Genomic DNA, 144,179 nt, shown 5'->3' with positions numbered 1-144,179 from the left:
CCATCTCGTAAAAAACAGGGGGTAGCCATCCTATTTTCCAAACACCTCACTTTTATTCCCTCCACTATCGTGCAAGATCTAGAGGGGCGCTACCTTGTCTTTGTGGGTGAGTTAAAGGGCACTGTATTCATGTTTATTAATATTTATGCCCCTAACACAGCGCAACCTAGTTTCTCTTACGTCCTAGAGGATGCTGGGGTCCACATTAGTACCATGGGGTATAGACGATCCACTAGGAGCCATTGGCACTTTAAGCATTTGAGAGTGTGGACTGGCTCCTCCCTCTATGCCCCTCCTACCAGACTCAGTTTAGAAAATATGCCCGAAGGAGCCGGTCACAGCTAGGGGTGCTCCATAGCACTTCTTTTATTTATTTTTTAGAGTTTAGGCACAGGGAGGCTGCTGGCAACAGCCTCCCTGCTTTGAGGGACTAAGGGGGGGGGAGTGGTGTCCGCCCTGAGGGGTCTGAGCCACTATCTCCGCTGAAAGGACACTGAGCTCCTGAGGGGATTGAACGTTCGCCGCAACAGGGGATCGCTCACCCCAGCAGCATGCCGCCACCCCCTTACAGAGCCAGAAGACTGAAGTGGCGAGTTAGTCACCGCCCCCCCCCCCCCTGGAAAGCGGGGAGCCGGTGTGAAGATGGCGGCAACAGGGTAGGGAGCGCAGTACTAACTGCGCTCCGGGGCTCAGCGGTACATGATGCGGCACTGTGAGGGGCCCCCTGAGCCAGCGCCTACACCCTACACTGTCCAGCAAGCCTGTCAGGTTCCCAGGATCGCTGCCACCACATTTCCTCAGGCCAGTATAAACTACAGGAGAGTGGGAAGCAGCGCCATGAAAGGGTGCGGAGCTTCTCAGAGCAGACCCAGCAGCGTTCAGCGCCATTTTCCTGCCTGCAGAAGCGCTGTCAGCAAGAGCTGTCCCTCCAAGTCAACTCCATCTGTATTGTACGGTACCAGGGGGTTGTAGAAAGGGGGGGGCTGTATATGTGTACTGTGTAGCATATTAAGGTACACAGTAAGTGCTGGGTAGGGGCTTCCCTATATCTTGAAGCACTGTTTGTGGGTTGGCTCCAATCTCTGTGGCTCTCTTGGCACTCTTAGGGGGGAAGTGTTTGTTGTCTCCATAAAACCATGTCCTGGGACTCTGTGCCATATGCTAATTCCTCTCAGAATGATCCCATTCCATGTAATCAGGATTGCACTGTTTTAGCGCAGGTCCCTACAAGGGAGTCTGAGTGGTTAGCCTCTCTTAAAGGTATGATTTCTCAGATTTCTTCTAGGGTTGCACAGAATGAGACTGCAACTCAGGTTTTACAGAACTCCATGGCAGTTTGGTCCGGTTCTGTTCCGTCAGGGCCCCTAACGTACACTCTCAAAAACGTGCTCTTGCCCAGATTATGCAGGATGACACGGATATTGATTCTGACACGGCAGACGGTGATGGGGATGTGCTGCTGGGGGCAGCATCTCTTGCAAAAGGGCTGCAGTTGATGATTGAGGCCTTTAGAGATGTGTTGAATATTGCGGACACAACACCTGAGCAGGTTGAGGAGGCTTACTTCACTGACCATAAGAAAGCCTTGCTAACCTTCCCTGCTTCTAAAGAATTAAACGCTATATTTGAAAAATCCTGGGAAAACCCGGAGAAAAAATTCCAGATTCCTAGAAAGGTTTTGGTTGCTTTTCCTTTTCCTGAGGAGGATAGAAAAAAAATGGGAAAACCCACCCGTAGTTGACGCATCTGTTTCCAGACTCTCAAAAAAGGTGGTTTTACCTGTTCCGCATTAAAAGAACCGGTTTATCGAAAAATTTACACTACGCTCAAATCCATATACACGGCTTCAGGGGCAATATTACGTCCTACTATTGCCTGTGCGCGGATTTCTAAAGCTATAGTAAAGTGGTCAGGCACGTTACTTGAAGATTCGGATACAATGGATAAAAGTGACGTTGAATTGTTTTTACGTAACATACAGGATTCTGCAGGATTTATGGTGGAATCCATGAAAGACCTGGGTTCGATGGCTGCAGGTATATCTTCCATGTCTGTCTCAGCTCGCAGAGGACTTTAGCTGCGCCAGTGGTCTGCCGACGCGGAATCCAGGAGAGGTGTGGAGAACCTATCCCACACAGGTCAGGCTCTCTTTGGGGAAGCGTTGGATGTGTGGATTTCCACGGCAGCGACGGGTAAGTCACCTTTTCTTCCCTCAGCTGCGCCTGATACGAAGAAACCTTTTTCTTCAGCTGGGTTACAGTCCTTTCGGACTGCCAAATCCAGAAAGACCAAGCCGTCTTAACACCTCCTTTAGAGTAGGTCGGGCAAAATCCAAAAAACCTGCTACTGCGAGTTCCCAGGAACAGAAACTTGCTTCTGATACATCAAAATCCTCAGCATGACTGTGGACCGCGCGGCCTGGAGGTTTGGCCGATGGGGCGAAGCTCAGACGATTCAGCCACGTCTGGGTGTCATCCGGCCTGGACCCTTGGGTACAGGATATTGTGTCCCAGGGGTACAGGCTGGAGCTTCAAGATCTCCCACCTCACCGTTTCTTCAAATCAGGCTTGATAGCTTTGCTGGCAGACAGGGCTGTCCTACAGGAAGCCATCCAAAAGTTGGTAGTCACAGGTCATTGTACCAGTTCCACCTCATCTGCAAAACAAAGGTTACTATTCATACCTTTTCGTGGTACCGAAACTGGATGGTTCTGTCAGGCCCATTTTAAACTTGAAATCGCAAAACCCCTTTCTGAGGGAGTTCAAGTTCAAAATGGAGTCTCTGAGGGCAGTGATCTCAGGTCTGGAGGAGGGGGAATTCCTGGTATCCTTGGATATCAAGAATGCGTACCTCCACATTCCGATTTGGCCGCCGCATCAGGCTTTTTTCCGCTTCACACTGTTAGACAGTCATTTTCAGTTCCAGGCACTGCCATTCGGCCTCTCCATGGCACCGAGGGTGTTCACCAAGGTGATGGCAGAGATGATGGTTCTCCGCAGACAGGGGATGAACATAATCCCATATCTGGACGATCTGCTAATAAAGGCATCGTCCAGGGAGAAGCTGTTGCAGTCCATTGTTCTCACGACTCATCTGCTCAAGGAACACGGTTGGATCCTGAATCTTCCAAAATCACATTTGGAAACTGACCAGGAGGTTGTCTTTTCTGGAAATGATCCTTGACACAGAAGTGCAGAGGGTGTTTTTTTTTTCCAGAGGAGAAAGCGTTGGTGATACAAACAACGGTCCGGGATGTCCTGAAGCCAGCCCGGGTTTTCTTTTATCAGTGCATTCGCCTCCTGGGGAAGATGGTGGCCTCTTACGAGGCTCTACAGTATGGAAGGTTTCATGCTCTGCCCTTCCAACTGGATCTCCTGGACAAGTGGTCGGGATCTCATCTACACATGCACCAGAGAATTCGTCTGTCGCCAAAAGCCAGGATTTCACTCCTCTGGTGGCTGCAACTTCCTCACCTTCTGGAGGGCCGCAGGTTCGGGATTCAGGACTGGATCCTTCTAACCACGGATGCAAGTCTCCGGGGCTGGGGCGCTGTCACTCAGGGGGAAACCTTCCAAGGAAGGTGGTCAAGTCTGGAACTGACCTCCCAATAAACATTCTGGAACTAAGACCCGTCTACAACGGTCTTCTCCAAGCAGCCCATCTTCTGCGAGATCGAGCCATTCAAGTGCAGTTGCACAATGTAACGACAGTGGCTTACATAAACTGACAGGGCGGAACGAAGAGCAGAGCTGCAATGTCAGAGGTAACAAGAATCATCCTCTGGGCAGAAAAACATGCATTGACGCTGTCAGCAGTCTTCATTCCGGGAGTAGACAACTGGGAAGCGGACTTACTCAGCAGACACGATCTCCATCCGGGAGAGTGGATACTCCATCCAGAGGTGTTCACGGAGGAAACAGATCTTTGGGGTGTACCTCAAATAGACATAATGGCCTCTCGTCTCAACAAGAAGCTTCGGTGGTATTGCTCCAAGTCGACGTGCCGCAAGCCATGGCGGTGGATGCCCTGGTGACTCCGTGGGTGTTCCGGTCGGTGTACGTGTTTCCTCCACTTACACTCATTCCAAGAGTTCTAAAACTCATAAGGAGAACAGGAGTTCAGGCGTTCCTCTTTGCTCCGGACTGGCCAAGAAGGGCTTGGTACGCGGATCTTCTGGATCTACTCCTAGAAGAGCCGAGGCCTCTTCCTCTTCGGGAGGGCTGCTGCATGGGGCCGTTTGCTTATCAAGACTTACTGCAGCTACTTTTGACGGCATGGAGGTTGAACGCCAGATATTAGCTCAGATGGGCATTCCGAACAAGGTTATTCCTACCCCGATACAGGCTAGGAAAGGAGTAACGTCTAAACATTACCATCGTATTTGGAAAAAATATGTCTCTTGGTGTGAGTCCAAGAAGTTTCCTACGGAGGAGTTTCAACTGGGACGGTTTCTCCTCTTCCTGCAGGTGTGGATATGGATAGGAAAGGATATATACAGCGCTCTAAAACTGGATATGGAAAACCAATTGTATTTTATTACATAAAAATTGTTGCAACAAATAGACAATTAAAAAAAGATTTATAAGAATACATATTAAAATGTGTCAAATAGGGCAAGCACAGCAATTTGTTTGGTATATTACCATATAAGAAGCCGGACAAAATCTAGTATGTAAAGTCCACGGAATTATGCCACAGTCCTGGGGCAGTTTTCAATGCTAGCAGATAAAAGTCCACATAGATTATAAAGACAGACCTTTGCTTGATTCCGGACAAAAACTCAGTCCTATTAAAAGCTGGGTCTCTTGTACCTTTGTGGACGTCTGCCAATTCCCTGTTGATGCTTATTTGTGGACTTCTAGGCGTATTCCAGGTTTAGATGATGAAATCTGTAGTGCGCGGCTCCTCTCAACCAACGCGTTTCGCTGTATCAACAGCTTTGTCAAGGTATGTGTGCCCATTGTAAAAATGCCCTTTTTATAGGCTGTGCTAATTGCCCATTATTGACAGCTGGAGTTCATTTCAAACATCATAACAAAACAAACATATAAAACAAAACCATATCCAGTTTAAAATATTTATATTAGGAGGAGACAAATGCATATGTACATCAAAAGTGCTTTTGATGTATATTAATTAAAGATATATAACAAGCATTTCCTGTTTGTAAAGGTCGGTCACATGACCGCATGTGTTGGTTTCCTGTATGTGACACGCATATTCATTTACTATTGGTTATATTTCTTGTACCTTCCGATCACGTGACCGACTGTTTACTATTACAGCCGTCCACGTGATCGGCGCGTGGATATGGGCCTGAGGCTGGGATTTGTATAGGTCCAGATTTCAGCCTTATCCATTTTCTTCCAGAAACAGTTGGCTTCCCTCCCGGAGGTTCAGACCTTATTTAAAAAGGGGTTCTGCACATGCAGCCTCCCTTTGTGCCGCCTACGGCACCCTGGGATCTTAACGTGGTGCTGCAGTTTCTCCAATCTGATTGGTTCAATCCTCTACAGGAGGTTGAGGTCAAGTTTCTCACATGGAAGGCTGTCACTTTGTTGGCCTTAGCTTCTGCTAGACGTGTGTCGGAGCTGGGGGCTTTGTCTTGTGAGAGCCCCTACTTGATCTTCCGTGAAGATAGAGCTGAACTCCAGACACGTCAGCAGTTCCTTTCGAAGGTTGCCTCGGTATTTCATATCAACCAACCTATTGTGGTGCCAGTTGCTACGGACTCCTCAATTTCATCAAAGTCCTTGGATGTTGTGAGGGCACTTAAAATCTATGTGAAGAGGACTACTTGTCACAGAAAATCGGACTCTCTGTTTGTCCTGTATGATCCCAAGAAACTTGGGTGTCCTGTTTCTAAGCAGACGATCTCTCGCTGGGTCAGGTTCATTATCCAGCATGCGTATTCTACGGCAGGATTGCCGTGTCCTACGTCTGTTAAGGCCCACTCTACTCGTAAGGTGGGTTCTTCCTGGGTGGCTGCCCGGGGTGTCTCGGCCTTACAGCTTTGCCAAGCGGCTACTTGGTCTGGGTCGAACACATTTGCAAAGTTTTACACGTTCGATACTTTGGCCACTGAGGACCTGAAGTTTGGTCAATCAGATTTGCAGGAGCCTCCGCGCTCTCCCTCCTGTTCTGGGAGCTTTGGTACATCCCCATGGTACTAATGTGGACCCCAGCATCCTCTAGGACGTAAGAGAGAATAGGATTTTAATTACCTACCGGTAAATCCTTTTCTTGTAGTTCGTAGACAATGCTGGGCGCCTGCCCAGCGCTTTGTGATCCTGCAATGGTTACTTAGTTCAGTACTGCTTAGTTCTTGGTTAAGTACTGTTTTTGTTACTTGGTTAAGTAATCTTGTTCAGCCATTGCTGATTTTTCAAGCTGGTTAGCTTGGTTTGCCTTGTATGTGTGAGCTGGTATGAATGTCGCCACTATCTGTGTAATATCCTACTCTCTAAGTTATCCGTCTCCTCGGGCACAATTTCTAGACTGAGTCTGGTTGGAGGGGCATAGAGGGAGGAGCCAGTCCACACTCTCAAACTCTTAAAGTGCCAGTGGCTCCTAGTGGACCCATCTATACCCCATGGTACTAATGTGAACCCCAGCATCCTCTATGGACTACGACAAAAAGGATTTACCGGTAGGTAATTAAAATCCTATTTTTTTCCGGGCCCCAGGTTCAATTCTGTCCCAGCATAGAAGGGGTAGGGTAGTCGTTGCGGGGGATTTTAACTAGAGATGAGCGGGTTCGGTTCCTCGGAATCCGAACCCGCCCGAACTTCATTTTTTTTTACACGGGGCCAAGCGACTCGGATCTTCCCGCCTTGCTCGGTTAACCCGAGCGCGCCCGAACGTCATCATCCCGCTGTCGGATTCTCGCGAGGCTCGGATTCTATCGCGAGACTCGGATTCTATATAAGGAGCCGCGCGTCGCCGCCATTTTCACACGTGCATTGAGATTCATAGGGAGAGGACGTGGCTGGCGTCCTCTCCGTTTATAGAGAAGAGAGTGAGACTAGAGTAGAGAGAGACACAGTAGTAATTTTGGGGAGCATTAGGAGGAGTACTACTACTTGCTGAAGTGATAGATAGATAGTGTGACTGTATAATGTATATCTGACTTGTGGGGGAGACACTGACAGTGGGGAGCAGTTAGAGTCTGAGAGCAGGACTCAGGAGTACATATAACGTACAGTGCACACTTTTGCTGCCAGAGTGCCACACTGCCATTGTGACCACACTGACCACCAGTATAATATATATTGTGATTGTCTGCTTAGGAGTACTACTTGCAAGTTGCTGATAGTGTGACCAGTGACCTGACCACCAGTTTAATAATCACCACCAGTTTAATATATATATATATATATAATTGTATATAATATATATATAATATTGTATACCACCTACCCGTTTTTTTCTTTCTTTCTTCTTCTTTATACATACTACTATAGTAGCTTACTGTAGCAGTCTGCGGTGCTGCTGAGCTGACAGTGTCCAGCAGGTCCGTCATCAGTCATTACATAATAAATATATATACCTGTCCGGCTGCAGTACTAGTGATATTATATATATATATATATATATATTGATTTCATCTCATTATCATCCAGTCTATATTAGCAGCAGACACAGTACGGTAGTCCACGGCTGTAGCTACCTCTGTGTCGGCAGTCGCTCGTCCATCCATAATTGTATACCACCTACCCGTGGTTTTTTTTTTCTTTCTTCTTTATACATACTACTATAGTAGCTTACTGTAGCAGTCTGCGGTGCTGCTGAGCTGACAGTGTCCAGCAGGTCCGTCATCAGTCATTACATAATAAATATATCTACCTGTCCGGCTGCAGTACTAGTGTGATATTATATATATATATATATTGATTTCATCTCATTATCATCCGGTCTATATTAGCAGCAGACACAGTACGGTAGTCCACGGCTGTAGCTACCTCTGTGTCGGCAGTCGCTCGTCCATCCATAATTGTATACCACCTACCCGTGGTTTTTTTTTCTTCTTTCTTCTTTATACATACTACTATAGTAGCTTACTGTAGCAGTCTGCGGTGCTGCTGAGCTGACAGTGTCCAGCAGGTCCGTCATCAGTCATTACATAATAAATATATCTACCTGTCCGGCTGCAGTACTAGTGTGATATTATATATATATATATTGATTTCATCTCATTATCATCCAGTCTATATTAGCAGCAGACACAGTACGGTAGTCCACGGCTGTAGCTACCTCTGTGTCGGCAGTCGCTCGTCCATCCATAATTGTATACCACCTACCCGTGGTTTTTTTTTTCTTTCTTCTTTATACATACTACTATAGTAGCTTACTGTAGCAGTCTGCGGTGCTGCTGAGCTGACAGTGTCCAGCAGGTCCGTCATCAGTCATTACATAATAAATATATCTACCTGTCCGGCTGCAGTACTAGTGTGATATTATATATATATATATATTGATTTCATCTCATTATCATCCAATCTATATTAGCAGCAGACACAGTACGGTAGTCCACGGCTGTAGCTACCTCTGTGTCGGCAGTCGCTCGTCCATCCATAATTGTATACCACCTACCCGTGGTTTTTTTTTCTTTCTTCTTTATACATACTACTATAGTAGCTTACTGTAGCAGTCTGCGGTGCTGCTGAGCTGACAGTGTCCAGCAGGTCCGTCATCAGTCATTACATAATAAATATATCTACCTGTCCGGCTGCAGTACTAGTGTGATATTATATATATATATATATATATATATATATATTGATTTCATCTCATTATCATCCAGTCTATATTAGCAGCAGACACAGTACGGTAGTCCACGGCTGTAGCTACCTCTGTGTCGGCAGTCGCTCGTCCATCCATAATTGTGACAATGTTAAATTCCTTTGTCGTATAAACAACCCTTAATGAAGTCTAAGAACACAGTACGCTGTTTATTTAAGAAGTACCGTAAGGGTACGCTAGTTGCGTAACGATCGCTTAGTCGTAGGCGAGACGCTCAAGCGTCACGTTCGCTCACGGCCCAGCGATCACAGGACAGCAAGTTATTGGTGATGACTAGAGTAATGATTCGCTATGGCGTAGCGGACGCTCGAGACCACGAGGAGATCACCAGCGGCGCAGACGCTCACAACGCTCTACCTTTGTCTAAACCTTTTATCAATGAAATACACAGAATACCTTAATGTGAATACAGGGTGTAAGTGCAACCTTGTGTAACCTGACTAACTACAAAGCTGCTTGAGCGTCACCGACGCTCAAGTGAACACTTAAAACTATAGGAAATACACAGATACTGGTTTAGGGTCCAAAGCCTATTATCTGTATTATAACTATTATACTTGCAAAAAGAATCACAGTACAAATGATACACTACAATATAACAGAGACTTCCTAACCGAATAACTATACAAGAAATACAATACAATACTATGCTGATCTAATACAATACAATATTAGTCAATGGGAGATACGAGAAAAAGAGAAGGGAGAGAGAGAGAGAGAGAGACGGAGAGAGAGAGAGATTGGCTCACAGTAAGACAATATGATTACGGAGAAAAACTTACGCACAAAGGGTATGATCGCATGCGCCTCTGGACATCCAGCTTCCCGATTATCAGCAATGAGAACCGTTTGATGAGAAGTGAAAGCTGGATGCCACAGGCCCGTCTTTTATGCTACTCACACAATGCAATCTAATGGTCCCTACAACCTCATTGTCCATTGGACGCAGGAATTCGGCTTCGCACTATAACAAAAGGTCATAGGGTGATTCATACAGGTGGGCTGTGACGATTTCAAACGGCTCAGGTGGGTGGGAAACTAGGTTTCCCGCCGCATACCTGAGTATGAGTAAATAATAGAAATGGACATAAACTTCTTATGTCCATAACTATCCGCACGAGCGATTAATACGCTCCAAACCAACACCGGAATATTGCTATTTAAATACTCTTCCGATGGGTACCAAACACTGCTGTATGATTCCTGTTAGACCCTTAGCACAATACAAAGAGGGATTCCTCCGTTCAGGGACATTCCATATTAACCAAACTTTCAGAATCTATCAAAGGGATCATGGTCTACAAACTACATTAATTGTGAAAATATGTAACGATTGGGTCGCACGCTACGACTACATACTCTTTACCGTAAATACGCATACCGATGCGAGCGGGTGCACGCATCAGCGGGTATGCGCTATCACGGGAAAGCGCACGCATGCGCAGCGCGGACCAGCATGAGGTGCAAATATGGCAGCGTGTATAGGGATATTTTTCTGACTTTGACAGTCCACCCTTTGGCAGTCAATAATAACTGCCATCTTCAAAACAAAAAAGGGAGAAAAATATAAGTCAGGGGTTAATTCATTTCCATGGTTGGGTAAGGAAGAAGAGAGGAGTAGGTGTGAAGAGGGTATGACCTAGTGAGAAAGCAGAAGCATGTGTGTATGAGTCCATGTTTGGAGGGTCATGTATCATCGTGCCGTACGTGTGGTAAATCAAGCTTCGAGGTATTGCGAAGTATACATTTGAATTCCTTCTTATCCCGTGGTACAGGTCTGTGGATGGGCTGTCAAACTTTACCGAGCTCATTTCGGCTTTCAGTTGTAACAAAATGGGGATGCACATTTTAGTTGATGATACATGAATGGGGGAAGTATGTGATTGCTGATATCTGTGCCTGTATTCCCTATACTATGTGTGTTATTACCTGAGGGTTGTAGAGATGAGGATGAAGAACACTTATGGAAAATGCAATGATATTCTATGTCAGGTAAATGTACATCTGTCGTTGAAGTTTTGTTCGGTATCTGTTGAGAGTCGTCTTCTTTGCGCTGTATTGCTCCTTGGGCATGAGCAAATAGCTTTGTCAGTGCCATCAGATTTACAAAAATGTTGGGCTAGCGTGAGTTTAAAAATACTAGGGAAACTGGGGATCCATGGCAAAGTTCATCAAGTGTCCATATCATAGGTTGTCAAAACTTCATCTTTGGTGCTTGTCTGTTGTCTGTATAGCGTCTCGTCAACTTCCTCGTCCAAGGGGGTCTTTGTATCTTGGAAAAAAAACAGAAAAACAGGTGAAAGAAACGGACCGTATAATCGCATTTTTCATCACATCCTGGTTTCTATCATTGGGTCATAAATCAAATCCAGGTTAATTACAGTTTCCTCACTCCTCAAGCTCATCACTCTTGTACTTTGTTTGCACTTCATTAAAGCCTGCCCGCATCTAAATATCAATCCAATAGATATAACAACACCTAAAATACATAGGAGAAACTTTCCAACATCCATTATGACTCCTTGAGCCCAGTCTCCTAAACCGGAGAACCAATTTCGCGGGTTCAACCATGACACCCAACTAGTCAGCTCATTACCTACAGCAGCAAGGGTGAGATTGTGTTTTCGACGAAATTCCCACTTTAATTGGAGAATATCGTCCATCTTTTGGTCTATGACCTCTACCGGATCCTCGGTGCTATTTGTGATATACGTGCAACACTTTATGCCGTACTGTGTTGCCAATGTAACACAATATCCGCCTGTTACTGCTGTAAGATAATTAAGAACCATCCTATGCTGAACTAGTTCTGTTTTATAAGCTTGAAGTTCTCTTCCAGTGTATCTGAACGTGTCATCATACATTTCCGCGAGTGCGGAAATGTATCTATAATTCATCACTCCCCGAGCGGTGCGAGTGAAATCTAACGCTACCAGAACCTGAATCCCGGTGGATTCATGGATAAGATCAGAGGCCGGATGCTCTAACCTTTCTGACAGTTGTCTTTTAACTCGGTGCTCGTAATGAGTGTGAGTATAAGGAGCTTGGGCACTACGGTGTATGTCCTTCATTTTGTCATGTGTAACAGTCATCACTTCAGGCAATACCTTTCCAATATAACACAATCCTTCAGAGTTTGGGGCAAGCCACTTGTACGCCTTTCTCCCGCATATGAAATATGCATCATCGGGGAGAACATATGGGACGAAGAAGGACATTACCATATTACAAACCTTCCATGTGAAATCTCCTGACCCTAATTCTTCCATCTGCTTAATGCACGTATCAGACTGTACGATATGTGCACAGTATCCTGGTGATACTTCTCCAACTCTAGTAATTCTATTTCCTAGGGTGTATCTATACCGGAAAGATTTTCCTCTACTGGCTATGTGGCGTACAAGCTCTGTATCTGTAGGCATTCTATCTGCTCTGTGTGAGAAGGTCATGGTAAGGTTGCTCCATGATACTTCCCAATTTCCCGGTTTACGGGGATTGGAGATATTGAAACATAAGAGGGACCTATCCACATGGTATTGGTGGAGCTTCAAACTAGGAGGGCTGGAGATGTTAAACCTCCGGTCCACCGGTCTCCCACCACTTAGCTCAAGTACCTCCCCTAACGTTAAAGGAAATGGTACTAGCCCTGATTTGCTATGACCCTGAGGTACTTGAGAGCATACCCAACAATCTGTTTGGTTTAATACGTTACCCACTAAGGAGTGATAGTCACTCAATGGATGCCGGTCCATATGGATATTAAAACTGGATTGGCATTTCTTTATGCACCCATCCTCAATCAAATTGTCACAGAGCCTACAGATACAGTTTTCTTCAGCTAACAATCCATCACAATTTCTTCTATCGGATCGTTTTCTGATACTCGCCTTTGCTTGTTGGTTTGGTTGATCTTGGAAAACTACGCCTCCATCATCATAATCGGAACCCATTCCAGAACCTCTCTCGACCTCTATGGTACTCTCGCCGGAACAGACTGCTCTGGTCAACATCATGGTTAACATCAAAATCCGGATCACAGTCTCTTGGGGCAAGTCCATCTCTACCGTCTGTTCCTTATCACGGGACCTCTCTGGATCAGCAACCTTTTTGCAGTGGGATGAATGGACCCAAGTCGCTCTCTCAGCAACCTTCAATGCTGTGGTGCTAGTCAATAAGACCTGGTATGGTCCTTCCCATCTATCAATAAGACAACCTGAGCGTAGAAAATTTCGTATCATTACATAATCCCCAGGTTCAATGTCATGACAATTACTATCTGGTAAATCAGGAATCACCAACTTCAGATTATCATTTTGATTCCTCAACTGCTTACTCATGTTAATCAAGTATTTTACAGTTACTTCATTGTTACATTTCAAATCATCCTGAGGGTTAATCATGACATGCGGTTGTCGACCAAACAGAATTTCAAAAGGGGACAGGTTAAGAGGGGACCTGGGAGTGGTTCTGATGCTATACAAAACAATGGGTAAAGCTTCTGGCCACGTCAATCCTGTCTCTGCCATTACTTTACTCAATTTATTTTTAATAGTGCTGTTCACTCTTTCGACCTTCGCACTCGCCTGTGGACGGTACGGAGTGTGCAGCTTGCTATCAATACCCATTAATTTACACATTCCTTGAAAGACATCACCGGTAAAATGGGTACCCCTATCACTTTCAATGATTCTAGGGATACCATATCTACATACAAATTCCTGCACAATTTTCTTAGCTGTAAACATAGCGGTATTTGTAGCTGCTGGAAATGCTTCGACCCAATTCGAGAAAACATCTATACAAACAAGTACATATTTCAAATTTCGACATGGGGGTAATTGAATGAAGTCAATTTGTATTACCTGGAAAGGGCCGCCGGCAGGTGGGATATGGGATGGTTCTGTAGGTATTGCTTTTCCAATATTCTTTCTCAGACAGGTAAGGCATGATATTGCTCTTTTACCCGCATGAGAGGAGAATCCTGGGGCGCACCAGTATGCTCTTACCAATTTGCACATTCCCTCCTTGCCTAGATGAGTCAACCCATGAGCTGCTTCAGCCAGACATGGAAGATATGCTCTGGGGGCCACTGGTTTACCATGTCCATCCGTCCAGAGCCCTGAGGACTCCTGGCCATATCCCTTTGCCTTCCAGACTGCTCTTTCCTGTGTGGAACACAAATTCTGCATCTCACACAACTTCTGTGTGTTGATGGTATTAAATACCATCAGTTGTGTGGTGTCTGTCTGTATGGGGGTAGCAGCTGCAAGCTTAGCTGCTTCGTCTGCTCGGCTGTTACCAAGTGACACTGGGTCTTGACTATATGTATGTGCTTTACATTTGATAACAGCCACTCTGTCGGGTTCCTGTATCGCTGTTAGAAGCCTTTTTATATAAGCTGCATGCGCTATCGGTGTACCAGCTGCCGTCATGAAATTTCTGAGGCGCCATAGGGCTCCGAAATCATGTACTACCCCGAAGGCGTATCTAGAATCGGTGTAGATATTGGCTGACTTACCCTTAGCCAATTCACATGCTCTGGTTAGGGCGACCAGTTCAGCAACCTGGGCTGAGTGAGGTGGACCTAGCGGTTCCGCTTCTATGGTGTCTTGGTCATCTACGACTGCGTATCCAGTACACAAGTCTCCCGAGTCTGACTGTCTATGACAACTACCGTCAGTGTAGAACGTGAGTTCTGCATCTTCCAGTGGATTGTCACTGATGTCAGGCCTTGCGGTAAAATTTTGGGTCAAATATTCCATACAATCATGTGCATCTTCCTTTGTATTAAATCCTCCTTCCCCACCACTCTCACCTTCCACCCTTTGTGTCTGACCAGGCACACCTGGGAGAAATGTTGCAGGATTTAATGCGCTGCATCTCCTTATGGTGATGTTTACTGGGGCCATTAATGCCAATTCCCATCTTGTAAACCTTGCTGATGAGACGTGTCTGGTTTGGGCCGCATTCAATAAGGCAGATACTGCATGTGGTGTATGGATTGTGAGGTTGTGGCCTAGCACGACATCTTCGCTTTTTGTCACTAGCAATGCTATCGCCGCAACGCTACGCAAGCATGTGGGGAGGGATCGCGCTACCGTGTCTAGCTGAGCGCTGTAGTATGCAACTGGCCTGCTGGCATCACCGTGTTTTTGGGTTAGTACACCTGCTGCGCAACCAGCACTTTCTGTTCCGTATAGTTCAAAGGGTTTCCCATAGTCTGGCATACCTAGTGCTGGCGCCTGCGTTAGGCACTGTTTGAGTCTCTCAAATGCTGTTTCGGATTCGTCTGTATGCGAGATCCTATCAGGTTTGTTTGAGGAGACCATTTCCTGCAAAGGTAACGCCAATATGGAAAACCCTGGGATCCAATTACGGCAATACCCACACATTCCTAAAAACGTCCTGATCTGTTGCTGGGTTTGTGGCAGTGTCATGTCTCTAATGGCTTGGATTCTATCAGCGGTCAGGTGTCTCAGTCCTTGTGTTAGACAGTGTCCCAAATATTTTACCTTAGGTTGGCATAATTGCAACTTTTCTTTGGAAACCTTATGTCCTGTGTCTGAAAGATGAAACAGGAGCTGTTTCGTATCCTTCAGGGAAGTTTCCAGCGAATCTGAACACAGTAGTAAATCATCTACATACTGTATCAATACTGATCCACCCTCCGGTTGGAAAGACTGTAAACAATCATGCAAAGCCTGAGAAAATATACTTGGACTGTCTATGAAACCTTGGGGTAACCGAGTCCACGTGTATTGGACTCCTCTGTATGTGAATGCAAACAAATATTGGCTGTCAGGGTGCAGAGGTACCGAAAAGAATGCGGAGCAGAGGTCAATAACAGTGAAAAATTTGGCAGTGGGAGGAATTTGCATTAGGATGACAGCTGGATTTGGCACTACGGGGAACTGACTCTCAACTATTTTGTTAATCCCCCTTAGATCCTGCACTAGCCTGTAACCCCTCCCCCCACTCTTTTTAACAGGGAAGATGGGACTATTTGCTGTGCTGGACGTTCTTACTAGAATGCCCTGTTGTAGCAAGCGCTCTATTACTGGGAAAACTCCTAACTCCACCTCTGGCTTCAGAGGATACTGTGGGATTTTTGGAGCTATCCTACCATCTTTTACTTGTACAACTACTGGAGCTACGTTTGCCATTAATCCAGTGTCCTGTCCATCTTTTGTCCAAAGTGACTCTGGTATCTGAGATGTCATCTCTTCTATTTGGGATGGATTCCTATTTGTCATAATGGGATGTGACATTAATTTTGATGGGGAGTCTAACATGTCTCGTACTTCCTGAGCGTGATTCTCAGGAATGTCCAAGAATACACCTTCAGGAGTACAATAAATGACGCAACCCATTTTACATAGTAAGTCTCTTCCCAGGAGATTGGTTGGTGCCGATGCAGCTAGCAAAAATGAATGCTTGGTATGCAAAGGCCCTATTGTAATCTCGGCTGGTTTGCTAACAGGGTAGTGCTGGACTACTCCGGTTACTCCCATGGCTGGAACTGTCCTACCAGTGGTTCTCATGCCCACTGTCGAATTTATCACTGACTTGGCCGCCCCTGTGTCTACAAGAAAGTTTAAGGTTTTACCAGCTACATTGATTGCAATCTCTGGTTCACTTCCAAGACTGGCAATCAATTTCACTGGCTGCAGATTACAGGTATGGCCACACCCCTATTGGGTATGCTGACCTCCCTGAATCCCGTTGGCAGCAACTACTTGTGGGGGAGTTAGCTGGGAACTACCAGAGGCATGCCAATCTCTGTTCGGGGGGTATCTTTTTGTTTCCCCTGTATGTGGCTCAAAACTCCGCCTCTGTGGACCCTGCTCCCAATGTCGTGTGTCGTGTCGTTGTCTAGGGGGTTGAAAAGATCTTTGTACACTCTTTGTTCTACAGTCTCGTGCATAGTGTCCCTGTTTGTTACAAGAAAAACATGTTATTACACTTGACTTACCCACAGGATTCGGTGGTACATACGCAGGCTGCCTAGTGGTCAGCGCCTGTATACTTACTGCCATCAACTTATCACTTTGCGACTCCCTGTGTCTAGTGATGTTTCTGTCGTGATCAATAGCAGCCTCTCTCAATGTGGACACCGACAGACCTCGCCAACATGGTTGCGTGGTCTGAACCCTAGTCTTTAATGTTTCCTTTAAACCATCCATCAGTACAGATACTGCTACTTCTTGGTGGTTTGGGTTGGTCCTAATGTCTTCTATTCCAGTGTACTTTGCCATTTCTAATAGTGCCCGATGAAAATATTCTGTTGCCGTTTCGGACTCTTTTTGTCTAATGGAGAATATTTTGTTCCATTTAACAACGGCTGGGAAATACTCCTTTAGCTGTAAATTTATCCTTTTTACGTTATCTTTGTTGTACACATCTGAAAGTGGTACATCTTTATCTAGTCCACAATCAGCTAAGAATTGAACTGAGTCGACATTTGAAGGTAAACAAGCTCTTAGCAGTATCTGCCAATCCTTGTTGTTGGGTTCTACAGTGTTACCTAGATCCCTGATGTATTTTTGGCTAGCAACTAAGTCTTTCCTGGGGTCAGGAAATTCAGACACTATTGTTCTTAATTCCATTCGGGAAAATGGAGTGTACATGGCAATGTTCCTTATGGGAGTGGCTCCTGATACATCTGTTTTCCCATTGGGAACTGCTATTACTCTAACAGGGTTAACTCTAACAACCTCATTCTGTGTAGATTCTACAACTTGTGGTGAAATTGTTTCAGTATAATGCATGGTGCCGTACTTACCCGTTGACACGACCTCACCTATCCCTCCGCTAGGGGCCTTCGCTAATCTCGTGGGTGTTGCTGTGCCTACTGTGGTCTCTGCTATGGTGGCCGCTAGAGAGAGAGCTGAAATTGTTGCTGGATCGTCTTCTTGATCACACTCCTGAGGAAAGTTCAAAACAGGGTACAACTTGCACGGGTTAATACTTGCATGAGTTACTTGGTTAACATCATTAACATTTACAGGGTTACTAAGTGTTTGTGTTTTACAACCCAGTGCGTTTCTCTCCGTAACCAACTCCTCTCCTGCTATGTATGGTGGTGGCGGGGCTGTGGCGATCAGTTTCCTGACTGCCCCAGATCCCGCCGCCAGAGCCAAACCTCTCTGTATCTCACCTTCCTGTTGCCACAGCTGTAAATAATCATGATGCTGAATTCGTCTCTTTGTTGATTTTATGAGACATATCCTCCTCCTTAAATTTTGTAACACTTCTGGACTGAAGCTACCTATTCTTGGGAACTTCTCCCTGTCTTGTACAGTCATTCTCTCCCATTCATCACATAAAACCTCTGTGTGACTTCCGTATTTTTCACACATGATGTATCTTGCCGACCCGACTGGTCGGTTCTCTGAATCAACCCGAACCGAGGTTGATCGCCCCCTACCTGAACAATTGGCCCCCATAATCTGCAGGTGTTGCTTATTCCTCCTTGGATCTTTATATCAAGGTTTTCAGCGAACCCTTACAAACAAACCAAGATGTCCTGGGCAGGCTGGCGGTGGCGGTTTACCAAGTACCCCACTCACTTCTCGCCCACGTTGGCCAGTACTGCAATCACTGTATCCAGAGCTGCTGTACCCAACTCAGGGCCCCTGTGAACCTTTATTTACTGGAACATATGAGGGTTACCCGCAGGACACTTACTCTTTCCAGTAAAGGTGAGGTTGTTAGATAGTTCCTGAGTGACCAGCGAACTTCCCTTTTAAAAATAAAAAATTACACAAATCACGTCAGAATGTACAAATAGCGTTTGTGACCACTTTACTCTAATGGTATTAGGTCAGATTACTAACTACTGCACACAATTACGTGCGGTACAATCGTTCAGTACATAAGCACTACCTGTTATGTACTGAGAGATCAATGGAATCGAAAATTGCGGCTGCGAATTCCTTCAGCCAGAGCTTCCAATGGCCTATATGGGTTTTAGCACCAACCCCCGGGGTTGTGCTTCTTGTACCTTTATAGCGGACCTTCTTGTACCTTATGACCTCCTGGTCTTGTTACCTTGTGACCTCCTGGCCTTGTTACCTTGTGACCTCCTGGTCTTGTTACCTTGTGACCCGCTATACTCTAATGCTCATATTTTATTTAACCAAGGATGCCTCCTTAGCCACCGTATATGTCACTTACACGTATGTCCTACCCGATTTCTTTTTGGTTCAACCTCTAAGTTATATAAACTTATGTAATAAAAAAACACACTCACTCAACACATGTACACTTTCGTTTCTATATCTATTTCTGCGCAGAAATTTTCTTTAGCCCAGCTGTGTTACCAATTAGGAGCAGGATCTGTTAAACTAAATTTCAAATTTTCCAAAAAATAGATTTGCGTTATTTACCGCGTCGCGTTATCTACCGCTGTGCGTTACTTATCGCCTTTGCGTTACTTGAGCTACGTGGGCGTAACCGGACGCTACGTTGCGTAATGAACGCTGCGTGCGTCGGCCTTTGGATTGCGTACGCTAGTCTTTGTTAGAGACACGTGTACGCAAAACAAAGATCCACCGTAACACAATATACTTTTATCAATGTAAATGATCCCTGATCATCTACCGCGTACCCCACTGGCTTTGCCTTATCTCCCAGGCAAACCTGTGTGTTTGTCTACACTTTTAACTATTACCTCTATTATGAAATAACAGCAAATCTTTTTTTAGCACTTTCTATCAACTATAAAAATTGGCAAACAGGAATAGTGATATACGAAATTTATGAAATACACAGATGGAAAAGAAATGCAGATATATATATGTATGCGTGCGTATATACGCAAGACAGAAGAAAAATAAACAGTTTTAAAAGACACAAGCGTTTTGTTCTTACTTCCGGTTCCCGGATTCCTTCAGCACTCTTTATCTAAGTGAAGCAGACGCTTATCCCGTCAGCACTGCGAGACAACCTCCCACCCTTTGCTGGGGGATAATGTCTGCTGATCTACCTAGTGCAGATATGAGAAGGACAGGACGAGTCCCCCAATTGACAATGTTAAATTCCTTTGTCGTATAAACAACCCTTAATGAAGTCTAAGAACACAGTACGCTGTTTATTTAAGAAGTACCGTAAGGGTACGCTAGTTGCGTAACGATCGCTTAGTCGTAGGCGAGACGCTCAAGCGTCACGTTCGCTCACGGCCCAGCGATCACAGGACAGCAAGTTATTGGTGATGACTAGAGTAATGATTCGCTATGGCGTAGCGGACGCTCGAGACCACGAGGAGATCACCAGCGGCGCAGACGCTCACAACGCTCTACCTTTGTCTAAACCTTTTATCAATGAAATACACAGAATACCTTAATGTGAATACAGGGTGTAAGTGCAACCTTGTGTAACCTGACTAACTACAAAGCTGCTTGAGCGTCACCGACGCTCAAGTGAACACTTAAAACTATAGGAAATACACAGATACTGGTTTAGGGTCCAAAGCCTATTATCTGTATTATAACTATTATACTTGCAAAAAGAATCACAGTACAAATGATACACTACAATATAACAGAGACTTCCTAACCGAATAACTATACAAGAAATACAATACAATACTATGCTGATCTAATACAATACAATATTAGTCAATGGGAGATACGAGAAAAAGAGAAGGGAGAGAGAGAGAGAGAGAGACGGAGAGAGAGAGAGATTGGCTCACAGTAAGACAATATGATTACGGAGAAAAACTTACGCACAAAGGGTATGATCGCATGCGCCTCTGGACATCCAGCTTCCCGATTATCAGCAATGAGAACCGTTTGATGAGAAGTGAAAGCTGGATGCCACAGGCCCGTCTTTTATGCTACTCACACAATGCAATCTAATGGTCCCTACAACCTCATTGTCCATTGGACGCAGGAATTCGGCTTCGCACTATAACAAAAGGTCATAGGGTGATTCATACAGGTGGGCTGTGACGATTTCAAACGGCTCAGGTGGGTGGGAAACTAGGTTTCCCGCCGCATACCTGAGTATGAGTAAATAATAGAAATGGACATAAACTTCTTATGTCCATAACTATCCGCACGAGCGATTAATACGCTCCAAACCAACACCGGAATATTGCTATTTAAATACTCTTCCGATGGGTACCAAACACTGCTGTATGATTCCTGTTAGACCCTTAGCACAATACAAAGAGGGATTCCTCCGTTCAGGGACATTCCATATTAACCAAACTTTCAGAATCTATCAAAGGGATCATGGTCTACAAACTACATTAATTGTGAAAATATGTAACGATTGGGTCGCACGCTACGACTACATACTCTTTACCGTAAATACGCATACCGATGCGAGCGGGTGCACGCATCAGCGGGTATGCGCTATCACGGGAAAGCGCACGCATGCGCAGCGCGGACCAGCGTGAGGTGCAAATATGGCAGCGTGTATAGGGATATTTTTCTGACTTTGACAATTGTATACCACCTACCCGTGGTTTTCTTTTTTCTTTCTTCTTTATACATACTACTATAGTAGCTTACTGTAGCAGTCTGCGGTGCTGCTGAGCTGACAGTGTCCAGCAGGTCCATCATCAGTCATTACATAATAAATATATCTACCTGTCCGGCTGCAGTACTAATGTGATATTATATATATATATATATATATATATATTGATTTCATCTCATTATCATCCAGTCTATATTAGCAGCAGACACAGTACGGTAGTCCACGGCTGTAGCTACCTCTGAGTCGGCAGTCGCTCGTCCATCCATAATTGTATACCACCTACCCGTGGTTTTTTTTTTTCTTTCTTCTTTATACATACTACTATAGTAGCTTACTGTAGCAGTCTGCGGTGCTGCTGAGCTGACAGTGTCCAGCAGGTCCGTCATCAGTCATTACATAATAAATATATATACCTGTCCGGCTGCAGTACTAGTGATATTATATATATATATATATATATATATTGATTTCATCTCATTATCATCCAGTCTATATTAGCAGCAGACACAGTACGGTAGTCCACGGCTGTAGCTACCTCTGTGTCAGCAGTCGCTCGTCCATCTATAAGTATACTAGTATCCATCCATCTCCATTGTTTACCTGAGGTGCCTTTTAGTTGTGCCTATTAAAATATGGAGAACAAAAATGTTGAGGTTCCAAAATTAGGGAAAGATCAAGATCCACTTCCACCTCGTGCTGAAGCTGCTGCCACTAGTCATGGCCGAGACGATGAAATGCCAGCAACGTCGTCTGCCAAGGCCGATGCCCAATGTCATAGTACAGAGCATGTAAAATCCAAAACACCAAATATCAGTAAAAAAAGGACTCCAAAATCTAAAATAAAATTGTCGGAGGAGAAGCGTAAACTTTCCAATATGCCATTTACCACACGGAGTGGCAAGGAACGGCTGAGGCCCTGGCCTATGTTCATGGCTAGTGGTTCAGCTTCACATGAGGATGGAAGCACTCAGCCTCTTGCTAGAAAAATGAAAAGACTCAAGCTGGCAAAAGCACCGCAAAGAACTGTGCGTTCTTCGAAATCCCAAATCCACAAGGAGAGTCCAATTGTGTCGGTTGCGATGCCTGACCTTCCCAACACTGGACGTGAAGAGCATGCGCCTTCCACCATTTGCACGCCCCCTGCAAGTGCTGGAAGGAGCACCCGCAGTCCAGTTCCTGATAGTCAGATTGAAGATGTCAGTGTTGAAGTACACCAGGATGAGGAGGATATGGGTGTTGCTGGCGCTGTGGAGGAAATTGACAAGGAGGATTCTGATGGTGAGGTGGTTTGTTTTTGTCAGGCACCCGGGGAGACACCTGTTGTCCGTGGGAGGAATATGGCCGTTGACATGCCTGGTGAAAATACCAAAAAAATCAGCTCTTCGGTGTGGAAGTATTTCAACAGAAATGCGGACAACATTTGTCAAGCCGTGTGTTGCCTTTGTCAAGCTGTAATAAGTAGGGGTAAGGACGTTAACCACCTCGGAACATCCTCCCTTATACGTCACCTGCAGCGCATTCATAATAAGTCAGTGACAAGTTCAAAAACTTTGGGCGACAGCGGAAGCAGTCCACTGACCAGTAAATCCCTTCCTCTTGTAACCAAGCTCACGCAAACCACCCCACCAACTCCCTCAGTGTCAATTTCCTCCTTCCCCAGGAATGCCAATAGTCCTGCAGGCCATGTCACTGGCAATTCTGACGATTCCTCTCCTGCCTGGGATTCCTCCGATGCATCCTTGCGTGTAACGCCTACTGCTGCTGGTGCTGCTGTTGTTGCTGCTGGGAGGCGATGGTCATCCCAGAGGGGAAATCGTAAGACCACTTTTACTACTTCCACCAAGCAATTGACTGTCCAACAGTCCTTTGCGAGGAAGATGAAATATCACAGCAGTCATCCTGCTGCAAAGCGGATAACTGAGGCCTTGGCATCCTGGGTGGTGAGAAACGTGGTTCCGGTATCCATCATTACTGCAGAGCCAACTAGAGACTTGTTGGAGGTACTGTGTCCCCGGTACCAAATACCATGTAGGTTCCATTTCTCTAGGCAGGCGATACCGAAAATGTACACAGACTTTAGAAAAAGAGTCACCAGTGTCCTAAAAAATGCAGCTGTACCCAATGTCCACTTAACCACGGACATGTGGACAAGTGGAGCAGGGCAGGGTCAGGACTATATGACTGTGACAGCCCACTGGGTAGATGTATGGACTCCCGCCGCAAGAACAGCAGCGGCGGCACCTGTAGCAGCATCTCGCAAACGCCAACTCTTTCCTAGGCAGGCTACGCTTTGTATCACCGGTTTCCAGAATACGCACACAGCTGAAAACCTCTTACGGCAACTGAGGAAGATCATCGCGGAATGGCTTACCCCAATTGGACTCTCCTGTGGATTTGTGGCATCGGACAACGCCAGCAATATTGTGTGTGCATTAAATCTGGGCAAATTCCAGCACGTCCCATGTTTTGCACATACCTTGAATTTGGTGGTGCAGAATTTTTAAAAAACGACAGGGGCGTGCAAGAGATGCTGTCGGTGGCCAGAAGAATTGCGGGACACTTTCGGCGTACAGGCACCACGTACAGAAGACTGGAGCAACACCAAAAACGCCTGAACCTGCCCTGCCATCATCTGAAGCAAGAAGTGGTAACGAGGTGGAATTCAACCCTATATATGCTTCAGAGGTTGGAGGAGCAGCAAAAGGCCATTCAAGCCTATACAATTCAGCACGATATAGGAGGTGGAATGCACCTGTCTCAAGCGCAGTGGAGAATGATTTCAACGTTGTGCAAGGTTCTGCTGCCCTTTGAACTTGCCACACGTGAAGTCAGTTCAGACACTGCCAGCCTGAGTCAGGTCATTCCCCTCATCAGGCTTTTGCAGAAGAAGCTGGAGACATTGAAGGAGGAGCTAACACGGAGCGATTCCGCTAGGCATGTGGGAATTTGTAGATGGAGCCCTTAATTCGCTTAACAAGGATTCACGGGTGGTCAATCTGTTGAAATCAGAGCACTACATTTTGGCCACCGTGCTCGATCCTAGATTTAAAACCTACCTTGGATCTCTCTTTCCGGCAGACACAAGTCTGCTGGGGTTCAAAGACCTGCTGGTGAGAAAATTGTCAAGTCAAGCGGAACGCGACCTGTCAACATCTCCTCCTTCACATTCTCCCGCAACTGGGGGTGCGAGGAAAAGGCTCAGAATTCCGAGCCCACCCGCTGGCGGTGATGCAGGGCAGTCTGGAGCGACTGCTGATGCTGACATCTGGTCCGGACTGAAGGACCTGTCAACGATTACGGACATGTCGTCTACTGTCACTGCATATGATTCTCTCCCCATTGAAAGAATGGTGGAGGATTATATGAGTGACCGCATCCAAGTAGGCACGTCACACAGTCCGTACTTATACTGGCAGGAAAAAGAGGCAATTTGGAGGCCCTTGCACAAACTGGCTTTATTCTACCTAAGTTGCCCTCCCACAAGTGTGTACTCCGAAAGAGTGTTTAGTGCCGCCGCTCACCTTGTCAGCAATCGGCGTACGAGGTTACTTCCAGAAAATGTGGAGAAGATGATGTTCATTAAAATGAATTATAATCAATTCCTCCGTGGAGACATTGACCAGCAGCAATTGCCTCCACAAAGTACACAGGGAGCTGAGATGGTGGATTCCAGTGGGGACGAATTGATAATCTGTGAGGAGGGGGATGTACACGGTGATATATCGGAGGATGATGATGAGGTGGACATCTTGCCTCTGTAGAGCCAGTTTGTGCAAGGAGAGATTAATTGCTTCTTTTTTGGTGGGGGTCCAAACCAACCCGTCATTTCAGTCACAGTCGTGTGGCAGACCCTGTCACTGAAATGATGGGTTGGTTAAAGTGTGCATGTCCTGTTTATACAACATAAGGGTGTGTGGGAGGGCCCAAGGACAATTCCATCTTGCACCTCTTTTTTCTTTAATTTTTCTTTGCGTCATGTGCTGTTTGGGGAGTGTTTTTTGGAAGGGCCATCCTGCGTGACACTGCAGTGCCACTCCTAGATGGGCCAGGTGTTTGTGTCGGCCACTAGGGTCGCTTATCTTACTCACACAGCTACCTCATTGCGCCTCTTTTTTTCTTTGCGTCATGTGCTGTTTGGGGAGTGTTTTTTGGAAGGGCCATCCTGCGTGACACTGCAGTGCCACTCCTAGATGGGCCAGGTGTTTGTGTCGGCCACTAGGGTCGCTTATCTTACTCACACAGCTACCTCATTGCGCCTCTTTTTTTCTTTGCATCATGTGCTGTTTGGGGAGTGTTTTTTGGAAGGGCCATCCTGCGTGACACTGCAGTGCCACTCCTAGATGGGCCCGGTGTTTGTGTCGGCCACTAGGGTCGCTTATCTTACTCACACAGCTACCTCATTGCGCCTCTTGTTTTCTTTGCGTCATGTGCTGTTTGGGGAGTGTTTTTTGGAAGGGCCATCCTGCGTGACACTGCAGTGCCACTCCTAGATGGGCCAGGTGTTTGTGTCGGCCACTAGGGTCGCTTAGCTTACTCACACAGCTACCTCATTGCGCCTCTTTTTTTCTTTGCGTCATGTGCTGTTTGGGGAGTGTTTTTTGGAAGGGCCATCCTGCGTGACACTGCAGTGCCACTCCTAGATGGGCCCGGTGTTTGTGTCGGCCACTAGGGTCGCTTAGCTTAGTCATCCAGCGACCTCGGTGCAAATTTTAGGACTAAAAATAATATTGTGAGGTGTGAGGTATTCAGAATAGACTGAAAATGAGTGGAAATTATGGTTTTTGAGGTTAATAATACTTTGGGATCAAAATGACCCCCAAATTCTATGATTTAAGCTGTTTTTTAGTGTTTTTTGAAAAAAACACCCGAATCCAAAACACACCCGAATCCGACAAAAAAAAATCGGTGAGATTTTGCCAAAACGCGGTCGAACCCAAAACACGGCCGCGGAACCGAACCCAAAACCCAAAACCCGAAAAATTTCAAGTGCACATCTCTAATTTTAACACCACCTTGGGCTCCCACCTAGATAGGTCTAAACCTGCTCACACTCATCAGCCAACTCGATACGCAATAACTCACTTCCCTTTGATGTCTGGCAGGTGAAAGAACCAACTGCTATAGATTACACCTTTCATTCCCTGGTCCACGATGTTTACACAAGATGACATGGTTTTCCTGAGTGCTGACCCTGCGCAGTTAATCTTAAATGTTACTATTCACCCTATTACTTGGTTTGATCACTGTCCTTTTACAGTAGATATTAAATCTCCTTATCCTTTTAACCGCTCCTATACCTGGCGCCTAGATGAGAGATTACTCCTGAACCCTTCCCTCCATTCTCAGATTGACTCTGATATTAAAAATTATTTTGATCTCAATGCTGACCCAAATATTTCTCCTCAAATACTTTGGGATGCCCATAAGGCAGTGATCCATGGAGTTCTGATTAAATCTGCGGCATTCGCTAGGAAAGCTAAGTCCAGATGACTCCATGAGCTCATGGACACAATAGCCCAACTGGAGACGCTCCATAAAACTTCAGGATCTGCTGAAGATTATCGCAATCTTTCGGTGGCTAAAGGGGAACTTAACCTCCTGCTAACAGCTAAAGCGGAAACGTCTCTTCGATGGCTCAACCAAACTTTTTATGAAAAAAGTGATAAGGCTGATAGGCTCCTAGCATCCAGACTATGCGCTAAATTATCGCAGAACAACATCTTATCAATCAAGTCGCGTTCGGGATAGCCTGTCCATGATCCCACCTGTATTGCGGAGGAGTTTCGAAAGTTCTACGCACAATTATATAACCTTTCGTCTTCTAGGGATACCCCTCCTTCTAGTGTTGAATCTATGCAGACTTTCATATCTCGTTGCAACCTCCCCAAATTGTCTTCTTCTGACCTTAAGTCTCTTTGTTCTAAGATTCAAGTTCAGGAGATATCAGCTGTGATTCAAAACCTTAAGACCAACAAAGCCCCCTGACCAGACGGCTTTACGGCCAGCTACTATAAAATGTTCAAATCTATTCTCTCTCCTTATCTCATGGAGGTGTTCAATGGCGTGATGTCAGGGGGTTCCTTTTCCAAAGAAGCCTTAGAGGCCAGGATTATTGTTATTCCAAAGGAAGGTAAGGACCCCTCCAGTTGTGCTCATTACAGACATATCTCTCTTTTGAACACTGACATTAAGATATACGCGAAAATTCTTGCCAATCGCTTAAACCTTGTCTTGCCTGGACTGATCCACAGTGATCAGGTGCGCTTCATATCTGGACGCCAGGCTAGGGACAACACTAGGCGAGTAATTACTCTTATCCATTCTCTCAATAACTCTCGTACTCCTGCTACAGTGTTGTCCCTGGATGCATAGAAGGCCTCCGTCCGGATCAGCAGGCCCTTTATGAATCACACCTTGCAGGCCTTCGGTCTTGGTGGTAGCTTTCTTTGTGGCATCCAAGCCCTGTATTCCTCTCCCTCAGCTAGGGTCTCTGTAAATGGGATTCTCTCGTCTCCACTCTCTATAACCAATGGCACTAGACAGGGGCAGTGCCGTTTCTTGCGGCGGGCACTTTGCAAGGCCTTGTCTCCCCCTCCTCCCTCTTCCTGAGTACTCCTGCTTGGGGGGTGGAGTTTCGCGGAATGACGTGGTTGCGTCGTGACGTCACAACGCAATCGCGTCATTCCGCGATAACTCCGCTCCCCCAAGCAGGAGTACTGTACTGATGACAAGAGGAGGGGGAGCCAAGTTAGAAGGAGGCGGCGGCCGGCGTGAGGAGGGAAAGGCGACCCGAAGAGGGGGGAAGATCCTCTTCATATGTAAGTAGTCTCTCTCTCCCCCCCCCCTCTCCCTTCCTTCCCCTTCCCCACTTGACACTTGCCTGCCGTACTGTATAAAATGGGGACACTTGCCTGACGCACTGTGTAAAAATGGGGACACTTGCCCGCTGTATTGTGTAAAATGGGGACTTTTGCCTGCCGCACTGTGTAAAATGGGGACACTTGCCTGCGTACTGTGTAAAATGGGGACACTTGCCTGCCGCACTGTGTAAAATGGGGACACTTGACTGCCGTAATGTGTAAAATGGGGACACGTGCCTGCCGTAATGTATGAAATGGGGACACGTGCCTGCCGTAATGTGTAAAATGGGGACATGTGCCTGCCGTAATGTATAAAATGGGGACTCTTGCCTGCCGTAATGTGTAAAATGTGGACACGTGCCTGCCGTACTGTGTAAAATGGGGACTCTTGCCTGCCGTACTGTGTATAATGGGGACACTTGCCTGCCGTAATGTGTAAAATGGGGACACGTGCCTGCTGTACTGTGTAAAATGGGGACTTTTTTTTCCCCCTGTGGTGGCCGTGATGATATCAGATGAGGCCACGCCCATTTTAATAAGGCCACGCCCCCTTGCCGAGAGCGCGCAAGCCTTAGGCGCGTACATGCTTTTTATTTTTATGGCTATGGGGGGGCACATTTTTTTTTATGTCGATGGGGGGGGGGCGCATTTTGAAATCTCACACTGGGAGCCAAATTGGCTAGAAACAGCCCTGTCCTCTGTCGCCCATGATTTTTGCCATGGTTATCAAGCCTTTAGTTGCTCCAATTCGCCTTGATTCTGATATTAGAGGAATGACCCTTGGTAAAGATGACTACAAAATATTTGTATTTGTGGATGATGTCCTCCTCACCTTAACGTCCCCCCATACATCCCTCTCTAAACTCTTTCGATCTCTAGACGCCTATGGAGCCTTATCTGGTTACAAGATAAACCTCTCTAAAACGGAGTGCTTCTAAAATTAAATACTTAGGAATTTACATAACGAACCACTATAATACCCTGTACGCTGCTAACTTTTTAACCCTGTTTAAACTATTAAACTAGATCTCTTTAGATGGGAGGCCTAATTATTTCATGGTTAGGCAGAATAGTGACAATTAAAATGAACGTCTTACCGAGATTACTCTACCTATTTCAGAGTATACCTGTTCAGGTGCCTAGAGCTTCCCTACTACAACTGCACAAGTGGCTTATTCAATTTGTGTGGAAGCTCAAACCACCCCATCTCAGCTTCTTATCCCTCCGACGCCCTGCCTCAAACGGTGGGAACAGGTTCCCTGACATTAATTTATACTATTACGCGTCCTACCTTAGTCAAGCCATAGCCTGGTTCACGTCTTCTGAAATACCTCGGTGAGTCACGATAGAGGCCAAAGTTTTTTCAAAGTCCTCTATCATTGGATTGGCTTCTTCGGACAGACCTGTTCAAGCACAATCACACCCCGTTATTGCTTTCACCTGCTCAATCTGGGAGTACTGCAAAACCCATTTTGAAATTACTTCTACCCTTCCCACATCACGCCCCTCTGGCACAATCCGGCATTTCCCCCTGGTTTCAACGTTTTTTTTCTATGGTTTGAAGGAGGCATTAGGGTCATACACGATTTGCTAGACTCAAACAGTTGCGCCTCCCTGGATCTGTTACAGAACAAATATAACTTACCCGCTATAAACTGCATCACATATATCCAAATCCGTCACTTTTTTAACTCGCTTCCCCTTAATTCGATAACCAGACCTCTGACTGATATTGAGTTTATAAGTTTAAACTGTCCCCTTCGCAAAGGTGTCATTTTAACGCTCTACAATTCTCTGCTTCAAGTTAAACTCCCTACTACTCCGAATCACGAACTTTAAAGGGAAGAAGATCTGGGAAAACATGGAAACATGGACTACAGTCCAGGAAAGGGACTCTAAAGCATCGGTCTCCTCTTTAATTAAAGAAAATGTTTATAAGGTTTATTACAGATGGTACCTGGTACCTACCCGACTACGCAAGATGTATAGCTCCACTTCAGACCGCTGTTGGAGAGGATGCGGAGGGGAGGGAACCTTTATGCACATTTGGTGGTCGTGGCCCAAAATTGCTGGGATGAGGTTTCGTACATTTTACAGGAGGTCCTTAAGGCCCCTATAGCTAAAATATCTTGGGCATTTCTCCTCGATTGCCCAATAGAAGGCCTTGACAACTCTCTTTACATATTTTAAACGCAGCCTGTTGTCTAATTGCTAAACAATGGAAATGTATTGATCCACCCTCACGACAACAACTTATAAATAAAATATGGTATGTTGCGGCCATGGAGAAAATATCGGCCTACCTGTACAACTGTTCCCCTAAATTTCTCACAATCTGGTGTGACTGGTTTCTGTACAATAACACTTCCCCACACGGTGCATTCCCTTCGGGTTTTTCAGACCTCTTGCTTTGAAATGTATATTACTGTATCCCAGCCTCTATTTGTTGTAGCTATGTACACCCCTTATGCTGCTACTTCCATATACATTTCTGCTCCGGATTAGGCCATTGCTTCTTGCTCTCTTCTTTTGCTCTACTTTCTTCGTACTTTTTCTTTTTCCCTCTTTCATCTCTACTTCCTCTCTCTCTCTCTTTCCCTCATCCTTAACTTTTTTGTGTTTTTACATGTACGTTTTGCACATATATATATATATATATATATATATATATATATATATATAGTTACTTGCTGTTTTATTCCCACCTACGGCTAAGTGCTTAGACGGCTAATGTTCTTCTGTTTCTACTACTAAGTTTACGGAATGTGCCTTAGCCTGTGACTATGGGGGTAATTCCAAGTTGATCGCAGCAGGAATTTTGTTAGCAGTTGGGCAAAACCATGTGCTCTGCAGGGGAGGCAGATATAAGATGTGCAGAAAGAGTTAGATTTTGGGTGGGTTATTTTATTTCTGTGCAGGTTAAATACTGGTTGCTTTATTTTTACACTGCAAATTAGATTGCAGATTGAACACACCCCACCCAAATCTAACTCTCTCTGCACATGTTAAATCTGCCTCCCCTGCAGTGCACATGGTTTTGCCCAACTGCTAACAAAATTCCTGCTGCGATCAACTTGGAATTACCCCCTATATTCTCTAGTTTAACCCACTGTTATACGTATTTAAGTGTTCATCACTGCTCGATATGTATGTATATGGTTGCCAGTTTTTGCAAGTGTACACTTGTCTCTGCATTTGCAGTGTATGTTAAAATGCTAAATAAACTTGTTAAAAAAAAAAAAAAAAGATTTGCCATTTTACAGGTAGCCAGTTATCAGTACCTGGAGAAAAGGTCAGGTACACTTGTGTATCATCTGCATAGCAGTGGTAGACCAGGCCATGACGTCTGATTATTTCACCCAGTGGTAACATGTACTGTATACTGCAAAAAGCATGAGAGATAGTATAGAACCCTGTGGGACACCACAAGTCAATGGCACACTCCAGATGAAACTCTCTGTGCCCAGCCAGCAAGAAATGAATTGAACCAGCTAAGGACTGTGCCATCCAGACCACAGAAATTCTTCAGGCGCTCAATTAGAATCCCATGGTCCACGGTGTCAAATTCTGCAGAGAGACCCAGAAGGATTAAGATTGAACAGTCACCTCTGTCTCTTGCCATTACTAGATCATTAAGCACATATACCAGTGTTGTTTCGGTGCTGCATCTTCTGAATCCTGACTGGAATACATCATAAATGTTATGGGTTGACAGGTGGGTTTCTAGATGAGTTGCAACCACTTTCTCAATATCCTTTCCAAGAAAAGGAAGGTTTGATACTGCCCTGGATTTAGTCATGCAGTCAGGGTATAAATTAGATTTTTGAAGAAGTGGTCTGACTATTGCTTCCTTTAGTGGATCAGGAAAAATGCCTGTCTGCAAAGAGCATTTGCAAATACAGGGCAGATTATTTCCATACTCCCTAATAGAAGCTTGGTTGAGGCAGGGTCCAGATCACAGGTGAAGGGATGAAAAACTCGGGTAATTTCAGCAATGTTTTGTACTTCCACTTGGTCAAAGCTGTTCGTGAAGACAGGTGGCTTACATTGGCAGGCTTGGTAAATTAGTACTCCTTTGGTGTCACTGGGGATTCCAGCCTGGATGGTGGATACTTTATCTGCAAAGAAATTAGCAAACTTATTACATCTTGACTGGGAGAGGGTTTCATCAGACTACAGGCATTCTGGATTGCAAAGCATCTCCACTGTACTAAAAAGCTGAGCTAGCCTATTTTTTGTTGCCATGATCTCATTTGAAAGGAACTCTGTTTTCTTGCGGGTGATTGTTGATTGATATTTTCCAATGTGTTTGATTAGATTTAATTTATCCTTTACCAGGTTTGTCTTCCTCCACTGTCTTTCAAGTCTACAACGCCCTTTTCTTAAGATCACGGATACTGTTGTCAAACCAAGGTGCTTGACTGTGTGGTTTTCAGGGTCATATATGACAAGGGCGATAGTATATATTGTAGCTGTCACATCCCTGTTATAATAACAGACCAGGAACAAGGATCTTCACAGGCCCCCATTCTGCAGACAGGTCCAAGTTAGCTGCAAGAGCCTGAGGAGTCATACCCCGCCTTGGACGATACTTGGTCAATTGCATGGGCAAAGATCTATTTCAAGATGTTGTGACTGATAACCATTTTGAGTGGTGGTCTGACCATGTGACTGGATTTATTTTTAGGTCAGAGACTTCTACTTCAATCTGGATGACAATATCAAGAGTGTGACCACTTTTATGTGTAGCAGAGGGAATGACTTATGTGAGTCCCAGCGCATTCATTGTCCACATGAGATCTTGGCCAATGCGTGAGAGCCCATCATCGACCCATGCATTGAAATCCCATGATCCATCTTTGGTGCTCCAGAACTAGTCCAGCAACAATATTTGCAAACTCTTGTAGAAATATCTTTCCATCTCCAGCGGGGCGGTAAATGAGAAGTACTAATTCTGTAGCACTACGGGCAGCGATACAGTCAAATGAGTGTGTACTTTCCATTAGGCAAAGTTTAAGTGCTTTTTTTTTTAATAGCAGATGGCTATTCCGCCTCCCCTGTGCTCCAGTCTGGGGTTGTGACTGACAAATTAGTTTGTTGAAGCTGCAGCTTCCATGATAGGTGCTGCATTTTCATTCAGCCAAGTCTTTGTAATACAGGCTAGATCTGAAGATTCGATAAGGTCAGCAATTGTAGCAGTCTTGTTTCTTATAGATCTATCAACTATTCAATAAGTCCTTGTCTGAATTGGTCATGAAATATGCACTGTGAATAATATCTAAACTATATTTTCACATATTCTCTAAGTACTTTTACTCAATAATGGTTAATGCAGTTTCCCAAGCACCTCCATTACAGTCCAATTTTTAAGTGTGTGTGTGTGTGTGTGTATGTATGTATGTATGTGTATATATATATATATATATATATATAAAATATAATCTCATATATATGTGTCCAGATCTGTGACTTTATGACTCATATGCTAACACTGGGCGTGGCTAGAGCTCTCAGTCATAGAGTCACAGATCTGGATAGGAAAGACCAGGCCTGCAAGTGTGGCGGTACGCTCAGGTACGGCGTACCGTTAAGAATCTAGCTGCCTGTACGCCGTACCCGCAGCCCGCCACTCACACACATCATAGCTGCTGTTAGCGGCTATTACGGTAAAAGCCGCCGGTGTGCTCCTCCTCCCCTTCCCAGTCCGCTGCTGTGTCAGGGAAGGAGAGGAGAGCGCAGTGCGGTCCCGTCCCTCAGTGCTGCTCGGTCAGACTTTGGTCTCCGGCCGCGGCGTGTATCTTCTCAACTGAGCACCCATTCGTTAGCCAATGAGAGCTCGCGAACCGGCAGCCTATCAGGAGCTGTGGCTGCCGTTTCGTGAGCTCTGATTGGCTAACTAACTGATGCTCAGTTGAGAAATGGGCTTGCGCTCCGCTCTCCTCTCTGTCCCCTGATCCTGACACAGCAGCAGTAGGTGAGCAGCGGGAGGTAGGTGGGAGGTGTGGGGTGGGGTATATGTATAACTGATATTGTGCGGTATATCTGGCACTGGGGGCATATGTATATATGGCACTGTGGGGCATATGTATATTAGGCATTGTGGGTCATAACTGGCACTGTGGTGCATATGTATAACTGGCACTGTGAGGCATATGTATATCTGGCATTGTGGGGCATATCTGGCACTGTGGGGCATATGTTTATCTGGCATTGTGGGGCATATCTGGCACTGTGGGGCATATGTACAACTGGCACTGTGGCGCATATCTGGCACTGTGAAGGCATATGTGTATCTAGCACAATAGACTGCGGAGGGTGCGCATCACTGTGACATCACGGCAGTGCTGTGGGGAAACTACAACTCCTGGCATGCCTTGCGCGGCCAGGAAGGGACATGGTGGTTGCTGCTTCTGGTGCTGGTGCAGAGTGAGAGTCTGTAGTCTGTAGTGTGCAGTGTGCGGGGACAATGAAGCTGGTGAGAGGCTAATACCATATACTGTTGTGAGGGATAAGTCGCCAGCGCACACACTGTGTATGTAATGTTATATAGGGGAAGGGGCTGTATAGTGATATATATGTATGAGAAATAATCTCCCAACACACACACTGTGTGAACATTGTCTACATTATGTACACATAACATATTATTAACACACTAGGTCATTCATCGTGCCCTGCGTCCGCTCTTCATGCCATCGCAAGGGCCTAAGCCCCCTTGACCATCGCACACCCTTTGGCCGTAAAATATTTAACCACTAACAACAGTATGCTTGAAGGTAATACTCCATATAATACAAATATTGCCCCCCCCCCAAAGGACGTGCAGGGTTTAAGGGGACGTAGCCCCTTGCAACGGTGTGAAGAGTGCCTGTAGGGCGTGATGAATCACCTAGTGTTTGTATGTATATGTGTGTGTGTGTGTATATATATATATATATATATATATATAGAAGGTGGTCGGCACTCCATTACTGTCCCATATACAACTTGCGATCCAAACAGAATCCATCATAGAAGAACAACAGGTAGGCGGCACTCACAGGACTCCCAACAGATAAATAACCAGACGGACAGTGTCTCGGTGTTCAACGTTTCAATATAATAGACTTTTTTCAAGAACAGAAACGTTGAACACTGAGATGCTGTACGTCTGGTTAGTCAATTTACGAATATGGGGGGTCATTCCGAGTTGATCACACGTAGCAACTTTTTGCTGCTCGTGCGATCAACCTGACGCCGCCTATGGTGGAGTGTATTTTAGCATAGCAGGGCTGCGAACACTTGTGCAGCCCTGCTATGCTAAAAATGTTTCAAGTAAAACAAGACCAGGGCTGCAGTTACCCAGTGCGATGGAACCAGCGATGTAGGTCCCGGTCCTGACGTCAGACATCCACCCTCCAAACGCCTCGACATGGCTGGGTTGGACTCACTACGCCTGGAAAACGGTGAGTATCCACCCCGGAACGCCTCCTGCCTGTCCGTCTTCTTGCGATCACCGCTGCGATCACATTTCTCGCTGGCGTCGCCGATCGTCGCCAGACAACAACGCGCATGTGCAATGCATCCGCCGCGCATGCACATTTCTGACCCATTCGCACCACTGCGTGCAAACGGGTCGGCATGACCCCCCTGGTTTCTGCAACTAAATCATTGATTTCTCATGTGGTCCCATTAGCTGTGAGCTTTATCATGACTCTGAAGGAAGCTATGGGGATTGCAGTCACTGTTTTCCTGGAAACTTGGTTGTTATGAATGGGATCCGGTCTATAGGTTGACAGTAACTAGGTTGGCCACTATTGGTCGACAGGGTCTCTAGGTTGACATGTTCTAGGTCAAAAGGTCGACATGAGTTTTTCACTATTTTTTATTTTATTTATACCTTTTCCATACTTTACGATCCACCTGGACTACGATTGGGAATAGTAACCTGTGCTAAGAGTGGGGTACCTTGCCCAAAGCGAGCCATGCGAGGGGACACGGTGCACTAATTGGGGATCCCGGTCACTGTACGGAGAAAACGACACAAAAAAAACACGTTAAAAACTCATGTCGACCTTTTGACCTGTCGACCTAGTTACTGTCTACTACAAATAGTGGTCGACCTAGTTACTGTCAACCTAGTTACTGTCGACTTTGCATACACCTGTTATGGATACACAGTACCTGCTAAAGAGAGAAGAGTTTTTCAAGTTACTTTTCCCTTAAACATTGTCTGTCTCACAGCCTCTGCATGCTGTTGATGTTCTTGAACAGGAGACAAATGGTTCAAATGTGCTCGAAATGCAAAAAAGAAAATGGGGTTATTTTTTTCAACACCCCCTTTACCCATAAGTTATGTAGCTGAATGTGACATTTGGTGGAGGTGGTTGGGCAAGTCAATGGGCAGCAGTAAACAGTTTATGGTACCTCTATGGGTTAAATGAGACCACTGGGAATCTGTCCCAAGAGTAATTTTCTGCTCTTGAGACTCTGCTTCCGTAGAACCTTGTAGATGGCAGCTTGCTCAGAGGCATCCTTCTTAACCTGGACACTCTAGGGAAGATGAATCTTATTGATTGCTATGGGCAACACAGCCACTTGTCCTCTTTAACCACTTGCCTGGCATGGTCGCATCAGATGTGACCACAAGAGCAAGTGCTTTATCTGACCTGGTTGCACAGCCATTAACCTTCACCGCATGGCTGAAACATCGGTCAGTCCCATCAGAAACATTGCATCTTTCTTTTTAACAGCGGGGACAGCCGCAAGGAACACAGGGGGGGTTTGTGATGGTGATTTACACTTCCCCAGTGGCTGTTATTGTCTGCAGCCGCTGGGTAGGGGGTCCTCAGCAACTCACCAAATTTCCAGCAGTATGTACTTCTGCAATTGTCTATAATGCCTATATGCACCCTTTGGCTCATATATTGTGTGTACATCTGGCTCTGGTACTAGCCTGTGCCTTCTGAGCCATTTACCTCACCACACGTCCCTGCTTGACAGCATCTGGGTCTGAGCCCACATAACATGCTAGAATAAATAAACTGGTGCATTTGCATTGTTAATTTCGGTTACTAAAATATCTAAATGCTAATAGGTCCCTGATCATATGGAATACCACTATAAAGAGACCCCTTGCTCATTTACAGTGTTAACTCATTTTACACAGCTGTGTTAAGCAGCAGTACCAAATAACACTGCAATCCCGTTATCTTTGTAACTGTACTTCTGCCTGTATATACTGTTTTTCCCTTTCTTGTTTTTGTGCTTTATATGTGACTGTACTATCAATAAATAAACTCTTTAAAAAAAATTATACTTCACTTAATTAAAGTCTTGAAAACTTGCTGTTTAGTAAATATATCCCTAAATGTTATAGGGGCTTTGATAAAATAGGCCACTCAAGGCTGTGACTTCCTAAATAATAACGTTGGAGGGGAAAAGGGGGAAAGGGAAGTAATCTGTGTACAAGCTAAACACCCAGGTAGCTGAGGGGATCTGGACAGGATCCCAGTGGTCGGGATCCCGGCTGTCGAAATATTGACGTCAGAATCCCGACAGAGCTGTGAATGCCAGTGCTGGAATCCCGAATGGGAGCACAATCCTGGCGCCCGCATACCAACACTGCCGTGCCGGGAAGGTAAGTATACCAGTGATGTGAGGTGAGGCAGGTGAGACTGAGCCTTTCCTGTCATACTAACATATACACCAGAGTTTTGACTCTATAATGTATGTGAAAAATACAAAGAATATATTAGAAATGTCTTTTTTTTTTTTTTATTATTCTAATCATTTTTATAGTAAAGACTCTGGAGTAAAAAGTCCATGGCAGACCTTCGAGTCTATGTGCAATCAGCTCTTAGCCCCCACAAATATAGTATCGGGTATTTACAAGATACTCATACATGGCTATTTCCCTAACACCCCCTCTTTCTGCAAAACATGCGATAGGGACTTGGTACATAGGGGAATTAGGGAATTAGGGTCAACTGGGAAAAACACAAGTTATGACACATTGCTCTACAAGTTTGGAAACTGTTGAAACACAGTATAAATTAATGACAAGATGGTATAGATGCCCTTCTCTTTTGCATACATTTTATCCCTCAGTATCTCCACTATGTTGGTGTTGTGGTTGGGATAGAGGTACGTTAATCCACATTTGGTGAAACTGTGCTTTAATCACTCCTTTTTGGAATAAGGTCATAGAGCTGTCGACAGAAATTATAGGCTTTCAGGTTCCGAGGGGGCCAGACTTCTGGCTACATTCACATTCCAATATTCCTTTGGCAAAGTATAAAAAGTCTCTTCTTAAACATTTAAACAACGGCAAGAGCTATTGTCTGAGTACATTGGCGATCTGTAGAACCGCCAACACTGTGGGAATGGTTCCAGTGCATAGACTTATATGCACGTAGAAGATGTTTTCTATGCAGCCTTGGAGAAACATTTGGATTATGTTGCCACCTGATTAACTAGCAGAAATTCAAAGCAACTGGGTCTTATCCTGCTCTTGTGCCCCGCAATCTAACGTAGGATTATGCCAGTTTGACACTTTTGTTAGCTGACAGTGGGTCATTCTTGAGCTTTCCCTTTTCTATTTTCCTCCCGTCTTCTGCCTTCTGTCTTCCCCCACTAATGTCATACAGTATGTTTGATCCCTCATTTATTTTATTAAAAAGGTAATGACTTTTCACTGCTGACTGTTCTTCTTCCATGTGAATCCATGCTTTCGGTTGTATCGATATGTCTGTTTACATTTGTATACTTCTCTTTTACACTACTGTTATGTTGTGGAAATACAGATGATTTATTTATCTTCCCATATGCGATGATTATTGGCATTTTCACAGAAAAAAAAAAGTCTATGGCAGGGGAGGCACTGCCTATCTTTTCCACACATCTCTGATCAAAACTCACAAACTTTTCAGCAGTATATACAGCTGCGCCTGTGTATAATGCCTACATATACTCTTTGGCTCATATATTGTGTGTAAATCTGGCTCTGGTACTAGCCAATGCCTCCTGAGCCATTTACCTCACCGCACGTCCCTGATGCTTACCTTCTCCCTGTCGGGATGCCGCAGTCGGTATTCTGACTGCCGGCATCCTGACTGCCTGCATTGCAAACCCAACCTGTAGCTGAGTTATATGTGATTCTAAAATGTTATAATATATCCACAATTTCAGTCAAATATAGAAAGTCAATGACATTAGACAGAAGTCTCTTATGTGGCGGTGCACCCCAGAGTAATTGTATATCAAGTAGCAGGGAAAAAGATTTATTGTTGTTGATTTTTTTATTTCTGTCCTATATGGTTTTGTACTACACAATGAGTATTATTTTGATTTTATTATTGTAAAAATAACAGTTAAGTTTTTATTTATTAATTAAGAGCACCCACAAAAGATTACGAGAGTACCTTTCCTTTCTTTTTCATCCTGCTACTTTCTAATACCCCTTTCACACCAGAAATGCAGGGATTTACCCAGGAATATGGTCCCGGGATCATGCCGGGACATTCCTGGGTTGGCCCCCGTTTATACCAGCCTTTCGACATGGGTCGTCCTCGGTCGGCACCTTTTATACTGATCCTGGGATGACAGTGCATTTGTATGTGAATGTCATTAGAAATGGCCTTTTTCGGCCCACAAAGATGAGGTCATTAGAGGGAGGGTGCGGCTACTCACCTCATTGCAGCAATCATGGCCGACTGAGTACCACTGTGTATGCCTGTGTTCATGTTTTTTGGGGCTTTACTGCTCTTTGACCCAGCAAGTGAGAGCCTGATGCAGCTTTTGACTCTGTGCTCTATAGTACAGAGTTATATCTGGAGGAGGAGAGTGATTTTTGTGGCAGAGACGGCCAAGACTCAACGCCAGTATTTGCGCAGGAGGAGAACCCTGATTTAGCAAACCCTGGCTTCCGTTATGCAAATGAGTACCGTGACCGAAAAATGTGGGTCAGAACCTGCCCTCATGGAGATGTTTTCATGGAGACTGTGGAGGCTTTTCAAGATGAGCAGTGGATGGCCCAATTTCGCATTTGTTGCATGCTACGTTCCAGTACATTTGGACCTACTCATCCCAGCACTTACTATGCAGACCACCCACTTCCGGACACCCATCCAGCCAAGGAGGAGACTGGTGATTGCCACAAACTCCTGCAGAGTTCTACACCAGGAGACGAAGGCTATTCTGGATACCTTATACCAACAGTTCGTCTGCTTACCACAAGGGCAGCGCCTAGATAACACCATCCAAGGCTTCCTGCAGCATGGGTATCCCCAGTGTGCCGGTGCCATCGATGGGACCCATATCATCATCATTGCTCCCCGTGACAACCTGGCGGATTATTATAATCAGAACGGATGGCATTCCATCATTTTACAGGCTGTGGTTGACCATAAATACTGGTAAGCAGATTTTTCACAGTGTGTGTTTTTAAATGCAGTGTACCTTTCATTGTTCTAAAAATTGTTCAAACCTTTCTTTTAGCTTCACTGATGTATTTATTGGCTCGCCTGGGTGAGCACATGACACTCGCGTTCTTGCAAACTCCGATTTGTACAAGATTGCGGAGGAAAAGCAGGGCGGATGGCTTTTTCCCAGAGAGGTAAAATATATATATATTTCTTCACAACAGTGTTTTAAATGGCTTTCCTGATTTAACGTTTGGGTGTAAATTGTGGCGTAATATGTGTGGGCTATAGTGTTTCTCTTTTTAAAAGGTTTAGTTAAATACTTTATGTCAGTGTAGATTGCTGTCACCTGCTTCACCCCATACCTGTTTCAGCAATGAAATATAGTGATACTCTTGGATTTCTGTAAGGAAATACTGTGAATGTGGTGGACATCCCAGTCCACATTATCGGGGATGCAGCCTACCCTTAGCGGCGCTGGCTGATGAAGGGATACACCCATGTGCAGCTGTCTGCCATCCAAGTGGCATACACCCACACTCTCAGTTCGGCAAGGATGGTGGTGGAGAATGCCTTTGACCGCTTGAAAGGACGTTGGTGCTGTCTCATGATGAGAAATGATGTGGACCTCCAATTTATGCCTTATGTAGTAGCTGCCTGCTGTATCCTTCACAACTTATGAGAGATACAGAAAGAACAGTTTCTAAAGGAGTGGACTGTGCAGGACCCTGAAGTGGCACACTCTACTCTTGATTTGGCGTCCTTTGAGGGGCAACATTCCTCAAGTGCCAAAATCATAAGGGAAATCATTGCTACCCACCTTACAGAAATGTTACCTGATAAATAATGCTCCCCATTTAAAGACATTTCTAATAAATACACCAGTTTGGATAGTCTTAATCTTTTTTTTTCATTCTTGGTAGAAATAGAACCAGAATAATGCACAGGCATTTAAAACGAACCAAGCTTGGCCTTATCTGTAGGCCTTAAATTAGAACATGTGGGGAACACATACAAAACATATCAATAGCAGTGACGTGCGGTGGGGTGAGGCAGGTGAGGCAGAGCCTTTCCCGTCATACTAACGTTTGTGCCAGAGTTTTGACTGCATAAAGTATATGAAAAATACAAAGAATATGTTTGAAATATCTTCTTTGCATTATTCTAATCATTTTTATAGCCAACACTCTGAAGTAAAAAGTCTATGGCAGGGGAGGCAGTGCCTCACCTGGCTAACTTTTCCGCACATCTCTGATCAAAACTCACCAAATTTCCAGGAGTTTATACTGCTGCACCTGTTTACAATGCCCAGATGTATCCTTTCGCTCATATATTGCATGTAAATCTCGCTCTGGTGCTAGCCAGTGCCTCCTGAGCTATTTAGCTCACCGCACGTCCCTGATCAACAGACAACACAAAACCCCCGAACCCAACCTCCCCCCCCCCCCCCCCCAAACATTAAAATTGGGCCCTGATAAAAGGCCAAAAACAAGCAATAATGGAAACACAGTCAAAATAAAACACTGGCTATGGCAATTGCCTATGTACTGGGTATTCAGAAGACTGTGGATTAGGGTTAGGGGTCATAATAGGGACCTCTGGAATACTGTTGGTAATGGTGCTCGGGGATAGAAGGGGCCTGGATAGCTCTTTGCATGTGGCTACTTTAAATGCGGGGCAAGATGTGTTCCAGAAACTGAAATTGCCAGGCTTGGTACTAGCACAAGATGCGCTCTTGGTGGCCCATTATCTATGTTATAAAGGATTGCTGCAACTCTCTTTCCGCCTCTATAAACCGTAGTTGGCGTCCATCGCACGCAGTTCTTGAACCAGCACCCTGGTCATGGCTGGTGCACCTTGCTCCACTTTGGTTACTTTGCGTTTCTTCTTGGGAACTGAATATACTACAAGGGGAGTAAGACGGAAAAAAGGGCATAAGAAAAAGTATTGGTGTGATCGTACATGTTTGTGGCTTTTGTTGCTTCCTCCCACCTGCACTTAATACACTCTGCAACAGTAAACTTTATGGCGGGGTGGTACTGGTTGCATATAGGGCAGAATGGACGCAGAGCAATTGATTTTGGGGATAGGGAACTTGTCATTATTGTGGTACACCTGAGTGTACTCGCAGGGGTGTGATCGTACGTATTTGTGGCCTCCTCCCACCTGCACGTGATACACTCTGCGACGGCAACAATTCATGTGTATTGGAATGCGGGTGCTTTGGGCAGAAATTATGCAAAGCAAGGACAAATACTTACTATTGGTACGCATGACAGGGGGATAAGACTGGAGTGCCGCGCCCACATCTGTGTTCTGTCCAGACACAGTGTCCGCACTGGTACCGGATATGTTATCATCAATCGGGTTGCTAGAAGAGTCCAGTTCGGGGTCGATGGGGTCATCTGGGATTAGTAAGGGAGATACAGTACATCCGGAAAGTATTCACAGCGCTTTACTTTTTCCACATTTTGTTATGGTACAGCCTTATTCTAAACTGAAATAAATAAATTTTTTCCCTCAAAATTCTACACACAATACCCCATAATGACAACGTAAAAAAAGTTTTTTTGAGATTTTTTGCTAATTTATTAAAAATAAAAAACTAAGAAATCACATGTACATAAGCATTCACAGCCTTTGCTCAATACTTTGTTCATGCTGCTTTGGCAGCAATTACAGCCTCAAGTATTTTGGAATATGATGCCACAAGCTTGGCACGCCTATTTTTGGGCAGTTTTGCCCATTCCTCTTTGTAGCACCTCTCAAGCTTCATCAGGTTGAATGGGAAGAATCGGTGCACAGCCATTTTCAGATCTCTCCAGAGATGTTCAATCGGATTCAAGTCTGGGCTCTGGTTGGGCCACTCAAGGACATTCACAGAGTTGTCCTGAAGCCACTGCTTTGATATCTTGGCTGTGTGCTTAGGGTTGTTGTCCTGCTGAAAGATGAACCGTTGCCCCAGTCTGAGGACAAGAGCGCTCTAGAGCAGGTTTTCATCCAGGATGTCTCTGTACATTGCTGCATTCATCTTTCCCTCTATCCTGACTAGTCTCCCAGTTCCTGCCACTGAAAAACATCCCCACAGCATGATGCTGCTACCACCATGCTTCACTGTAGGTATGGAATTGGCCTGGTGATGAGCAGTGCCTGGTTTCCTCCAAACATGATGCGTGGCATTCATGCCAAAAAGTTAAATCTTTGTCTCATCAGAGCAGAGTATTTTGGGGGTCATTCTGACATGTTCGCTCGCTGCTTTTTAACGCAGCAGAGCTAATGGGTCCCAATTGCGCATGCGCCGGCGCCGTAGTGCACCGGCGCATGGCAGACGGCCGAAGACCGTAGCAGGGATGCGATCGCCTTTGCCTGATTGACAGGCAGAGGCGAACGCTGGGCTGGAGGGGGCGGAACGGTGGCGTTTGGCCACCATTTTGTGGGTGCGGTGCGGCCAACGCAGGTGTGGCCTGGACCGAACGGGGGGCGGGCCGCAGCAGCTGCATGATGTCACACACAGCCGCTGCAGGCCGGGGTGCAACGAGTAGCTCCCGGCCAGCACGCTAAAGCTGCGCTGGTCGGGAGCTACTCTGGAAGTGCAAAGGCACCGCCACTGTGCGATGCTTTTGCACTTCTGCAGGGGGGGGAGGGGGGGACCGGACTGACATGCGGGGCGGACTAGCCCTGTGCTGTGCTGGGCGTCCCCCCGCATGTCAGTGTGAAGGATCGTAGCTGTGCTAAATTTAGCACAGCTACGATCAACTCGGAATGACCCCCTTTGTTTCTCATTGTCTGAGAGTCCTTCAGGTGCATTTTGGCAAACTCCAGGTGGGCTGCCATGTGCTTTTTACTAAGGAGTGGCTTCCGTCTGGCCACTCTACCATACAGGCCTGATTGGTGGCTTGCTGCAGAGATGGTTGTCCTTCTGGAAGGTTCTCCTCTCTCCACAGAGGAATGCTGTAGCTCTGACAGAGTGACCATTGCGTTCTTGGTCACCTCCCTGACTAGGGCCCTTAACCATGATCACTCAGTTTAGACGGCCGGCCAGCTCTAAGAAAAGTCCTGGTGATTCCAAACTTCTTCCATTTATGGATGATGGATGCCACTGTTCTCATTGGGACCTTCAAAGCAGCAGATATTTTTCTGTTCTGTTCCCCAGATTTGTGCCTCGAGACAATCCTGTCTCGAAGGTCTACAGACAGTTTCTTTGACTTCCATGCTTGGTTTGTGCTCAGACATGAACTGTCAAGTGTGGGACCCTATAAAGACAGGTGTGTGCCTTTCCAAATCATGTCCAATCCAATGAATTTACCACAGGTGGACTCCAATTAAGCTGTAGGAACATCTCAAGGATGATCAGTGGAAACAGGATGTACCTGAGCTCAATTTTGAAATTCATGGCAAAGGCTGTGAATACTTATGTACATGTGATTTCTTAGTTTTTTATTTTTAATACATTTGTAAAAATCTAAAAAAAAAAATTAGCGTTGTCATTATGGGGTATTGTGTGTAGAATTTTAAAGGAAAAAATTAATTTATTTCAGTTTAGAATAAGGCTGTAACATAACAAAATGTGGAAAAAGTAAAGCGCTGTGAATACTTTCCGGATGCACTGTATATGCCCACATTGGCTAATGTCCATGCTGGACTGACTCTCAGGACCAACCACAAAGGGTGAAGGAGTGGCAGAGCTGGAGGACAAGGGGCTGAATGGGTACTGAGCGCAGTGTGGCCAAAGACTGATGCGCACTGGTCGTAAAAGGTCCAGTTGCGCCTTGCAGCAGCCCCATTCTTGTTACGGTTGTGGTCGTGGATCCTGTTAAATTGCTTTTTAAGCCCTTTCAGCTTATTGACCACTTGCTGCTTACTCCGGGTGATGCCCTGATTGTCAGGATCTTTGCTATGTTGTGGCAGACCTGGGCATCCTTGACCGTGCCTGTGATCTGGCGCCGGATCTCCTATTCTCCTCTAATACTTAACAGCTCCCTCACCTGCTCATTGGACCAAGACATTGCAGGGGTTAATAATGTTGCTGAGGTTTGTTGTGCCACAGAGATGCAATTTGTATCTGCCTCTGCACTGTGTGATGGCTCTGTGGGGCTCTGAAAAATGACATCACCAGGAAGCTCCCCAGCATATCCAATCAGCATGAGCAGAGGCAACGCGGGAAGGAGAGACTTGTCCCTTGACAATGTCGATATTATCTTAAACCCTAAAGCTATACCTCTAGATACACTTTTACAGTGGAGCCGCTATGGCCGCTAGACTGAATACACGCGCTACGCACTTTGTACGCTATTTGCGTACAGAGTCCCGTACGTGGTACGTACTTGGCGTACACACGCCGCGCTGAGTGTACAGAGTACGCACAGCGCGCGCACACACAATTGATAACCTTTAAACCTTGTTAGTGATACAATGCAATGATATGACTACACTTTAAACCCTTAGCAGCAAAGTACTGCAACGATGTTATACCTTAAACCTTAAGTAGCGCTGACGGTATAAAGTACCCGCAGTGCGTACACCTTATCAATACTTATAAACCTTATACAGTTAAATATGCTTTTAAACCCTTGCAGGAAAGTGAGAACACAACACCGATTTGTAGTTGAAACCACAGGGTTCCAAGGCCACCGTGGATTATTTCAAAAGGTAAAACAGTACAAATCATACACTACAGGCTAACAAGATAAATCTAAAACAGAATAATGGCTACAGAGAATGTACATACGTGAGAATGTTCGCAAGCGCAACCCGGCCGGTCCTCCGCTTGTCAGGTAGAAAGCATTCAGAGTCTTCTGACCGGCCAGGCAACAATGGGCTTTTTATACACAACTTACATACACAATACAATGGTCACTGTAATCTCATTGTCCATTGGACACAGAGATGTGTCTCTACATTACAGGAGAGGTCATAGGTTGATTTGAAAAGGTGGGCTATGTCTTTCTCAACTGCTCTTGTGGGTGGTATCCTCTGGATTCCAGCCGCATACATAATATACAGTAAATACAGTTAATATCTATATTCTACTTTTGCACATAACTATACGCTGGAACATGCGATCTTTCTCTAACCAACACCGGAATGTTACCCTTAAAATACCCTACAGCTGGATACTAGACATCACCTTCCAACCTTTATCTGACCCTTCCTATCATGCAAAGGCAAATCCCTTAGTCCTGGAACTGTTTAAACTGTAGATACTCGCTGATGTGGTGTAGGGGAACTATGTGTAAAAAATGCACTATTTGGGTTAAATATGTAATGTTCTAATAACCCTCTACGCGCTCACAAACTCCGCCGTAAATACCCATACCACGCGCATGATCGCAGGAGCGATCCTACGCAAATTGCGGATATGTGCACGCACGGCGGACTGAGTGCACGCGCAGCGGGCATGTGCATGGGGTTAGTACAGGGTATATGCATTACAATATTTTTCGACTTTGACAGTCAACAATAACTGCCACTATCTAAACATTAAACAGAAAAATATACAATACAATATCTATAGATGGTTGGATGGTAGGGGGAGAGGTGTAGGCGGGAAATGTATGACCTAGTGGGATAGTAAAAGCATGTATGTATGAAATCCATGTCTGAGGGGCATGTATCATCATGCCGTATATGTTCTAGATAAGCTTCGAGGTATTGCGAAGTATACATTAAATCCTTCTCATCCCGTATTAAGGGTCTGTAAGTGGGCCAACAAACACTACCGAGCTCTTTTCGGCTTTTTGTTCCAACAAATGGGGTGCACATTTAGTTGATGATACATGGAGGGGGAACACATGTGAATGCTAATATGTGGATATCACCTGTCGACTATGTGTGTCACTACCTGTAGGTTGTAGAGATGAGGATAAGAAACATATCAAAATACATTCACATAACATATGCGTAATCATTCTTGGGTGTTGATTGAAGTCTTCTCCGGATGGGTGTATTTTTGCTGAGGGAAAACAAAGGAGAAACAGGTGAAAGAAACGGACCGTGGAATCACGTCTTATCACAACATTGTCTCTATTGATGGGTCATAAATTAAATCAGTTGCTGTAACAATGCCCCCGCTCCTTAAACTCATCACTTTGGTACCGTGCTTGCGCCGCATTAAAATTCGAACACACCTAAATATCAAACTAATCATTATGACAACTCCCAGGATACAAAGGAGAAACTTTCCTACATTCACGATAACATTTTGAGCCCATTCTCCTAAACCTGAGAACCAATTGCGTGGGTTCAACCATGAGACCCAGCCGGTCAGTTCATTACTCACAGCAGTAAGTGTAAGGTTGTGTCTCCTCCGGAACTCCCACTTCAATTGCAAGATGTCGTCCATCTTTTGATCTATGACCTCGGTTGGGTCATCAGTGCTGTTTGTAATATACGTGCAGCACTTCACACCATACTGAGTTGCCAAAGTGACACAGTACCCGCCTGTCACCGCTGTGATATAATTGAGAACCATCCTGTGCTGGATCAGTTCCGTTTTGTAAGCTTGCAACTCCCTCCCTGTATACCTGAAGGTGTCATCATACATCTCGGTGATATTATCTATTAGGTTCGCTAGCGCGTGGATATACCTATAATTTATAATTCCTCTGGCGGTATGGGTGATGTCTAACGCGAGTAGGAATTGAATCCCGGTGGATTCGTGGATCAAATCAGAGGCTGCGTGCTCTGTCCTATCTATAAGGTGTCTCTTAACGATGTGTTCATAGTGAGTATGAGTGTAAGGAGCTTGAGCATTGCGGTGAACGTCTTTCATCTTATTATGGGTTATGGTCATAACTTTTGGCAACACTCTTCCAATGTAACACAATCCCTCTGAGTTTGGGGCAAGCCACTTATACGCCTTCCTCCCGCATATGAAATATGCATCATCGGGGAGAACATATGGGACAGAATATGACATTACCATATTGCAAACCTTCCAAGTGAAAAATCCTATCCCTAACTCTCTCATCTGTTCAGTACACGTATCAGGCTGTATGATATGCTCACAGTACCCTGGTGATACTTCTCCAACCCGCATGGTCCTACTTCCTAGAGTATACCTATACCGAAAATACCTTCCACCGTCGACTATTTAGCGTATAAGTTCAGAGTCTACGGGTATTCTGTCGGCTCTGTGTGAAAATGCCATGGTCTGGTTATTCCATGACACTTCCCAATTTCCCGGCTTTCGGGAATTGGAAATGTTGAAACATACTAAGGATCTATCTACATGGTATTGGTGGAGCTTCAAACTGGGGGCCTATACAATATTTTTGTAAAAAGTAAAATCTACGCCTTCCAGTGGGTTGTCACTAATGTCGGGTCTTGCAGTGAAAGTTTGGTTCAGATATTCCATACAATCATGTGTGTCAGTGTCTATACTAAATCCTCCTTCACCATCATTCTCATCCTCCACCCTTTGTGCCTGTCCAGGCACACCCGGGAGATAAGTTGCAGGATTTAGTGCGCTGCATCTCTTTATGGTGATGTTTACAGGGGCCATTAGTGCTAATTCCCACCTTGTAAACCGTGCTGATGAGACATGTCTGGTTTGGGCAGAGTTCAGTAAGGCTGACATTGCATGAGGTGTATGGATGGTCAGGTTGTGTCCCAACACTACGTCTTCACTTTTACTCACTAGCAGGGCTATCGCTGCAACACTTCGCAAGCATGTGGGGAGAGACCACGCTACGGTGTCCAACTGTGCACTGTAGTAAGCTACCGGCCTGCTGGCATCACCATGTCTCTGGGTTAGGACACCTGCCGCACAGCCAGCACTTTCCGTACCGTACAATTCAAAGGGTTTCCCATAATCTGGCATGCCTAATGCAGGTGCCTGTGATAGGCATTGTTTAAGTCTCTCAAATGCCAGTTCGGACTCATCTGTGTGAGAGATCCGATCTGGTTTGTTCGAGGAGACCATTTCTTGCAAAGGTAAAGCCAGTATGGAGAACCCTGGGATCCAGTTTCGGCAGTACCCACACATTCCAAGGAAAGTGCAGATCTGCTGCTGGGTTTGTGGCAGAGTCATGTCGCGAATCGCCTGTATTCTATCAGCGGTGAGGTGTCTAAATCCTTGTGTCAAGCAATGTCCCAAATATTTTACCTTGGTCTGGCACAACTGTAACTTATCCTTTGAAACCTTGTGTCCCGTATTAGAAAGGTGAAACAGAAGCTGTTTCGTATCTTTCAAGGACAACTCGAGTGAATCTGAACACAGCAGTAAGTCATCTACATACTGTATTAATACTGATCCGCTCTCAGGTTGAAAGGATTGTAAACAGTCATGCAAAGCCTGGGAAAAAATACTTGGGCTGTCAATGAAACCTTGGGGTAAGCGAGTCCAGGTGTACTGTACTCCCCTGTATGTAAATGCAAACAAGTATTGGCTGTCAGGGTGCAGAGGGACCGAAAAGAAAGCAGAACAGAGGTCAATGACAGTGAAAAATTTCGCAGTAGGGGGAATTTGCATGAGGATGACAGCTGGATTTGGCACTACTTGGCTCTCAACTATCTTGTTTATCCCCCTTAGATCCTGCACTAGCCTGTAACCCCTCTCCCCACTCTTTTTCACAGGGAAGATGGGACTATTGGCAGCGCTGGATGTCCTAACTAGGATGCCCTGTTGTAGCAAGCGCTCTATGACTGGGTACACTCCTAATTCCACCTCTGGCTTCAAAGGATACTGTGGGATTTTTGGTGCTATCCTACCATCTTTTACTTGCACAACTACAGGAGCTACATTTGCCATCAATCCAGTGTCTTGTCCATCTTTGGTCCAGAGGGATTCCGTTATCTGGGAGATCATTTCCTCTACCTTGGATGGACACTTGTCTATAACAGCAGAGTGTGACATTAACCTTTGTGGGGTGTCTAACATATCCTGCACTTCCTGAATGTGATTCTCGGGTATATCTAAGAAGACACCCTCAGGAGTACAATATATGACACACCTCATCTTACACAATAAATCTCTCCCAAGTAGATTAGTCGGAGCCGATGCAGCCAGCAAAAAGGAGTGCTTGGTCTGCAAAGGCCCTATCATAATCTCCGCTGGTCTACTTAAATGGTAGTGTTGCACTACTCCTGTTACCCCCATTGCTGAAATTGTTTTACCCGTGGTTTTCATACCTACCGTTGAATTTAACACTGACCTGGCCGCCCCTGTATCTATAAGGAAAGGTAGTGGTCTACCAGCTACATCAACTGTAACCTCGGGTTCACTTCCAAGGCTAGCAATCAACTTCACTGGCTGCAGACTACTGGTGTGGCCTAACCCCTATTGTATGTTGTGACCCTCCCGCAGTGCACTGGCAGCTACAATATGTGAGGGGGGTAGCTGAGAATTTCCAGAGGTCTGCCAGTCCCTCCTAGGTGGGTACCTCCTTGTTTCCCCCGCGTGTGGCTCATAATTCCTCCTATGCGATCCCTGATTCCAATTACGTGTGTTATGCTGTGAGTCATGTTCTGGTCTAGGGGGTCGATATATGTTATGTGTGCCTTTATAATTACAGTTCCGTGCGTAATGTCCTTCCCTCTGGCAATTATAATATTTTACTAGATACGACTTACCATCAGGGGTCTAAGGTTTTGGCTGATGTGGCTTCGTTGTCAGGGCTTTTATACTTACTGTCATCAGCTTATCCCCCTGTGACTCCCTGTTCTTAATGATGTTCCGATCGTGCTCGATAGCGGACTCTCTTAATGCAGCCACCGAAATACCTCTCCAGTTAGGTTGAGTGGTTTGTACCCTTGTTCTCAACGTTTCTTTTCAGCCGTCCATTAATACGAACACAGCTACCTCTCTATGATCTACATTTTCTTTAATGTCCTCGACCCCAGTGTATCTAGCCATTTCCTGCAGTGCTTGATGGAAATATTCAGAAGCAGTTTCACCTTCTTTTTGTCTTATGGAAAAGATTTTATTCCACTTGACAACAGTAGGGAAATATACTCCTAATTGTAGATTGATCTGTCGTACATTCTCCTGAGTGTATTCATCACTTCTACGTCTAATTTACAATCAGCAATGAATTTCACAGGGTCAATATTGGAGGGTAAGCAGGCCCGTAGCACTGTCTGCCAATCTTTGTTTGTGGGTTCGGTGGCGTTACCTAATTCTCTAATAAACCTCTGACATGCGGCTAGATCCTTTCTGGGATCGGGAAATTCAGACATAATTGTCCTCAATTCTGTCCGGGACCAAGGACAATGCATAGCAATGTTCCTGACTGGAGTGATTCCCTGAGCGTCAGTCTTCCCATTGGGGACTGCGATCACCCTGACAGGATTTAGTTCAATTACATCATTCTGAGTTGCTTCTACAATGTGAGGTGCAATTGTCTCTGTATAATGTACTGTACCGTACTTACCTGTGGACACGACCTCACCTGTCCCTCCGCTAGGGGCCTTTGCTACTGTTCTTACTGGTTGGGCCGTGCCCACTTGTGTGTCTTGTATGGTGGCTGCTAGAGAGAGTGCCTATATCGTGCTGGGCTCATCTTCTTGGTCGCAGTCCTGAGGGAAGTTTAAGATGGGATACAACTTGCACGGGTTAGCATTAATACATTTATCAAGTTCACTCTTATCATATATTAGTATGCCATTGTCTGTAGCCACTTTCTCCCCTGTAATATACGGTGGTGGTGGTGCAGTTGCTATCAGTTTCCTGCTAGGGTTGGAACCGGCTGCGTGAGCTAGTTCCCTCTGCATATCACCCTCTTGTTGCCATAAATGTAAACAGTTTGAGTGTCTGATCCTTTGTTTTCAGGATTTTAACAGACATATCCTAATCCTTAAATTCTGCAACACCTCTGGATTAAAACTGTCTACCTTAGGGAATGGTTCCCTATCTTCCGCAGTCATACGTTCCCATTCATTGCATAAAACCTCTGCATGTGATCCATATTTCTCACACATTATGTACCTCGCCGACCCCTTGGGCCGCGGAATATCAACCTGAACCCTGGTTGATCGTCCCTTACTTGAGCAACTGGCCCTCATATTTTGCAGGTATTGCCTTCTCAGCTAATTCCTACAAAAAACCAAAATACTCAATATAAGGCAACAGTGAAAGTTCAACGAGTGCTCTCACCCACTCACGCCCACGTTGGCCAATACACCTAAACACTGTCGTCAGCGCCGGTACGTACCCAACCTAGGGCCCCTGTGTAACCTCTATTTACTGGAAGTATATGGGAGTTACTTACCCTTCCCAGTAAATATTGGTCGTTGGAGATTTCCTGAGTGACCAGCGAAACTCCCTTAAAATAAAAAAAATGTTACACAAATCACGTTGCGTGTGCTACACCTAGCGCTTATGATCCCGCGATTTTACGCAAAGGTCGTAAAAGGGTATCATGTTGAGCTAAGTATTGCACCCACGAACGCGCGGTCCAATCGCACAGCGTATAGGTAACTGTTACTTATCCGCCGTACGACCAACGGAATCATTTTTCAGGCTGCGAAACCTCAGCCGGAGCGTATCTGAACGGGCCTATATGGGTTCTACGCCAACCACCTGGGCTGCGCTCTCTAAACAAAAACCTTGCTGACCTTTGGTCTGCGGTACTCTATACCTTCGCTGACCTTTGGTCTGCGATATCTACTACTTTGCTCCTTTGTACTTTAATCAATGTTAACGTGAGCAAGCCACTCTCACGCCACCAAGTGTCCACTCACCTGGTGTGGTCTCCTACGGGATCCCGAATTTCCTGGGTCCACAAAACCTTTATTGTTTGCACACTTACGCTCGTTCACTCATATACACTTTGGTTTTTCTGTACAGAAAATTAACTTTCATTCAGATAAAACAGCCTTAGTTCCAGAGGTAATACAGTAAAAAAAGGTTTTTAAACTAAATATTGGAAACTGATCAATTTGTGCTATTATCGCGTGGCTACCGTCTCGAGCCTAAACTAAAACAATGCTATTGTGTGATTTGTATTTAGCGGTCGTACTTTTACGCACGTTGTGTGAACACGCCACGTGTATATGCCTTTACGTTGCGTACGCAGTCCCGTACTCTGTCCGAGACACGTGTACAAAGGCCGTACGTCCGCAGTACTACAAATCCCACACTTCTATAAATGTAAGCGATATTTAACTATAATCGCTCACTTAACACAACACACAGTTTCTTCTGTATAAACCTTTACAACTAGGCCAGGCTGCGTGTGCATCTTACACTTACTTCCTTAAATATTAACTATATTTTAACTAAATAGCAACAAATTTTCTCAGTACAGGTCAAAATGAATCTAATAATCGCTACTTATGGCAATAATGCGGGCAGATATGCAAAGTACAAAATACAGGTGTATGTGTGTGTTGTGTGCGCATTTGGCGCCAAACAGAAATTTCACAGATTTAAAAAAAAAAATAGCTTTGCGTTCTTACCTTACGGATCCCTCCAGCATCCCTACAAACCATGCAGGGCAGACGCTTATCTAATCAGCACTAGTGTATCCACCAACCAAGAGAAGGCTTACGGGGGATACCTTTCCGCCCTTTGCTGATAGATAAAGTCTGCGTAAACCTGCTAGGCTGCGGGTATGAGGAAAAACCGGACGATGCCCCCAATTGATAATGTCGATATTATCTTAAACCATAAAGCTATACCTCTAGATACACTTTTACCGTGGAGCCGCTATGGCCGCTAGACTGAATACACGTGCTACGCACTTTGTACGCTATTTGCGTACAGAGTCCCGTACGTGGTATGTACTTGGCGTACACACGCCGCGCTGAGTGTACAGAGTACGCACAGCGCGCGCACACACAATTGATAACCTTTAAACCTTGTTAGTGATACAATGCAATGATATGACTACACTTTAAACCCTTAGCAGCAAAGTACTGCAACGATGTTATACCTTAAACCTTAAGTAGCGCTGACGGTATAAAGTACCCGCAGTGCGTACACCTTATCAATACTTATAAACCTTATACAGTTAAATATGCTTTTAAACCCTTGCAGGAAAGTGAGAACACAACACCGATTTGTAGTTTAAACCACAGGGTTCTAAGGCCACCGTGGATTATTTCAAAAGGTAAAACAGTACAAATCATACACTACAGGCTAACAAGATAAATCTAAAACAGAATAATGGCTACAGAGAATGTACATACGTGAGAATGTTCGCAAGCGCAACCCGGACGGTCCTCCGCTTGTCAGGTAGAAAGCATTCAGAGTCTTCTGACCGGCCAGGCAACAATGGGCTTTTTATACACAACTTACATACACAATACAATGGTCACTGTAATCTCATTGTCCATTGGACACATAGATGTGTCTCTACATTACAGGAGAGGTCATAGGTTGATTTGAAAAGGTGGGCTATGTCTTTCTCAACTGCTCTTGTGGGTGGTATCCTCTGGATTCCAGCCGCATACATAATATACAGTAAATACAGTTAATATCTATATTCTACTTTTGCACATAACTATACGCTGGAACATGCGATCTTTCTCTAACCAACACCGGAATGTTACCCTTAAAATACCCTACAGCTGGATACTAGACATCACCTTCCAACCTTTATCTGACCCTTCCTATCATGCAAAGGCAAATCCCTTAGTCCTGGAACTGTTTAAACTGTAGATACTCGCTGATGTGGTGTAGGGGAACTATGTGTACAAAATGCACTATTTGGGTTAAATATGTAATGTTCTAATAACCCTCTACGCGCTCACAAACTCCGCCGTAAATACCCATACCACGCGCATGATCGCAGGAGCAATACTACGCAAATTGCGGATATGTGCACGCACGGCGGACTGAGTGCACGCGCAGCGGGCATGTGCATGGGGTTAGTACAGGGTATATGCATTACAATATTTTTCGACTTTGACACCCTGCACCATTTACACCGGCCAGTAACCCAGGATGATCCCGGGAACAACCCTGCTACTTTGCAGGGTCAAAATGCCTAGACAGAAAACCCGGGATTTTGGCCCGGGACCCATTCACATCAGCACTAGACCCTGGTCGACCCGGAAATAATCCCGGGAATCTAGGCTGGTGTGAAAGGGGTATAAATAATATAAACGACTACATTTACAGGAATTGCAGGTCTGTATGTGGGGTGGGGCTGTAATGACATCATGTCATTTTAGCCCCACCCATTCACCACAAACACGCTATTTGTCCAGTCCCACTACTAAAGTGATAAGATGGCATTGCCTACCAGGTCCAAGCTCCAGAATATATTGCATGTCGGAGTTGGTGCATATGAGAAATGCAGCCAAACCTCAGAAAAACTACATTTTCGGAGGTTTGACCTCACTTATAACCTTTGACGTATCCGCACCCTATATCATACCTCCCAAAATTCATAAAATGCAGTGCAGGATGTCTGCCAAAAGAGGGTTTGGCCTATTGGAAAGGGGCATTGCTTTGCAGGAATGTTGTAATCGTGAGCAGCGCCTCCGTTTTCCGTCATTATGGGGCATGGCCAACGCTCTGTGAGCTGCTGGCATGCCCCCTGTCCATCTGTCTCTCATGAATAGATGCTGTGCACATGTCTCTCCAGCGGCAGACTGTGGCCTGCTGGAGGGTCAGTCCCCCAAAAAAGGGACTGTCCCACGAAAATAGGGACAGTTGGGAGGTGTGCTATATTTGAGCTGACTTTCACAATATTGCCATTTTGGGGGGGATTCAATTGTGGGTGAAAGGTGTGAATTGCTGTTGCCACTACGTTTAAACACTGACAATGGCACTGCATCTTGTGCTGCCTGGCTGAATCCCAAATTCGCTACCCTGTGGGTCTGTGAGTAGTTTGGACTTCTGTAATGTACAGCTATTGCCGCGCTGATTTGCCCGTGTGCATGTGTTTAACTACAAGTGAATTCTCTACTTAGGGGTATATTCAATAAGAGTCGGGTCCATTCCGACATGCAGTTGTCGAAATGGACCTGACAACCCCTATTCAAAAGAGCGGCCAAATCCGACTGTCGGATTTGGCCGCTCCAGTTGTCTTTCCCTGCTGCTGCTGTCAGCGGCGCCTGACAGCCCGCCGGGAGGAGGTGTAACCAGCGCGCCGGGAGGAGGGGGTGTGCGTCCCGCCAGGAGGAGCGGTCAACGGATAGCCGGGAGGAGGTGTAGGCTGCCAGTCGGGAGGAGTTGAAGGCGACCACCCGGGAGAGACGGAGCAGAGGAGACGGGGGACCAGCGGCTGCAGCAGCGGAGGCTCACGGCTGTGTCCACCCGGCTCCATCAAGCGGGACGTCGCTTGCTGGAGCCGGGTGGACGCTGCCACTGGGTCCCTGCTCTCCCCGCTGCTCCCCCATCTCCTGCTCTCTGCTCACTTATCTCAATCTGACTTTTTTTAAAGTCGGATTGAGATTGTCGGAAACTGGGCTAAAACCTATTGGGTTTGGCCCCGCTTCCGACAATGCACGCTGATCGGCGGCTTCAGCCGCCGATCAACGTGCATTCCGACAAGTCGGGTTTCCCAACTTGTCGGAATAAATGGGGCCTTAATGAATAGGTTGGAACCCCTTCCGACCTAAAACTGTTGGAAACTGCCGTCTTTCCGACAAGACGGCAGCTTCCGACAGTTATTGAATATACCCCTATGTTTACAATGGGCCTAATTCAGACCTGATCGCAGCAGCAAATGTTTTTGCAAATGGGCAAAACCATGTGCACTGCAGGGGAGGCAGATATAACATGTGCAGAGAGAGTTAGATTTGGGTGGGTTATATTGTTTCTGTGCAGGGTAAATACTGGCTACTTTATTTCTGCAGTAGGGTACACTGGTATTCCACAGGGAATAACATCGGGGTGTAGAGTTGGATCTTGATCCGAGGCACCAACAGACTAAAGCTTTGACTGTTCCCAGGATGCACTGCACCGCCTCCTCTATATCCCTGCCTCCAGGCACTGGAGCTCAGTTTGTAAATTGGTGCCTGCAGTTCAGGCAGCTAACAGGGAGGGCTGCGTTAGACAGCCCTGAAAAGAGCTTTTCTGACAAGAAAGAAGAATTCAAGGGCCGCAGCATATGCACCTGGTGCTATATGTCATGCTGACATATCGTGCTGCGGCTCCCTCACATCCCCTATCGGTGCTGTATAATCCCGCGCCCTGGTTGCCGGGTACTTACAGCGGAGGCGCTCTGGTCTCATCTGGCACACATACCGCTGCTGCTCTCCTGGATTGCGTGGTCTTACCATAGGGAGGAGGTAAGAGGGTCCCCCAGGCAGGACCTGCCGAAATTGCGATCCAGTCGTGGTCTCCGGAGACGGACCGTGCCGCTGGCGTGGACACTGTGGCCATGCAGGGACCCCACGATATCCACCAGAGCAAGGAGCACAGGTCGGATTTACTAAAATCCGTTTAGTACAGGCTCCATAGTACCCGAAGGCGAAGTCCAGCAGAGGGGATAAGGCGCTGACCTGTAGCCCCTCCCCCAGCTGCCATCTACAGCAGATGTTCCTGCCCTGGAGCTGCATCTCTCTCTCCCTCACTCCCTGTCAGCGTTTGGGCGCCATTACACAGAGCTGCGCTGATTCTGGGACTGCTGGGCACTGTCTCCTCTGTAAAGCCGCCTGTCTCATCAGCGCTGTGCATTTACAGGACACTTAAGTATTCTACATGTAGTTTAGACAGCGTTGGTTAAGAACAAGTGCATAACTACAGGAATATTTTAGTATTCTGTGATATACATCCAGTATTTACTGTGCATTGTTATATCTGTATACATACATAGCTTTACGTAGTATTGCTAATCCAGTGCAGTTTTATTGTTGTTTGCAAAAATGTCACTGTGTGCCTATAGCTGCTGTGTGGTTTCTATTCCGTGTATCTCACACATATTGCTATCCCTATATTCTTTACCCTGAGGGGGGCTAAGTGCGTCAGTGTCCTATATATATATAGTGTTTCACAGGATGTAATGTTTGGTATTTTCCTCTGTGTATTTCAGTCACCTTATACCACTTAAATCTTCTGTTTGTGATCTGCATTGCAATCACACTCCACAGGGGTTTTTTGTCAGGTACTGCGTCTGGCTATATTGTACTGTTATGCCCTAGGGCTACATTCGCCAATAATGTCTGCGTCACAGTGCGGGAGATCAGTGACAGATCCTGCATCATGCAGTGCTGACACAGCAGATTTATCTGAGGAAAATATTCCAGTTGGGGGCCCAGGTATTGGGAGTTCTGTACTCCTCGGTCAGGCTGCAGCACCAGTGGCACACGAAGACTCACCTTGGGCTGCTTTTTCTAATTTACTGACTACGCTAGTAACGAGACTTGCGCTCCCTGTGGGACCTCCTGTACCTGTACATTCACATATTGTCCCTGTTGTAAATCCACCATGGGTGGATACTCTGTCGACTCAGTTACAGCAGTTAAATCAGACTTTGGTCAAACAAAAGCCTGACTCTCACCCTCCTAGGACCATAGGGTCATCTAAGCGGGACATTTCTTCCTACAATCCACGCATGTTTCGGAAACTTCTTCCGAGGAAGATGGCGTATATATTGACCCATCAGACACTGATGCAGATGCTTCTGATGGGGAATCTACAATACTGACCTCTTGGAGGCTATCAAACTGATTCTTCAGATTGATGATGAACCTGAACCTCCAGATATGTCTAAGAAACCTGATAAGTTCAAACATCAGAAGGTTACTAAACTAGTTTTGCCACATTCTGACAATTTAGTTGACATGCGTCAGGAATCCTGGGAGTCTCCAGGAAAGAAATTCTCCCTGTCTAAAAAGATGCTAGCTCGTTATCCCCTCACTGCAGAGTTAAGTAAAAATTGGGAAACACCACCGCCGGTGGACTCGCATGTCGTACGTCTGGTGGTGTCTTCGAACTCTGCCTGTCACTACCATCACCTCTCTGAAGGAACCCATGGATAAGCGTGTAGAGGGTTGCTTGAAATCTATTTACACTCTTGTGGGTGCTGTACATAGACCTACTATAGCGGCTTCTTGGGCTGCAAAAGTTATTGAAGCCTGTGTTCAAGAGGTTGAAGCGGAGCTACCTCCGAATTTTTCTGATAATGCCAGTGTCTTTCATATATTACCACAGCCTCTCATTACATTCAGGAGGCGGCCTCTGATGCCGGGGTGCTGGTGGCCAAAGCGTCTACTATGTCCATTCTGGCTCGCCGGATTCTGTGGTTGCGGTCCTGGTCTGTGGTTCTGGACACTAAAAAGACCTTGGAGGTGATCCCTTTTAAGGGAAACATCCTTTTTGGGGAAGATCTGAACAAGATTGTGCCTGACTTATCATCTGCTAAAACTGCATGTCTGCTGAGAACTAATCCTTCGGCTCCGAAGGCTAAGTGTACCACCTTTTATTCCTTTCGACCTCCAAGTAAAGCAAAGGGTCAAGTGTACCCGAAACAGGCTCACACTTCCAAAACCTCTAAGCCCAAACCTAAATGTTCCTGGGCTGCCCGTCAGCCTGCTTCCAAACCAGACAAGCCTGGTGCATGACCCCGCCTACTTCTACGGTTCGCCCAGGTATGGTTACAGACCACTTAAGATGCCTGGGTGAGGGGACTCGTCACTCACGGATACGCCATCTCTTTCAAGAAATGTTGCCCTCCCCAGTTTTGCTCGGCAAATATCCCTTCGGATCACTTGAAAGCAAGAACTCTACTCCGGAAGCTCGGCTGTCTCTGAGCTGGTGGCTCCTGGACCAACGTTTGAGCAGGGGTCGTCCCTTCTGAATTTCCAACTGGGTCCTCCTAATGACGGATGCCAGTCTGCGGGGTTAGGGTGCGGTGTTGGAGCAACACTCTCTTCACGGTCGGTGGACCAGGGAGGAATCTCTCCTTCCAATAAATATTCTGGAGTTGCGAGCAGTGTTCAATGCTCTGAAACTGGCTCTGCCTCGGGTACAGAACAGGCCTGTTCAAGTACAGTCGGACGCCACCACGGTGGCGTACATAAATCATCAAGGCGGCACTCGAAGCCGCATGGCAATGATGGAAGTGTCAAAGATTCTTTTATGGGCGGAATGCCATATCAGCAGTGTTCATTCCGAGAGTCCTCAACTGGGAAGCGGACTGACCTCTGTCATCAGGACGTACACGCCGGAGAGTGGAGCCTTCATCCGGAAGTCTTTCAACTCCTAGTGGACAAGTGGGGCCTACCAGATGTAGACCTGATGACGTCTCGACACAATCACAAAGTTCCGGTCTTCGGAGCAAGGACAAGCAGCATTCGTGGATGCACTGGCAATTCCATAGAACTTTCGGCTGCTGTATGTGTTCCTTCTGGTGTCACTCCTGCTGAGGGTGATACGGAAGTTCAAGCAAGAAGGAATACTACTTCTAATCGCTCCAGCATGGCCCAGACGGCATTGGTTCTCAGACCTGCAGGGTCTCTCGATAGAGCGTCCTCTTCTACTTCTGCAACCCCCAGACCTCCTTGTTCAGGGCCCTTGTGTCTACCAGGATCCGGCCCAACTGACTTTGATGGCGTGGCTCTTGAAGCTTCAGTCCTGAGGGCCAAAGGATTTTCTGAGGCGGTCATTCAAACTATGTTGAAAGCCCGTAAACTGGCTTCAGCTTGGATTTATTATAGGGTCTGGAATTCTTACTTCACCTGGTGTGCGGCTAGGAATTATTTATGATGCATACAAGTTCAGTACTGCCAAACTTCTGGCTTTTCTGCAACAGGGCCTGGATTTAGGCCTTCGTCTGGCCTCCCTCAAGGTTCATATTTCAGCCTTGTCGGTATGGTTTCAGAGGAAAATTGCGTCGCTACCTGACGTTCATACTTTCACTCAGGGTGTTTTACGGATTCAACCTCCCTATCTTTTTTCCTGTGGCTCCTTGGGATTTGTCGGTTGTTCTGGATGCCATACAAGAGTCTCTGTTTGAACCTCTTGTGTCTGAGGACCTTAGATGGCTTACACTTAAGGTCTTGTTTTTGCTGGCTATTGCCTTTGCTAGAAGGGTTTCAGACTTGGGTTCCTTATCCTGTCGGTCACCCTTTCTGATTTTTCACTGTGACCGTGCGGTTCTTAGAACTCGCCCTGGTTATCTGCCTAAGGTGGTGTCATCTTTCCACCTTAACCAAGAGATTGTGGTTCCGGCCTTTATTTCTCCAGGTTTGTCCTCCAAAGAACGGTCTTTTGGATGTGGTACGGGCTCCCCGTGTATATGTGAAGAGAACCGCCTCTCTTAGGGGATCTGATTCTCTCTTTGTCCTTTTTGGTTTTCACAAACGTGGCTGGCCTGCGAATAAGCAAACCTTGGCCAGATGTATTAGAATGGTGATTGCACAAGCTTATGCGCAGGCTGGACTTCCGACTCCTGCTACAATCAAGGCCCATTCTACTCGGTCTGTTGGACCTTCTTGGGCGGCCTGCTATGGCGCGTCCCTAGAACAATTGTGCATGGCGGCTACTAGAGATGAGCGCCTGAAATTTTTCGGGTTTTGTGTTTTGGTTTTGGGTTCGGTTCCGCGGCCGTGTTTTGGGTTCGAACGCGTTTTGGCAAAACCTCACCGAATTTTTTTTGTCGGATTCGGGTGTGTTTTGGATTCGGGTGTTTTTTTCAAAAAACACTAAAAAACAGCTTAAATCATAGAATTTGGGGGTCATTTTGATCCCAAAGTATTATTAACCTCAAAAACCATAATTTACACTCATTTTCAGTCTATTCTGAATACCTCACACCTCACAATATTATTTTTAGTCCTAAAATTTGCACCGAGGTCGCTGTGTGAGTAAGATAAGCGACCCTAGTGGCCGACACAAACACCGGGCCCATCTAGGAGTGGCACTGCAGTGTCACGCAGGATGTCCCTTCCAAAAAACCCTCCCCAAACAGCACATGACGCAAAGAAAAAAAGAGGCGCAATGAGGTAGCTGTGTGAGTAAGATTAGCGACCCTAGTGGCCGACACAAACACCGGGCCCATCTAGGAGTGGCACTGCAGTGTCACGCAGGATGTCCCTTCCAAAAAACCCTCCCCAATCAGCACATGATGCAAAGAAAAAGAAAAGAAAAAAGAGGTGCAAGATGGAATTGTCCTTGGGCCCTCCCACCCACCCTTATGTTGTATAAACAAAACAGGACATGCACACTTTAACCAACCCATCATTTCAGTGACAGGGTCTGCCACACGACTGTGACTGATATGACGGGTTGGTTTGGACCCCCCCCAAAAAAGAAGCAATTAATCTCTCCTTGCACAAACTGGCTCTACAGAGGCAAGATGTCCACCTCATCTTCACCCTCCGATATATCACCGTGTACATCCCCCTCCTCACAGATTATCAATTCGTCCCCACTGGAATCCACCATCTCAGCTCCCTGTGTACTTTGTGGAGGCAATTGCTGCTGGTCAATGTCTCCGCGGAGGAATTGATTATAATTCATTTTAATGAACATCATCTTCTCCACATTTTCTGGATGTAACCTCGTACGCCGATTGCTGACAAGGTGAGCGGCGGCACTAAACACTCTTTCGGAGTACACACTTGTGGGAGGGCAACTTAGGTAGAATAAAGCCAGTTTGTGCAAGGGCCTCCAAATTGCCTCTTTTTCCTGCCAGTATAAGTACGGACTGTGTGACGTGCCTACTTGGATGCGGTCACTCATATAATCCTCCACCATTCTATCAATGTTGAGAGAATCATATGCAGTGACAGTAGACGACATGTCCGTAATCGTTGTCAGGTCCTTCAGTCCGGACCAGATGTCAGCATCAGCAGTCGCTCCAGACTGCCCTGCATCACCGCCAGCGGGTGGGCTCGGAATTCTGAGCCTTTTCCTCGCACCCCCAGTTGCGGGAGAATGTGAAGGAGGAGATGTTGACAGGTCGCGTTCCGCTTGACTTGACAATTTTGTCACCAGCAGGTCTTTCAACCCCAGCAGACCTGTGTCTGCCGGAAAGAGAGATCCAAGGTAGGCTTTAAATCTAGGATCGAGCACGGTGGCCAAAATGTAGTGCTCTGATTTCAACAGATTGACCACCCGTGAATCCTTGTTAAGCGAATTAAGGGCTGCATCCACAAGTCCCACATGCCTAGCGGAATCGCTCCCTTTTAGCTCCTTCTTCAATGCCTCCAGCTTCTTCTGCAAAAGCCTGATGAGGGGAATGACCTGACTCAGGCTGGCAGTGTCTGAACTGACTTCACGTGTGGCAAGTTCAAAGGGCATCAGAACCTTGCACAACGTTGAAATCATTCTCCACTGCACTTGAGACAGGTGCATTCCACCTCCTATATCGTGCTCAATTGTATAGGCTTGAATGGCCTTTTGCTGCTCCTCCAACCTCTGAAGCATATAGAGGGTTGAATTCCACCTCGTTACCACTTCTTGCTTCAGATGATGGCAGGGCAGGTTCAGTAGTTTTTGGTGGTGCTCCAGTCTTCTGTACGTGGTGCCTGTACGCCGAAAGTGTCCCGCAATTTTTCTGGCCACCGACAGCATCTCTTGCACGCCCCTGTCGTTTTTTAAAAAATTCTGCACCACCAAATTCAAGGTATGTGCAAAACATGGGACGTGCTGGAATTTGCCCATATTTAATGCACACACAATATTGCTGGCGTTGTCCGATGCCACAAATCCACAGGAGAGTCCAATTGGGGTAAGCCATTCCGCGATGATCTTCCTCAGTTGCCGTAAGAGGTTTTCAGCTGTGTGCGTATTCTGGAAAGCGGTGATACAAAGCGTAGCCTGCCTAGGAAAGAGTTGGCATTTGCGAGATGCTGCTACTGGTGCCGCCGCTGCTGTTCTTGCGGCGGGAGTCCATACATCTACCCAGTGGGCTGTCACAGTCATATAGTCCTGACCCTGCCCTGCTCCACTTGTCCACATGTCCGTGGTTAAGTGGACATTGGGTACAACTGCATTTTTTAGGACACTGGTGAGTCTTTTTCTGACGTCCGTGTACATTCTCGGTATCGCCTGCCTAGAGAAGTGGAACCTAGATGGTATTTGGTAACGGGGGCACACTGCCTCAATAAATTGTCTAGTTCCCTGTGAACTAACGGCGGATACCGGACACACGTCTAACACCAACATAGTTGTCAAGGACTCAGTTATCCGCTTTGCAGTAGGATGACTGCTGTGATATTTCATCTTCCTCGCAAAGGACTGTTGAACAGTCAATTGCTTACTGGAAGTAGTACAAGTGGGCTTACGACTTCCCCTCTGGGATGACCATCGACTCCCAGCGGCAACAACAGCAGCGCCAGCAGCAGTAGGCGTTACACGCAAGGATGCATCGGAGGAATCCCAGGCAGGAGAGGACTCGTCAGTATTGCCAGTGACATGGCCTGCAGGACTATTGGCATTCCTGGGGAAGGAGGAAATTGACACTGAGGGAGTTGGTGGGGTGGTTTGCATGAGCTTGGTTACAAGAGGAAGGGATTTACTGGTCAGTGGACTGCTTCCGCTGTCACCCAAAGTTTTTGAACTTGTCACTGACTTATTATGAATGCGCTGCAGGTGACGTATAAGGGAGGATGTTCCAAGGTGGTTAACGTCCTTACCCCTACTTATTACAGCTTGACAAAGGGAACACACGGCTTGACACCTGTTGTCCGCATTTCTGGTGAAATACCTCCACACCGAAGAGCTGATTTTTTTGGTATTTTCACCTGGCATGTCAACGGCCATATTCCTCCCACGGACAACAGGTGTCTCCCCGGGTGCCTGACTTAAACAAACCACCTCACCATCAGAATCCTCCTGGTCAATTTCCTCCCCAGCGCCAGCAACACCCATATCCTCCTCATCCTGGTGTACTTCAACACTGACATCTTCAATCTGACTATCAGGAACTGGACTGCGGGTGCTCCTTCCAGCACTTGCAGGGGGCGTGCAAATGGTGGAAGGCGCATGCTCTTCACGTCCAGTGTTGGGAAGGTCAGGCATCGCAACCGACACAATTGGACTCTCCTTGTGGATTTGGGATTTCGAAGAATGCACAGTTCTTTGCTGTGCTGCTTTTGCCAGCTTGAGTCTTTTCATTTTTCTAGCGAGAGGCTGAGTGCTTCCATCCTCATGTGAAGCTGAACCACTAGCCATGAACATAGGCCAGGGCCTCAGCCGTTCCTTGCCACTCCGTGTGGTAAATGGCATATTGGCAAGTTTACGCTTCTCCTCCGACAATTTTATTTTAGGTTTTGGAGTCCTTTTTTTACTGATATTTGGTGTTTTGGATTTGACATGCTCTGTACTATGACATTGGGCATCGGCCTTGGCAGACGACGTTGCTGGCATTTCATCGTCTCGGCCATGACTAGTGGCAGCAGCTTCAGCACGAGGTGGAAGTGGATCTTGATCTTTCCCTAATTTTGGAACCTCAACATTTTTGTTCTCCATATTTTAATAGGCACAACTAAAAGGCACCTCAGGTAAACAATGGAGATGGATGGATTGGATACTAGTATACAATTATGGACGGGCTGCCGAGTGCCGACACAGAGGTAGCCACAGCCGTGAACTACCGCACTGTACTGTGTCTGCTGCTAATATATAGACTGGTTGATAAAGAGATAGTATACTCGTAACTAGTATGTATGTATAAAGAAAGAAAAAAAAACCACGGTTAGGTGGTATATACAATTATGGACGGGCTGCCGAGTGCCGACACAGAGGTAGCCACAGCCGTGAACTACCGCACTGTACTGTGTCTGCTGCTAATATATAGACTGGTTGATAAAGAGATAGTATACTCGTAACTAGTATGTATGTATAAAGAAAGAAAAAAAAACCACGGTTAGGTGGTATATACAATTATGGACGGGCTGCCGAGTGCCGACACAGAGGTAGCCACAGCCGTGAACTACCGCACTGTACTGTGTCTGCTGCTAATATATAGACTGGTTGATAAAGAGATAGTATACTCGTAACTAGTATGTATGTATAAAGAAAGAAAAAAAAACCACGGTTAGGTGGTATATACAATTATGGACGGGCTGCCGAGTGCCGACACAGAGGTAGCCACAGCCGTGAACTACCGCACTGTACTGTGTCTGCTGCTAATATATAGACTGGTTGATAAAGAGATAGTATACTCGTAACTAGTATGTATGTATAAAGAAAGAAAAAAAAACCACGGTTAGGTGGTATATACAATTATGGACGGGCTGCCGAGTGCCGACACAGAGGTAGCCACAGCCGTGAACTACCGCACTGTACTGTGTCTGCTGCTAATATATAGACTGGTTGATAAAGAGATAGTATACTCGTAACTAGTATGTATGTATAAAGAAAGAAAAAAAAACCACGGTTAGGTGGTATATACAATTATGGACGGGCTGCCGAGTGCCGACACAGAGGTAGCCACAGCCGTGAACTACCGCACTGTACTGTGTCTGCTGCTAATATATAGACTGGTTGATAAAGAGATAGTATACTCGTAACTAGTATGTATGTATAAAGAAAGAAAAAAAAACCACGGTTAGGTGGTATATACAATTATGGACGGGCTGCCGAGTGCCGACACAGAGGTAGCCACAGCCGTGAACTACCGCACTGTACTGTGTCTGCTGCTAATATATAGACTGGTTGATAAAGAGATAGTATACTCGTAACTAGTATGTATGTATAAAGAAAGAAAAAAAAACCACGGTTAGGTGGTATATACAATTATGGACGGGCTGCCGAGTGCCGACACAGAGGTAGCCACAGCCGTGAACTACCGCACTGTACTGTGTCTGCTGCTAATATATAGACTGGTTGATAAAGAGATAGTATACTCGTAACTAGTATGTATGTATAAAGAAAGAAAAAAAAAACACGGTTAGGTGGTATATACAATTATGGACGGGCTGCCGAGTGCCGACACAGAGGTAGCCACAGCCGTGAACTACCGCACTGTACTGTGTCTGCTGCTAATATATAGACTGGTTGATAAAGAGATAGTATACTCGTAACTAGTATGTATGTATAAAGAAAGAAAAAAAAACCACGGTTAGGTGGTATATACAATTATGGACGGGCTGCCGAGTGCCGACACAGAGGTAGCCACAGCCGTGAACTACCGCACTGTACTGTGTCTGCTGCTAATATAGACTGGTTGATAAAGAGATAGTATACTCGTAACTAGTATGTATGTATAAAGAAAGAAAAAAAAACCACGGTTAGGTGGTATATACAATTATGGACGGGCTGCCGAGTGCCGACACAGAGGTAGCCACAGCCGTGAACTACCGCACTGTACTGTGTCTGCTGCTAATATAGACTGGTTGATAAAGAGATAGTATACTACTAATATTATATCTACTGGTGGTCAGGTCACTGGTCACTAGTCACACTGGCAGTGGCACTCCTGCAGCAAAAGTGTGCACTGTTTAATTTTAATATAATATTATGTACTCCTGGCTCCTGCTATAACCTATAACTGGCACTGCAGTAGTGCTCCCCAGTCTCCCCCACAATTATAAGCTGTGTGAGCTGAGCAGTCAGACAGATATATAATATATATAGATGATGCAGCACACTGGCCTGAGCCTGAGCAGTGCACACAGATATGGTATGTGACTGACTGAGTCACTGTGTGTATCGCTTTTTTCAGGCAGAGAACGGATATATTAAATAAACTGCACTGTGTGTCTGGTGGTCACTCACTATATAATATATTATGTACTCCTGGCTCCTGCTATAACCTATAACTGGCACTGCAGTAGTGCTCCCCAGTCTCCCCCACAATTATAAGCTGTGTGAGCTGAGCAGTCAGACAGATATATATAATATTATATATAGATAATAGATGATGCAGCACACTGGCCTGAGCCTGAGCAGTGCACACAGATATGGTATGTGACTGAGTCACTGTGTGCTGTGTATCGCTTTTTTCAGGCAGAGAACGGATTATAAAGTAAACTGCACTGTCCTCACTAGTAAACTCTCTCCACTCAGTCTCTACACTTCTACAGTAACAGTACTCCTCCTAGTCAGCTCCAGTAAATCTCTCTCAGTCTCTTATAATCTAAATGGAGAGGACGCCAGCCACGTCCTCTCCCTATCAATCTCAATGCACGTGTGAAAATGGCGGCGACGCGCGGCTCCTTATATAGAATCCGAGTCTCGCGATAGAATCCGAGCCTCGCGAGAATCCGACAGCGTCATGATGACGTTCGGGCGCGCTCGGGTTAACCGAGCAAGGCGGGAAGATCCGAGTCGCTCGGACCCGTGAAAAAAAACATGAAGTTCTGGCGGGTTCGGATTCAGAGAAACCGAACCCGCTCATCTCTAGCGGCTACGTGATCCTAAGTGAACATGTTCATTAGGTTCTATGCCTTTGATACTTACGACTCCCAGGATGCTTCCTTTGGACGCCGGGTTCTTGTGCCCGCTACAGTGCGTCCGCTCCCTTGAGAAACTGCTTTAGGACATCCCCTATGTTATTCCCTGTGTACCCCGCTGCAGAAAAGCAGACTTATGGTAAGACTTACCATTGTTAAATCTCTTTTCTGTGAAGTACACTGGATTCCACAGGGCGCCCACCCTGACGCACTTAGCTTCTTTGGGTTTGTATGGCATTAGCCGCTGGTACCGTCTCCTGTCGTGAGAATGTGGTTCTCTGTGGCTACTTACTACTATCGTCTCTTTTACCTGCTACTGCATTGGACTGGTTAACAAAACTGAGCTCACAGTGCCTGGAGATGGGGATATAGAGGAGGCGGTGCAGTGCATCGTGGGAACAGTCACAGCTTTAGTCTGTTGGTGCCTCGGATCAAGAGCCAACTCTACACCCCGATGTTATTCCCTGTAGAATCCAGTGTACCCCGCAGACAGAGATTTAATAATGGTAAGTCTTACCATAAATCTCCTTTTTTGCAGTGCAATTTAGATTTTAGTTTGAACACACCCCACCCAAATTTAACTCTCTCTGCACGTTATATCTGCCCCCCTGCAGTGCACATGGGGGGTAATTCTGAGTTGATCGCAGCTGCAAGTTTGTTAGCAATTGGGCAAAACCATGTGCACTGCAGGGGTGGCAGATATAACATTTGCCGAGAGATTTATATTTGGGTGAGTTATTTTGCTTCTGTGCAGGGTAAATACTGGCTCCTTTATTTTTACACTGCAATTTAGATTTCAGCTTAAACATACCCCACCCAAATCTTTCTCTCTGCACATGTTATATCTGACCCTCCTGCAGTGCACATGGGGGGTAATTCCAAGTTGATCGCAGCAGGATTTTTGTTAGCAGTTGGGCAAAACCATGTGCACTGCAGGGGAGGCAGATATAACATGTGCAGAAATAATAAGAATTTACTCACCGGTAATTCTATTTCTCGTAGTCTGTAGTGGATGCTGGGTACTCCGTAAGGACCATGGGGTATAGACGGGCTCCGCAGGAGACTGGGCACTCTTAAAAGAAAGATTAGGTACTATATCTGGTGTGCACTGGCTCCTCCCTCTATGCCCCTCCTCCAGACCTCAGTTAGGGAAACTGTGCCCGGAAGAGCTGACATTACTAGGAAAGGATTTGGAATCCAGGGTAAGACTCATACCAGCCACACCAATCACACCGTACAACTCGTGATAACTATACCCAGTTAACAGTATGAACAATAACTGAGCCTCTCTCAACAGATGGCTCATACAATAACCCTTTAGTTAAGCAATAACTATATACATGTATTGCAGAGAGTCCGCACTTGGGACGGGCTCCCAGCATCCACTACGGACTACGTGAAATAGAATTACCGGTGAGTAAATTCTTATTTTCTCTGACGTCCTAGTGGATGCTGGGTACTCCGTAAGGACCATGGGGATTATACCAAAGCTCCCAAACGGGCGGGAGAGTGCGGATGACTCTGCAGCACCGAATGAGCAAACTCAAGGTCCTCCTCAGCCAGGGTATCAAACTTGTAGAATTTTGCAAAAGTGTTTGAACCCGACCAAGTAGCAGCTCGGCAAAGTTGTAAAGCCGAGACCCCTCGGGCAGCCGCCCCAGAAGAGCCCACCTTCCTCGTGGAATGGGCTTTTACTAATTTAGGATGCGGCAGTCCAGCCGCAGAATGTGCAAGCTGAATCGTGCTACAGATCCAGCGAGCAATAGTCTGCTTTGAAGCAGGAGCACCCAGCTTGTTGGGTGCATGCAGGATAAATAGCGAGTCAGTTTTTCTGACTCTAGCCGTCCCGGAAACATAAAGTTTCAGGGCCCGGACTACGTCCAGCAACTTGGAATCCTCCAAGTCCCTAGTAGCCGCAGGCACCACAATAGGTTGGTTCAAATGAAACGATGATACCACCTTAGGGAGAAATTGGGGACGAGTCCTCCATTCTGCCCTTTCCATATGGAAGATCAGATATGGGCTTTTACATGACAAAGCCGCCAATTCTGACACACGCCTAGTCCAAGCTAAGGCCAAAAGCATGACCACTTTCCACGTGAGATATTTTAGCTCCACGGTCTTAAGTGGCTCAAACCAGTGGGATTTTAGGAATCCAACACACGTTAAGATCCCAAGGTGCCACTGGAGGCACAAAAGGGGCTGAATATGCAGCACCCCTGTAACAACGTCCGAACTTCAGGCAGTGAAGCCAGTTCTTTTTGAGAGAAAAAGGGATAGGGCCGAAATCTTGGCCTTTACGGATCCTAATTTTAGGCCCATAGTCACTCCTGACTGTAGGAAGTGCAGGAATCGACCCCCCTGGAATTCCTCTGTAGGGCCTTCCCGGCCACACACCAAGCAACCTATTTTCGCCATATACAGTGAAAAAGTCTTGCTGTCACGTCTTTCCTAGCCTTTATCAGCGTAGGAATAACTGCATCCGGAATGCCCTTTTCCGCTAGGATCCGGCGTTCAACCGCCATGCCGTCCAACGCAGCCGCGGTAAGTCTTGGATCAGACAGGGTTCCTGTTGCAACATGTCCTGACTGAGAGGCAGAGGCCATGGGTCCTCTGAGAGCATTTTTTGCAGTTCCGGGTACCGAGTCCTTCTTAGCCAATCAGGAGCAAAGAATATTGTTCACACTCCTCCGTTTATTACAATTTTCAGCCCTTGGGTCTGAGAGGAAGAGGAGGGAATATATAGACCGACTGGAACACCCACGGTGTTACTAGTGCGACCACAGCTATCGCCTGAGAGTCCCTTGACCCAGCGTAAAACCTTTTTTATCTTTTTATTGAGGTGGGACGCCATGTAGTCCACCTGAGGCAGTTTCCATCAATTTGCAAAACTGCGTGAAGACTTCCTGATGAAGTCACCACTTTCCCGGGTGGAGGTCGTGTCCACTCCCGGAATGAACACTGCTGACAGTGCGCTTACTTGATTCTCCGCCCCGCGAAGAATTCTGGTGGCTTCTACCCTCGCCACCCTGCTCCTTGTGCCGCCCTGGCGGTTTACATGAGCCCCTGCGGTCTGACTGGATCAGAACCGGTTGGTCGCGAAGCAGGAACTCCGCTTGACTTAGGGCGTTGTATATGGCCCTTAGTTCCAGGATATTGATGTGAAGGCAAGTCTGTTGGCTTGACCACAAACCTTGGAATTTTCTTCCCTGTGTAACTGCCCCCCACCCTCGGAGGCTTGCATCCGTGGTCACCAGGACCCAGTCCTGAATGCCGAATCTGCGGCCCTCGAGAAGGTGAGCACTCCGCAGCCACCACAGGAGAGACACCCTGGCCCTGGGGGATAGGGTGATTAACCGATGCATCTGAAGATGTGATCCGGACCACTTGTCCAGTAAGTTCCGTTGTCCTTGCATGGAACCAGCCGAAGGGGATGGCCTCGTATGATGCCATCATCCTTCCCAGGACTCGAGTGCAGTGATGCACTGACACCTGTTTTGGTTTTCAATGGATTCCTGACCAGTGTCATGAGCTCCTGAGCTCTCTCTATCGGGAGATAAACCCTCTTCTGGTCTGTGTCTAGGATCATGCCTAGGCGAGGCAGATGAGCTGTAGGAACCAACTGCGACTTTGGAATATATAGAATCCAGTCGTGTTGCCGTTTCACTTCCAGAGAAGGTGATACGCTGTCCAGCAACTGCTCTCTTGATCTCGCTTTTATGAGGAGATCATCCAAGTATGTGATAATAGTGACACCTTGCTTCCGCAGGAGCACCATCATATCCGCCATTACCTTGGTGAAATTGGTAATGACAATCCCGTACCGCAATTCTGAGGTACGCCTGATGAGGTGGATAAATGGGGACACGAAGGTATGCATCCCTTATGTCCCGATTCATTTCAGGCTTGCAATGACCGCTCTTAGCGATTCCATCATGAACCTGAACCTTTTCAGGTATATGTTCAGGGATTTTAATACAATATGGGTCTAACCGAACCGTCTGGTTATGGGATTATAACATGGTCGAATAATAACACCCTCTTGTTGAAGGAGGGGACCCTTGACCACCACCTGTTGAAGATACAATTTACGAATTGCAGTTAACACTGGCTCCCTCTCTTGGGGGGAAGCCCGCCGGGTCCTCGGTGAGGGGGCATCTTCTCACAGTCCAGCCTGTATCCCTGCGATACAATTTCTATTGCCCAGGGATCTAACAGGGAGTGAACCCACTTGTGGCTGAACTTACGAAGGCGTGTCCCCACCAGGCCTAGCTCCGCCTGTGGAGCCCCAGCGACATGCGGTGGATTTTTGTAGAGGCCGGGGAGGACTTCTGTTCCTGGGGACTAGCTGTGTTGTACAGCTTCTTTCCTCTGCCCCCGGCTCTGACAAGAAAGGACGCACCTCAGACTTTCTTGTTTCTTTATTCGAAAAGCTGCATTTAATAATGTCGTGCTTTCCTAGGCTGTGCAGGAATATAAGGCAAAATATCAGAATTACCAGCTATAGCTGTGGAGACCAGGCCCGAGAACCTTTCTCCACACAATCCTCAGCCTTCCATATGCCTCTTAAGTCGGCATCATCTGTCCAATGTATATTCTACAGGACACGTCAAGCAGAAATCGACATAGCTTTTGTCTCTAGGACACAGTATACTCATGTCCCTTTGGGCATGCTTTATAATTATATATCTATCACTTAAGACAGCATCTTAAAATATTTATATGCATACTAGGGTCTCAATCTCTGCTGATAAGGTACCTGTCCACGCTGCCACAGCGCTATAAACCCATGCCGACACAATCGCCGGTCTGGGTAGTATACTAGAATGTGCACACTATCTGCAGGATCCCTGAGAATAGCTAGTGCAAACAGGACACCCAAGGGGAAGATTCTCAACACATCCTGGCCCTAGTGGGGAAAGGATACAGCCTGAGAATTCTCTTGTGGGAAGCTGCCGTCTCTTGTCTGGAGATTCCCGCTCTTTTTCCTCATGAGAGGAGGGAAATTTACCTCAGCATTCTTCCCCTTAACATGTGTACTCTCGTGTCAGGGACAGATGAGTCATCAGTGATATGCAAATCATCTTTTATTCCAATAATCATATATTTAATATCTTTTAGCCCTCTTGGCTGTAACTTTGCATTATCGTAGTCGACAGTGGAGTTAAACTCCGTGTCGATACTTTGTTATTTTGGATAGTGAACATAGAGAGACTCTGAAGGACTCTGTGACATAGGGACAGACCAGGGTAGATTTCCTTTCTGTTCCCTAACCTTTTGTGCAATAATTTTACCTCAGCACTTACACATATCCAAACATATCCAAACAGGTGTCGGCGTTGTCGACGGAGACACCTTCCCACACACATATCCGCTCTATCACCTCCTTAGAGGAGCCTTTTACCTCAGACATGTCGACACACGCGTACCGACACACCACACACACAGGGGATGCTCTATTTGAAGACAGTTCCCCCACCAGGCCCTTTGGAGAGACAGAGAGAGAGTATGCCAGCACACACCACAGCGCTATATAATACAGGGATGTACACTATACTGAGTGATTTTTCCCCTATAGCAGCTTATATACACAGTTTTGCGCCTAAATTTATGTGCCCCCCCTCTCTTTTTTACCCTTTGTGTACCAGGATACTGCAGGGGAGAGCCTGGGGAGCTTCCTTCCAGCTGAGCTGTGAAGAGAAAATGGCGCCGGTGTGCTGAGGAAGAAGGCCCCGCCCCCTCAGCGCCTGCTTCTGTCCTTTTATGTACTTTAATGGCGGGGGTTAATGCACATATGCAGTTTATCAGACTGTATTATGTGGTTTTCGCCAAGTAAGGTAATCTAATTGCTGCCCAGGGCGCCCCCCCCCCCCCCCCCAGCGCCCTGCACCCATCAGTGACCGGAGTGTGTGGTGTGCTAAGGGAGCAATGGCGCACAGCTGCAGTGCTGTGCGCTACCTTAATGAAGACCGGAGTCTTCAGCCGCCGATTTTCAACTTCTCTTCGTTCTTCTGGCTCTGCAAGGGGGACGGCGGCGCGGCTCCGGGACCGGACGACCGAGGACTGGGCCTGTGTTCGAACCCTCTGGAGCTAATGGTGTCCAGTAGCCTTAGAAGCCCAAGCTAGCTGCAAGCAGGTAGGTTCGCTTCTCTCCCCTCAGTCCCACGTAGCAGTGAGTCTGTTGCCAGCAGATCTCTCTGAAAATAAAAAACCTAACAAATACTTTCTTTTCTAGGAAGCTCAGGAGAGCCCCTAGGGTGCATCCAGCTCTGGCCGGGCACAGATACTAACTGAGGTCTGGAGGAGGGGCATAGAGGGAGGAGCCAGTGCACACCAGATATAGTACCTAATCTTTCTTTTAAGAGTGCCCAGTCTCCTGCGGAGCCCGTCTATACCCCATGGTCCTTACGGAGTACCCAGCATCCACTAGGACGTCAGAGAAAGTTAGATTTGGGTGGGTTCTTTTATTTCTGTGCAGGGTAAATACTGGCTGCTTTATTTTTACACTGCAAATTAGCTTGCAGATTGAGCACACCACACCCAAATCTAACTCTCTCTGCACATGTTAAATCTGCCTCCCCTGCAGTGCACATGGGGGGTCATTCCGAGTTGTTCGCTCGCAAGCGGATTTTAGCAGATTTGCTCACGCTAAGCCGCCGCCTACTGGGAGTGAATCTTAGCATCCTAAAATTGCGAACGATGTATTCGCAATATTGCGATTACACACCTCGTAGCAGTTTCTGAGTAGCTTCAGACTTACTCGGCATCTGCGATCAGTTCAGTGCTTGTCGTTCCTGGTTTGACGTCACAAACACACCCAGCGTTCGCCCAGACACTCCTCCGTTTCTCCGGCCACTCCTGCGTTTTTTCCGGAAACGGTAGCGTTTTTTCCCACACGCCCATAAAACGGCCTGTTTCCGCCCAGTAATACCCATTTCCTGTCAATCATATTACGATCGCCAGAACGATGAAAAAGCCGTGAGTAAAATTCCTAACTGCATAGCAAATTTACTTGGCGCAGTCGCAGTGCGTACATTGCGCATGCGCATTAAGCGGAAAATCGCTGCGATGCGAAGATTTTTACCGAGCGAACAACTCGGAATGAGGGCCATGGTTTTGCCCAACTGCTAACAAAATTCCTGCTGCGATCAACTTGGAATTACCCCCATGGTTTTGCCCAACTGCTAACAAATTTGCTGCTGCGATCAACTCAGAATTTGGCCCCTGGTTTTGCCTATTTGCTAACAAATTTGCTGCTGCGGTTAAGTCTGAATTAGGCCCTTTATAAATATCGGAATTTTGACCATGCCTACAGTTTAGTGTTGCCATAATGGGGCATATTCAATTGTTTGAAAAGTGGGTTGGGTGTCTGTCTTTTTCTTATTAGATAGGAAAAAACAGGCACCTAACTGACTTTTTAAACAATTGAATACCCTTCAATGACTACATACCAAATGAAATAGTGCAGAAGCCCCTGCCCTAGGGATGGCCATCGACCATCGATGATTCCAAATCATCAATGGTTTTTGGCCAATATCTAATACTTTCACCATCGATGGCAGATCATTAGATAGTGTTCCCCATCGATGGTGGGGTGTGGCCGATGGCGATGGATTTTTATTGTGCGCTGCACTGTGCCTGGAGTCAGGGGTAGATACATGCTGTCTTGGCCAGACGGATCTCACCTCCTGGCTCCTGCCGACAACACTCATTACTGTCTAGTGCTGCCGCGCCGCGCAGCTGCATGCTGACATGTCAGAGACACATTAGTCAGACAATCTTCTAGTTCCTGCTCACCCCTGTACGGTGATGACTCCTTCCTAGTCACTTGAGGTGATACAGTAACGGCGGGGAAGGGAAGGCAGAGTGGCTGCATAGCATGCCTCCCAACTTCTAATCCTGCTGAGTCGGGACACGAGAAAGGGGCGTGGCCATGCGCCGAGGACCCATTTTCCGCCCTGTTGGGTGTGTGACCAGCGCTCCCTGGCTCACTCCCCGCACTGTCTATTCAGAGATCACTCACTGCTTTGCAGAGCAGCTAGTGATCAAAGCCTCCCCCAACTGCCCGCGGGACACTGTGACCCGCGGGAGGGACAGTGGGACAGTGTACGAATAGCGGGACTGTCCTGCTGAAATCGGGACAGTTGGGATGTATTCCATAGTCACCAGTGGTGCAAGTGGGCGGGTACGGCGTACCCGTAAGAATTTAGCCGTGGGTACGCCGTACCCACACCGACGGGCCGCCGCTCCTCTTCCCTCCCTCCCTCTGCTGCTCCACGCCGCACCCGCCGTCCCCGCCGCATCGCCGCTGATGTGAGGGAAGCAGAGCGCAGCCTGCGCCTCTCCTTCCCCTCAGTCTACGGCGGGTGTCATAGTTTAATTCAGCGCCGATCCGTGAGCCAATCAGAGCTCGCACCGCGAGCTCTGATTGGCTCATGGATCGGCGCTGAATTAAACTGTGAGACACCCGCCGGAGACTGAGGGGAAGGAGAGGCGCAGGCTGCGCTCTGCTTCCCTCACATGACAGACAGGACGGCAGCGGTGAGCAGGGAAGGGGGGGGGGGGCATGTTATACCTGGCACTGGGGGATATCTGGCACTGGGGGCGGGGGCATTTCTATCTGGCACTGGGGGATATCTGGCACTGGGGGGGCATGTAATACCTGGCACTGGGGGATATCTGGCACTGGGGGCATATATACCTGGCACTGGGGGATATCTGGCACAGGGGGGGCATGTATACCTGGCACTGGGGGATATCTGGCACTGGGGGCATATCTGGCACTGTAGGGGCATTTCTGTATCTGGCACGGGGGGCAATGTATATCTGACACAGTGGGGGCATTTGTGTATTTGGCACTGTGGGGCAATGTGTATCTGACACTGTGAGGCAATGTATATCTGGCACTCTGGGGGCATTTCTGTATCTGGCACTGTGGGGCAATGTGTATCTGGCACTGTGGGGCAATGTGTATCTGGCACTGTGGGGCAATGTATATCTGGCACTGTGGGGCAACGTGTATCTGGCACTATTGGGGTCATACGTGTATCTGCCCCTCCCCCCATATGTGTACCACGCCCCCATTTTCATTGGCCACGCCCCATGTGGTATTTGGCCACACCCATTTTTTTGCACGCGCGCCTAAGGCGCGCGCACACAGTACCCGTAAGACATTTTTTCTACTTACACCACTGATAGTCACTCATACTTAGCTGTCAGTCACCACTCAACAGACCCACCCCCTCTCTCCCCGCCCACTGTGTCTATCACAGTGTGTGAGAGATTATGTGCAGCCAGCCGCTGGGAAGAGCTAACCCACACATGCTCAGAGGTAACCATTGGTCAAAGACAAGTCTCCAGCAAAGTCTTTTCTGCGCATGCGTGGCTATTCAATACCAGGAACCATCGATGGTAGATGACAGCATATTTTATAACCATCGATGGCTACAGATAGCATCCATTGATGGGGGATGTACCGATGGCCATCCCTACCATGCGCCGGCGAGTAATGAGAGTTATGGTTGGAGCTCCCGCTTGATAGACAAGATCGAGAGCCAATCCCAAGCTACCGGATAGGCGGGGCTACTCTCTGGCGCCTGAGGAAACAATAAACCATCCACTAACCAATTGGCTGTTGTTCTGCTATAATTGGCAGATGAATGTACCAATGCCAGACGTAGCTCGGTTATAAGGGCTGGTCCTACTGCCGGGCGCAATATCTCTCATCAAGATGGCGGCGGTGTCCTCGGCAGCGGCACTGCGTGGGGCAGATTACGAGAACGGGCTTCGTGGTGGGGCTGGCGCGGCCGGAGGAGGACAAGACACTGGGGACGACGAGTCCATGGGCCGAGGAGGACTAGATCTCGATCTGGAGTTGCTGGGTCCGGGCAGAAGAAACCGACGGATAGCGGGCAGAGTAGCCACAGGGAGGAGATCCGGGGGACGGGGCAGCACTGGGAGCGGCGGCGCCGGGGGTCTGGAGGAACTAGAGGATATAGAGATGGACGAGGAAGAGCCTGGGGAGCTCCGGGGCGATCCAGCCATCGAAGACCCGGTAAGCGTAGCCTAAGGGAGGGGTACATGATGCTATAGGCCCACACTGCCTCCTCAGGGGAGGGGGAGGGGCACAGGGTGAGCCAGGTGATGGGGGCATAGCACCGGGGAAGGGCAATGCAGCCTTGGTACAATACAAGGCGCGTATCTCCGTGGTAACGGCCATTGTATGGTAGGATCAGCCTTCATCCTGCGCCCGCATGTTGCACAGCCCCATCTGCCAGGTGTACCACTGACCCCAGCCACCAGTGTGCAATCACGGGGAAACATGCGACCTGCACATGTTATGTGGCTGCAATGTGGTTGGGTGTGACAGGCTGTTTTATGAATGCTGGCTTGGGCACATGCACTCATCTAGGCATTTGTCATACAGGAGCTAGAGGCTATCAAAGCCCGTGTAAGAGAAATGGAAGAGGAAGCTGAGAAACTGAAAGAGCTGCAGAATGAGGTAGAGAAACAGATGAACATGAGCCCGCCTCCTGGCAATGGTAAGTGGCTCGGCCTTACTTACAAAGTACCTGCTGATTAGCATTTATACTAAATAAGTTCCTAATATGCTTGTGGGTTCCATATAATGTAATAGGGAGGTATTTGAGAGAATCTCAGTCGCTCTTGAACTTTGCTTTTTCTCACTTTTTTTAAAATTCTGAGCATATTTGACATTGCAGTGTTTTGTTCGTGAACAAAAGACGTGTCACTGATGGCAATCTGGCAGTCCAAGCAAACACTCTAATACCACCTTCCACTACATGCCTCTCAGACTAATCCCACAAACCATCAGGCTACAAAATGCCCCAAATTTTCCCAGACCTCCCCACCCACTGGCTGTTCTGCAAATGCTTTTTTCCAGCCTCTTGTTCCCTTCTCTCCACCTTGCTGTCAATCTGAATATCTTCAACTAGTTACCAGTCCATCAAAATGGCAGAACAACAAAACAGTAATGTCGGTGCCGGCGAATTTGTCTACCTGAAAGGAGCAACACTTGATTTGTTCCATCTAGTGGCTGCTGGCATTTAAAACACTTTAATTCCCCGTAGAGGTGAGGAGCAGTTTTAGCCTTTTATTATATAGGATGCTTATCCCCACTGTTTTTTAAAGTAGCTTCACTTCCCTATGTTCTGTGGAATTTTCAATTTCTACATTAGTCCCATAGATTCCTGCGAATGATCGTATTTGCTGACTCTTGTGGCTTTGAGAACAGGTGTGCTCACAAGATGGAGCCCGCAGTGGGAAAGCACTGGTGCTCAGTGTAGAATCCCTCCATTGTGTAGATGGGGGTTACCCATCGCAGACCTTAGCTCAGGCATGTCCAAACTGCGGCCCTCCAGCTGTTGAGAAACTACACATCCCAGCATGCCCTGACACAGCTTTAGCATTCTCTGATAGCAAAACTGTGTCAGGGCATGCTGGGATATGTAGTTTCGCAACAGCTGGAGGGCCGCAGTTTGGACATGCCTGCCTTAGCTGCTCCGTTCCTCCTTAAGTCTGGTATTAATGCATCTTCGGCATCATATACAAAGCGTGACTGCATTCTATAGAAGCCATTTAGCAAAGTAACTTCTGCTCACGTCCGTATCTGTAACATTAAGCCAAGGCTGGGCAAACTGTTACTGTGACAGAATACTTTTCCAGCCCTCTTGAAAATGTTCCTTTCATTTGCGTCATCTCTTTACATTAGTTTGTGAATGACTGTTCTCTGGTGCTTGAGGAAGGAATCATTAGATATGGTTCTAAGGGATTACACTTTGTGCAATTCACAGTATCAATAGTTTGAGAAAGGAACAGTACACAGCAGGATAAGACCTCTCCTAGCAATGAAGACTAGCACTTGCCACCCCTAAGCAAGACATGAAGGGGTAGATGTATGGGGATCTGGTAAAGATCCTAGCAGTAGAAATACCGATGCCGTAATCAGAACATTACACGGAATGCCGGTGCAGGTATAATGAAATGATGCTTGCACAGGCTGCCTGAGAGGTAAGCCGTGGGTGAGGTGGGGTTAGGCACCACCGGCGTGGGTTAGGTTTAGACTGCAGGACAGGTGGGTTAGGATTAGTTTAGTGATAGTCTATGCCGGTATCTTAAACATCGTGATGTCGCTGGCTGTATGTTGGCAGCCGGCATCTCAACCATCAGGATCCAGATACCAACCCGATGTATGAAATGTAGATATGGGGGAAGATGTGCACTGATGGCGCTTTCTCCATATCGACACCCTCCCCCTCCCAAATATGTATCACTATGCCGGCGTGTGCTGCATGAAGCCCTCTGTCTGTATCCAGGCTGCATAGGAGACCATGCAATAGCAGCAAGATCTTGCGTATACCCAGAGGAGCCGGCCAGGGGAGAGACACTGCTCATCAGCACTAGGCTGCAGCATTGTGTCTTTCGGGGACCACAGGACGGGGAGATTTCACTCCCCTGGTCAGGCAGACTAGAATTTAATACATCTTGTTGGTGTAGCTTCTCCTTTGCCGCGGTAAAGAGTTGAAGCAGGAAGCGTTATACCTGTGCGATGCATGTAGATATACAGTAATTTTGGATAGGGGATACTCATCCTGTAATACATCTACCCCCAAGTTTCCAAACACCTGCAGAAACTATTGTCTGCTGGGCCACAGTCTATATAGCATTACTATGCATGCTACCTTTACTGTATTGCTTTAATGCGGACAGTGTCAGACTGGCGAATGAATGAATCAATATATGGTCAAACCATGTGGAGTGATCCAGCACTGATTGCGTATTTAAAAAAAAAAAAAAAGTTGCCTGATGGCCCATGTAAGTTATACCCCTTTTACACCAAAATCCCGGGTCTGACCCAGGATTTGGAACACGGTTCCAAGCCAGGTCAGACCCAGGACTCCCCCCATTTATACCGCAGTGCCGATCCGGGATATTCCTGGATCGGCACCGTTTACACTGCACGCGGGTGCAGTGTCTTGTGGGCTGATGCTTAGAGATGTCCTCTCCAAGCGCCGGGAAACACTGCTGGGCTTGCCCCCAGCAAGACGCTCTGCAATCTGGAAGCTGCTGTGCTGCCCCCAGCCTCTGGTGCTGCCGGGCACCAGACATGGCACTGTGTGCCATGACCCCCAGCCTCCCACCCCCCCGGACACTTTGGTATGGTAGGTTTGCCATGCTGTAAATGGGTGCTGCGTTGGCTGCCCCGGCTTAACCATTTACACCACCTTCTACACAGGTCTTACCAGTGTCCAACCCTGCGTACAGGCCGGGTTGGATTCCCGGGAAAGTGGACCCGTGGTATAGGAGAAGGACCCTTTTACACCACCTGCAGTCCTGGGATTTTGCATGCTCCCGTGCAAAATCCTGGGATATTTCAGGTGGTGTAAAAGGGGTATTAGTAGTCAGAAACCACAATTTCTTTATATTTGTTTGTTTTTCTTTGAAGATGGTGGGCATTTTTGTATAATGGCGTATGACATGTTTCACTGTTGGCGGACGTTTGGGATAAATTATTTCCTTACCTCACTTCCTTATAATTGAAACTTAAGCCAAAAGTTAATTGTCAGATTTTAAAAGAATAAAATTTCAGATCTGTAACTTTTTTTTTTTTTTATGGTGGTGAGTTGGGAGGGAGGAATAGCTATGTACTTATAAAAATTTGCCAAACTAATAGGGTTATCGCTCTTGTCTACTTTTTCATGAAAGCATTTTGAGATTGCTGGTTTTTCCTGTTTTCCACCTAATTCAACTTCTATGTGGGACAAAGCTAGACTGAATACCATGGAACATGAAACTTCAGTTTTTTTTTTTTGTTTTTTTTTACAGTTGCCACTCAGAGTACTGTGTATGCTGGGAATTTGACTTATTTATTAGATCCCTCACCAGAGATATTAGAGGTTAATTTAGGTGAAAAACCAGCAATTTCATAATGCGCTAATAAAAAAAGTAGATAAGATTTGTTTGGCAAATCTTTGATTTATATAGCTATTCAAAAAATTTACAGCTGATATTTTATTCCTCCCAATGAAATACAGTCCAAAATAAAGACACTTAAATCTGACAATTAAATTTGGGCTTAAGTTTCAGTCATAAAGTAAGACGGAAATAGTTATGACAAAAGATGTAGCTTGAAATGTGCTGAAAATGTTTATCCCAGCTTTCTATGACTTTTCTGAGCTGAGACTGCATTTATCCCAAATGTACGCAGCAGTGAAAAATGTCATACACCATAATACAAAAATGGGTGCCATCCTTATATAAAGCTAAGTGAAATAAAGTAATTCTGACTACTAACTTACAGGTGAAATAACACAAAAAATAAAAATGGTCAAGCATCAATTTCATTCTGGGCCATTTGTTATAGATTGACCCTATAATGCTGTCAAGTATAACCATGAAAAATTAATATTTTAGTCCAAAACAATACCAAATTGCATGCAAATAAGTCAGGGAAAGCTTGGTTTCACATTATACTAAAACAGGGATGCAAAATAGCCTTAATTGGCAAAAGTGGTATTTTCACAGAATGGAGTCTTGTGTTAATTCTCTTTTTAGGACATAAGAGGTGTACACATGGTGAGATTCGGGCTAACCCCCGATTCTCACTATGTGACAGGGACTAAGTCAGTATCGCAAGCATATGACTGTGCTTGCGATACTGACTATGGGGTATATGCAATTGTTGTCGAATTGCCGCAAATGTCGAAAAACCGGGCATTTTCGACACAAAAAATGATTCTGCAATACAGTACTTTTCGACAAAAAAACGGCCATTTCAAATTCGACTTTTTGCAATTTGACAGTCAAATTCGACATGTGCAATGGTAAAAATGCGGCTTTTCGACAAAAGTATATTCAATTGAAGAATGTCCATTCGACAACAGTGCTTTTCGACAGTCATTTCGTCAATTTCAATCCGCCTCATTTTGCTGGAGGGATCTAATAAATTTTAAAAACATGTTTTTTTTTTTGTTTGTTTTTTTTTATTGCTAATAGCATATCTATTTATATTAGAAGGGATTATGTACTTGGTTTGTCTATTAGGAGCCACAAGTATTTATATATTTTTTAAAAATATATATTTTTTAATTTTTTAACTGACTAAAGTATGGAGAGATCAGAGCATGTTTCAGTGGGAAGGGGTGGGAATGGGTTAAAAATCCTTAAAATAAAAAAATAAAAAAAAGCGTGGGGTCCCCCATCCTAACCATAACCAGCCTCGGGCTCTTTGAGCCGGTCCTGGTGCAGAAAATACGGGGGACAAAAGACGTAGGGGTCCCCCGTATTTTTCACACCAGCACCGGGCTCCACTAGCTGGAGAGCTAATGCCACAGCCGGGGTACACTTTTATACCTGTCCCTGCGGCCGTGGCATTAAATCCCCAACTAGTTACCCCTGGCCGGGGTACCCTGGAGGAGTGGGGACCCCGTAAATCAAGGGGTCCCCCCTCCAGCTGCCCAACGGCCAGGGGTGAAGCCTGAGGCTGTCTCCCCCCCCCCCCCTCCCCATCCAAGGGTTGCGGATGGGAGGCTGATAGCCAGGTGACAAAATAAAGAATATTGTTTTCTTTTTCATCCACTAGGGGTCACTGGAGTACTCTTGGGATATGGACGGGCTTCCGTAGGAACACAGCACTGAATATTTAAATTTAGTAACACTCCACCCCTCCATATCCCTGAGCACTTACCCAGTGTTTTTTCTGTGCTGAACGTGGCAACACATGCTTAGCTGAAGTCACGGTTTTGTTGAAGAAACTTTTATTTTTAATTTTTATTTTTTCTACTGTTTGACCACATCCCTGTCCCCCTTCCAAAAGGCAGGGTCAGGGATAGTGCAGCTGCTGATAGCAGCACGGGCGTGTCGGGCCTCTCTGAAAGAGCTCCCTCACAGCCCTCACATCCTCCTGCACTGGCTGGCCGGCGCTTACTGAAAAGCCCCGTCGGAGCCTCCGCACGTCTGCAGGAGTGAGGTATGTGAAACGGGGCGGTCAGCTCCCGCTGCCGCCCCGACGTGTGGAGACATAGTGCTGGGTGACGGCAAGGAGCGGCTCTCCCCTCTCAGCCTCCGGCATCTTCCCGCTCAGGCGCCCGCCCATTCCACCCCGCTCAGGCGGCCGCACGTTCGTCCACAGACCTCCGTGCAGGCACCGCGGCTCTCTCCACTCAGGCGCCCGCACGTTCGGCCACAGACCTCCGTGCAGGCGCAGCGGCTCTCTCCACTCAGGCGCCCGCACGTTCGGCCACAGACCTCCGTGCAGGCGCCGCGGCTCTCCCCGCTCAGGTACCCGCCCGTTAGGCCACAGCCTCCGGCCAGGCACCTCGGAACGACCCTCACTTCGCCGCAGCGCTACCTTGGTAGCTGACACGCTATTATACAGGAGCCCACCGCTGGGACACACGAGGCACATAGCGCTCTACGATACCCGCTGGGGGCCCACACGCTGCGCTGCCGCTGTAATAAGATAAACAGCCATTACAGGGGGGACATATCAGTGAAATACTGCAGCAGCAGAGGGATTATTACAGTATAATCAGTGAATGCAGCACTGTGATTATATGTATAAGTATAGCAGGGCAGCCATTTTTAACATGCTTCCTGTGTCTTCCTCTGTGATTCCAGAACGTTCCTGTCCTACATCTCTTCTCCACCGGAGGCGCAGGGGTGTTCGTGGGAATTTGGGATCAAAATTTATAGTACTGGCCACGTGTATTGCACTGGGCCAGATATATATACAGAGCCACCTTATTGCTATTTTACTGAGTCGTGCAGGTGTCTGTGTTTTGTGTATTGTATTGTCTGTCGCCATAATGAGTAAGGCACCAGCAAAAACTAAAAAGCATATTTGCAAAGTATGTGGCAGTGTGTTACCAGATGGATCTACCACATGTAACGTATGTTTTGTGGATTCCGTTCAGAATACCATTTCTGCTCCGGTTTTGCAACCAATTTCATCACCGGATCCTCCGTGGGGTATGTTAGTAAATGTACTGGAGAAATTTCAGACAGAAATGACCGCTGCTCGTCTGGAGCGAGAAACGCTAAGATCTGAGTCTAGGGTGAGACCGCCAGAACTACCGGAGGCGTCTCAGCCTTGCGTAGGGTCCAAATCCATTTTGGGCAAACGGGATAATTTTCATATGTCTTATGATTTTCCAGTGTCTGCTATGTTGCAGTCTGACGATTCCATCCCAGACCTCACGGAACACGATGAGGGGGAGGAGGGCGAAGTGGAGTCAGACGGCGAGGATGTTAACAGTTCCGGCATTGATGATCTCATCAGAGCGGTACGGCAGTCGCTAAGGTTTCCTGAAGCTGAGCAGCCTCTCACCAATGATCAGGTCATATTTACTAAACGACGGAAGACGCCAGTAAGTTTTCCTGTGTCGGATTCTCTAAATCAGATGTTAGTAGAATCCAGACAGAATCCAGATAAACGGTTTTCTATACCTCGCAGATTTAAGTCTAGTTATCCGTTTCCAGAATCGGTAACGGGTACATGGGAGAATCCACCAATAGTTGATTCTTCAGTGTCAAAGCTTACCAAGAAATTAACCATACCAGTGCCATCAGCTACTACGCTTAAAGATCCGTCAGATCGTAAGATAGAAACTATGCTTAAATCCATGTATGTAGCAGCAGGTGTGATGCTAAGACCTGGATTGGTTGGCATTTGGGTCACTAAGGCGCTCATAATATGGCTTACAGAACTCAAATCGGCTTTACATGACGAAAACCTGATAATTCAGGTGAATCAAATGATTGAGGCTGTAGAGTATCTCTGTACAGCGTCTACTGACGTCTGTCAGCTCACTTCTCGTATTTCATCTTCGCTAGTTACGGCACGAAGAGCACTCTACCTGCGTACTTATCAAGCGGAGGCAGAGGTCAAACGAAGTATAGAGGCGTTGCCTTACGATGGCAAGAAGTTGTTTGGTCCAGAATTGGACGCATGGATTAAGGAGGCTACGGGAGGTAAGTCTGTGTTCTTACCATTGCCTCCACCTGCGCCAAGAAGAAGGTACGCTGGACCTTCGTTCAAATCCTTTAGACCTCAGCCCTTTCGAGGACGTGGCAGAGGATCAGCCACGCCTGCTAGACGTGGTCGAGGACGTGGTTTCCATCAAACCAACACAACTCGCCAAGACGCTAAGGTTACCGACAAGCCAGTGGCATGACGGGTTACCAGCCCATCTCGGATCTCCAATTGTGGGAGCACGCCTTCACACGTTCCATGGGGCGTGGTTCCACACGTCCGCGGAGGGCTGGATTCGCAATTTAGTGTTAAAATTCTTACGATTTGCAATACGCCAAAACCATTACCAGTTTCAGGCTCTGCCGTTTGGCCTGTCATCAGCGCCTCGGGTATTCACCAAAGTAATGTCTGTGATGATAGCTCACCTCAGATCCCTGGGAGTGACGATAGTTCCGTATTTAGACGATCTGCTCATCAAAGCTCCGTCTCAACAGATACTTACCCAACATGCGCTGCTAACTTACAATGTACTGGTTCACCACGGTTGGATTGTCAATTTCAAGAAATCACATCTGATTCCGTCTCAACGCCTTCAGTTCCTAGGTATGATTCTCGATACGGTCAATCAAAGGATTTACCTACCACAACAGAAAGTACAAATGCTACGCCATCTAGTACAATTAGTACTCAAACCACGCACAGTGTCGGTACACTTGTGCATTCGCCTGTTAGGCACAATGGTGGCAGCTTTCGAGGCGCTTCAGTTCGGGAGATTTCACTCTCGTCCATTTCAGCTGAACGTGCTTGCCCAGTGGTCGGGCTCGCATCTGCAGATTCACCACAGAGTGAGGTTGTCACCAATAGCAAGAGTTTCTCTGCTATGGTGGCTCAAGGAACACAATTTAACCGCAGGAAGACGGTTCGGAGTTTGCAATTGGATAATTCTAACTACGGACGCCAGTCTCAGAGGTTGGGGAGCGGTAATTCAAAATTGTCAGCTCCAGGGTCTCTGGGCGGATCACGAAAAATTGCTGTCAATAAATGTTCTAGAACTCCGCGCGATTTTCAATGCGCTACGACAAGCGGTGCACATGGTTCGCTCTCAGCCTGTCCAAGTGCAGTCGGACAATGCGACAGCGGTCGCATACATCAACAAACAAGGAGGAACGAGAAGCCGCATGGCAATGCGGGAAGTAGCTCGAATCCTCAATTGGGCAGAATACCACCAGGTGATATTGTCGGCCGTGTTCATTCCGGGAGTGGACAACTGGGAAGCGGATTATCTCAGTCGTCGGGATCTTCACCCAGGCGAATGGTCATTAAATCCAGAAGTGTTTCACATGTTGGTTCAGCGATGGGGTTATCCTCAGGTGGACCTGATGGCATCTCGACACAATCATCAAACGCCCCAGTATGTGTCCAGAACAAGAGATCCAAAGGCAGTCGCGGTGGATGCTCTCACTGTCGCGTGGCCGTACAGTCTGGTGTATCTGTTTCCACCGTTTCCGCTGCTCCCTCTGGTGCTAAAACGGATCAAAAGAGAGTCGCTCACAGTCATACTAGTGGCGCCTCATTGGCCTCGGAGAGCTTGGTTCTCGGATCTTCGAGGATTACTCGCAGACGATCCGTGGCCACTCCCGATACGTCCAGACCTGTTACAACAGGGTCCTTTTCTTTACCCCGATTTAGCGCGGCTGCGTTTGACGGGGTGGCTGTTGAGACCGCCCTCTTAAAAAGAGAGGGCATTCCAGATTTAGTTATACCAACCATGTTACGGGCTAGAAAGCCGGTTACAGCAGCTCATTATTACAGAATATGGCGTGCCTATATAGGTTGGTGTGAAGCTCGGAAATTTCCGACATCAGCTTTCAAGTTATGCCGCCTTTTGTTGTTTCTACAATCAGGCTTAGATGGAGGATTGCGTTTATCTACACTAAAGGTGCAGGTATCTGCTTTGTCAATTTACTTTCAAAGACGATTGGCTCTATTGCCGTCTATACGCACCTTTCTCCAAGGTGTAATCAGGGTACAGCCTCCTTTCATTCCACCTACAGCGCCATGGGACTTGAATCTGGTTTTGGAGTTCTTACAGTCTTCATATTTTGAACCCTTACAACAAGTGGATATAAAGTTTCTCACTTGGAAAACAATTTTTCTCTTAGCCTTAGCTTCGGCAAGGCGTGTTTCGGATTTGGGTGCCTTGTCCTGCAAGCCACCGTATTTGGTGTTTCATGATGACAGAGCGGAACTTCGGACGAATCCCGCCTTCTTACCAAAGGTAGTGTCATCTTTTCACATCAATCAACCAATAGTAGTTCCTGTGTTGACAGCACATTCTGGAACTCTGGATGTGGTTCGTGCGTTACGCGTTTATGTAACCCGAACGTCTTCAGTTCGTAAGACGGATACGTTATTTGTTCTCTATGATGCTGCCAAGATGGGTTGGCCAGCATCTAAACAAACTTTATCCAGATGGATAAAACTGACCATACGCCAGGCTTACCTTCATGCTAGGTTACAACCGCCTACGTCAGTAACCGCTCATTCCACACGTTCTGTGGGAACTTCATGGGCAGCTGGTCGTGGGGCTTCTGCGACGCAGCTTTGCCGGGCGGCTACATGGTCTTCAGTGCACACGTTTGTGCGCTTTTACAAGTTTGATACTTTTGCGGCATCAGCATCTAGCTTTGGCCGCCTAGTGTTACAAGTGCCAAACTGCTCTCCCGCCCACGGGGGAAGCTTTGGTACGTCCCAAGAGTACTCCAGTGACCCCTAGTGGATGAAAAAGAAAATAGGATTTTGGTACTTACCAGGTAAATCCTTTTCTTTGAATCCATAGGGGTCACTGGACGCCCACCCAGAGCAGTTTACTTACTTGGGGTTAGTTCTGAGGATCTTATGGTAACACATTTTCACCGACTGGTTCACGTTACAAGTGCTGGTTAGGGTGTCAACTGTTAGTTGTCAGTAACGTTATGGGTTAACTTCGTTATTGTCAGTTATGTTATATGTAATACTCCATTATTAACCTCTCTTAATTCCTGTTCGGCTCAGTAAAAAACACTGAGTAAGTGCTCAGGGATATGGAGGGGTGGAGTGTTACTAAATTTAAATATTCAGTGCTGTGTTCCTACGGAAGCCCGTCCATATCCCAAGAGTACTCCAGTGACCCCTATGGATTCAAAGAAAAGGATTTACCTGGTAAGTACCAAAATCCTATTTTCTCTGACGTCCTAGTGGATGCTGGGAACTCCGTAAGGACCATGGGGAATAGCGGCTCCGCAGGAGACTGGGCACAAAAGTAAAGCTTTAGGACTACCTGGTGTGCACTGGCTCCTCCCCCTATGACCCTCCTCCAAGCCTCAGTTAGATTTTTGTGCCCGGCCGAGAAGGGTGCACACTAGGGGCTCTCCTGAGCTTCTTAGTGAAAGTTTAGTTTTAGGTTTTTTATTTTCAGTGAGACCTGCTGGCAACAGGCTCACTGCATCGAGGGACTAAGGGGAGAAGAAGCTAACTCACCTGCGTGCAGAGTGGATTGGGCTTCTTAGGCTACTGGACACCATTAGCTCCAGAGGGACCGAACACAGGCCCAGCCTCGGAGCTCGGTCCCAGAGCCGCGCCGCCGGCCTCCTTACAGAGCCAGAAGCAAGAAGAGGTCCGGAAAATCGGCGGCAGAGGACATCCTGTCTTCACCAAGGTAGCGCATAGCACTGCAGCTGTGCGCCATTGCTCCTCAGCACACTTCACACTTCGGTCACTGAGGGTGCAGGGCGCTAGGGGGGGGCGCCCTGAGCAGCAATAAAAACACCTTGGCTGGCGAAAATACATCACATATAGCCCCCAGGGCTATATGGATGAATTTTAACCCCTGCCAGATTCCACAGAAAAACGGGAGAAAAGGCCGCCGAGAAGGGGGTGGAGCCCATCTCCTCAGCACACTGGCGCCATTTTCTCTCACAGCTCCGTTGGAGGGAAGCTCTCTGGCTCTCCCCTGCAGTTACTACACTACAGAAAGGGGTTAAAAAAGAGAGGGGGGCACTAATTAGGCGCAGTATAACAATACAGCAGCTATAAGGGGAAAAACACTTATATAAGGTTATCCCTGTGTGTGTGTATGTATATATATATATATATATATATATGTGTGTGTATGTATATAATATATATATATATATATATATATATATATATATATATATATATATATATATATATAATATATATATCGCGCTCTGGTGTGTGCTGGCATACTCTCCCTCTGTCTCCCCAAAGGGCTAGTGGGGGTCCTGTCCTCTATCAGAGCATTCCCTGTGTGTGTGCTGTGTGTCGGTACGTTGTGTCATGTATGAGGAGGAAAATGAGGTGAAGGCGGAGCAATTGCCTGTAACAGATGTCACCCCCTAGGGAGTCGACATCTGAGTGGATGAGCTTATGGAAGGAATTATGTGAGTCAGCTCTTTACAAAAGATTGATGACATGAGACAGCCGGCGACTCAGCCTGTGCCTGTCCAGGTGTCTCAAAAGCCATCAGGGGCTCTAAAACGCCCGTTACCGCAGATGGCAGATACAGACGCCGACACGGATACTGACTCCAGTGTCGACGATTAAGAGACGAATGTGACTTCCAGTAGGGCCACACGTTACATGATTGAGGCTATGGAAAATGTTTTTACACATTTCTGATACAGGTTGAGTATCCCATATCCATATATTCCAAAATACGGAATATTCCGAAATACGGACTTTTTTGAGTGAGAGTGAGATAGAGAAACCTTTGTTTTTTGATGGCTCAATGTACATAAACTTTGTTTAATACACAAAGTTATTAAAAATATTGTATTGACCTTTAGGCTGTGTGTATAAGGTGTATATGAAACATAAATGAATTGTGTGAATGTACACACACTTTGTTTAATGCACAAAGTTATAAAAAATATTGTCTATAATGACCTTCAGGCTGTGTGCATAAGGTGTATATGTAACATAAATGCATTCTGTGCTTATATTTAGGTCCCATCTCCATGATATCTCATTATGGTATGCAATTATTCCAAAATACGGAAAAATCCGATATCCAAAATACCTCTTGTCCCAAGCATTTTGGATAAGGGATACTCAACCTGTAATACCAGTACCACTAAAAAGGGTATTATGTTGGGTGAGAAAAAACTGCCTGTAGTTTTTCCTGCATCTGAGGAATTAAATGAAGTGTGTGATGATGCGTGGGTTTCCCCCGATAAAAACTGTTACAGGTTGAGTCTCCCTTATCCAAAATGCTTGGGACCAGAGGTATTTTGGATATGGGATTTTTCCGTATTTTGGAATAATTGCATAACATAATGAGATCATGGTGATGGGACCTAAATCTAAGCACAGAATGCATATACACCTTATACACACAGCCTGAAGGTCATTTTAGCCAATATTTTTTATAACTTTGTGCATTAAACAAAGTGTGTCTACATTCACACAATTCATTTATGTTTCATATACACCTTATACACACAGCCTGAAGGTCATTTAATACAATATTTTTAATAACTTTGTGTATTAAAGAAAGTTTGTGTACACTGAGCCATCAGAAAACAAAGGTTTCACTATCTCACTCTCACTCAAAAAAGTCCGTATTTCGGAATATTCCGTATTTCGGAATATTTGGATATGGGATACTCAACCTGTAATTCCTAAAAAGTTGTTAGCATCATACCCCTTCCCGCCAGAGGATAGGGCACGTTGGGAAACACCCCCTAGGGTGAATAAAGCGCTCACACGCTTGTCTAAACAGGTGGCACTACCGTCCCCGGATACGGCCGCCCTTAAGGAACCTGCTGACAGAAAGCCGTAAAATATCCTACAATGTATATACACTCACACGGGTGTGATACTGCGACCAGCAATCGCCTCAGCCTGGATGTACAATGCTGGGGTGGCTTGGTCGGATTCCCTGACTGACAATATTGATACCCTAGATAGGGACAGTATATTACTGACTATAGAGCATTTAAAAGATGCATTTCTATATATGCGTGATGCACAGAGGGATATTTGCCGACTGGCATCAAGAGTAAGTGCGCTGTCCATTTCTGCCAGAAGAGGGTTATGGACAAGACAGTGGTCAGGTAATGCTGATTCCAAAAGGCATATGGAAGTATCGCCTTATAAAAGGGAGGAGTTATTTGGGGTAGGTCTAACAGACCTGGTGGCAACGGCTGGAAAATCCACATTTTTACCCCAGGTTACCTCTCAACATAAGAAGATGCCGTATTATCAGGCGCAGTCCTTTGGGCCCCATAAGCAGAAGCCCTCTCCCGTTTTCTGCCAAGTCCTCAGCATGACGCTGGGGCTTTACAAGCGGACTCAGGCACGGTGGGGGCCCGTCTCAAAAATTTCAGCGTGCAGTGGGCTCACTCACAGGGGACCCCTGGATCCTTCAGGTGGTATCTCAGGGGTACAAATTGGAATTCGAGACATCTCCCCTTCGCCGTTTTCCTAAAGTCTGCTTTACCGACGTCTCCCTCCGACAGGGAGGCGGTATGGGAAGCCATTCACAAGCTGTATTCCCAGCAGGTGATAATCAAGGTACCCCTCCTACAACAGGGAAAGGGCTATTATTCCACGCTGTTTGTGGTACCGAAGCCGGACGGCTCGGTGAGACCTAATTTAAATCTGAAATCCTTGAACACTTACATACAAAGGTTCAAATTCAAGATGGAGTCACTCAGAGCGGTGATGGCAAACCTGGAAGAAGGGGATTATATGGTGTCTCTGGACATCAAGGATGCTTATCTCCAGGTCCCAATTTACCCTTCTCACCAAGGGTACCTCAGGTTTGTGGTACAGAACTGTCACTATCAGTTTCAGACGCTGCCGTTTGGTTTGTCCACGGCACCCCGGGTCTTTACCAAAGTAATGACCGAAATGATGATACTCCTTCGAAGGAAGGGAGTTTTAATTATCCCTTACTTGGACGATCTCCGGATAAGGGCAAGATCCAGGGAACGGTTGGTAGTCGGGGTAGCACTTTCTCAAGTAGTGTTGCGGCAGCACGGTTGGATTCTTAATATTCCAAAATCGCAGCTGATCCCGACAACACGTCTTCTATTCCTAAGGATGATCCTGGACACAGTCCAGAAAAAGGTGTTTCTCCAGGAGGCGAAAGCCAGGGGGTTATCCGAACTAGTCAGAAACCTCCTAAAACCAGGCCAAGTGTCAGTGCAGCAGTGCACAAGGGTCCTGGGAAAAATGGTGGCTTCCTACGAAGCAATTCCATTCGGCAGATTCCACGCAAGAACTTTCCAGTGGGACCTGCTGGAAAAGTGGTCCGGATCGCATCTTCAGATGCATCAGCGGATAACCCTGTCACCAAAGACAAGGGTGTCTCTCCTGTGGTGGTTGCAGAGTGCTCATCTTCTAGAGGGCGCAGATTCGGCATTCAGGACTGGGTCCTGGTGACCACGGATGCCAGCCTGCGAGACTGGGGAGCAGTCACACAGGGAAGAAATTTCCAGGGCTTGTGGTCAAGCCTGGAGACATCACGTCACATAAATATCTTGGAGCTAAGGGCCATTTACAATGCCCTAAGCCAAGCAAGACCTCTGCTTCAAGGTCAGCCGGTGCTGATCCAGTCGGACAACATCACGGCAGTCGCCCACGAAGCTGCAAGGATTTTTCGCTGGGCGGAAAATCATGTGATAGCATTGTCAGCAGTGTTCATTCCGGGAGTGGACAACTGGGAAACAGACTTCCTCAGCAGAAGCCTTCCACATGATTGTAAACCGTTGGGAAAAACCAAAGGTGGACATGATGGCGTCCCGCCTAAACAAAAAATTGGACAGGTATTGCACCAGGTCAAGGGACCCTCAGGCAATAGCTGTGGACGCTCTGGTAACACCGTGGGTGTACCAGTCAGTGTATGGGTTCCCTCCTCTTCCTCTCTCACCAAAAGTATTGAGAATTATAAGACGGAGGGGAGTAAGAACTATACTCGTGGCTCCGGATTGGCCAAGAAGGACTTAGTACCCGGAACTTCAAGAGATGCTCACGGAGGACCCGTGGCCTCTACCTCTAAGAAGGGACCTGCTCCATCAAGGACCCTATCTATTCCAAGACTTACCGCGGCTGCGTTTGACGGCAGGGCGGTTGAACGCCGGATCCTGAAGGAAAAAGGCATTCCGGATGAAGTCATCCCTACCCTGATCAAAGCCAGGAAGGATGTAACCGCAAAGCATCATCACCGCATTAGGCGAAAATATGTTGCGTGGTGCGAGGCCAGTAAGGCCCCGATGGGGGAATTTCAACTAGGTCGATTCCTGCATTTCCTGCAAACAGGAGTGTCTATGGGCCTAAAATTGGGGTCCATTAAGGTTCAAATTTCGGCCCTGTCAATTTTCTTCCAGAAAGAACTAGCTTCAGTTCCTGAAGTTGACGTTTGTAAAAGGGGTACTGCATATACAGCCTCCTTTTGTGCCTCCAGTGGCACCTTGGGATCTAAAGGTAGTATTGGGGTTCCTAAAGTCACAATGGTTTGAACCACTTGAATCTGTGGAGTTAAAATATCTCACATGGAAAGTGGTCATGCTGTTGGCCCTGGCCTAGGCCAGGCGCGTGTCAGAATTGGCGGCTTTATCCTGTAAAAGCCCTTATCTGATCTTCCATTCAGACAAGGCGGAATTGAGGACTCGTCCTCATTTTCTCCCTAAGGTGGTTTCAGCGTTTCATCTGGACCAACCTATTGTGGTACCTGCGGCTACTAGTGACTTGGAGGACTCCAAGTTGTTGGACATAGTCAGGGCCCTGAAAATATGTTTCCAGGACGGCTGGAGTCAGAAAATCTGACTCGCTGTTTATCCTGTATGCACCCAACAAGCTGGGTGCTCCTGCTTCTAAGCAGACTATTGCTCGTTGGATTTGTAATACAATTCAGCTTGCACATTCTGTGGCAGGCCTGCCACAGCTAAAATCTATAAAAGCCCATTCCACAAGGAAGGTGGGCTCATCTTGGGCGGCTGCCCGAGGGGTCTCGGCTTTACAACTTTGCTGAGCAGCTATTTGGTCAGGGGCAAATACGTTTGCTAAATTCTACAAATTTGATACCCTGGCTGAGGAGGACCTGGAGTTCTCTCATTCGGTGCTGCAGAGTCATCCGCACTCTCCCGCCCGTTTGGGAGCTTTGGTATAATCCCCATGGTCCTTACGGAGTTCCCAGCATCCACTAGGACGTCAGAGAAAATAAGAATTTACTTACCGATAATTCTATTTCTCGTAGTCCGTAGTGGATGCTGGGCGCCCATCCCAAGTGCGGATTGTCTGCAATACTTGTACATAGTTATTGTTAACTAAATCGGGTTATTGTTGTTGTGAGCCATCTATCCAGAGGCTCCTCTGTTATCATGCTGTTAACTGGGTTCAGATCACAGGTTGTACGGTGTGATTGGTGTGGCTGGTATGAGTCTTACCCGGGATTCATAAATCCTTCCTTATTGTGTACGCTCGTCCGGGCACAGTATCCTAACTGAGGCTTGGAGGAGGGTCATAGGGGGAGGAGCCAGTGCACACCAGGTAGTCCTAAAGCTTTACTTTTGTGCCCAGTCTCCTGCGGAGCCGCTATTCCCCATGGTCCTTACGGAGTTCCCAGCATCCACTACGGACTACGAGAAATAGAATTATCGGTAAGTAAATTCTTATTTTTTGTAGCAGAACTACAAGTCCCAGCAAGCCTCCCCCGCAAGCTGGTACTTTGAGTACCAGCATGCGGGGGGTAACGGGCCCGCTGGTACCTGTAGTTCTAATGCAAAAAAAAATACCCATATAAAAACAGTACATTCACACCGTGAAAGTAAAACTTTATTACATACATGCACGCTGACACACACATACCAGGGGTGACTAGTTGGGGATTTAATGCCACGGCCGCAGGGACCAGTATAAAAGTATCCCTCGGCTGTGGCATTATCTTTCCAGCTAGTGGCTGGTTATGCTTAGGAGGGGGGACCCCACGCATTTTTTTTCAGTATTTTTTACACACTTTTGTGCCGTCCATGAAGTCGAATCCAGGACGCACACTATCGTCAATTGGTCTGTTTTTCGACAGCGGGACTGTCAAATCTGTTTTTTATCGAATGTCGAATTCGGGTCCCGGCGGGAGGGTGTCCGACTGTCGAATTTAAAAACGGTCGAATTCCAGCCGGAATTTGACCGCAATTGCATATACCCCTATTTGCGATTTTGGCTAAGTGTCAATTGACTGTCTTTTCTACGAGAGACTGTGCAGGCAAGTCAATTTTGACTATCTATGCTTGCTATGCTGACCGCGTGGGATCGTTTCACCTTGCGATTTGCACTAACTTTTCTTACGATTTTGACTATATAGTCAAAATAGTAAGAAAATCTCACCGTGTACACACCATCAGACATGCACTAATCATACAATAAATTATACATTATCTTATATAATACATTGATGAAGGGGTATAGTTAATATCCCGGCACTCATGTAGTAAGTACTGGGTCTAGGTTCAGGCTACAAGTGGGTTGAGGTTAAAATATGCTCCAAAATCAGTCAGGATTTTACCGTCTGGATGCCATTGACCGCATTCTGACCTGGGATATCGATACCACAATCCCTTGGTGCAGCTTGTATATTTACCATCTGAAGTAATGTTAAGAAAGTAGTTTCTCTGACGTCCTAAGTGGATGCTGGGGACTCCGTCAGGACCATGGGGAATAGCGGCTCCGCAGGAGACAGGGCACAAAAGTAAAAGCTTTAGGATCAGGTGGTGTGCACTGGCTCCTCCCCCTATGACCCTCCTCCAAGCCTCAGTTAGGATACTGTGCCCGGACGAGCGTACGGCCGAGAAGGGTGCAATCTAGGTGGCTCTCCTAAAGAGCTACTTAGAGTAAAAGTTTTGTTAGGTTTTTTATTTTCAGTGAGTCCTGCTGGCAACAGGCTCACTGCATCGAGGGACTTAGGGGAGAAGAAGTGAACTCACCTGCGTGCAGGATGGATTGGCTTCTTAGGCTACTGGACTCTAGCTCCAGAGGGACGATCACAGGTACAGCCTGGATGGGTCACCGGAGCCGCGCCGCCGACCCCCTTGCAGATGCTGAAGAGAGAAGAGGTCCAGAAATCGGCGGCTGAAGACTTCCCAGTCTTCTTAAGGTAGCGCACAGCACTGCAGCTGTGCGCCATTGCTCTCAGCACACTTCACACCAACGGTCACTGAGGGTGCAGGGCGCTGGGGGGGGCGCCCTGAGCAGCAATGAAAGTACCTATGCTGGCTAAAAATACATCACATATAGCCCCTGGGGCTATATGGATGTATTTAACCCCTGCCAGGTTGTCAGAAAAACGGGAGAAGAAGCCCGCCGAAAAGGGGGCGGGGCCTATTCTCCTCAGCACACAGCGCCATTTTCCCTCACAGAACTGCTGGTGGGAAGGCTCCCAGGCTCTCCCCTGCACTGCACTACAGAAACAGGGTTAAAACAGAGAGGGGGGGCATTTTTGTGGCGATATTATTACATATTAAGATGCTATAAGGGAAAACACTTATATAAGGTTGTCCCTGTAAAATTATAGCGTTTTGGTGTGCTGGCAAATTCTCCCTCTGTCTCCCCAAAGGGCTAGTGGGGTCCTGTCCTCTATCAGAGCATTCCCTGTGTGTGTGCTGTGTCGGTACGTGTGTCGACATGTATGAGGACGATGTTGGTGAGGAGGCGGAGCAATATCCTGTAATGGTGATGTCACTCTCTAGGGAGTCGACACCGGAATGGATGGCTTATTTAGGGAATTACGTGATAATGTCAACAAGCTGCAAGGTCAGTTGACGACATGAGACGGCCGGCAAACCAATTAGTACCTGTCCAGGCGTCTCAAACACCGTCAGGGGCTTTAAAACGCCCATTACCTCAGTCGGTCGACACAGACACGGACACTGACTCCAGTGTCGACGGTGAAGAAACAAACGTATTTTCCATTAGGGCCACACGTTACATGTTAAGGGCAATGAAGGAGGTGTTACATATTTCTGATACTACAAGTACCACAAAAAAGGGTATTATGTGGGGTGTGAAAAAACTACCTGTAGTTTTTCCTGAATCAGATAAATTAAATGAAGTGTGTGATGATGCGTGGGTCTCCCCCGATAGAAAATTAAAGGCGCTCACACGCTTATCAAAACAAGTGGCGTTACCGTCTCCAGATACGGCCGCCCTCAAGGAGCCAGCTAATAGGAGGCTGGAAAATATCCTAAAAAGTATATACACACATAGTGGTGTCATACTGCGACCAGCGATCGCCTCAGCCTGGATGTGCAGCGCTGGGGTGGCTTGGTCGGATTCCCTGACTGAAAATATTGATACCCTTGACAGGGACAGTTTTATTGACTATAGAGCATTTAAAGGATGCATTTCTATATATGCGAGATGCACAGAGGGATATTTGCACTCTGGCATCAAGAGTAAGTGCGATGTCCATGTCTGCCAGAAGATGTTTATGGACACGACAGTGGTCAGGTGATGCAGATTCCAAACGGCAGTATTGCCGTATAAAGGGGAGGAGTTATTTGGGGTCGGTCCATCGGACCTGGTGGCCACGGCAACAGCTGGAAAATCCACCTTTTTACCCCAAGTCACATCTCAGCAGAAAAAGACACCGTCTTTTCAGCCTCAGTCCTTTCGTCCCCATAAGGGCAAGCGGGCAAAAGGCCAGTCATATCTGCCCAGGGGAAGAGGAACGGAAGAAGACTGCAGCAGGCAGCCCCTTCCCAGGAACAGAAGCCCTCCACCGCTTCTGCCAAGTCCTCAGCATGACGCTGGGGCCGTACAAGCGGACTCAGGTGCGGTGGGGGGTGGTCGTCTCAAGAGTTTCAGCGCGCAGTGGGCTCACTCGCAAGTGGACCCCTGGATCCTACAAGTAGTATCCCAGGGGTACAGATTGGAAATTCGAGACGTCTCCCCCTCGCAGGTTCCTGAAATCTGCTTTACCAACGTCTCCCTCCGACAGGGAGGCAGTATTGGAAACAATTCACAAGCTGTATTCCCAGCAGGTGATAATCAAAGTACCCCTCCTACAACAAGGAAAGGGGTATTATTCCACACTATTTGTGGTACTGAAGCCAGACGGCTCGGTGAGATTTATTCTAAATCTGAAATCTTTGAACACTTACATACAAAGGTTCAAATCAAGATGGAGTCACTCAGAGCAGTGATAGCGAACCAGGAAGAAGGGGACTATATGGTGTCCCTGGACATCAAGGATGCTTACCTCCATGTCCCAAATTGCCCTTCTCACCAAGGGTACCTCAGGTTCGTGGTACAGAACTGTCACTATCAGTTTCAGACGCTGCCGTTTGGATTGTCCACGGCACCCCGGGTCTTTACCAAGGTAATGGCCGAAATGATGATTCTTCTTCAAAGAAAAGGCGTCTTAATTATCCCTTACTTGGACGATCTCCTGATAAGGGCAAGGTCCAGAGAACAGTTGGAGGTCGGAGTAGCACTATCTCAAGTAGTTCTACGACAGCACGGGTGGATTCTAAATATTCCAAAATCGCAGCTGATTCTGACGACACGTCTGCTGTTACTAGGGATGATTCTGGACACAGTCCAGAAAAAGGTGTTTCTCCCGGAGGAGAAAGCCTGGGAGTTATCCGAGCTAGTTAGGAACCTCCTAGAACCAGGCCAAGTGTCAGTGCATCAATGCACAAGGGTCCTGGGAAAAATGGTGGCTTCTTACGAAGCGATTCCATTCGGCAGATTTCACGAAATAATTTTTCAGTGGGATCTGCTGGACGAATGGTCCGGATCGCATCTTCAGATGCATCAGCGGATAATCCTGTCCCCAAGGACAAGGGTGTCTCTTCTGTGGTGGCTGCAGAGTGCTCATCTACTAGAGGGCAGCAGATTCGGCATTCAGGACTGGGTCCTGGTGACCACGGATGCCAGCCTGAGAGGCTGGGGAGCAGTCACACAGGGAAGAAATTTCCAAGGAGTGTGGTCAAGTCTGGAGACTTCTCTCCACATAAATATACTGGAGCTAAGGGCAATTTACAATGCTCTGAGCCTAGGAAGACCTCTGCTTCAAAGTCAACCGGTGCTGATCCAGTCGGACAACATCACGGCAGTCGCCCACGTAAACAGACAGGGCGACACAAGAAGCAGGAGGGCAATGGCAGAAGCTGCAAGGATTCTTCGCTGGGCGGAAAATCATGTGATAGCACTGTCAGCAGTGTTCATTCCGGGAGTGGACAACTGGGAAGCAGACTTCCTCAGCCGGCACGACCTCCACCCGGGAGAGTGGGGACTTCACACGGAAGTCTTCCACATGATTGTGAACCATTGGGAAAAACCAAAGGTGGACATGATGGCGTCCCGCCTGAACAAAAAACTAGACAGGTATTGCGCCAGGTCAAGAGACCCTCAGGCAATAGCTGTGGACGTTCTGGTAACACCGTGGGTGTACCAGTCGGTGTATGTGTTCCCTCTGCTTCTCATACCTAAGGTACTGCGAATTATAAGACGTAGAGGAGTAAGAACTATACTCGTGGCTCCGGATTGGCCAAGAAGGACTTGGTACCCGGAACTTCAAGAGATGCTCACAGAGGACTCATGGCCTCTGCCGCTAAGAAGGGACTTGCTTCAGCAAGTACCATGTCTGTTCCAAGACTTACCGCGGCTGCGTTTGACGGCATGGCGGTTGAACGCCGGATCCTAAGGGAAAAAGGCATTCCGGAAGAGGTCATTCCTACCCTGGTCAAAGCCAGGAAGGAGGTGACCGCACAACATTATCACCACATGTGGCGAAAATATGTTGCGTGGTGTGAGGCCAGGAAGGCCCCACGAAGAAATTTCAACTCGGTCGATTCCTGCATTTCCTGCAAACAGGAGTGTCTATGGGCCTCAAATTGGGATCCATTAAGGTTCAAATTTCGGCCCTGTCGATTTTCTTCCAGAAAGAATTGGCTTAAGTTCCTGAAGTCCAGAAGTTTGTCAAGGGAGTACTGCATATACAACCCCCTTTTGTGCCTCCAGTGGCACTGTGGGATCTCAACGTAGTTCTGGGATTCCTCAAATCACATTGGTTTAAACCGCTCAAATCTGTGGATTTGAAATATCTCACATGGAAAGTGACCATGATGTTGGCCCTGGCCTCGGCCAGGCGAGTGTCAGAATTGGCGGCTTTGTCTCACAAAAGCCCATATCTGATTGTACATTCGGACAGGGCAGAGCTGCGGACTCGTCCCCAGTTTCTCCCTAAGGTGGTGTCTGCGTTTCACCTGAACCAGCTTATTGTGGTACCTGCGGCTACTAGGGACTTGGAGGACTCCAAGTTGCTAGATGTTGTCAGGGCCCTGAAAATATAGGTTTCCAGGACGGCTGGAGTCAGGAAAACTGACTTGCTGTTATCCTGTATGCACCCAACAAACTGGGTGCTCTTGCTTCTAAGCAGACGATTGCTAGTTGGATGTGTAGTACAATTCAGCTTGCACATTCTGTGGCAGGCCTGCCACAGCCAAAATATGTAAATGCCCATTCCACAAGGAAGGTGGGCTCATCTTGGGCGGCTGCCCGAGGGGTCTCGGCTTTACAACTTTGCCGAGCTGCTACTTGGTCAGGGGCACACCCTGGCTGAGGAGGACCTGGAGTTCTCTCACTCGGTGCTGCAGAGTCATCCGCACTCTCCCGCCCGTTTGGGAGCTTTGGTATAATCCCCATGGTCCTGACGGAGTCCCCAGCATCCACTTAGGACGTCAGAGAAAATAGAATTATCGGTAAGTAAATTCTTATTTCTCGTAGTCCGTAGTGGATGCTGGGCGCCCATCCCAAGTGCGGATTGTCTGCAATACTTGTACATAGTTATTGTTACAAAAATCGGGTTATTGTTGTGAGCCATCTTTTCAGAGGCTCCGCTGTTATCATGCTGTTAACTGGGTTCAGATCACAGGTTGTACAGTGTGATTGGTGTGGCTGGTATGAGTCTTACCCGGGATTCATAAATCCTTCCTTATTGTGTACGCTCGTCCGGGCACAGTATCCTAACTGAGGCTTGGAGGAGGGTCATAGGGGGAGGAGCCAGTGCACACCACCTGATCCTAAAGCTTTTACTTTTGTGCCCTGTCTCCTGCGGAGCCGCTATTCCCCATGGTCCTGACGGAGTCCCCAGCATCCACTACGGACTACGAGAAATAGAATTATCGGTAAGTAAATTCTTATTTTTTCTATAAGACGACTTGTTTTGTTTGGGCTCTTACTGGTGTTTTGAGAGAGAAAATGATACCATGTTTTTTTCTCTAGCATCCATAAGGGATATTGGGGATAACTAGTACTATGGGGTATAGACGGGGTCCAAAGGAGCCAGTGCACTTTAAATTTCTTCAACTGTGTGTGCTGGCTCCTCCCTTCTATGCTCCATCCCACAGGCGGTTTAGAGAAAAGGTGCCCTCAGGAGAGGATACACATCTCTGCAGCTCCAGAGTTTTCTTCAATTTCTTTTAAAACTTTTATTTTTTTCGGTATGCTGTCTGGGCAACAGCATACCTGCGCTGTGGGATTTTGCTGCAGGACCACCCTCTTGTGGGGCTGTTTGTTCAGCGGGGCACTGCGCCTTGGCTGTCGCAGCTTGTTGCACACCTCTAGCGCTGCCTGAAGGCGACATTGGTGAGGAGTACACACTGGGGGCCCCGGTAGAGTGTCCCTGGTTTCAAAGGGCGGAAGACCACGGGCGCAGAGTACGGGACCCTCCTGGAGGGTCCTGCTAAGATTCCCATTGTGTAAACTGGCACAAAAATGAGCACTTGTGTGAGGTTTTAGACTGTTGGGAGACTTTGCCAGTATAAATATGCTTGGCTCCGGCGCAATTGGGGGCAGAGCTTCCTCAGGGCGGGACCAGTGCGTTTTGGCGCCTTCCACTGCTTACAGTAGCCATCAGCAGCACACTCTGTGCTTCCTGCCTCAGACATGCTGGAAACTGGTACAGGGTGTAGCAAAAGGGGGTGAGCCGCTTGTGCACACTGTCCTGTGTCTAATTAGGACTGTATCTGATAGTGTTTACATTGAATTACAGAGCTGACAGCCTCACTGGGGCTGTGCAGCTCAGGGTGTGCTGAGGTCCTCAATCCTCCTCTCGCATACAGTAGGGCAGGCTTGCATTATTACTGTCTGTGTGTATGTTGCTGTGTTTACTGTGAAATATGGGTAAGCACAAACTGTGCAGTATCTGTCACACCAGATTCTCTAATGACGGTCTCCTGTGAGCAATGTACAGTAGTCAATCGTCCCAACTTAGTGAAGAGATTGGGGGGAGAGGGTACAGAGCCCCACTGGTTAGGATCTCTTAAAACCATGATGTCTGATATATCATCTCAACTCACTGCAAATGTGCAGAAAACTCAAACTACTGCAACAAGCTGTGGCAGATTTAGCTGCTAGGGCTGATGCACAGCCCCCTTGTCCCATATAGGTCCAGAGTAGCATGGTTTACCTGCACTGCTCTCTGATACAGATGATATACTGGATGATGGCGGTGACCCGGATCCTGATTCTGCCCAGGGTATTGAACGCCTCATTTTGGCTATAAGGGAGCTGTTAAAGCTCCCCCTTGAGGACGCTGCATCACAGCAGTCGTTTTTCTTTGTGCAAAATAAGCCCAATGTTTTTCCTGATTCTCCAGAGTAAGGGTGTGTACACACTGTGAGATCCCTGCTATGTTCGATTTTGACTATGCGATTTCCCTTGAACTCCCCCAGAGCACAGATAGGACAGATTTTGACTATCTGTGCTTGAGATTTTGTCTATGCCAATTTTGACTATACTTTATACTAGATAGTACACTAGATAGTCAAGTTTGACTTTTCTGCAGTCTATCTAGCCTTACGATACCGACCACACGGGAGCGCGCATCGGGATCGAATCTGTATCGCAAGCTGCCTAGCACCATGAGATATGCACTAACTTTTCATAAGATTTTGACTATATAGTCACAATCTTACAGATTTATCTCACCGTGTGTACACACCCTTAGATGACTTATTCAAACAGGCTTGAAAAAATCCAGACAAATACCAAGTGGGATATGCAGTTGTTTGAAAAGTCTGTTGGATGTCTGTTTTTCCCTGTCTATTAGATAGGAAAAAAACAGAGACCCAACTAACTTTTCAAGCAATTGAATACCCCCCCCCCCCCCCCAAAGTGTCCAAAAAGTTTTTTGCACTTTCCCATTTCCTCCTGAAGGTAGAAATTTTTGGGAGGAACCCCCTGGGGTGGATGTCTGTCTGAGAAGGCAGTGCTACAAAACCCGGGCTCCTTTTCCATGAAGGACACTGGGGATCGGAAGATAGAAATTACCCTAAAGTCTATATACACTGCGGCCAGCCTTTTACAAAGACCGGTTATTGCGGGTTGCTGGATGATCCATGCTATTCATTCCTGGGCCATTCAAATTCGGGGGGGGGGGGGGTCTCTCTGGGGATATGCCCTTAGTTACTATGTTCACCCTATTGAAGCACATTCAGGACACTACACAGGTCCTCTGTGATTCCCTAAAGGAGATGGATGGGGAATATTAATGCTAGGACGTCTGCCATGGCTGTGTCGACACTGAGGGCCTTGTGGTTGCGTCAGTGGTTTGCGGACGCAGAATCCAAACGTAGTGTGGAATCTCTCCCCTTTTCTGGGGAATGGCTTTTTGAGTTGGATACCTGGATTTTGAAGGCTACGGCAGGAAAATCCACGTTTCTCCCCTCTGGGACCCCGCAGGCAAGACGCTCTTATCGGTGGCAGTCTGTCCAGTCCTTCCTGTCGCACAGATTTTGCTCGAAGGCCAGAGGTGCCTCTAATGTGGTCAGAGGCACCAGCGTGAAGTCCAGAAGACCTGCAAGCACCAGTTCTCATGAACAGTCCACTGGTTCTGCTTCCACTAAGGCCTCAGCATGACTGTACCCACCCCGTGGGGATCTCGAGGTTGGAGCTCGACTGCGTCACTTCAGCCGCGTCTGGGAGAATTCCTGCCAGGATGCCTGGGTCAGAGAGCTTGTTTCTCAAGGCTACATGCTGGAGTTCGACACTACTCCCCCCGCCCTCCCAATGATATTTCAAATCAAGCTTACCAGCTTTGGAGGATATGCAAGTTATGTTGCAACTGGCTATCCAAAAGTTGGTCCAGTCCCACGTCATTGTTCCAGTACCATTGCCGCAATGTGCAAGGGGTTTTACTTAAACCTATTTGTGGCACCGAAACCTGAACGGTTCGGTAAGGCCCTTTTCTCTATCGTCCTAGTGGATGCTGGGGTTCCTGAAAGGACCATGGGGAATAGCGGCTCCGCAGGAGACAGGGCACAAAAAGTAAAGCTTTTCCAGATCAGGTGGTGTGCACTGGCTCCTCCCCCTATGACCCTCCTCCAGACTCCAGTTAGATTTTTGTGCCCGGCCGAGAAGGGTGCAATCTAGGTGGCTCTCCTAAAGAGCTGCTTAGAGAAAGTTTAGCTTAGGTTTTTTATTTTACAGTGAGTCCTGCTGGCAACAGGATCACTGCAACGAGGGACTGAGGGGAGAAGAAGTGAACTCACCTGCGTGCAGGATGGATTGGCTTCTTGGCTACTGGACATCAGCTCCAGAGGGACGATCACAGGTACAGCCTGGATGGTCACCGGAGCCGCGCCGCCGGCCCCCTTGCAGATGCTGAAGTCAGAAGAGGTCCAGAATCGGCGGCTGAAGACTCCTGCAGTCTTCTAAAGGTAGCGCACAGCACTGCAGCTGTGCGCCATTTTCCTCTCAGCACACTTCACACGCAGTCACTGAGGGTGCAGGGCGCTGGGGGGGGGGGCGCCCTGGGAGGCAAATGTAACCTATATAAAGGCTAAAAATACCTCACATATAGCCCCCAGAGGCTATATGGAGATAATTAACCCCTGCCTGGATTCACTAAATAGCGGGAGACGAGCCCGCCGGAAAAGGGGCGGGGCCTATCTCCTCAGCACACGGCGCCATTTCCTCTCACAGCTCCGCTGGTCAGGACGGCTCCCAGGTCTCTCCCCTGCACTGCACTACAGAAACAGGGTAAAACAGAGAGGGGGGGCAAATTTATGGCGATATTTTGATATATATAAAGCAGCTATAAGGGAGCACTTATTATAAGGCTATCCCTGTTATATATAGCGCTTTTGGTGTGTGCTGGCAAACTCTCCCTCTGTCTCCCCAAAGGGCTAGTGGGTCCTGTCTTCGTTAGGAGCATTCCCTGTGTGTCTGCTGTGTCGGTACGTGTGTGTCGACATGTATGAGGACGATGTTGGTGTGGAGGCGGAGCAATTGCCAAATATGAGGATGTCACCCCCTAGGGAGTCGACACCAGAATGGATGCCTTTATTTATGGAACTACGGGATAGTGTCAACACGCTAAAGCAGTCGTTTGACGACATGAGACGGCCGGACAATCAATTAGTGACTGTCCAGGCGACTCAAACACCGTCAGGGGCTGTGAAACGCCCTTTGCCTCAGTCGGTCGACACAGACCCAGACACAGGCACTGACTCCAGTGGTGACGGTGACGAATCAACCGTATTTTCCAGTAGGGCCACACGTTATATGATTTTGGCAATGAAGGAGGCGTTACATTTAGCTGATACTACAGGTACCACTAAACAGGGTATTATGTGGGGTGTGAAAAAACTACCTATAGTTTTTCCTGAATCAGAAGAATTAAATGACGTGTGTAATGAAGCGTGGGTTGCCCCTGATAAAAAGCTGATAATTTCAAAGAAATTATTGGCATTATACCCTTTCCCGCCAGAGGTTAGGGAGCGCTGGGAAACACCTCCCTAGGGTGGACAAGGCGCTAACACGCTTATCTAAACAAGTGGCGTTACCCTCTCCTGAGACGGCCGCACTTAAAGATCCATCAGATAGGAGGATGGAAAATATCCAAAAAAGTATATACACACATGCAGGTGTTATACTACGACCAGCTATAGCGACTGCCTGGATGTGCAGTGCTGGGGTAGTTTGGTCAGAGTCCCTGATTGAAAATATTGATACCCTGGACAGGGACAATATTTTATTTTACTGTCGTTAGAACAAATAAAGGATGCATTTCTTTATATGCGTGATGCACAGAGGGATATCTGCACACTGGCATCACGGGTAAGTGCTATGTCCATTTCGGCCAGAAGAGCTTTATGGACGCGACAGTGGACAGGCGATGCGGATTCAAAACGACATATGGAAGTTTTGCCGTATAAAGGGGAGGAGTTATTTGGAGTCGGTCTATCAGATTTGGTGGCCACGGCTACAGCCGGGAAATCCACCTTTCTACCTCAAGTCACTCCCCAACAGAAAAAGGCACCGACTTTTCAACCGCAGCCCTTTCGTTCCTTTAAAAATAAGAGAGCAAAGGGCTATTCATATCTGCCACGAGGCAGAGGTCGAGGGAAGTGACAGCAACAGGCAGCTCCTTCCCAGGAACAGAAGCCTTCCCCGGTTTCTACAAAAGCCTCAGCATGACGCTGGGGCTTCTCAAGCGGACTCGGGGACGGTGGGTGGTCGTCTCAAAAATTACAGCGCGCAGTGGGCTCACTCGCAGGTAGATCCCTGGATCCTGCAGATAATATCTCAGGGGTACAGGTTGGAATTAGAGACAGATCCACCTCGCCGTTTCCTGAAGTCTGCTTTACCAACGTCCCCCTCCGAAAGGGAGACGGTTTTGGAAGCCATTCACAAGCTGTACTCTCAGCAGGTGATAGTCAAGGTACCTCTTCTACAACAAGGGAAGGGGTATTATTCCACTCTTTTTGTGGTACCGAAGCCGGATGGCTCGGTAAGGCCTATTCTAAATCTGAAGTCCTTGAACCTGTACATAAAGAAGTTCAAGTTCAAGATGGAGTCACTCAGAGCAGTGATAGCGAACCTGGAAGAGGGGGACTTTATGGTATCCTTGGACATCAAGGATGCGTATCTCCACGTTCCAATTTACCCCTCACACCAGGGGTACCTCAGGTTCGTTGTACAAAACTGTCACTATCAGTTTCAGACGCTGCCGTTCGGATTGTCCACGGCACCTCGGGTCTTTACAAAGGTAATGGCCGAGATGATGATTCTTCTTCGAAGAAAAGGCATATTAATTATCCCATACTTGGACGATCTCCTAATAAGGGCAAGGTCCAGAGAACAGCTAGAGATGGGATTAGCACTGTCTCAAGAAGTGCTAAAACAGCACGGGTGGATTCTGAATATTCCAAAATCCCAGTTAATGCCGACAACTCGTCTGCTGTTCCTAGGGATGATTCTGGACACGGTTCAGAAAAAGGTTTTTCTCCCGGAGGAAAAAGCCAAGGAGTTATCCGAGCTTGTCAGGAACCTCCTAAAACCAGGAAAGGTGTCTGTACATCAATGCACACAAATGGTCAGGGTCGCATCTTCAGATGCACCTGCGGATAACCCTGTCTCCAAGGACAAGGGTGTCTCTTCTGTGGTGGTTGCAGAGTGCTCATCTATTGGAGGGCCGCAGATTCGGCATACAGGATTGGATCCTGGTGACCACGGACGCCAGCCTGAGAGGCTGGGGAGCAGTCACACAAGGAAGAAACTTCCAGGGAGTATGGACGAGCCTGGAAACGTCTCTTCACATAAACATTCTGGAACTAAGAGCAATATACAATGCTCTAAGCCATGCAGAACCTCTGCTTCAGGGAAAACCGGTGTTGATCCAGTCGGACAACATCACGGCAGTCGCCCATGTGAACAGACAGGGCGGCACAAGAAGCAGGAGTGCAATGGCAGAAGCTGCAAGGATTCTTCGCTGGGCAGAGAATCATGTGATAGCACTGTCAGCAGTGTTCATCCCGGGAGTGGACAACTGGGAAGCAGACTTCCTCAGCAGACACGATCTTCACCCGGGAGAGTGGGGACTTCATCCAGAAGTCTTCCACATGCTGGTAACCCGTTGGGAAAGACCAATGGTGGACATGATGGCGTCTCGCCTCAACAAAAAACTGGACAGGTATTGCGCCAGGTCAAGAGATCCGCAGGCAATAGCTGTGGACGCGCTGGTAACGCCTTGGGTGTACCAGTCGGTGTATGTGTTTCCTCCTCTGCCTCTCATACCAAAAGTATTGAGAATTATACGGCACAGAGGCGTAAGAACGATACTAGTGGTTCCGGATTGGCCAAGAAGGACTTGGTACCCGGAACTTCAAGAGATGATTACGGAAGATCCGTGGCCTCTACCTCTAAGGAGGGACTTGCTTCAGCAGGGTTCCTGTCTGTTTCAAGACTTACCGTGGCTGCGTTTGACGGCATGGCGGTTGAACGCCGGATCCTAAAGGAAAAAGGCATGCCGGAAGAAGTCATTCCTACTTTGATTAAAGCAAGGAAGGAAGTAACCGTGCAACATTATCACCGAATTTGGCGAAAATATGTTGCGTGGTGCGAAGATCGGAGTGCTCCGACGGAGGAATTTCAACTGGGTCGATTCCTACATTTCCTGCAATCAGGATTGTCTATGGGTCTCAAATTGGGATCTATTAAGGTTCAAATTTCGGCCCTGTCGATTTTCTTTCAAAAAGAATTGGCTTCAGTCCCTGAAGTCCAGACCTTTGTTAAGGGAGTGCTACATATACAGCCTCCTGTGGTGCCTCCAGTGGCACCGTGGGATCTCAATGTGGTTTTGGACTTTCTAAAATCTCATTGTTTTGAACCACTAAAGAAGGTGGATTTGAAATATCTCACATGGAAAGTGACCATGCTTCTAGCCCTGGCTTCGGCCAGGAGAGTGTCAGAACTGGCAGCTTTATCTTACAAAAGCCCATATCTGATTTTCCATTCGGACAGGGCAGAACTGCGGACTCGTCCGCATTTTCTCCCTAAGGTGGTGTCAGCATTTCATCTGAACCAGCCTATTGTAGTGCCTGCGGCTACAAGTGACTTGGAGGACTCCAAGTTACTGGATGTTGTCAGAGCATTAAAAAAAAAAAAAAAAAAAAAAAAAAATATATATTGCAAGGACAGCTGGAGTCAGAAAATCTGACTCGTTGTTTATATTGTATGCACCCAACAAGATGGGTGCTCCTGCGTCTAAGCAGACGATTGCTCGTTGGATCTGTAGCACAATCCAACTTGCACATTCTGTGGCAGGCCTGCCACAGCCTAAATCTGTAAAGGCCCACTCCACAAGGAAGGAGGGCTCATCTTGGGCGGCTGCCCGAGGGGTCTCGGCATTACAACTTTGCCGAGCAGCTACGTGGTCAGGGGAGAACACGTTTGTAAAATTTTACAAATTTGATACTCTGGCTAAGGAGGACCTGGAGTTCTCTCATTCGGTGCTGCAGAGTCATCCGCACTCTCCCGCCCGTTTGGGAGCTTTGGTATAATCCCCATGGTCCTTTCAGGAACCCCAGCATCCACTAGGACGATAGAGAAAATAAGAATTTACTTACCGATAAATCTATTTCTCGGAGTCCGTAGTGGATGCTGGGCGCCCATCCCAAGTGCGGATTATCTGCAATAATTGTACATAGTTATTGTTAACTAATTCGGGTTATTGTTGAAGGAAGCCATCTTTCAGAGGCTCCGCTGTTATCATACTGTTAACTGGGTTTGGATCACAAGTTGTACGGTGTGATTGGTGTGGCTGGTATGAGTCTTACCCGGGATTCAAAATCCTCCCTTATTGTGTATGCTCGTCCGGGCACAGTACCTAACTGGAGTCTGGAGGAGGGTCATAGGGGGAGGAGCCAGTGCACACCACCTGATCTGGAAAAGCTTTACTTTTTGTGCCCTGTCTCCTGCGGAGCCGCTATTCCTCATGGTCCTTTCAGGAACCCCAGCATCCACTACGGACTCCGAGAAATAGATTTATCGGTAAGTAAAATCTTATTTTTGAATCTGAAGCCTTTGAATCCGTATTTGAGGGTGTTCCAACTTCAACATGGAATCCCTGCGAGCAGTGAATGCAGGACTGGAAGACCGGTAATTTATGGTCTCCTTGAATATCAAGGATGCCTACATCCATATTCCCATTGGCCGCCTCATCAGGCTTGCCAACGATTTGCCCTGCAGGATGATCACTTCCAGTTCCAGGCGCTACCCTTCTGTCTACAGCCCCGAGGGTATTCACAAAGGTGATGGCGGAGATGTTAGAGCCTGGATCCAGGGGGTCAATGTGGTCCCTTACCTGGACGATCTTCTGATAAAGGCAAGATCCAGAAAACTTTTGTTGCTCCATGTCGTCCACACCATTCATCTTCTTTGAGACGACAGGTGGATCCTCAATTTACAGACTTCCCACCTGCAGCCCACTCAGAGGTTCTTGTTCCTGGGGATGTTGCTGGATACTGTGGTCCAGAAGGTGTTTCTACCAGTGGAAAAAGCGAAAACACTACAGGAAATGGTCCGCATGGTGTTCCGACCTTCTCAAGTGTCCATCCGTCTTTGCATAAGATTGTTGGGAAAGATGGTCGCCTACGAGGCGATCCAATATGGGAGGTTCCATGCCAGAACGGTTCAGTTGGTTCTTCCGAGCAAGTGGTCCAGACCACATCTGCAGATGCACCGGATGATTCGGCTGTCACCTCAAGCCAGTATTTCACTCCTGTGGTGGCTACAGTCCTCCAGTCTCCTGGTGGGCAGGAGTTTCAGAGTTCAAGATTGGGCCCTCCTCACGACGGATGCGGAGCTGTCGCCCAAGGGGTGCAGTTCCAGGGCAGGTGGTCAGTCTACAAAAGCCTCCTTCCAATCAACATTCTGGAACTTCAGGCGATCTATAATGCTCTCCTTTAAGCCTCTCAAGGATCTCGCAATCCAGGTGCAGTTGGACAACGCCACGGCAGTGGCGTACATTAATCGGCAAGGAGGGACAAGAAGCAGAGCTTGCATGCGAGAGGTGTCAGATACTTCTCTGGGCGGAAAGAAATGCAAGAGCCTTGTCAGCAATCTTCATTCCGGGTATTGACAACTGGGAGGCGGACTTCCTGAGTTGTCACGATCTCCACCTGGGGGAGTGGGGGCTCCACCATCTGGTGTTCCAGCATATCATCGGCCGGTGGGGTTGCCCACAAATAGGCATGATGGCTTCTAGTCTCAACAAGAACCTTCCCTGGTATTGCTCGTGGACAGGGGACCCTCAGGAGAGGGCAGTGGTTGCGCTGTCGTCGCCTTGGCCATACCAGCTGGTTTACCTGTTTCCTCCGATCACATTGCTTCCACGAGTGTTAAAGCGAATCAGGAATCAAGGTGTCCAGGCAATTCTACTTGCCCCGGATTGGCCTTGGAGGGCATGGTACGTGGATCTTCTGGACATCTCCGTCCAGGGGCCCTGGCCTCGACCACAAAGATCTTCAACAAGGACCGTTTGTCAACCTGGACTTGTGGCTTCTTCGTTTGACTGCATTGAGGTTGAGCGAAACATCTTAACTCTCAAAGGCCTTTCCAAGAAGGTTGTTGCAACCATGGTTCAGGCTGGAAAACCTGAGACATCAAAACCATCCTATCTGGAGGCTATGTCTCTTGGCGTGAAGAACGCATGTATCCACCTGCTGATTTCTCTTGGGACGTTTCCTGCAGCCTGGTGTGGATAAGGGCTTACGTCTGGGTTCTATTAAGGTCCAGATTTCAGCCCTCTCCATTTTCTTCCAGAAAAAATTGGCAGCATTGCCAGAAGTTCAGACCTTCTTGCAAGGGTTATTTCAGATACAACCACCTTTTGTGCCACCTACGGCACCCTGGGGTTTGGATGTGGTGGTGAAATTTCTACAGTTCTCCTGGTTTCTACCTCTGATGACGGTAGAAGACAAGTACTTCACGTGGAAGACTGTGATGTTACTGGCCCTGGCTTCTGCTCAATGTCTCTGAATTGGGGGCCTTATCGTGTAAATGTCCTTACTTGGTCTTCTATGAGGACAGAGCGGAGCTCTGGACTAGACAGCAGTTCCTGCCGAAGGTGGTCTCCGCGTTCCACCTGAATCAACCTATTGTGGTTCCGTTCTGACGCTTCTGCTCCTCCGGAGACTTTGGATGTTCGTGATTTGAAAATCTGTCAGGCACACAGCTCGGGTCAGAAAGATGGATTCTTCGTGTGCTATGATGCACAGAAAAAGGGTTGTCCTGCTTCATAGCAGTTTATTGCACCGTGGATTAGGCTTACTATCCAACAGGCCTGTGTCTGCAGCCTTACCAGTTCCTAAGTCTCTAAAGGCCCATTCTAAAAGATCAGTGGGCTCTTCCTGGGCGGCTGCCTGTGGAGTCTTGGCCTTGCAACTTTGCTGAGCTGCTACCTGGTTGGGGAAGTACACTTTTGTGAATTCTACAAATATGATACCCTGGCCAAAGAGGATACCCAGTTTGGGCAGGCGGTACTGCTGCAGTCTCCGCACGTTCCTGCCCGTTCTGGATGCTTTGGGATGTCCCCATCGTACTAGTTCCCACCAATATTCCTTATGGATGCTAGAGAATATTTTAATACCTACTGGTAAATGCTTTTCTCGTAGTCCATAAGGGATATTGGGCGCCGGCCTCAGTGCGTTGACTTTTCTGCAGGTTCTTGTTCTGTAGTTACCTGTTCAGCTGTTACCAGCCGTTTCGGGTTGTGGTGTGTAAATCTCACCACCTTTTGTTATCTTGTTCCTTCTTTCATATACAGTTGTGCTCATAAGTTTACATACCCTAGCAGAATTTGATTTTCTGGCCATTTGTCAGTGAATATGAATAACTCGCAAACTTTTCTTTCACTCATGGTTAGTGGTTGGGTGAAGCCATTTATTGTCTAACAACTGTTTACTCTTTTTAAATCATAATGACAACAGAAACTACCCAAATGACCCTGATCAAAAGTTTACATACCCTGGAGATTTTGGCCTGATAACATGCACACAAGTTGACACAAACTGGTTTGAATGGCTACTAAAGGTAACCATCCTCACCTGTGATCAGTGTGTGTATAAAAGGTCAGTGAGTTTCTGGACTCCTGAAAGACCCTTGCATCTTTCATACAGTGCTTCACTGACGTGTCTGGATTCTGAGTCATGGGGAAAGCAAAAGAATTGTTAAAGGATCTGCGGGAAAAAGTAATTGTACGGTATAAAACAGGAAAGGGATGTAAAAAGATATCCAAGCAATTGAGAATGCCAATCAGCAGTGTTCAAACTCTAAGTGGAATATGAGGGATTCTGTGGAAACCAAATCACGGTCAGGTAGACCAACAAAAATTTCAGCCACAGCTGCCAGGAATATTGTTCGGGATGCAAAGAAAAATCCACAAATAACTTCAGCTGAAATACAGGACTCTCTGGGGAAAAAAAGTGGTGTGGTTGTTTCAAGATGCACAATAAGGAGGCATTTGAAGAAAAATGGGCTGCATGGTCGTGTCGCCAGAAGAAAGCCATTACTACGCAAATGCCACAAAGCATCCAACTTACAATACTCCAAACAGCACAGAGACAAGCCTCAAAACTTCTGGAACAAAGTAATTTGGAGTGATGAGACCAAAATTGAACTTTTTGGCCACAACCATAAACGTTACATTTGGAGAGGAGTCAACAAGGCCTATGATGAAAGGTACACCATTCCTACTGTGAAGCACAGAGATGGATCGCTGATGATTTCTCTAACGTCCTAGTGGATGCTGGGAACTCCGAAAGGACCATGGGGAATAGAGGCTCCGCAGGAGACTGGGCACAACTAAAAAAGCTTTTAGACTACCTGGTGTGCACTGGCTCCTCCCACTATGACCCTCCTCCAAGCCTCAGTTAGATTTCTGTGCCCGGCCGAGCTGGATGCACACTAGGGGCTCTCCTGAGCTCCTAGAAAGAGTTTATTTTAGGTTTTTTATTTTACAGTGAGACCTGCTGGCAACAGGCTCACTGCATCGAGGGACTAAGGGGAGAAGAAGCGAACCTACCTGCTTGCAGCTAGCTTGGGCTTCTTAGGCTACTGGACACCATTAGCTCCAGAGGGATCGACCGCATGGAACTGGCCTTGGTGTTCGTTCCCGGAGCCGCGCCGCCGTCCCCCTTACAGAGCCAGAAGCAAGAAGAGGTCCGGAAAATCGTCGGCAGAAGACATCAGTCTTAACCAAGGTAGCGCACAGCACTGCAGCTGTGCGCCATTGCTCCTCATGCACACTTCACACACCGGTCACTGAGGGTGCAGGGCGCTGGGGGGGGGCGCCCTGAGCAGCAATAAAAACACCTTGGCTGGCAAATATATCACAATATATAGCCCCTGAGGCTATATATGTGATAAATACCCCTGCCAGAATCCATAAAAAAGCGGGAGAAAGCTCCGCCCCTTTTTTGCGGACTTTTCTCCCTCCGCACACTGGCGCCATTTTCTCTTCACAGTGCAGCTGGAAGACAGCTCCCCAGGCTCTCCCCTGTAGTTTGCAGGCTCAAAGGGTTAAAAAGAGGGGGGGCACACAATTTAGGTGCAATATTGTATATACAAGCAGCTATTGGGAAAAATTCACTCAATATAGTGTTAATCCCTAAATTATATAGCGCTCTGGTGTGTGCTGGCATACTCTCTCTCTGTCTCCCCAAAGGGCTGTGTGGGGTCCTGTCCTAAGTCAGAGCATTCCCTGTGTGCGGTGTCGGTACGGCTGTGTCGACACGTTTGATGAGGAGGCTTATGTGATGGCAGAGCCGATGCCGATAAATGTGATGTCGCCCCCTGTGGGGCCGACACCAGAGTGGATGGATAGGTGGCAGGTATAAACCGACAGTGTCAACTCCTTACATAAAAGGCTGGATGACATAACCGCTATGGGACAGCCGGCTTCTCAGCCCGCGCCTGCCCAGGCGTCTCAAAGGCCATCAGGGGCTCAAAAACGCCCGCTCCCTCAGATGGCAGACACAGATGTCGACACGGAGTCTGACTCCAGTGTCGACGAGGTTGAGACATATACACAATCCACTAGGAACATCCGTTACATGATCCCGGCAATAAAAAATGTTACACATTTCTGACATTAACCCAAGTACCACTATAAAAGGGTTTTATGTTTGGGGAGAAAAAGCAGGCAGTGTTTTGTTCCCCCATCAAATGAGTGAATAAAGTGTGAAAAAGCGTGGGTTCCCCCGATAAGAAACTGGTAATTTCTAAAAAGTTACTGATGGAGTACCCTTTCCCGCCAGAGGATAAGTTACGCTGGGAGATATCCCCTAGGGTGGATAAGGCGCGCACACGTTTGTCAAAAAAGGTGGCACTGCCATCTTAGGATACGGCCACTTTGAAGGTACCTGCTGATAAAAAGCAGGAGGCTATCCTGAAGTCTGTATTTACACACTCAGGTACTAGACTGAGACCTGCAGATAGTGCTGCTGCAGCGTGGTCTGTAACCCTGTCAAATAGGGATACTATTTGCGAACATAAGACATCGTCTTATATATGAGGGATGCACAGAGGGATATTTTGCCGGCTGGCATCCAACATTAATGCAATGTCCATTCTGTCAGGAGGGTATTAGAGACCCGACACTGGACAGGTGATGCTGACTTTAAAAGGCACATAGAGCCTTATATGGGTGAGGAATTGTTTGGGGATGGTCTCTGGGACCTCGTATCCACAGCAACAGCTGGGAAGAAATTTTTTTACCTCAGGTTTCCTCACAGCCTAAGAAAGCACTGTATTATCAGGTACAGTCCTTTCGGCTTCAGAAAAGCAAGCGGGTCAAAGGCGCTTCCTTTCTGCACAGAGACGAGGGAAGAGGGAAAAAGCTGCACCAGTCAGCCAGTTCCCAGAATCAAAATTCTTCCCCCGCTTCCTCTGAGTCCACCGCATGACGCGGGGGCTCCACAGGCGTAGCCAGGTACGGTGGGGGGCCGCCTCAAAAATTTCAGCGATCAGTGGGCTCGCTCACAGGTGGATCCCTTTCATTCAAGTAGTATTTCAAGGGTACAAGCTGGAATTCGAGATGTCTTCCCCCCGCCGTTTCCTCAAATATGCCTTGCCGACAACTCCCTCAGGCAGGGAGGCTGTGCTAGAGGCAATTAATAAGCTGTATTCCCATCAGGTAATACCTAAGGTGCCCCTACTTCAACAAGGACGGGGTTACTATTCCACACGGTTTGGGGTACCGAAACCGCATGGTTCGGTGTGACCCTTTTTTATATTTAAAATCCTTGAACACATACATAAAAAAATTTAAGTTCAAGATGGAATCGCTCAGGGCGGTTATTGCAAGCCTGGAGGAGGGGGATTACATGGTATCCCTGGACATCAAGGATGCTTACCTACATGTCCCCATTTACCATCCTCACCAGGAGTACCTCAGATTTGTGGTACAGGATTGCCATTACCAATTCCAAACACTACTGTTTGGACTGTCCACGGCACCGAGGGTCTTTACCAAGGTAATGGCAGAAATGATGATACTCCTTCAAAAAAAGGGAGTTTTAATTATCCCGTACTTGGACAATCTCCTTATAAAGGCGAGGTCCAAGGAGCAGTTGGTCGAAGTAGCACTGTCTCTGGAAGTGCTACAACAGCACGGATGGATTCTATACATTCCAAAGTCACAGCTGGTTCCTACCACACGCCTACTGTTCCTGGGGATGGTTCTGGACACAGAACAGAAAAAAGTGTTTCTCCCGCAGGAGAAAGCCAAGGAGCTGTCATCTCTAGTCAGAGACCTCCTGAAACCAAAACCGGTATCGGTGCATCACTGCACACGAGTCCTGGGAAAAATGGTAGCTTCTTACGAAGCAAAATTCCATTCGGCAGGTTCCATGCAAGAACCTTTCAGTGGGACCTCTTGGACAAGTGGTCGGGATCGCATCTTCAGATGCATCGGCTGATACCCTGGTCCTTGGAGACAGGGTTATCTCTACTGTGGTGGCTACAGAGTGCTCATCTTCAAGAGGGCCTCAGATTCTGCATACAGGACTGGGTCCTGGTAACCACGGATGCAAGCCTCCGAGGCTGGGGGGCAGTCACACAGGGAAGAAAATTCCGAGGGCTGTGGTCAAGTCTGGAGACTTCTCTACACATAAATATACTGGAACTAAGGGCCATTTACAACGCCCTGAGTCAAGCAGAGCCCCTGCTTCGAAACCGGCCAGTGCTGATTCAGTCAGACAACATCACGGCGGTCGCCCATGTAATCCGCCAGGGCGGCACAAGAAGCAGGATGGCAATGGCGGAAGCCACAAAGATTCTTCGGTGGACGGAGAATCACATGCAAGCACTGTCAGCAGTGTTCATTCCGGGAGTGGACAACTGGGAAGCAGACTTCCTCAGCAGACACGACCTCCACCCGGGAGAGTGGGGACTTCATCAAGAAGTCTTCACACAGATTGCAAAGCGATGGGAACTGCCACAGGTGGACATGATGGCGTCCCGCCTCAACAAAAAGCTAAAAAGATATTGCGCCAGGTCAAGGGACCCTCAGGCGATAGCTGTGGACGCCCTAGTGACACCGTGGGTGTACCAGTCTGTATGTTTCCTCCTCTTCCTCTCATACCCAAGGTACTGAGCATAGTAAGAGAGGAATAAGAACAATACTCATTCTTCCGGATTGGCCAAGAAGGACTTGGTACCCGGAACTGCAAGAAATGCGCACAGAGGACCCATGGCCTCTGCCTCTCAGACAGGACCTGCTGCAACAAGGGCCCTGTCTGTTCCAAGACTTACCGTGGCTGCGTTTGACGGCATGGTGGTTGAACGCCGGATCCTAGCGGAAAAAGGAATTCCGGATGAAGTTATTCCTACGCTGATAAAGGCTAGGAAGGACGTGACAGCAAAGCATTATCACCGTATATGGCGAAAATATGTTGCTTGGTGTGAGGCCAGGACGGCCCCTACAGAGGAATTCCAGCTGGGTCGATTCCTGCACTTCCTACAGTCCGGGGTGACTATGGGCCTAGAATTGGGGTCCATAAAGGTCCAGATTTCGGCCCTATCCATTTTCTTTCAAAAAGAACTGGCTTCACTGCCTGAGGTTCAGACGTTTGTTAAGGGAGTGCTGCATATTCAGCCCCCTTTTGTGCCACCAGTGGCACCCTGGGATCTTAACGTTGTGTTGGATTTCCTGAAATCCCACTGGTTTGAGCCACTTAGGACAGTGGAACTAAAGTATCTCACGTGGAAAGGGGTCATGCTGTTGGCCTTAGCATCGGCTAGGCGTGTGTCAGAATTGGCGGCTTTGTCATGTAAAAGCCCATATCTGATCTTCCATATGGACAGGGCAGAATTGAGTACTCGTCCCCAATTTCTCCCAAAGGTGGTATCGTTTCATTTGAACCAACCTATTGTGGTGCCTGCGGCTACTCGGGACTTGGAGGACTCCAAGTTGCTGGACGTAGTCAGGGCTTTGAAAATATGTTTCCAGAATGGCTGGAGTCAGGAAGACTGACTCGCTGTTTATCCTGCATGCACCCAACAAGCTGGGTGCTCCTGCTTCAAAGCAAACTATTGCTCGCTGGATCTGTAGCACGATTCAGCTGGCTCATTCTGCGGCTGGATTGCCGCATCCAAAATCAGTAAAAGCCCATTCCACAAGGAAGGTGGGCTCTTCTTGGGCGGCTGCCCGAGGGGTCTCGGCTTTACAGCTTTGCCGAGCGGCTACTTGGTCGGGTTCAAACACCTTTGCAAAGTTCTACAAGTTTGATACCCTGGCTGAGGAGGACCTTGTGTTTGCTCATTCGGTGCTGCAGAGTCATACGCACTCTCCCGCCCGTTTGGGAGCTTTGGTATAATCCCCATGGTCCTAACGGAGTTCCCAGCATCCACTAGGACGTCAGAGAAAATAAGAATTTACTCACCGGTAATTCTATTTCTCGTAGTCCGTAGTGGATGCTGGGCGCCGGTCCCAAGTGCGGACTTTCTGCAATACGTGTATATAGTTATTGCTTAAATAAGGGTTATTGTTATGAGCCATCCGTTGAGTGAGGCTCAGTTGTTCATACTGTTAACTGGGTAAGGTTGTCACAAGTTGTACGGTGTGATTGGTGTGGCTGGTATGAGTCTTACCCTGGATTCCAAAAATCCTTTCCTTGTAATGTCAGCTCTCCCGGGCACAGTTTCCCTAACTGAGGACTGGAGGAGGGGCATAGAGGGAGGAGCCAGTGCACACCAGATAGTACCTAATCTTTTCTTTAGAGTGCCCAGTCTCCTGCGGAGCCTGTCTATTCCCATGGTCCTTACAGAGTTCCCAGCATCCACTACGGACTACGAGAAATAGAATTACCGGTGAGTAAAGTCTTATTTTTACATGTGCAAGATAAAACCAAATTGTAGTTTGTAGGAATAATTTCATTGTAATTGAGTTACATTACAGAATAAATCAATCTCTACTGCATTCTTCATGGTGTATTAGTTATTGCTGTCCTGCAGGTGGCTGCTATAGGCCACACTAATTTGGAACCTTCTTGTCCTACAGCTGGTCCTGTTATCATGTCAATAGAAGAGAAGATGGAAGCTGATGCTCGATCAATATATGTGGGAAATGTAAGTGCTTGTAGTTTTATGGACTGGTGGGAATATTAGTGTAATTATGGCGCTACACATATGGCATAGATGCGTCCCTAGTAAGTAAACTTTTCCCTTTATACTGTTCAGGTTGATTATGGGGCTACAGCAGAAGAACTTGAGGCACATTTCCATGGCTGTGGCTCAGTGAACAGAGTAACCATTCTGTGTGACAAGTTCACTGGTCATCCAAAAGGGTAAGTGCTTATTGTAACATTTCATGTCATATCAGTAATACGGTAATGTCAGAAGCCAATTACCTGATCAGTGTTTTGGAGTTTGGATGGAAACCGCAGCTCTTAGAGGAAAATCATGCAGAGTATATGCAAACTCCACACAGATGGTCCATGAGCAGGAATCGAAACGAATTACAGCTGAGGCGATAATGCTATCTATGCCATTCATGCTGCCCAAATACCTGAGAGTAAGTGCAAACGTTGTATATTGACCTGGCCAGGTTGCTCTGATTGTATTATGTAGCCTAACAGCAGGAACTCTTTATCATTTTCATTTTCATGTTGCATTGAGTGTCAAAGCTTTGAGTTACTATGTATAGGGGTATTTCAAAAGCCATGGGATTTTGAGAGAACATGTAAAACTTTGAAGGCCGTGGGAAAGTCTTGTGAGAATTCGCTGTGCAGACTGAAGTCCTGTACCAAATAATGGAAGCAGGTGAGGAAAGTTGTTGAGGGGTTCAGTTTGGGATTCTTTTGGATTAAAGGAAAGCTGTATGTTGGTACAGTGTGAATGGTTTTTGTGTAGCTAACATTTCTGTGTGTGGAATTTGATAAAATGAATAGGAACAAATATAGGGTAATGCTTTGCAATGCAAATTAGCCTACCACTGTATTTAAAATAGATTGTATGGTGGGAAATATGGGATTGTGGTGAAAAATGATATTAAAGGAAATATCAATGCTTGAGGAGTTAAATGGTTCTTCAGTATCCTGTATGGGATAGGTTTGTATTGTAGAAATTGTGTGACTGATTGGCCGCTCAATATGTCTGTGCAGGCATTTTAATTTGAAATGAGAAATTCTGTGAAATAAGTTCATTGTTCAAGGGCCAGTTCCTGCCACAAGTAATTTACGCGGTGCTAACCAAAGGTGTGAAAGTAAGTTACTTTAGAATATAGTGGGTTGTTTTCTATTCAATTTTTCTATTGATCCTTTCAGCCCATTTTGAATCTCGGAACCCTAAACATCTGTTTAGCTGGACAGGTTTAAGATAGGATTCTTTATCAGTTACCTCTGTGCAATGGATTAAGTTCAACATTGTTCATGTTGATGTTGGACACTTATACCCCACTTCCAGTGCAACCTGGGAAATTGACTGCTCTATAAACCCTGCAAATTCCTGGTTCTCAGCCCTGACCTGGGTAGTGAGCAGGGTAAAAACACCTGATATTTTTAGGTCTAGTATTTAGGTTTGTCTAGTCCTCCCATTTCAAGTTTTCATACTCTCCCTCTTGGCATGATGCAGATGTGCCCTCTTCCAGCTTTGTTGTGTTTGTGAATAGATCATGGGTGTGAGGATACACACGCGCTCGCAAATATCTGTTGACTCGCGTGTTGTGGCAACACTAGAAGAGGACACCTTTTAGCTCCTTCTGTTCATGAAAATTATCATTTGCTCCTCTTAGGTCCAGATGTGTGATAATTCCCTACATAAATCTTTTAATCAAGGTGTTTCAGATTGCTTCAGTCACCTTACCAGAGCTCACATTCTGGAGTCCTGTGATTGGATTTTAAGCCTTCATGACCACTTGTTCATTTTAAATGGACATTATAAAAAAAAAATGTATTTCGTAGACCAGTGGTTTTGGTTCCCAAACGTTTTTTGAATCACTGCTCCCTAGAGTCAGATTTTTTTTTTTCACGGCGGCACCCCTAGGCCAAAAGTTTCTTACTGAGAAATTAACAAAAATATTGCATTAAGTAAATTGTGTTTATATGTCAGCCTTGTGGTCAGTTGTGTGATGAGGGACAGCATTCACTTCTGCTTGTCCACATGTTCCTAGACCACTAACCCAGGGCACCCCTGCAAGTACCTCGAGGCACCACAGGGTGCCACGACAGTTTGAGAACCACTAGCGTAGACTGTACTGTATTGCCATTTAAATCCATGTCCATTTAAATGTACGAAAATACTGAGAATTTCCTAGCAGATGGCAGTACTGGCCCTGTAAGTTTGAAAGATGGCTGTCCAGAAAGATTGCCATGAGGGGAGTATTCCACTTTACAAGTAAAATGTACTTTATCAAATGTATCAAATTTCACCAAAATAGTTATGCAGACAGTAATAGGAGTTGCTAGAGCATCAAAATATCAAATTAGAACAAATTGCAATGTTTTGATATACACGCTACGCTAGCAAATTGTCCATTAGGATGAACATTGGGTTTAAATGACCAAACCATATTTCTCATACGTCCTAGAGGATGCTGGGGTTCACTTCATCACCATGGGGTATAGACTGTTCTGCAGGAGCCATGGGCACTCTTAAGACCTTTCAATGGGTGTGAACTGGCTCCTCCCTCTATGCCCCTCCTCCAGACCTCAGTTTTAGAAATGTGCCCAGGCAGACTGGATGCACTTCAGGGGAGCTCTAAAGAGTTTCTCTGAAAGACTTGTTAGGTTTTTATTTTCAGGGAGAACTGCTGGCAACAGTCTCCCTGCTTCGTAGGACTGAGGGGGCAGAAGTAGGAACAAACTTCCTGAAGAGTTTCATGGCTCTGCTTCTGGCTGACAGGACACCATTAGCTCCTGAAGGGTACTGAACGCTAGCAGTGCCTAGATGCTCACTCCCACAGCACGCCGTCACCCCCCTCACAGAGCCAGAAGACAGGTGAGTAGAAGACGACAGATCTTCTATCAAGTAAAGTGACTGCTGAGGTACCACCCGGCTGGCGGGAGCGCAGCACGTCATTGCTTCCCACACACAGGCACTGCAGAGAGGGGGGGGGGGGGCAGCAAAAATACCTATATACACTGGCAAATAGGGGGCATAAGATGCCCAGGCACAGCCCTACCCCCGCCAGTATAAATATTATGCAATGTCTCTGAGGTAAAAATGTGCCATTGCGGGGGCGGAGCTTCTTCCTCAGGCAGCCAGCACACTGCTCAGCGCCATTTCTCCTCAGGCTGCAGACACATTGCTGGTCCTCCTTCACTTCTGACTACAAGTATCTGGGTGCAAAACAGGGGGGTGGGGCACAAGCGATTTTGGTGCTTTACAGGTGTGTTTTACCGTGTTAAAAGCGCTGCATGTCAGTGGGCATTCTGTGTTCACAGGCATTAGATACTGGCGCTGGGGTTGTGAACTGGCTGCTCCTAAACTGTGTCCCTCTGACAGATTTTACTGTGGGTCTGTCCCCTATAAGTCCCAGTGTCTGTGTTGTGCACGTGTGTAAGACATGTCAGAGGCAGGGAGCTCTTCCCCGGAGGAAGCCATTTTAGGGACACAGACTTGCAATGTGGTGGCGCTGCCGGCACACCAAGAGCCTGCATGGGTGAAAGAAATACGTGATAGTATGCATCATATCAATAGGAGATTAGATAAGTCTAAATCTCATGCTGAATGCTGGAGAAAATCTGTGGAAGATGTGATTTTTCAGGGTTCTGTTCTTCCATCCGCAGGCGACCCCTCTGGGTCACATAAGAGACCATTTGCGAATATTGTGAATACTGATACCGACACGGACACTGATTCCTGTGTCGACGATGGTGACTCCAGGGAAATAGATCATAAATTGGCAAAAAATATACAATATAGGATTGTAGCTATAAAGGAAGTTCTGTACCTCAGGAGAAGGCTTATTTTTTTATAAAGAAAAGAAATCTAAGGTCCCTTTCCCTCCTTCACACGAGCTTAATACTCTTTTGAAGGTATGTGTGTGAATCCCGAAAATAAATTTCGTATTCCCAAGAGAATTCAAATGGCTTATCCTTTCCCAGTAGAGGACAGAAAAAAATGGGAGTCACCCCCTGTGTTAGACAGTGCACTGTCCAGGTTGACAAAGTAATTCTCCCTGCACCTGGCACGGCTTCACTAAAGGAGCCGGCTGACTGGAAAATGGAAACGACATTAAAGTCCATTTATGTTGCCAATGGTACTCTGCTCAGGCCCACAATTGCTTGCGCATGGGTGAGTCAAAAAATGGCCAGACAGCGTGTCAGAAATTGACACGATTGATAAAGATCAGATACTCAAGTTAGGGAATATCAAAGACGCTGCCGCATACATGCTAGAAGCAATGAAAGATATTGGACTCTTGAGTTCACAAGCCGCTACCATGGCAGTATCTGCTCGAAGGGTGTTGTGGATTCGCCAGTGGAACGCGGATGCAGATTCCAAAAGAAATATGGAGGCTCTCCCATATAAAGGTTAGGCCTTATTTGGCGATGGACTGGATGCGTTAGTCTCGGTGGCTACCGAAGGCAAGTCGACATTTTTGCCCTCTGCGCCTGCAAGACATATCACACTCGCATGCAGTCCTTTCGACCCAATAAATACAAAAAAGCGAGAGGTTCCCCCTTCTTTGCAGGAAGGGGAAAGAAGTCCACAGCGGCTTCAGGTTCCCAGGAGCAGAAGTCTACCCCTACTTCTGCCAAATCTTCAGCATGACGCTGGGGCTCCCTTGCGGGAGGTCGCTCGGGTGGAGGCACGTCTCAAACTGTTCAGCCAAGCCTGGATTCTGTCTGGCATGGATCCCTGAGTGTTACAAATAGTGTCCCAGGGATACAAGCTGGAGTTTCAAGACGTTCCCCCATGCCGATTTTTCAAATCGACCTTGCCAGCTTCTCTTCCAGAAAGAGAAGCAGTAACAGCGGCAATCCGAAAATTGTCAGGATCAGGTCATAGTCCTGGTACCTTTGTCACAACAAGGGGAGGGGTTTTATTCAAGCCTTTTTGTATTCGAAGCCGGACGGCTCGATCAGACCGATCCTAAACCTAAAAAAATCTGAATCTCTACTTGAAACTATTCAAGTTCAAAATGGAATCACTGAGGGCAGTGATTTCCAGTCTGGAGGAGGGGGATTACATGGTGTCAGTAGACATAAAGGATGCTTACCTGCATGTTCCCATTTATCCTCCTCACCAGGCTTATCTGAGATTCGCGGTTCAGGATTGCCATTACCAATTCCAGACTTTGCCTTTCGGTCTCTCCACAGCGCCGAGGGTATTCACCAAGGTGGTGGCGGAGATGGTTCTCCTACGTCAAAGAGTCAATATAATTCCTTATCTAGACGATCTCCTGATAAAGGCGAGATCCAGGGAGCAGTTGTTACAGAACATCACTCTCTCCCTGTCTATACTCCAACAACACGGTTGGATCATAAATTTTCTCGGGATGATCCTGGACACAGAAGTCCAGAGAGTTTGTCTTCTGGTGGAAAAGGCTCTGGAAATCCAGAAAATGGTACAACAGATATTGAAGCCAACAACTGTGTCAATCCATTGGTGCATTCGGTTGTTGGGAAAAATGGTGGGACCTGTTGGACAAGTGGTCGGGATCCCAGCTACACATGCACCGAAAGATAGTCCTGTTGTCAAAAGCCAGGATCTCGCTCCTGTGGTGGCTACACAGCTCGCACCTACTAGAGGAACGCAGGTTTGGGATTCAGGACTGGGTCCTGGTAACCACGGATGCAAGTCTCCGAGGCTGGGGCACTGTCACTCGGGGAAAGCTTCCAAGGAAAATGGTCAAGTCAGGAAGCCTGCCTTCACATAAATGTGCTGGAATTGAGAGCCATTTACAACTGCCTTCAACAAGCTGTACATCTTCAAGATCATCCCGTGCAGATCCAGTCGGACAATGTAACAGCAGTCGCGTACATAAGCCGTCAAGGCGGAACAAAAAGCAGAGCGGCAATGGCAGAGGTGACGAAGATCCTCCTCTGGGCAGAAAGACATGTAAAGGCTGTCGGCAATTTTCATTCCGGGAGTAGACAACTGGGAAGCAGACTTCCTCAGCAGACACGATCTCCATCCAGGAGAGTGGGGCCTCCACCAAGAAGTCTTCGCAGAGGTGACAAGTCTTTGTGGAGTTCAAGTAGACATAATGGCATCTCGTCGCAACAAGAAGCTTCAGAAATATTGTTCCAGGTCGTGAGACCCTCAAGCAATAGCGTTGGATGTGCTAGTGACACAGTGGGTATTCTGGTCAGTGTATGTCTTCCCTCCACTTCCGCTGATCCCAAAAGTTCTCGGGTTCATAAGAACAAGGGTTCGAGCAATCTTCATTGCCCCAGACTGGCCAAGGGGTGCTTGGTACCCAGATCTTCAGGAGTTGCTCATAAAAGATCCTCGGCCTCTTCCTCTTCGCGAGGGCCTGCTGCAGCAGGGGCCGTGCGTGTATCAAGACTTACCGCGGCTACGTTTGACGGCATGGCTGTTGAGTGCCGGATCCTAGCCCGAAAGGGTATTCCAAAGGAAGTCATTCCCACACTTAATCAGGCCAGGAAAGGAGTAATGTCGAAACATTACCACCGTATTTGGAGAAAATGTGTCTTGGTGTGAATCCAAGAAGGCTCCTACGGAAGAGTTTCAGTTGGGACGTTTTCTCCATTTTCTGCAGGCTGGTGTGGAGGCGGGCCTTCGATTGGGGTCAATCAAGGTCCAGATTTCAGCCGTGTAAATTTTTTTCCAAAAATAATTGCCCACTCTTCCAGAGGTTCAGACCTTCGTGAAAGGGGTTCTGCACATCCAGCCTCCATTTGTGCCTCCAGTGGCACCATGGGACCTTAATGTGATGTTGCAGTTCCTTCAATCGGATTGGTTTGAGCCTCTACAAGAGAGTTGAAGTTTCTCACTTGGAAAGTGGTGATGCTTTTGGCATTGGCATCCGCAAGGCCGATGTCTGAATTGGGGGCCTTGTCTCACAAGAGCCCTTACCTGGTTTTTCATGAAGATAGGGCAGAGTTGAGAACTCGCCAACATTTTCTTCCAAAGGTGGTTTCATCATTCCACATAAACCAACCTATTGTGGTGCCAGTGGCTACTGACACCTTCACTGTGTCAGTCTCTAGATGTGGTTAGAGCTTTGAAGATTTATGTCGCTAGAACAGCTAGGATACGGAAAACAGAGGCTCTGTTTGTCCTGTATGCTCCCAACAAGATTGGGTGTCCTGCTTCCAAGCAGACTATTGCGCGCTGGATCAGAGGGATGATTCAGCATGCACATTCTACGGCTGGATTGCCGTTACCTAAGTCTGTGAAGGCCCATTCTACTAGGAAGGTAAGCTCATCCTAGGTGGCTGCCCGGGGGGGTGGTCTCGGCATTACAACATTGCCGAGCAGCTACTTGGTCAGGGTCAAACACATTTGCCAAGTTCTACAAGTTTGACACCTTGGCCGATGAAGACCTCAAGTTCGGTCAATCGGTGCTGCAGGGTCATCCGCACTCTCCCGCCTGTACTGGAGCTTTGGTATAAACCCCATGGTCATGAAGTGGACCCCAGCATCCAACCCTTGAGGTTAATGGCCCCTATCTCCGCTGACAGGACACTGAGCTCCTGAGGGGGGGTGATCGCAAGCCTCCGAGGCGACCGCTCACTCCCGCAGCACTGCTGCCACCCCGTAACAGAGCAAGAAGATGGAGTGGGGAGTATGACGCCGGTGCCTTGTGGTAATCGGTTCACTGGCGGGAATGGCGGCATAAGGGCCGGAGCGCAGCGGTACCATAGTATGCGGCGCTGTGAGGGGCGCCCTGGGCCAGCGCAACACCGTAAATCTGGTCAAAGCTATGCTAACAGGGGCTAATCCCACTGTTAGCTGCAGCAAACCTCAGGCCAGTATAAACTAAGTGCGGGAAGACGTGCCATTACAGGGGGCGAGGCTTCTCAGCGGTTCCAGCACTCGCCAGCGCCATTTTCTCCCTACAGATCATACAGAGACGCTGATGGGGAGCGCTGACCCTCCACATAACTTCAGCTATCCTTAGCGGTACCAGGGGGTTATAGAAGGGGGGGGGGGGAGAGAAGGTTAACTGTTTAACCTATTAAGGTTACCCGGTCAGCGCCAGGCATTTATCGTATAACTGCCTACTGGGGCACTGTGTGTGCTGGCTCCTTATTCTGTCTCTCTCTGAAGGTGCTCTGGGGGAAATTGTCTGACACTTTCCTCTGTGTATGTTTGTGTGTATGTATGTATATATGTATGTGTATGTTTATATGTATATATATATATATATATATGTATATATATATATATATATATATATATATATATATATATATATATATGTGTGTGTATATATATATATGTATATATATATATGTGTGTGTATATATATATATGTATATATATATATGTATGTATATATATATGTATGTATAAATATATATATATATATATATATAATATATGTATGTATGTATGTATATATATATATATATATATATATATATATATATATATATATATATATATATATATATATATATAATATATATATATAATATATATATATATCTCACCTTATCATGTCTACAGTCTCGTGCTGCAGAGTGTATCTTCTCCAGAGGAGTCTATTCCATGTGTTCATGAATGTAATATACTGTCTCAGCCTTCTGAATCCGAACCCCAATGTGTGGCTTCTATTAAGGGAATGATATCCCAGATTTCATGTAGGATAGCTCATAATGAGACAAACACAGGTTTTGAAAAGATCTGTAGAGGTTTTGTTGTATTCAGCTCCCGCTACCTCAAGACCCCTGATGTATATCCTAAAAAGTGTGCTCTTGAAAAAATAATGCATGTCGAGACGGACACCGACTCTGATTCAGGTGATGGTGGGAGGAGCCTTGCTAAGGGGGTGCAACTCATGATTGAGGCTATTAGGGATGTTTTACACATTACTGATAAGATTCCTGAGCAGGTGGAGGCTTACTTTACTGACAATAAGAAAGCCTCCCTTACCTTCCCTGCGTCTAAAGAATTGAACACATTGTTAAAAAAATCCTGGGGAAATCCGGAGAAAGTTTCAGATCCCTAAAGGGTTCTCATTGCTTTTCCTTTCCCTGTGGAGGATAGGAAAAAGTGGGATAACCCGCCGGTCATAGACGCTTCTGTTTCTAGGTTGTCTAAAAAAGTGGTTTTACCTGTCCCTGGGTCCACCGCTTTAAAAGAGCCGGCTGACCGCAAGATTGAGACTAAACTCAAATCTTTATACACCACAAATGGTGTAGCTTTAAGACCCACTATTGCTTGTGCATGGATTTCTAAAGCCATTGTAAAGTGGTCAGGCACTTTACTAGAGGATTTAGATTCTATGGATAGAAGTGACATTGAATTGTGTTTACGTCACATACAGGATCCTGCAGGTTTCATGGTGGAAGCAATGAAAGACCTGGGACATCTGAATGCGAGAGCTTCTTCCATGGCTGTCTCGGCACGCAGAGGACTCTGGCTGCGCCAATGGCCTCCGGACGTGGAATCCAAGAAGTGTGGAGAACCTACCTTTCACAGGTCAAGCTCTGTTTGGGGAAGTATTAGATGCATGGATATCCACTGCAACTGCGGGTAAGTCAACTTTTCTTCCTACTGCTACACAGACTAAGAAATCATATCCTATGTCTGCAATGCAGTCCTTTCGGACCGCTAAAACAAAAAAGTCCAAATCCCCCTCCACTTTCTTTAGAGGTGGTCGGGGGAAATCCCGAAACCTGCACCCACAGGTTCCCAGGAACAGAAGCCTGGTTCTGCTTTCTCAAAATCCTCGGCATTACTGTGGACCTACCAGCCTGGAGATCGGGCAGGTGGGAGCAAGACTAAGAAATTTCAGTCATGTATGCGCATCCTCAGGCCTGGATCCCTGGGTACAAGATATTGTTACCCAGGGGTACAGACTGGAGTTTCAAGAACTCCCATCTCACAGATTCTTCAAATCAGGCTTTGCTGACAAAGTGCTATCCTACAGGAAGCCAATCAAAAATTGCTAAGGTCAAATGTCATTGTTCCAGTTCCACCTCACCTACACCACAAGGGTTATTACTCAAACCTGTTTGTGGTACCGAAACCGTATCGTTTGGTAAGACAGATATTAAACCTAAAGTCAATGAATCCCTACTTGAGTGAATTCAAATTGAAGATGGAGTCTCTTAGAGTGGTGATCTCTGGTCTGGAGGAGGGGGAATTCCTGGTATCCCTGGATATCAAGGATGTGTACCTTCACATTCCGATCTGGCCGCCTCACCAGGCTCATCTCAGATTTGCGCTGCTGGACTATCCGTTTCAGGTGCTGCCGTTTGGCCTTTCCGCGGCACCAAGAGTGTTCACCAAGGTGATGGCGGAGATGATGCTACTCCTCTGCAAGCAGGGTGTGAACCTAATTCCCTATCTGGACGACCTGCTAAGTCTTCCAGGGAGAAGCTGTTACAGAGCATTGCTCTCTAAGCTCAACTGCTCCAGGATCATGGGTGGATCCTGAACCTTCCAAAGTCTCATTTGGAGCGGACAAGGAGACTGTCCTTCCTGGGGATGATCCTCGACACAGGAAGTACAGAGGGTGTTTCTACCGGAAGGGAAAGCGTTGGTGATACAAGCAATGGTCTGGGAGGTCTTGAAGCCACCCCAGGTATCGGTTCATCAGTGCATTCGCCTTCTGGGGAAGATGGTTGCCTCTTATGAGGCTCTGCAGTACGGAAGATTTCATGCACTGTCTGTCCAACTGGATCTCCTGGACAAATGGTCGGGATCTCATCTTCATATGCACCAGAGGATACGTCTGTCTCCGAAAGCCAGAATCTCGCGCCTCTGGTGGCTGCAAACCTCTCACCTACTAGAGGGCTGCAGGTTTGGGATTCAGAATTGGATCCTCCTAACCACAGATGCAAGTCTCAGAGGTTGGGGAGCAGTCACCCAAGGGGAAAACTTCCAGGGAAGGTGGTCAAGTCTGGAATCCATCATTCCAATGAATATTCTGGTACTAAGAGTTGTGTACAATTGTCTTCTACGAGCGGCACATCTTCTGAAAGATCAGGCCATTCAGGTTCAGTCGGACAATGTAATGACTGTGGCCTACATAAACCAACAGGGTGGAACGAAGAGCAGAGCTGCAATGTCCGGTAACCAGAATCATCCTCTGGGCGTAAAGACACACGGTGGCGCTGTCAGCAATCTTCATTCCGGGAGTGGACAACTGGGAAGCGGACTTCCTCAGCAGACACTATCTCCATCCGGGGGAGTGGGGCCTCCACCTAGAGGTGTTTGCAGAAGTGACAAGTCTTTGGGGCGTACGTCAAATAGACATGATGGCCTCACGCCTCAACAAGAAGCTTTGACGGTACTGTTCCAGGTTAAGGGATCCACAAGCTGTGGCAGTGGACGCCCTGGTACCTCTGTGGGTGTTCAAGTCGGTGTATGTGTTCCCTCCACTTCCACTAATCCCAAGGATTCTCAAACTAATCAAAAGAATAAGTTCAGATGATCCTCATTGCTCCGCACTGGTCAAGAAGGGCTTGGTACGCGGATCTTCTGGAGTTACTGCTGTAAGATCTGAGGCCTCTTCCTCTTCGAGAGGACCTTCTGCAACGGGCCGTTCGCTTATCAAGACTAACCACGGCTATGTTTGACGGAATGGAGGTTGAACGCCAGATCTTAGCTCGCAAGGGCATTCCGAACAAGGTTATTCCTACCCTGATACAGGCTAGGAAAGGAGTAACGTCAAGACCTTACCATCGCAATTGGAAAATGTGTCTTGGTGTGCATCCAAGAAGTTTCCTAGGGGGAGTTTCAACTTTGACGGTTTCTCCTCCTCCTGCAAGAAGGAGTGGATGTGGCCCTGCGTCTGGGCTCCATAAAATCCAGATTTCGGCCTTGTCCATTTTCTTACAGAAACAGTTGGCTGCACTCCCTGAGGTCCAGACTTTCTTGACAGGGGTTCTGCACATCCAACCTCCCTTTGTGCCTCCTACGGCACCTTGGGATCTCAATGTGGTGCTGCAGTTCCTGCAATCGGATTTGTTCGAGCCTTTACAGGAGTTTGAGGTCAAGTTTCTTACTTGGAAGGCTGTCGCACTATTGGCATCTGCTAGACGTGTTTCAGAATTGGGGACATTGTCCTGCAAGAGCCCCTATTTGATTTTTCATGAAGATAGAGCTGAGCTCAGGACACGTCAGCACTTTCTTCCGAAGGTTGTCTGCTTTTCATATGAACCAACCTATTGTGGTGCCAGTGGCTACTGACTCCTCAATCACCTCAGTCCTTGGATGTTGTGAGGGCTTTGAAGATTTATGTGAAGAGAACTTCTTGTCACAAAGTCGGACGCTCTGTTTGTCCTTTATGATCCCAACAAGGTTGAGTGGCCTGCTTCTAAGCAGACTATTTCTTGCTGGATCGGGTGTACTATCCAGCATGCTTATTCAACGGCAGGCTTGCCGTGTCCAAAATCTGTTAAGGCCCATTCTACTCGTAAAGTGGGTTCTTCCTAGGCGGCTGCCCGGGGTGTCTCGGCTTTACAACTTTGCCGAGCTGCAACTTGGTCAGGGTCGAACACGTTTGCTAAGTTCTACAAGTTCGATACTTTGGCCTCTGAGGACCTAAAGTTTGGTCAATTGGTACTGCAGGAGCCCCTGCACTCTCCCTCCCAAACTGGGAGCTTTTGTATATCCCCATGGTACTAATGTGGACCCCAGCATCCTCTAGGACGTAAGAGAAAATAGGATTTTAATTACTTACCGGTAAATCCTTTCCTCGTAGTCCATAGAGGATGCTGGGCGCCCGTCCAGCGCTTCGTTTTCCTGCAGTTGTTACTTGGTCCAGTACTGTTGTTCAGCCATTGCTGACTTGTTTCAAGCTGGTTGGCTTGGGTTTCTGTTGTGTGAGCTGGTATGAATCTCACCACTATCTGTGTATTTCCTTCTCTCAAAGTATGTCCGTCTCCTCGGTAGTCTGGTAGGAGGGGCATAGAGGGAGGAGCCAGCCCACACTATTAAACACTTAAAGTGCCCATGGCTCCCAAGGGATCAGTCTATACCCCATGGTACAAATGTGGACCCCAGCATCCTCTACAGACTATGAGAAGGATTTACCGGTAGGCAATTAAAATCCTATTTTATCTCGCTAGAATGTGATGGCCACTTTATTAATGGTTGAGGTACAGCCTCAAGTGTCTTTGCTTTGTGGATTTGTGCAATTGTAATGATGGCAGCCATTTAAGCTGGGTACACACTAGAAAGATAAATTGAGCGACAAACAATGCATCTGTAGTGCATCGGTAGGTATGTATGTCTTTCACAGACCTATCTGGTTGACACCGCAGCACAGCCGATTATATAGGCATGTCTTGCTGTATATGACAATGACGTCACATTGTACTTACAAATGTGGCGGTAGCTGGAACAGTCTGCGTAATGTGTATCAAGCATTAAATTGCAGTGCAGTCAACTTTCATTGCAGGTTTCTACGTTCTACTCAATCTTCCCTCAAGTAATTCAGAATTGCAAGTGCTCTTGTACCTAAGCAGCAGTGCATCAGAATTCTTTCCCCTGCATGTGGTCGCATTGCTCTAATTGCTGCCCTTTTTGGACTGATATTTGGAATCTGATTATCCCGTTAACTGATGTGCTTTTTGTCTGCCATGTCCTACCTCTTGTGGTGTGACTAGGATATGTGGTATTTATAAAATAAAGTATGCCTATTGTCGTCAAGCTTTTTCCAAGATGTGGCCTCTGGACAATATGCTTCCAAGGCCACCCCTTATTCACTTAAAACTCCCATCTGTACATTCCAACTTTTTTTTTTTTTTTTTTTTTTTTTTTACAACAATCCTGAATCTCTTCCTATAGGTCCCCTACCCTAGCCTTTCCTACTCGTCTGTTGGATGAAGTTACCCTTTTTATTTCTTGGTCCTACGGGGGGGATTAAATTGTTTTGGGCATCTAATTTTCCAGTCTAAACAGGAATGTTTAGATGCCCAAAATTGTCACTGTTCAATTGTTTGGGCACACATACTTATCACATGTTGCGCCCAAACAAGGTTTATCTGCGTAAAATGGCTTCACCTATCTAAAGTCCTGCTTTGGGTGTCCAAAATCCTGTTTCCATGCCCAAAGTGCCGACTGAGCGCACATTTCTTCTCACGCCTCAGAAGGCTGCAAGAAGAAATGTCATCCCTGCAGCTACTGGGCGTCTAAAAGGTGCAATACTTGAATTGCTGTTTTGCGCTCACTAGTGGTAGCCACAGGTAAACCATTAAATCGGCCCTATATTGCAGACAGCCACCACTTTTGTATGCCATTGATGTGATCCTTTAAAGTCCACATTATATAGCAGTGTTACTGAAAGGTGGCTTTATGTATAATGTGATTGTAAAGTAGGAGTATATAGTATGTTAGGTGATCTCCGAGGCTACTTTAGTTTATGCAGCAGTGTTTTGGAAATTAGATCTTGCACGGTGAAGTTTTCATTTGCTTTGCAGTTATAGATGCTTGGAGTATTACAGCCTTGTAAGACATTTAGGAACCAGGGATTCCCTCATTCTGAAATTTTTTCTTTCTGCAGGTTTGCCTACATTGAATTTTCAGATAAAGAATCAGTCCGGACATCAATGGCGCTAGATGAGTCTTTGTTTAGAGGTCGACAGATAAAAGTAAGCATTTGCCAATCTATGTAACATTAAGGGCGGTAGTAAATTCTTTCCATTCCCTTGCACACCCGTTCTGTTTCTGCTGACGGGTGTGGTATCATAATTTCAGCTCGCTACCCCAAGGGTAGCAAGGTGCCCAACCCTTTACGCTGCTAAGCCTCATTACTATGGGATGCAATATGTGTGATAACGAGGATCTCTTTAGAAAGGAGATTGGGCATGATATATCATTTGAATGCTGCCCTAAGAATACCTTTCCTTGCCACAGATATTGCTCAAGAATTGGTCTTTAAAGCTACTGTATATTTTTATTTTCTAGTTTACAGGATAACTATTTCTTTTTCATCCACTAGGGGTCACTGGAGTACTCTTGGGATATGGACGGCTTTAGCAAGAACAGGGCACTGAATATTTAAATTTAGAACTCTCCTCCCCTCCATATCCCAGAGTACCTCAGTGTTTTTTCTGTGCTCACAGCACTAACAAGGCTTGTGTGGGGCTCTCACACTCTTTGAATATTTTTCATTTTATTTTTATTTTTACAACTTAAGACACATCCCTTCTCAGTTTCTACTAAAAACATGGGTCCAGGATAGTGCCGCTGCACGGAGCAGCGCATGGCGTGTCGGTCCTCACAAAGAGCACCCTCACGGCCACACGCAGCCCACTGCCTGCTGCTACAGCTGGACGGAGCTTACAGAAAGAAGCCCCGTCGCAGCCCTCCCTACAGGAGCCAAGGTATGCTGGGTGGGACGGGGCGGTCAGCGCGCACTGCCGCCCCGCTGTGTGGGGTCCGTGTTCATCACCGCCGCCCGCACCCGCAGCTAATACCAGCCGCCCGCCCCAGCCGCTCCGTCCGTGCTGTACAGACTTCAAAGCCAGCCGCTACGAGGGGGAGAACCACCGCAGCACAGCGCTGTCACCAGCGCCGCCGGAAGCCGCTACGCGCCGCTCCAGCCGCCGAACTCCGTTCACACGGCCGCTCTCCTCATACGCGTCCCCCGCCTCCCTGCATGACACCAAGGTCAGATACAGGAGGCTTCCCGGCAACCGCTCCCCGCTGAGACACAGCGCTGGAGGGGGGGGGGGGGGGGGGGGGAGGGGGAGGAGTCTGATCACAGCGCTGCTGCAAGAGCGAATAGGCTGCATGACAGGCTGCCAGATTTCATAGGTTATATTAATAGACTATTAAGCCTATATTGTACTGCAGTCAGGTACAGGTTATAAAGGCATGTATTGTACCCTGTACTGTGATTCTAACTGTAAGCATGGCATGAGGCCATTTTAACCATGCTTCCTGTTTCTTCCAGTTTGTGATTCCAGAACGTTCCTGTCCTACATCACTACTCCACCGGAGGTGCAGGGGTGTTGGTGGGAATTTTGGTTCAGGTTTCATATAGGCTGGCCACGTGACCTGCACTTCGGCTATATATATATATATATATATATATATATCTATATATATATATATATATATATATATATATATATATATATATATATATATATATATATATATATATATATATATATATATATATATATATATATATATATATATATATATATATATATATATATATGTATGTTTCATAGGCGGATCGGCACTCGCCTATTCAGTAATATGGTGCTCCGGTGCCCTCTGGAAATCCATAATAGAAAAACAGCTTTGTCCCATACAGCGGCACTCGGAGACTGGTTCAGAAAGTGCAATAAAGTGCTTTTAATGCGTCATAATACCAATTTGCAGTCCAACGTTTCGGGGTGACAACCACCCCTTTGTCAAGGTGAGCAAACGAAAACTTTTCGTTTGCTCACCTTGACAAAGGGGTGGTTGTCACCCCGAAACGTTGGACTGCAAATTGGTATTATGACGCATTAAAAGCACTTTATTGCACTTTCTGAACCAGTCTCCGAGTGCCGCTGTATGGGACAAAGCTGTTTATATATATATATATATATATATATATATATATATATATATATATATATATATATATATTTACACACCTTAAGTAACAGTTTACCGAGTCGTGCAAGTGTCTATCTTTGTCTGTTGTATTGTCTGTCTGCATAATGAGTAAGGCACCAGCAAAGACTAAAAAAGCTTCACTGCAATGTCTGTACATGAATCTACCATGTTTTGTAGGTTTCCACTCCGGAAGCCGGTTTCATTCCCGGATACTCCATGGTCTATGTTCAATTGTAGATGGCTGGGTTGAGATCAGAATTGGCCGCCACTCGACACAAGCGGCAAGATCGGAGTCTCTGGTGAGACCGCCAGAACTAACAGAGGCGTCTCGGCCTTTGCAAAGGTCCAAGTTCACTTTGGGTACAAGGGATAAATTTAATTTGTCTTATAATTTACCGGTTTCTGCTATGTTGCAGTCTGAAGATTCTATGCCAGCCCTCACGGCGCTAAATAAGGGTGAGGAGGGCAGATTGGAACAGCAGTCAGTGCAGCTTTTGACAGCACAAGCATTGATAATCTCATCATGTCAGTGCGTCAGTCTCTGAACGGAGACTACGGAGCCTCTGACATATAATAAAGTCGTATTTACTAAACGACAGATCTCCAGTATGTTTCGGAATCTCTTAACATGTTAGTTTAAACAGGAAAACCGGATAACCGGTTCTATACCATCGCCCATTTAAGTCTAGTTACCCGTTTCACAGTCAGTGACATCTACATGGGAGAATCCGCCATTGGTGGATTCGTCTGTCAAAACTTATAAAGACCCTTCAGACCGTAAAATAGAAGGGCATTTGGGTACCTAAGGCACTAATGGTATTGATAACAGAACTCAAGTCTGCCCTACATGACGATAATCTGAGACGCTACTCAGTATCTATGTACAACTTCTCCTGCCGGCTGTCAGCTCACTACTCGCTTTTCATCGTAGTTACAGCGGGACGAGCACTCTGGCTGCGTTCTTGGCAAGCGGAGTCAGGTCAACAGAATACGGTGGCGAGAAGTTGTTGGTCCTAAATTGGACAAATGGATTTCTGAGGCCATTTCCTACCATTGCCTCCAACGGTACCTAGATGGAAATACTCTAGGCCGACGTTCAAATCCTTTAGACCGCAGCGTGGTTTCCAACAATCCAACACCAGTCGTCAGTACGCTAAGGTCACCGACAAGCCAGTGGCATGACGGGCTCCCAGCCCATCTCCGATTTCCAATTGTGGGAGCACGCCTTCAGACGTTCCATTTGGAGGGGTTCCAGATATCCACAGATAGGTGGATCTGCAAGTTCGTGTTAAAAGGAAGTATAGGTGTCTCCCGCCACAGCGGTTTTTCAAGACCAGACTTCCTCTGTCGGACGACAAGAGGGCGGGTCGGCAAATTGCCATTCAGTCTCTGCTGGATTCAGCAGTTTTGATTCCGGTCCCTGTACACCAACAAGGTCAGGGTTATTGTTCGTCTTTGTGGGGGAACAAAGCCGGATGGCTCCGTCAGGCCAATATTGCACTTAAAGGACAATCACTACGTCACTTACTACAGATTAAAGATGGGATTTCTGCGGTCAGTAATTGCAGGTTTAGAGCCACAGGAATTCATGATTGCGCTAGATCTCAAGGATGCGTACTTACACCTTCCGATTTGGCCACCTCATCAGAGGTTCTTGCGCTTTGCGATACGGCAGACCCATTACCAGTTTCAGGCTCTACAGTTGGCCTCTCGTCGGCGCCTCGGGTATTCACCAAAGTGATGTCTGTGATAATAGCTCATCTCAGATCTCTGGGAGTGATAATAGTTCCGTACTTGGACGATCTGCTCATCAAAGCTCCGTCTCAACAGATGCTCCGCCAATGTGCGTTGCTAACGTACAATGTACTAGTTCAGCACGGTTGGATTGTCAACTTCAAGAAATCACATATAATTCCGTCTCAACGCCTTCAATTCCTAGGTATGATTCTCGATACAGTAAATCAAAGAATTTACCTACCAGAACAAAGTACAGATTATTCGTCATCTGGTACAATTAGTGCTCAAGCCACGCACAGTCTCGGTACATTTGTACATTCGCCTCTTAGGCACAATGGTGGCGGCTTTCGAAGCGCGTCAGTTCGGAAGATTTCGCTCACGTCCTTTTCGAATGGATGTGCTCGCACAGTGGTCGGGCTCGCATCTGCAGATTCACCACAGGGTGAGGTTGTCGCCACGGGCCAGGGTATCTCTACTCTGGTGGCTCAAAGTACACAATCTAACCGCAGTGAAACGGTTCGGCGCCTGGAATTTAATAATTCTAACGACGGACGCGAGTCTCAGAGGTTGGGGAGCTGTAGTTCAAAATTGTCAGCTCCAGGGTCTCTGGGTGGATCACGAAAGATTGTCTATAACTGTCCTGAAACTCCGGACAATTTACGATGCGTTACGACAAGCAGTGCACATGCTTCGGTCTCAGCCTGTCCAGGTGCAGTCAGACAACGCGACGGCGGTCGCGTACATCAACGAATACGGAGGAACGAGAAGCCGCATGGCAATGCGGGAAGTAGCTCGAATCCTCAATTGGGCCGAGCATCACCAAGTGATATTGTCGGCAGTGTTCATTCTGGGACTGGACAACTGGGAGGCGGATTATCTCAGCCGTCGGGATTTTCAGCCGGGAGAATGGGCATTAAATCCAGGAGTGTTTCACATGTTGGTCCAGAGATGGGGTTGCCCTCAAGTGGACCTGATGGCATCTCGCCACAATCACCAAACGCCCCAGTATGTGTCCCGAACGAGAGATCCAAAGGCAGTGTGGCGGTGGATGCTCTCACAATCGCGTGGCCGTACAGCCTCGTGTATCTGTTTCCACCGTTGCCGCTGCTCCCTCTGTTGCTAAAACGGATCAAGAGAGTCCGCCAGTGTCATACTAGTGGCGCCTTATTGGCCTCGGAGAGCTTGGTTCTCGGATCTCCGCGGACTACTCGCAGACGATCCTTGGCCGCTCCCACGACGTCTGGACCTGTTACACAGGGTCCGTTCCTTTACCCCAATTTAGCGCGGCAGCGTCTAACGGGGTGGCTGTTGAGACCGCCCTCAGAAGAGAGGACATTCCAGAATCGGTTATACCAACCATGTTACGAGCTAGGAAGCCAGTGACGGCAGCTCATTATTACACAATTTGGCGTGCTTATATAGGTTGGTGTGAAGCTCGGAAGTTTCAGACTTCATCTTTCAGTTATACCGTTTTTTGTTATTTCTACAGACTGGGTTAGATGGAGGTCTGCGTTTATGTACACTTAAGGTGCAGGTATCTGATTTGTCAAATTACTTTCAAAGTCGATTGGCTCTATTGCCGTCGGTATACACTTTATTCTACAAGGTGTCCTCAGCGTACAGCCTCCATTCATTCCACCTACAGCGCCATGGGACTTGAATCTGGTTTTAGATTTCTTACAGTCTTCATATTTTGAACCCTGACAGCAAGTGGATATAAAGTTTCTCACTTGGAAAACAATTTTTCTTCTAGCCTTAGCTTCGGCAAGGTGTGTTTCAGATTTGGGTGCCTTGTCATGCAAGCCACCGTATTTGGTGTTTCATGATGACGGAGCGGAACTTGCTTTCTTACCAAAGGTAGTGTCATCATTTCACATTACTCAACCAATAGTAGTTCCTGTGTTAACAGGACATTCTGGAACTCTGGATGTGGTATGCTCATTACGCGTTTATGTATCCCGAACGTCTACAGTTCGTAGACGGATACGTTGTTTGTTCTCTAAGATGCTGCCAAGATGGGTTGGCCAGCGTCTAAGCAGACCTTATCCAGATGGATAAAACTGACTATACGTCAGGCTTACCTTCATGCTAGGTTACAGCCGCCTACATCAGTAACCGCTCATGCCACACGTTCTGTGGGTACGTCATGGGCAGCTGGTCGTGGAGCTTCCACGACGCAGCTTTGCCGTGCGGCTACATGGTCATCAGTGCACACTTTTGTGCGCTTTTTCGAGTTTGATACGTTTGCGGCATCAGCTTCTAGCTTTGGCCGCCTAGTGTTACAGGTGCCAAACAGCTCTCCCGCCCACGGGGGAAACTTTGGTACGTCCCAAGAGTACTCCAGTGACCCCTAGTGGATGAAAAAGAAAATAGGATTTTGGTACTTACCAGGTAAATCCTTTTCTTTGAATCCATAGGGGGCACTGGACGCCCACCCAGAGCAGTTTTACCTGGTTTGTGGTAAGTTCAGGGGATCTTATGGTAACGCATTCTCACCGACTGGTTCACAGTTTCAGGTTCTATCTGTTATGGTGCCAACTGTTTAGTTGTCAGTAACGTTCTGTGTCAACTTTATTGTTGTCCGTTATGTTATATGTAATTCTCCATTGTCAACCTCTCTATCGCTCCTGTTCGGCTCAGTAAAAAACACTGAGGTACTCTGGGATATGGAGGAGAGTTCTAAATTTAAATATTCAGTGCCCTGTTCTTGCTAAAGCCGTCCATATCCCAAGAGTACTCCAGTGCCCCCTATGGATTCAAAGAAAAGGATTTACCTGGTAAGTACCAAAATCCTATTTTCCAGCGACTTTAGCTAGTTGGAATAGTAAAACCATTGTTTTCAGTATTTCTCAATATATCCTACTACAGCTGGCACTAAACCAACCAAGGTGTGATGACCTCGCACTTCAATAACTTGTGCTGTGTTCTAATGGCAAAGCATAGGAGGTGTGGCTAGGTTTCACAGGTCTAGATATCACTCTGCAGTCACATAATGCCAGACATGATTATGAACTTGCATGGCTACAGGGTAACACAATGGTAGCCTATAGTTCCTTGTTCTAGGAAGAATTAAGCAGAGAATTGTAGGTATGTCAATGTTCTCTAGTCATGATTACCTGCGGTGAGGACCATGTATTGGGAGGGATGTTGTGGGTATGATGTGTGACATGAGCTGTGATTGGTCACATTGCTTTATGTTCATTCTGGGTTTCCTTGGTAGCCTAGAGGGGGTATGGTCACACTAGTGAATATTAGCCTTCTATTAGTGTTCATGGCAACTTTACACATGAGTACTCATGGTTTACCACAGTGGTCCACAAATTGATTTGCATGTGGTTAATATCTGACTTAAGAACACTATCATGGTATTTAGGATAGAAATGTGTTGCTTTTCATAGGTGGTTCCCAAAAGGACCAACAGACCTGGTATAAGCACAACAGACAGAGGCTTTCCACGAGCAAGATACAGGGCGAGGGCATCTTCCTATAGTTCCCGTTCACGGTTCTACAGCGGTTTTCCTTCCAGACCAAGAGGACGCGTGTACAGGTCTGGGGCTAATCTGTGCAGGAAATAATGGTGGTCCTAACTGGGCGTGGGGTTTTTATCAAGTTTCTGCTTACACTATGCTTGTTTCTTTCAGGGGTCGGGCTCGAGTGACGTCATGGTATACTCCTTACTAAAAATATAACTTTAGGAAGACCTGAGAGGCAAAAACACAAAAAAATGAAAAAAGAAGACTGGAATTTTAAGTTTATTAAAATGAGGTCCCCTGTGGGCCATCCTTTTCTCGTGTGCTCCCATGTACATCCTCCAAACACTGTCTCAAGATTGGTGTGGTAGGCCAGGCTCCTGATGCTTAATGTATGTTGGAAAAGATAGGTTTGCTGTCCTAATTTTCAGTGTGCGTGTATGAGTTGCCCCTGGTTTCCTCAGGAGTGTTTGTTACATGTGGGGTATTACCTGACTATCAAAGAATGTATATTGATTGGTTCCCAGCCTAGCGTTTTCAGCTGTGGGGAGGGTGGGTCATGTCTGCTAAACATCCTGCTGTTTCCTTTTTTTTTTGCGTGTTTTTATCTTTGCAGGTTTCTTTCTATGGGAGAAGCTTGTTTCCTGGAGAGACTCCAGCTGCCCCTCACAACAGCCTTTTCTTTATTTTTATTCTAGCTCAGATTCCTGCATACTGTTGGAAGAGACGAGCTGGGCATCTTTTGTGTTTTAGACTTATATTTTTTTTTATTTTTTTTTGGTTAATTTTTTATTTTATTTTTTTTAGATGAATTTTTTTTATAGTGGCAGGCAGGGAAAAGGAGAAAAAATAAAAAAAAATTGGTAAAATGAATATTTTGTTTATTTGAGTCTTGTGTAACTTATCTAAAGCAGTGACACTTCTGTCTACCCTTATTTTGGGACCCCAAGAGACCTGAAGTCTGGAACGCTAAACTTGGAATTTTCCATTCATAGAACGAGAATAAACCTTTTTAAATCTATTTCAAACCTCCCATGACAGAACTTTCCATGTTCAAGACATTGCTGTGTGACATGAAGCTGGTGTTTACTAATTTCTGCTGTTAGATATCTAACATAGGTGCTGGTGCAGCTTTCTCTATTCTGCCTGTGGCATGCTGGGGAAGTGTATGAAGAGACTAACGTCT

The 144,179-nt window shown here is 46.9% G+C and overlaps 1 protein-coding gene across 1 annotated transcript; it reads left to right on the top strand.

Annotated features, from left to right (window-relative positions):
• The first annotated feature begins 78,385 nt into the window (after window positions 1-78,385).
• Window positions 78,386-143,866, top strand: PABPN1 (poly(A) binding protein nuclear 1). Its single transcript, XM_063913612.1, has 7 exons — window positions 78,386-78,842; window positions 79,215-79,329; window positions 121,135-121,202; window positions 121,314-121,420; window positions 135,730-135,817; window positions 142,922-143,070; window positions 143,165-143,866. Exons 1-7 carry the CDS (start codon window positions 78,519-78,521, stop codon window positions 143,202-143,204), a joined length of 891 nt encoding a protein of 296 aa, XP_063769682.1. The 5' UTR covers window positions 78,386-78,518; the 3' UTR covers window positions 143,205-143,866.
• The last annotated feature ends 313 nt before the right edge of the window (window positions 143,867-144,179 follow it).

The sequence above is a fragment of the Pseudophryne corroboree genome, chromosome 1 (assembly GCF_028390025.1).
Source record: "Pseudophryne corroboree isolate aPseCor3 chromosome 1, aPseCor3.hap2, whole genome shotgun sequence".
Classification (NCBI taxonomy): domain Eukaryota; kingdom Metazoa; phylum Chordata; class Amphibia; order Anura; family Myobatrachidae; genus Pseudophryne; species Pseudophryne corroboree.
This window is presented reverse-complemented; position numbering and strand designations above follow the sequence as displayed.

What these genes read in the sequence shown, in the direction of transcription:
- PABPN1 (XM_063913612.1), top strand. Translation starts at nt 78,519, where the DNA reads ATGGCGGCGGTGTCCTCGGCAGCGGCACTGCGTGGGGCAGATTACGAG. An exon ending in GATCAATATATGTGGGAAAT is followed by an intron (nt 121,203 to 121,313) that starts GTAAGTGCTTGT and finishes TATACTGTTCAG; the next exon opens with GTTGATTATGGGGCTACAGC. An exon ending in CCAAGAGGACGCGTGTACAG is followed by an intron (nt 143,071 to 143,164) that starts GTCTGGGGCTAA and finishes TGTTTCTTTCAG; the next exon opens with GGGTCGGGCTCGAGTGACGT.